General features: G+C 36.3%; 2 protein-coding genes, 1 long non-coding RNA gene and 1 pseudogene across 4 annotated transcripts; 1 reads left to right on the forward strand and 3 right to left on the reverse strand.

Moving 5' to 3' along the window:
* Positions 1–12,409: 12,409 nt before the first annotated feature.
* On the forward strand, positions 12,410–23,209 carry LOC306658878. The gene is made up of 2 exons (XR_013763175.1): positions 12,410–12,643; positions 22,265–23,209. It is a non-coding gene; the product is annotated as an uncharacterized lncRNA (long non-coding RNA).
* Positions 23,210–25,452: 2,243 nt separating this feature from the next.
* COG6 (component of oligomeric golgi complex 6) lies at positions 25,453–114,374 on the reverse strand. Its single transcript, XM_079136164.1, has 19 exons — positions 114,171–114,374; positions 111,514–111,657; positions 99,502–99,573; positions 96,594–96,652; positions 87,221–87,332; positions 83,771–83,853; positions 83,331–83,401; positions 80,767–80,860; positions 74,227–74,355; positions 74,053–74,144; positions 72,464–72,528; positions 67,464–67,555; positions 63,154–63,271; positions 47,237–47,368; positions 46,765–46,932; positions 43,590–43,697; positions 42,724–42,777; positions 39,899–39,978; positions 25,453–26,896 (listed from the first exon to the last, which is right to left on the reverse strand). The coding sequence occupies exons 1-19, from the start codon at positions 114,321–114,323 to the stop codon at positions 26,749–26,751; spliced, it is 1,974 nt and encodes a 657-aa protein (XP_078992290.1). The 5' UTR covers positions 114,324–114,374; the 3' UTR covers positions 25,453–26,748.
* On the reverse strand, positions 89,953–96,587 carry LOC306658875 (small ribosomal subunit protein uS12-like; annotated as a pseudogene). The gene is made up of 2 exons (XR_013766644.1): positions 95,604–96,587; positions 89,953–94,695 (listed from the first exon to the last, which is right to left on the reverse strand). The product of XR_013766644.1 is annotated as a small ribosomal subunit protein uS12-like (transcript).
* On the reverse strand, positions 94,731–95,550 carry LOC306658876 (large ribosomal subunit protein uL30-like). Its single transcript, XM_079136191.1, has one exon. The coding sequence runs from the start codon at positions 95,533–95,535 to the stop codon at positions 94,789–94,791; it is 747 nt and encodes a 248-aa protein (XP_078992317.1). The 5' UTR covers positions 95,536–95,550; the 3' UTR covers positions 94,731–94,788.
* Positions 114,375–144,179: the final 29,805 nt, after the last annotated feature.

Below are 144,179 nucleotides of genomic sequence, written 5' to 3' on the forward strand. Positions count from 1 at the left end.
CAGAAGTTAGACTTCCATATGAGAATTGTGTTAGAATTGGATATGGCCATTCCTAGACTAAGGACGAATATTCTGGATTAAACAGAGATTCTGGGTCATCTGCTGGTGTGGAGTTAGAGTCTGAATTGGAGACTGTATTTCATGATATAGACTATTTGGTTCCTAAAGGTTAGTTTGGATAGGTAGTCTCAGAAGACCTCAGGGAAGTACAGTCCTTTTCAATCTCACAAGCACATGAGTAACTCTGCCAACTATAACACCATTTTAAAATAGAAGACGCAGTTCCTGACTATGAAAATTTAACATGAAACAGAAGAGAGTAAGTCAATTTTAAAATAAGGTATTGTGTTCACTTACAACATTAAGAACAGAAAAAAGAAAAAAAATGAACAATCACATATTAGTTATTTAAAATTCCAGGCCTTTGTGCTGCTGAGCATCAGCAAATTTCTAAATAATAACCCACTAGCCCCATGACCGCTCTGCTCTTGTCAAGGACAATAACTTATTTCTATCTGAGAAGTAAAGATTCCCTAACAAAGGGCTTAGAATTGAATGATACGGCTTTGTCTCCACCTGCAGGAATGAAAAGAATGAATTCCTATTTGTTAGCTGAAAATATGTATGGCTTCTAAGATCGCCATTAGACATATGAGACCTGATCAGAGCTTAAGCTTCACTATTGTATTCTTCTATTCAAAGTAATAACTAGTTCAAAACAGGATCCATGAAAAAAAAAAAAAAAAAAAGACTAAGTCAATGCAAACCATCAGGCTTATTTTTATAGCTTTTATTGAATTGTACTATAAACATAGAAAAGTTCACAGTGAAATAGAAACTAGGCCAGTGGAGAGGAGGAGGGAAGCCAGGGAGAAGGAGGAGGGGAGGGAAAGGATAGATACTGGGGGAAAAGTTGGCCAAATTATGTTATATGCATATATGAATAAATAACAATGAATCTCACTATATATAATTATAATGCATTAATTTTTAAAAAGTGCACAGTCATGAATGCACAGTTTGATAGATAATCGCAGATGAACAGTTATTAACGCAGCATCCTGGAGGCCCTTTCCCAAATCACACTCATTTATAAATCCTGGATTCAAAATCTTAGGTTTGACCCTATCCATCAGGAGAAAGAGGCTCTGGGACCAGGAAGCAAAAGACTGTCCCCTGAGCATCATGGCCCAGGAGCTGTTCCCAAGGAGATCATCACCAACCCCTGTTGTAATGGGGGAGGCGGCAGCCTCTGCTGTCTGTGGGTCCTGTCTTCAACATGATTGGTTCTTACTCATGGTCAAAGGCAGGTTTAGCCTACCTTTCTGTTTAGCTAAGTTTCTGTCATAAGACTCAGTCCCGATGAAAATGAAACAGAGACCGGGGTTTATTTCCTCTCCCAAATCCACTTCTTATGGACTCCTTACAGAACCACAGCACGCAGTGTTTAGGAAGGACTTCTGTCTGACCCACATGGAAGTGGGGTATCCACAGGGTCCTACAATTAGCACCTGGAACATCCACATCCACACCAAAGAAGGATTAAACCCTGTTGCTGAGAGCCCTAACTAATACTTCTAACTAAAATAAATCTGCATCTGCTTTAGGTTATCTATTGTCTGGTATCTTGAAACTATTATTTCAAATAGGTTTTTATTTTATTTTATTTTATTTTTTCAGATATTTGGTTGTTTCAGGCAGTCCTGTCACTCTGTGTGGGCTGGAGGCAGAATTCTGGAGATCGACTGACAGCCTGCTGCCTCTTGAGAAGAAAGAAGTTTTTAGAAACACACAGCATCTTATTCTTACGCATTTCTAAATACTGGGTAATGTGTTTTCCTTTACCCAATATGTGTGGATGCTACTTTGGTGACCACAAAGTCTGCAGACACTTTCAGGCTTAGATTTAAAATCAGTTAAAAATCCATCTCCTACTGGTTCATGTGGAAAGAACATGTTCATGCTAAGAACACATGGGGAAAGGGTATAAGCTGAGAGGGAGAGTAGAAAGAAAATTACGAAACTTCACAAAATGGGAGAGTCTTCATTTTCTTTCCACTTCTTAAAGTATTAGTAAAACCATTTGTTAGGATATTTCAAATGCAGAAATGCATGTGTTAAAACTATCAGAAAAATAGATATATATTTGGATGTTTTGAATTAAACCAGTCTCCATGGGGGGACTCAGGAGGCTGGTGACCTCGACAGGTGCTTTTGGTAGCAAAACGTCTAGTACATACATATTGTGGGCGCACTTCAGCTATTCAAACCCAGACAGAGGAAATGGGGGAATGGACGGGGGGAGGGATGGGGCTTAGAAATGAATAAAAAGAGAAAATGGCCCAAAACCTTTAGCTGTGGCTCTTCATGGGATGAAAGCCTGCATTGTGTGAAGATGTGAGTCAAAATAAGAAGGTTATTCAGCTATCACAGACTGCATCGAAATATAAAATCATTCTTTTCCAGCCCGTTAGTTTCTGAAACTAAAAAAAAAAAAAAAAACTCATTTCCTTATTAGTTTTTTTTTTTTTTTTTTTCTTTTCTGTGGCCCACAGTCATTTCATATTTGCAGGGGAAAAATTAAGTTTTAAGAATCTAAAATCTCTCCTCTAACCTGTCAGCTGGTTTTGCATGTTCCTGTGAACTGGACAAATGCTCAGATCAAATTTGATGTTTGCACAAAAAAAAAAAAAAAAAGAAAGAAAGAAAGAAAGAAAAAATAGTTTTAAGTCCTGCAGCCCTCTTGTAAGTGTTTGTGGGAGCAACCCTCCCCTCCCCTTCTCTTTGCTGAAATGGCTCCCCTCCGCGTCCCTGTCCCCACCCTCGGGCCCTTCACCTCCCTCTATTTTCCTTGGATGAGAGCCTCACAGTGAATAGGAAACATTTTTAAGAGAGGGGAGGAGGGGTTGAGAAAGAGAATTTGAGGCCAAATGGGGTCCTTGGAGGAAAAAGAATTCAGAATTGCTGATATAACTCAATGGCATTCACTGTTGCAGAGTAATGAACTTTTTACTTAGTTAGCAGCAGTTCACCTACTGTCCTAGACTCATTTGAGACCATTTTCCAAGAAGAAAAGAAAGCCATGTGGTTCACAGTCGTGCATCTGCACGCGGTGCTGACAGCCATGTGCCTTTTCTTGTGCAGACTTTTGTGCAAGGGAAAGACAAGCTCTTCTCTTTGTCTCTCTGTCTGGTTCCTTAGGTGGCATTCTTTCCAATGAACAAACACGAGGGGAAATTCGGTGGCTTTTCATCCATCTTGAAAAGGTAAACTTTGCCTGAAAATTTTAGGTTATAACTTGATTATTATCTTCCATGTCCACTGTCCTCAGACCTCCCTAAATAACAGAGGGTCTAGAAAATATCCAAACATGAATCCTAAAGCTGTCTTCTGTTAGGTTGGCTGAGAGGGTGATGCATTAAGAAATCACGGAATCTCTTTTCTCATTTCTTCTATATTAATATGGGTCCCTGAACAAAAGTAGTAATTTTCATTTGTTGTATTAATATCTGTGAATGACTTCACCTCAGATAGAAGGGACATTTCTTTCAGGGCAAGGTCAACAATCATGCTGGAGAGTGAGTGACATTATGCTTCCTCATGATCTTGGTTTTTATCACCTCGTTTTATATATTCAAAAGCAGGGGAAGGTACTGGGGAGTAAGATGGATCAAATTATGTGTGTGCATGCACAAATATGGCATACTGAATCCCTCTATCTTGTATAATTATAACGTGCCAATAAATAATAAAATTAAGGTTAAAAAAAGCAAAGTTCTGAACATTTAAATCTAACTTGATTAGATCAGGAGATGGAATATGCTGACACTCAAGAATTTCTTCTTCTTTTTGAAAGTAAGCCTGCTGGTGTGAGAGCTGTACCTGGGAGGAGGTAGAGCAACCTCATTTTGGTTTCCAATTAGAACTCATGGCATTTGCAGCTCAAATATTTGAAACTCTATTTGACTTAATGATACATATTCTTGGGTTATCACTGTGGATTTTGACTGCAGCAGATAGTAGTAGTTAATCTAAGATCCTACATGAGTTATAAACTTATTGCTTGGTCAATAGAAAGTTTCTTCCAAATTAGCAGATGCTGTGACTTGCTTATAATACTTCTTAATAAATATTTGTTAATTTGATTAAGCTAGAATGATAGCTCTATGGATTATTTGTTAGCCAAATTCTTGAACATTCTTTCAATATTTGTCCCTGATGGTTCAGTTCTTAGGGGTGAAATGGAGGTGGAGGAAACTGAAGTGGTTTCCGGCTCTGGTCCCTTTCCTAAGATGTCACAGACACAGCTTTCTGAGGTGATTTCAGGTCAGAGCCCTGGAGAGGGCCTTGTTCAATGAAGTCACACGAAGAATCTGAAGGGCTCTCTTCAGGGCCCCCTGCATGGCTCCTGAAGTCTGCAGCTGAGCTTTCTACTTCTGACTTCAGCAGGACCCCTGGGCGCCATTTTGTCCTACTCTCCTCCATGCTCTTGAACATGAGAAATGAGGCAGCCTGGCTGGCACCTTTCCAGACCACTTCCTCTGGTAAGAAAAGAATAACAAGGTTTTGTAACATAGAAGAATGCATAGTGCCTGTCCTGGATCCCCAGCCCAGGCAAGACCAGAATCCAAGTTCACAGAAGTCCAACAGAAGGGCACGGAAACAGTGCTGCTCACAGGAATTTAAGGCCACCCTCCCACCCATGATGCCAGCTTCTATTATTTTTGCTTCCAAATTAGCTCTGTCATAGGCCAGAGGGGTTCAGAATAAAATTAGCAATTAGCATAATCATCGTGGTACTTACTACTTAACCACATGCCCTGCATTGTTCTGAGGTCTTTATAGGACATCATTTTATTCTTATTCTACAGGGCAGAAACTTGTATTATTTCCATCTTACTGATGAAGAAACTAGAGCACAGAGATCTTCAGAGAAATCGCCCAAGGTCACAGTGTGATGATTCAAGTGTGTGTGAAATTCTTTGAAATTCCTTCAAAAGGTGGAGTAAAATTCTCCTCCTCCCTTGATGTGAACCAGATTGCGGGATGATTCTAATGAGTCCGACGTGGTGGAAGTGACGGTATGTGCTGCCTGGGCTAGGATGTAGGACGTGATCTTCCAATAATTTTCATGTTTTTTAACTAACACCGTGTAGTTTCCTGAGCAACTATTCTTTCCAGCATCGCAGTCCCCTTTGGACCAAGTTAACTCTTACTATTTTAAGAATTCATCGTAGGCAGCATCTCATCTGGGTTATATCCCTCTCACTCCACCTGGTCTCTGCTCTTGCTCCCTAATCTGGAGAACCACCCCAGACCCCATGCTCCACTAAACATAGCCTTGCGCAGAGTGTGCTGTGCTGGCATTATCTGTTTAAATGCTTATCTTCCTAGTACATCGGAAGCTCCTAGACAACAATTGTAGAATGTTTATCTTTGTACTTACAGTGTCTGGCAAATAGTAGTTGCTTAAGAAATGAAATAATACGTGCCAAGTACTTAGCCTAACACTTGCTATAGTAGGTGCTCAATTCATGCTGATGCTGCTGTTCCTAATTTATCGATGCAACAATGGTTACTGTTCACTTACTCCTGGCAACAAGTAAAGAAAGGAAGGCTGAAGGAGAAGAAAGGACATGGAGGAAGCCATGAAGAATCTAAAGACACGGAAGATAAGCAATTGAATAAGCCCAATCAAATGAGACTAACGAGAAAATCCAACAAAGCAAGGGGAATTTGACAAACATTCCTAGAAGTGAGACCATCTCCGCTAGAAAAGTGGCAAAGTCCCTGTAACTTAAGTCACTGAAAACCGGGCCAGACAAACCACTTGAAAGTATGCCACGCTAGACATCAGAATACGGGCTGAGTGAGTGAACTTTTCTTATTTTCAATTTCTCAGACTCATTCATAAAATAATTATAAAAGGGACACAAAACAATTGTTATATCTTTTCCCACGTGCTGCCTTTATTTCTTCAAGGGAAAACGTACTGAGTTCACACTCCCTTAGTGAACATCTCCACGCAAGGGGCTGAGCAGGACAAGTGGCTAATAGTTAACAATGACCCTGGGAAGACAGAGACTCGGCCACTTTACTGGAAATTTTTTTCAATACAACCTGAATATTTTGATTAGGTCTATAATGGGAATAAAGAAAAAAACTTGGGCAGATTGTTTCTGGGTGTTTGTTGATTTATTCTGTGAACAAAATCGGTCAGAATAAATTTCCTTAAAATAACAACCACATGTAACATGCAAGTTGTATTTAATTTCTCTGGCTCCCCTTCTGCCTCTTCCTCCTCCCCTCCCCTCATCTGCTCCCCTTTTCATCTGATAGTTCCTAGAAACAAAGCCAAACACTAAAATAAAAGAGCTGATATTACTATTCTCTTACAGTGGTTTTCTTTAGCTTTTTAAATATGGTCATTTTTTTTCCAACTCTGTCACTCAGAATTTTGACTAGAAAACTTCTTTCAGAAGTGTCCCTGAAAAGATGATTTTTTAGAATATTTCTAGTGTTCACTCTAGTTGACTTCTGGATGCTTTGTCTTTGTCTTGTATGAAAATATAATACCATATTAAGAAATAATCTAGTTAGAGCTGGGCTTATAGCTCAGTGGTGAAGGGCTTGCCTAGCATGTGTGAGGCACTGGGTGTGATCCTCAGCACCACATAAAAATAAATAAATAAAATAAAAGTGTTCATCTATAACTAAAAAATGTTGTGGGCTGGGGAGATAGCTCAGCTGGTAGAGTGCTTGCCTTGCAAGCACAAGGCCCTGAGTTCGATCCCCAGTACAGCAAAAAAAAAAAAAAAAGTTTAAAAAAATAACTAAGTTATTAGGGTTTCGTCAAATACTTGGGTGAAGTCAAAGGATGTGAGAGGTGAATGGGAGAAGGGAGTCTCCTGAACAAACCCCTCATTGTAGTGACAAGGAAACCAAGTCCCAGGTGCACAGTCAGGTCACAGAGCTAGTGGGAGTCAGAGTTAGGACTGGATCCCAGACACCTTCATGCTTCCCTGGAACTCCTCCATTATACTCAGGACTAAGTGAGCAGAGAAAAGAGTTGTATTTTTTTCTTTTTTAAAAATATTTCTCCAACCTCTTCCAGCAACATAAACAGAATGAAAACATGAACGACTAACATCCAATAAATGCTTATTTTGCGAACCGCACTTTTCTACACTTTCGTGTTTCTCAGTTTGAGTCACATCATTATCTCCACCTTTCCAATGAGGAACTAAGGCCCAATATGCTACTCTGCCAGAGCAACTTACCTGAGGTGACAGGTGACAGGCATGAGATGGGACTCCAAGGTCTAGCTCCAAGCACCCCACAACTCCCCACCATTACAAGGGACAAAGCAGACCTTCCTCTGGGGCAGGGAAAATGATGGAGGAGCCCACTAACCTGCCTGAGTGTTGGTTTCACTAATACTTCAATGTCGCTACAGCTCTGCTGTTTGATAGCTTCTCTCTCTTCTATGCAATCTCTCAGAGTGAGTTTGCAGTCTCACTTCTGTGGAATTTTCTGAATATAATCACAATGATTTTGCAATGATGTGAAAATGTGAACTTCACCACTTTTTCCCACCTTTGTAAATACCCAGTTATAAATATATTTAAAAAGTCTGACCAAATCACTGATAAAAGGTAATTATAATCAAGAACACCTACCAAAAAAAAAGCATAAAAGTTTATGTCTATTTCTATGATTTCTCACTATTGATGTGTAGAAATGCTGTAAAGTATTGTACAGACCTAATGTTCAACATCTTTGATGAATCTTATTTATCAAAGTTATTAAGTTTAAAAATACCATAAAAAATATAAAAAAGATAAAAATAAAAGGGGGAAAAAAAGCATAAATCTACAGAAGTGAAATTTCCTAATATTGAAAACCACAGATCAAACAGAAGAGCTTTTGAGCATAAGTTGTATCAAACACTAAACATAATTTTCAATTTTTTCAAAACCACATTTAGTGCATATCTTATATTTCCATACTTAAATCCAAAACAATTGGCCTAACAATTTTAGAAAATGAATTTCCCCTGGCAAAATGAAGCCCTCCAATCAATGTACATTCCATTTATAAATTTTGAAATTATATTCGAAATAGATAATGTGTAAGATTTCAAAAGTTGTGACTAAGGATTCCTTTGGCAGATATGAACGTGGCTCAGCTTATAGATGAACATTCTATAAATAGCAAGCTCCGATTTGCCCCCCAAATAGGCAGGGAAGCAGCAGGCCAGGCCTTTCTCTACAATTCCACAATTGTGCTCTAGAACAGCAAGGTGGCTTTGAGTCTGTGAGCTCAGCACACAACACACTCATGTGCATTTCCACTCAAACTTCATGATCTCTTGTGGGATTGATTTGTAGGTTCAGTTCAGTCAATATTTAAACATGGTAGGGTAAAAAATAAAAATGCAAATTAAAGAACAATGATAGATTTACAATTCCCATTTCCATCTGTAACAATCAGAGTTCAGCATGATGGGTTTTCCGTAGGCTTACCACAGCTTTCCTTCTTCTAAGGAACTCGTGCACTGTAAGTAGTAAGGCGTTAACATCACAACGTGGAAGGACTGACGTCATATAAGAGAATTGACCTATGTCCAAAAAACCACAGCCTTAACAGAATCCTAAAAGAAGTCAGGCTGGGGCTGAGTCAACCGAGGACAGGTGAGAGCTGGTTCAGCTTTTTTTTTACCAGAGGGGCACGGTCAATCTGAAACCATACAACCCTCAGCTCAGGACTCTTGTTTTGTTGTTTCTTTTGTTCTAATAGAAGCAGAGGTAGAAGCACACAATAAACTAATTATTCACTAATAATTTAAAATTCCTGTGTTCTGGCCTCTTTGGTCATTAGCGAGAAAATGCACAAAGAGCATAAGATCTCATTCCCTGTGTCTGCCAGAAGTCACAGAAATAGACAATTCCTGTGTTTAAGACAGTCACTGTTAGGGAACTTCAAATCATAAGAAGACCTTTCTCTGCAAACTGCCAGGAAATGAATTTGGAAAGTATTCCTTGTTGCTTCCATCCCGACTCGGGACTCTTCACAAGAAACAAGTGTATGTAAATATCCCAAATGATCTGCACCCTGCTATTTTTCCCTTCCTGGCATTAGGAAGGAGGGCAAGCTCAGAGGTAGAAGAACATAAAATGGATAGAAATAGCTTTGGCCCCCACTGAGCCACTGCAGCAAGTCCCTCCACCTCTCAGACCCTCCTGGTTCTTCTCTGAAAAATAGCAAAACCCATTGTCTACCTTGCGGGGCTGATATTAGGATGAGCCATAAAATATACAAAGTGCTAGCCGCAAATTGTTGACCCAAATGGCAGGTGCACAGAAAGAAGAGAGTCTCTAGGGAGAGTGAAAGGGGTGCAGGCCTTCAACAGCTAGTAACTGCACTGCCAGAGTCGCCAGGCACAGTTGGTTGCTTGGTAAGACCTACCAGTTCCTCAGTGGGAGCAAGAAAGCCTGAGGACATTGGAAGAGGGGTGTCTTTCTTTTTCTAAAGAGACCACAAGGTGAATCAAGTACTCTGTTACTTGAGTTGAGAATGGAGCCCTCAGGCCAGGAAGGGGAGTCTGAGCAGAGTTCAGATAAGTGACGGGTCACCGTGGTGCCGGAGATAACTTGAGGAAAGTGTGTTTCAGCTGTTTTTTGAGAATTCCTCTGACTTTTGACAACTAAGCCAGTTCAACTACTATACAGCAGCTGGTGTCCCTGCAAAGGACACAAAGATGAGTAAGATCCAGCTCCAGATCTCAAACAGAAAGAATGGAGGAAATAAAGACGGCAAGCTACCAGAGGGCAAAAGCCACGTCTGTTTTGTTTAAAACTGAATGCTCGGCACAATACCAAATGCCTGCACATAGGAGGACTCAGAAAATGTGTGTTGAATCAAGTATGCAAATGATTATTATGCTGGGGTGGCCAGCACCCCGGGAAGGACAGATTCCTGCTCCGAGATGCTAGAGGCCTGGGAAAATAAAAAGTCTGAAATAATCAGTAAGAAATAAAGACAAAGCCAGAAATTAGACTTAAGGGGCGGGGGAACCTGATGGGTCTTCCAGGCTTGATAGAAACTGGAAGTGAACAAATGAAAAAGGACCCCCTCCTTTATTTAAGGGGAAGTATATCAAAGCTCTCAGTGTGGCAGGGATAAGGTTTTGGTGTGGCAGGGGTCTGGAAATAAACAGGTTATTCAGTGCTTGGCAGGTTACGTCCATCTCCGGGCAGCTATGTTAGATCCTAAGGCTCTGAGCTAAGGCAGGGCACCAGCATGATCTGGGCTTTTCTCGAACCAGGGAATTTCACCCAAGAGTTCCCAGAAAAACAGCTTCCCTGGCCTTAAAGGCTCAAGCGAACCCATAATTTATACACGGCTCTCAACAGATTATAAGCATCAGGTAGAATATGTTCTGGAGGTTGAGAGGTGGGGGACATACCAGAGGGTTATTAGAATACATCAAGAAAAGTCTGATGGAATATGGTAAGATTTTAGGTAAAAAAGGGCAAAGGGAGATGTTCTAGGAAACAGCATGAGCAGTGGTGAATCATGGACTTGCTGAGAGCACGCGCCTTCAGACACAGGCTCTGGGGTCTACTGAGATGGCTGTGGGAGCAGCACCCAAACTGGAGTGTCAGGACAGGGCCTTGCTGGGGACGCCTGGGGAGGGGGCCGGGGCTTGGTACTTAACTTCAGAGATGGTGTTACAGGGGAAGCTGGAAGCTTGGTTCCTCCTGGTGCCAGGCTTCGGCCTCCTTGCTTCTAGAGCCCTATGGCTTTTCCCCAGCACTAAATAGATACTCAGGATGTAGGCATCGGAAATGTGTTGGGTGGATAAATGAGAGAGAAAACTTGGGAGGGAGGTGGATGGGATAAGGAGGACCCACATCCATTTTAATAACTTTTAAAAAATGCTTTTCAGTTACTATATAAAATTAAGGCTTTAGGACATTTTCAAAACAGCTTATTGAGGTGTGTAGACTGTCTGCATTATCTTCCTGGTCACGAAAGCAAAGGGCAGAGGGTGTTAAATGTACTCCACCAAATAATGAGGCAGTTAATCATCCCTGTGTCCCTGCCCAGGACCATGTCCTGGACCAAACCACTTCCTAGGGCCCAGGGCAAGATAACCGAGAGCACCACATGATAGGCCTGAGCAGCAGGGCAGGGGCTCCCTGGAGAGTGCTGGGGACAAGTTGAGGTGCTGGTCACCCACTTTGTAACTCCTCTGGGATGCACACCTGGCTGATCTTGTCCCCAACATGAAGATGGTATACAACACAATGCTTGGAGATCTTGCAGTATGATTTGGTCCAAGTACTTTTCAGTACCTGGAAGAAAAAATCCAGCAGGCTGGGTGTGGTGGCGCGCACCTGTAATCCCAGTGACCTGGGAGGTTTGAGGCTAGCTTGAGCAACTTAGCAAGACCCTGTCTCAAAACAAAAAAATTAAAATTGCTCGGGATGTAGCTCAGTGGTAGAGTGTCCCTGGGCTTGATTCCCAGTATTAGGAAAAAAAGAAAAGAAATGAGGCAGCAGGATGGTTGGGTGGACCTGTTACCTGCTGAGAGGACATACAGAGGAAGGGCCCCGAGTCCTGGGAATCCAGAGGTTCTGCCCATCAGCATCCTATGACACTGGGTGGTGGCAGGCTTCCTTTCTATTGGCGTGGTGGTACTCAGCATGCCACACCTGAATCTACAAGGGTTTGCTCTGTCCCTACTTATGACACCAGGGGCAGCTAATGAGGAACAGCTAATCCCTAATGCCAGAGAATAAGAATGCAGGGTTTGTTTTTAAAGAAAATGAACATGAAAAAGACAATTAACGGTCTGTCGGGTGAAGGCTTGCAGAGAGAAGGCAACCAAGCAGTGGAAGCTCTTTTGAAAAAAATCTCTCAGCAACCAAGAACGTGGTAGCTACACGCTTCAGTGGTTACTAAACTCTTCAGTAATTAAAACGTGATTGGGAGAAATGAAAGCCTGTGATCTTAAGCCTTTCTCATTATAAATAAGCCTTTCACAATTAATTCTTGAATGGTTCCTCTTATAGCAAATTTGACAGTGAACTTTGTTCAGTAATTCTGACTAATGGCTAGAGCCACCTCTAGAGACACAAATGGATTTCTTTTTCTTTTTAACATAATAAAATGGATTAAATTAAATAACATTGAAAGGAAAAACAAATAAACACCTACGAAGGCACACAATACAGTAAGGCAGGGGGAGGCAGTGACAAAACAGAAAAAACAAGTTGGATCCAGTGACAGAAGACCTGGGTTTCAGTCAAGCTCCTGTCACCCAAGACAAATCGCTTCATTGTCTCTAACTCTGTTTTCTTTCTTTCTTTTTTTTCAATCTGTAAAAATGGGACTAGAAATAATAGTAACTTGGACGATCTCAGGGAGAGGCGAACGAGAGCCCATGTGTGTGAGCTCCCTGAAAGTCCCCGGCTGTTCCTGGCACCCCCGCTGGCTGCCTCCGAGGATGGTCCCGTCACCCCTATGGAGCCTGGGAGCATGTGCTGTTTTATGGGGCTCCGAGGCCATGGCGCTCCACTGACAGCCCAGGAAACCCCAACTAATAATACAAGACCCGGTGGAGGATGTTAATTAGGTAAGTTATCATAATTGCCTGTGATACAAACCAGAAAATATTTTTACCTTATGATATTGATCTCCAATTTTCTTTGCTGGACAGATAGGAATTGTGAATGGCACTAAGTCACAAACATCCTAAATAAGAGCACAGGAACTTGGGTCAATTATGTTTGGCAACGTTGAGGTGCTGGTTTCTTGGGGGATGTTGAAATCTCATAAGGCAGTTAGGTACTTGCTTTAATTAGTTCAAACTACTGTAACAAAATCTTTCAGACTGGGTAATTTACAAATCATGAAATTTATTTAGTTCTGGAGCCTGGGAAGTCCAGGGTCAAGGTGCCAGTAGATTCAATGTCTGCTGAGGGCTGCTCTCTGCCTCAATTATGGCAGCTACGCACTGCCCCGTACATGGTAGAAGAAGCCCCCTCAGGCCTTTTTGATGAGGCATTATTCTCAAGCACAAAAAACCCACCCTTATGACCTAACCATGTCCCAATACAATCAGCTTGAGGGTTGGGTTTCCACAGATGAATCTGGGGGAACACAGACATCCAGACCATTACAGCACTGTACTGAAGTATTTCCTTCCACCCTTAGCTCTTATTTTGACATAAAATACTGTTAATTGTTGGACACCATTTTGTATCTGGTACTTGAGCTAGATTATTTGACTTTGTATGGCTTATTTTAATTCTCACAATAAACTCATACCTTATGACAACTGATAATCCCCACTTCAGAGTTGAGAAAACTGAGGTTTAGAGAGAGCAACTAACTTTTTTTCCAAGGCCCCACAGCCAATAGCTGGAGTTCACATTAAAATAATGCTCTTGACCAGGATGTCACATTGTACGTAAAACACTGTGGAAATTTGGAAAATTGCAAAAGATACTGCTTGGGTGGAGGGAGTATGAACTAATTCAATCACTCTGGAAAATAGTTTAGCACTGTCTTATAATCTTGAACATTCTCCTACACTACAACCTAGAAATTCCACTCCAAAGTAGATTCTCACGCATTTGCACTAGTATATGTATGCAGGACTGTTAAGAAGCATTGTTGAGAACGTAAGACAAACAAACAAAAAAAAATACTAGAAAGGTCCAAAATTCATGTGTCAGGAAGAGGAGCGAGTAACTTGTCACACAGCAGAATATCATTCAACAATGAAGAGAGATGAACTGCAGCTACTCTCTCTATATTCTTGCGGAGATGAATCTTTAAGTGGAGAAAATAGTTACAGAAGGCTATCTACAGGATGATAACACTTTAATAAGACAGAATGCAAGCAAAACTAACAAATAATAGCCAGGGGAACTTACATATGGGATGAAACTTTTTTTAAAAATCAAGAGAACACTAAGGACAAATTTTAACAATTGGTTCCCTCTCAGGGTGGGTGGGGCATGGGATAAAAGCACAAAGGTAGATGCTATAGTATTGGGAAGATGTTAGCCATTAAGCTGGGTGGTGAGGTCCACAGGTGACTGCTTTGTTATGTTTTGTGGTTAATATAAATTAAATATATTATTTCCAGTGAAGTGGCGCATAATTAGAACTTCTTTTTTCCAAGTTACAACTGAGACCTAGCTACAAAGACAGATGGGTATATGAGCTTTCTCCTCCCGTTTCCACCCTCAGGTACCGAACGCCTAGATGAAAATGAAAAATAAAATATAAATCTGACCAAGGTGCATGGTTATGATTATCCAAGTTTATTTTTCTGGTCCCTCCAAGCTGGAGGACAGCTTGGGCTCTGGAGCCTGGACAAATAATCCTGCGAGCCAAGCCAACGAGAAAAGTCTAGGCCACCCGCACAGCAGTCCAGAGCTCCATGGGGTGGGCCAGGAAATTGCAATTGTCCCTGCCCTGTGGCAGCACTCAGCCACCTGTGGAGCCTGAGTAGGGGCAGTAGAAGTAGCCGTGGGCAAAGTTGCCTAGCCAGCCTCGGGGGCCAGCCAGTGAGTGCCAGGGAGATACCAACACCAGGGCACTCCAGCCGAGGCAATGTGAGAAAGTGCATAATTGAGCACAACAGAGTTAAAACATAATTGCCTCATTAAAATGGGTTACTAAATCTCATTGTGTGCTAGTGTGAAGAAGATAGACACATACGTTAAACAGCAAGGAAAAAAACGGCATCAGTGACTAGGTTGGTGGGATTTGAGAGTGCTCTGTAGTGCCACCTAGAGAGCAGGACAGCCTGGGGCCCTGGATTGTGGTTGCTCTTCTGCAAGGGTGGCTCAGAGTTGGGCCGACCAGCTGTGATCCTGTCTCATCTCCTGGACCAGGAGGTCTCCAATTTGGAAGCCGAAGCTCTGGTTTAGGGAAGCTGTTCTCTATCACCTTGCTGTCCCCAGAGTTTACAAGCTCAAGTCAGCTGTATAATATGGAACTTTTCATGCCTGGGTACCTTCACAGCACAATTCAGAGCTGAGTCAGGGAAATATAAGAATCTGTTTTGCTGCTGGGCAAAACATCCCCCGAAGCAGAACGAGGCCTTGCCACCCTGTAAGAAAGCCCATACAAGTGACACCTTCCCAAGAAGTCTACACACAGTCACGCTTTGTCAGATACAGGAAGTGCGCCCTCCATGAAGTCACCCAGCTCTATCCTCACACTACTTCACCACCTACAATGCTTCCTGGAGGCAATGCCAACTCCATTTCTGCCCTGGAATTTTCAGGAAGGGAGAAAAGTCTGTTTCTCACCTCTTTTGGAACATTTTAATACAAAAAAATAAACGCAGTTTCTGACAATACCCTACAACTCTTATTACCTCAAGAGCCACGAGTGGGCACGCTTCACTTTGTTCTCAATTCTCTAACAGAGCACAATCTGGCACTTAGAACAACTTAAGCTGGAAGGGGCAAAGTTAGCTTTTGTCTTAGAACTCTGATGCATTAAAATGTCAAGACTAATGAGTTATTTTCTGTATCACAAAGCATATAAATGTTAACAATCTGGTGTCAGTAAGTGTCGCTGCTAAGAAGTCAAAACATGTGGAATGATTATTATAGGCATAGCTTAGGCAAGGAGATGGAGGAAGGAAATGTCCAAGGAAGGAAGAGGGTAGGGTAGACCAGTCCTAACCCATGCCTAGGACCCTGACTGTGCCCAACACTAGAAAACAAGACACATCAAGGTCACAGGGGAGGGCCATGCTTCACTCTAACAGCCCCCCGTGACTCACTTCTGCTGGTAAGCCCCTGATTCCAAAGACCCATTTTCCCTTATACGGGCAGATATGTTTCCATGTGTGATTAAATACTCTGTGGATTCTTCAGATAAGTTCAGGAGTGCGAAAAAGGAGGAGGATAAGCTTTTTAATTACAAGCAATCTAGGCTGGCAAACAGAACTCTCAACCTGTCCAAGTCCTAGACTTCTGAACCTCGCCCAGATCCCCATCTGCTTCTTTTGTGGGAGCTTGGGGAGGGGATGCTGATTCAAGTTCCCACAGAAAGAATTAGAAAATCTTGGACCAAATGCTTTGCTTTAACAAACGAAGTCCCGGTTCTGGATAAAAGTCAAATTGTTAAGCTATTTCACTGCTCTGGTTTTGAGGTGGTAGGGAGAACAGGATGGGATGGGGAAAGCACAGAACCAGGTTTCAGTTCATTTTGATGAAACTTTGGAGTTACAAAGGATACTCTTTTTCTCCCCACCCCCAGGTTTTTCTGGGTGGAGGCCAGTGGATATCTGCAATCCCCTCAGTGAATGTCCCCACCCCACTCTCAAACTCAGTCTCCCTGAGTTCCAGGATACTCCAGAAGCCTTTGAATGGAGCCCCTGAAATGTTATGAAACAGGAATTGGCAACCCTTTCCTTCCAAGCTGCCAAGCTAGAGAAGAGGTTGGTGGGGGGTGGAGGCACAGGAAAGGAGACTGCAATGTGTCAGCTGGGTGTCATGACTCAACTGGTAAGGTGCCCCCAACTGTGCACCCACTGCTCAAGTGGCAGGCAGATGGAGGGCAGATGGGCAAGGAGGGTGGAGTCAGAAGCGGCACTGGAGAGAGCGTGTCTAGAAGCCAGAAGTGGCCGGGTGGCAGCTGCTGAGTCTCAGCCAGGCTGGCACAGCTATCAGGAAACCTGTAGTGCCACCCTCTGGCAAGTGAGCCAAGGGTTGGTTGCTAAATCCTCTGACAGAACCCTCCCTGCAGGCGCTTGGCATCTGAGCATTAATGGTGTTGGCACTTGTCCTAATTGCTCAGAATATGTGCTCAGTACAGAGTAATTCCTCCATCACTCTCAGTAACTATCTGCACACAGCACAAAAGTCGTGATGTTTTTACACCAAGAATTCCTTTGCCGACCACCAACATTCTATGAAAATGGCTCAGAGGCTACTGGGTATAAACCAAACTCAGAGTTTTACATTAAGTTTAGGCTCCAAATTATGGATGGTTTTAAAGCCAGCAGGACGTCCACCAAGCAAGAAAATTGCTTCCTTATTTTATTCTCGAGATCATTTAGAAGGAAATTTGCAACACTCAGTTAGGAAAAGGATTCTATATTTTATCTCAGAAAAACTAGTTGGAAACCAATGGAACCTATCTCACTTATTTATACTGGTTAGTGTAATTAACTACCAAAACTCACTTTGAGACAAGGCTGTGCCAGTGAATGAAATCAGGTTATTTCTAGTATATAAGACACTGAGATCTTTCAGAGATTAAAGTCATATGCTAGTATTAAAGAAATAAGTCAAAGCCAAAAAAAATCCAAGTCACTCAATGCAGGGAAAGAGCGATGAGCAGAATGAGTTGCACCTAAATATGCTGAGAGGATTTGGCTTGATTTAGCATGGAATCAAAGCAACTGGAGCAGCCAGTAGTTCATTTATCTGTGACTGGCTTAATTAGTAAGTCTACGGTGTATTTTTTTATAAGTGCTGAACAGGAGACAGAGAGCAAGAGAGGCACCAGAGGGACAATGCCAAAGAAATCTACCCCAACTGATTATACTTTTTAAGAAACAAATTTTATTGCCTCACTCCCTTGCTAAAAAATTTACTAGCAAGAATGCAAATAATATACTTCTAAGTAACTCACAGTCCAAAGAAGAAATTATAATGAATAAAATTTAAATATCTAGAAATAGCCTAAAACATGTAGCCCAAACTTATAAAACTAAAAAGAAACAGAGACCAATCCACCATTACAGTTGAAGTGTTTAACAATATGTCTCAGTAGGTTGCATACCACGCAGATTAAAAACCAGAAGGCAGCAGGATGCAGAGGTACATCCCTGTAATCCAGCGACTCAGGAGACTGAGACAGGAGTAAGTTTGAAGTCAGCCTCAGCAAAGTAAGGAGATCCTCAATAACTCAGCAAGACTGTCTCAAAATAAAAAAGGGCTGGGGATGTAGCTCAGAGGTAAAGCATGTTTTCCCCAGGGAGGGGAAAAACTCAGAAGGACTACAATTGATTTGAATAAGACTAAAAAAATGTCCTCTTAGTTCATGTGTAGCACAGCGCCCAATATTCACAGAAAATTCTTCATTTTCCAGTCTAGAGAGGCTAATTTACTAAGATAGATCATATGCTGGATCACAAAGCAAGTATAAACAAATTTAAAATATTGATACACCAAACATATTTTCTGGTTCCAGTGGAACTAAACTTTAAATCAACCACAAAAAGAACTAAGAAATATTCATATGTTTGGAAATACATTTCTAAATATTAAGAAATAAGAGGTCAAATCACAATGATAACTAGAAAATACTTTGAACAGTAATGAAAACATGACTTACAAAACTTAAATAGCTAAATCTGGGCTTTCATGGAAATACAGATGAACATATTGCATGGACATTTAGATACATATATTGCCATAAAAGAATGTCCAAAAATCAATTATGTACAAGAAGAAAAGACCAAATAAATCAGAGAATGTAAAAGAAACAAATTAATAAAAAATATAGCAAAAATAAATTAAATAGAAAGCAAATATAAAGAAATCTATAGTAAAAAACAATTTTCTTGAAAAGACTAACAAAATCCATTATTATTTGCAAAACTAACCAAAAAAGAAAATTTAAATTCCTAATGCCAAGTCCATACACATTAAAAGAGGATAGAACATTATGATATAATTTTGATAAAATGAACATATACTTTGAAAAAATAAAATTTACCAAAACTGACATAAGAAGAAATAGAACAAATGAATAGTTCTGTATGTATTTTTAATTTGAAACCTTCCCATGAAACATCATCATGCCTAGTTGGTTTCACTTGGAATTCTAAGCATTTAAGGAAGAAATATCAACAAGTTTTCACAATCTTTTCCAAACAACAGAAAGAGAGATTACGTTTCAGTTCATTTTCAGTACCTCTTACCAAAACCTGACAAGGATGTGAAAAGAAAAGGAAAAGTACAGGCCAAGTTTCCCTCATGAAAAAAATGCAAAAAACATAAATATTACCAAATTAAACCAAGAGGTATATTAAAAATATAGTATAGTATGATCATGGGGTTTATTCCAGGAATGCAAAGTTGTTTTGACATACAAAATTTTCCATAGTAAGAGGGCTGGGAAATGGTTATGTATTTTGGTAATGGTGATTGAACCCAGGGGTGCTTTACCCCTGAGCTATATCTCCAGTCCTTTTTATTATTTTGAGACAAGGTCTCACTAAATTGCTGAAGCTGGCCTTGAACTTATAATCCTTCTGCCTCAGCCTCCCAGATCCCAGGATCCCAAATGATCACAGGACTGTGTCATCTTATGCCCAGCAGATAGGATTATCTAAGTATATATAAAAAAATTTTCTGATAAAATTCAATGCTCACTTATGATTTAAATAATTACAAACTAGGAAGAGAAAGAAACTTTTTTAGCTTGATAGAGTTTATCTACAAAACTTCTACCTGGTAAAACTGAAAGCTTCTTCCAGATATTTCAGAAAAAGACAAAGGTGACCACTATCACCTCTTTTGTTCAACTCTGTAACACTGTTGTATTGGTTGAACACTGTACAGTGCCATAAAGCAAGAAAAGGATAAAAGGAATGAAAACTGTCACTAATCACAGATTACATGTATAACTATTTAGAAAATTCTAAAATATCTGTAGTTAAAGGTTAGAATTAATGAGTAAATTTAGCAAGATTACTAGTCAATATACACAACTAAATCCAGTGATTTTCACAGAAAGAAAAATTATATGCTCAATTTAGATTAATCCTCAGGAATGTGAGATGGGTTTGTCATCAGAAAATTACAAATGCCATTTACCACAAAGCCACACAATCATCCCAAAAGATTCTGAAAATCATTTAATAAAATTCAATATCCACTCATAATATAAAAACAGCATACAATAACAGAACATAACTTTCTCTCCAATAACAATCACCTACTGAAAAATCCTTATCAAGCTATATCAAGCATAGTTTTTTAAAAATTTTAATTTATTTTAATTGTAAACAAATGGGATACATGTTTCTGTTTGTACATGGAGTAACAGCATACCATTTGCATAATCATACATTTACACAGGGTAATGATGTTTGATTCATTGTTATTTTTCACATTCCCCCCCACCCTTCCATCCCTCTTTTCCCTCTATACAGTCCCTCCTTCCTCCATTCTTGCCCCCCTCCCACCCCCCATTATGTGTCATCATCCGCTTATCAGCAAGATCATTCGTCCTTTGGTTTTTTGAGATTGGCTTATCTCACTTAGCATGATAGTTTCCAATTCCATCCATTTGCCTGCAAATGCCATAATTTTATTATTCCTTATAGCTGAGTAATATTCTATTGTGTGTATATATATATATATATATATATATATATATATATATATATACCATAGTTTCTTTATCCATTCATCAATTGAAGGGCATCTAGATTGGTTCCACAGTCTGGCTATTGTGAATTGAGCAGCTATGAACATTGATGTGACTATATCTCTGTAGTATGCTGATTTTAAGTCCTTTGCGTATAGGCCAAGGAGTGGGATAGCTGGGTCAAATGGTGGGTCCATTCCAAGTTTTCTAAGGAATCTCCACACTCCTTTCCAGAGTGGTTGCACTAATTTGCATCCCCACCAGCAATGTATGAGTGTACCTTTTTCCCCACATCCTCTCCAACACCTTTTGTTGCCTGCATTCTTGATAATCGCCATTCTATTGGGGTGAGATGGATCAAGTATAGTTTTTAATGGTAAGATATTAGAAACATTACCTTTAAAATCTGAATTAAGAGAAATGACCATTATCATTGCTATTTAGTTATCATTGTGCTGGAATTTCTGGATAGCACTAAAAAAAAAACAATGAAGGGTATGATATATAAATTGCAAAGAAAGAAACAATATCATTATTTAGCTTCAAATAATATAAATGTACAAACAGAAAAACAAATGAAAAATTGCTGGAAATAATAAATCATTTAGAAAGGTGCCTTGATGAAACATAATCAATGAACAAAAATCAACTCCATTTCTATGTACAAAAATAATTTAAAAGGCAACTAAAAATATATACCATTTAAACTATTAAGAACTATACATTTCTTAGGCATAAACATATCAAAGTTTTCTTAGATCTGTATGGAATTATAAAATATTTTTGAAAGACACTAAAACTATCCTAATAAGGGAAATGTAATAAGCTATGATTTTGATTATTACTATAAAGAAATTAATTTTCCCCCAAATTGATCATAGGGTCAAAGCAACAAAGTAATCCAGCCCTATTCTCTCTCACTCTCTCTTTTAGTTTCTGGAACTAAGTCTTGAACCTAGGGGCACTTAACCTCTGAGTCATATCCCCAGCCTTTTTTTATATTTTATTTAAAGACAGGGTTTCACTGAGTTGCTGAGGACCTTGCAAAGTTGCTGGGACTGGTTTTGAACTTGTGATCCTTCTGCCTCAGCCTCCTGAGACACTGGGATTACAGGTATAGGCCACTGCAGCAGGCATGACCACATGCCCAATAGCTGTTTCAGAAATCAGAGTTGATTCTCTACTGTATGGACAAGCTGGTATTTGTGGAATAACATAAATCCTAGGATGGCTAAGCCACTCTAGAAGAAGAAAGTAAAATAGAACACCATATACTTAACTAAGACATTTGTTATTTGGGCAGGAATAAGTAAACCTACCAGAAGAATGCAGTAAAAATCCATAGATTTATCCACACACATGGAAATTTCAATTATGACAGATGGCATTCACCTCACCCCATCACGATCACACCAAGGAAGCAATACAAATTCTGCATTATCCCCCAGAGGCTGTAGGTTACCAGGAACAATTCCAGGGCTAATGATTTACTACTTGAAAAGAGTCTTTCGGTAAATCCTAAGGGTGTGTTTGCACATTTTTTGGTTAATGCAAATTCTATTACAGCTTATTATTATATGAATCATTAATCTGTTACTACTCAGTGGAAAAGTAATTTTCTTTCTTGAAAGATTCAGAATAAAAGCAGGGTACCTTGACCTGATGTTTTTGTTTTCTTTTTTTAGCAATCTTTTAGGGCTGTTTTAACTCTTGCCTTGCTTATATCTTTGTTTATTAAAAGAAATGAATACAATTATAAGCAAGAATTCCTGGCCTGCAATTAAATATGTATTCCAAGTTTGTGTTATACTAATCAAAACTTTGGTTTCCTTTTTAGGACTTGGCCCCCATGGCAAATGCGTTTTTCTACCTCAGTTCAATCCTCATTACATTTTATATTCCTTCTGAGGCCTGGCTAGCAAAACAGCAGCCAGCTCTTGCCTGAGTCCTTCAAACAACTCATACCGATGGCACCCCTTGAAAGACTCATGGCCTTTCAACACAGAGAACCAACTCTGGATGCTGGCTTGCCCTCCTTCTTGTCATTTTGCTTTGAGTAAGCAAAAGCTATGCTTGCTGCAGTGGAATTTCAAATCTGACATTCATGGAAACAAAGAGAATATTTAAGTAAATTAGTTTCAGAGCTTTAAACTTTGAAAATTGTAGACTGGCTTAGAGTTTCACTGTTTTAAATACACAAAAACAAAACACTTTGCCAAAATGTTCTACATCTCCTCGAAGGACACAAATATTTCATATATTTTTGGCCCTATCAAAAATTTTCCCCATTTCAGCTCATTTTTATAAGCATAGCACCAGTCATTTTTACTTATTAAATTATCAGTGCAAAGAGATTTATTTTTAACATTCACTGGCATTAATTTTAGTTGGATTTGATAGACTGGCATGCTGTTACTAATATGGTTATTATATTAATTTCTTAGCTAACTTGTAGTAATTTTGTTTAGACCTGTAAAAATACATAATTATAGTATCTATCTCCAAAAGCACTCTCTGGGGAGACATAAATATGTATTTTCAAGGTGACTGCTAATCATGCTTACACACAATTACAGCTCTAAAGTAACTATATGTGGGGCCATCCATCTTATCTAAACAATACATTTAAATAGGAAAAAAATGGATCTGCTACAAGTATTAAATATTATTACATGACATTGTATTTTACTTATGTATTTTTAAGTCCACAGTACATAAAAGATTCACAAACTGGGCAATTATATATCACTACCATTGCCAGTTTCAAGAATATACCTCACCTTCTGACTTTCAAAAAAGGCTGAGAGATGGTTCCTCTAGATCTCAAAAATTGTAAGATCACAAAATCTGAATTAAGGGCATGCAAACTGGCCTATTAATTTTTTAAAGTTTTTTTTCAGAAAAGTCACACAAAATTTACTATTTCAAAAAATATATACATTCAGTGGTTTTCAGTATCCTATGTTGTGCAGTCACAGTCACTAATTCTAAAACATTTCTGTCACCACAAAAAGTACCTGTGAGCAGTCACTCATAATCCCTTGCTTTCCCTGTCCCTGGAATCTGCTAATCTAATTTAAATCTCCACACACTGGCCTATTCTGAATATTTCATACAAATGGGAATCAGTGCAGCCTTTTGTTTGGCTTCTTCCAATTACCATAATGCTTTCAAGATTTCATCCATGTATCAGTACTTCATTGCTTTTCATTGATGAATAAGATCTCATTTTATGGATTTATCACATTGTTTACCCTTTGATTAGCTGATGGATATTCGGGTTATTTACACTTTTTGGCTATTATAAATGCTGCTATAAATGTTTGTGTATACCTGGGTTTCCAATTCTCCTGTCAATATTGAACTGCCAATATTGTATGGTGACTCTTTGTAACTTTTTGAGGAACCATCAATCTGTTTTCCACACCAACTACACCATTTTACATTCCCACCTGCCAATTTATAAGGGTTTCAATTTCTCTACATCACACCAACTTGTTATAGTCCTTTTAAGAGTATTAATATTGTAATCAGCCCGATACAGAACCATTATCATTTTGATTTGCATTTCCCTACTAATTATGTCAAACTTCTTTTAATTTTCTTATTAGCTATTTGTGTATCATATTTGTAGAAATACCTAGTCAAATCCTTTGCATATTAAAAAATTCAGTTGTCTTTTTATTGTTGAGTGGTAAAGTATATTTTGAAGATACTTATTTTGGATACTAATCCACTGTCTATATATGATTTGCAAATATTTTCTTCCATTGTGTGCGCTTTTTCATTTCTCAACAGTAATCTCTAATGAACATACTTTAAAACTTAACATTGTCCTCCCCTGCTCTTTGGATGTTTGTACTTTTGATGTCATTAATAAAAATCTTGCAAAATGTAAGGCCATAAAGATATACACCTACATTTTCTTCTGAAAATTTTAGAGTTTCAGTGCTTACATTTAGATCTATCATCCACTTTGACTTTGTTTTTTAATGACAGTGTAAGATGGGGTGGATTTAAAGTTGTTCCAATTTCAATGAATGGTCCTAGAAGCCTTGTTAAAAAATAATAATAATAAATCAAGCATAGATGCCCAGACTTATTTTTAAACTCTGGATCTTATTCTATGGAACTACAGGTGGTCCCCAACTTTCAACAGCTAAACTTATGATTTTTCAACTTTAAGATGGTAGGAAAGTAATATGTGTTCAGCTGAAACTGTACTTCAAATTTTGAATTTTGATCTTTTCCTCTTTGTCAGTGTTGGACAAGAGGTAGCTCCCAGTCACATGATTCTGAGAATGAACAACCAACATTCTACAGCACACTGTATTGCTAACTAAGCTCTGATGTTCTGTAGGTGAGGTGTATTAAATGCATTTTTTACCTAATGATATTTTCACTTATATTAGGCCCATCAGGATGTAATCCTACGGTAAGTTAAGAGCATCTGTATATGTCCATCCTTATGCTAGTACAACATTTTAATTATCCTGGTATTGTAATAAGTTTTAAAGTTTTAAGATTTTTTTTTTTTTTTTTTTTTTTTGGCTATCCACAGTCCTCTGTTATTTCTATACAAATTTTAGGATCAGCTTGGCCATTTATGAAAGAAAAAAAGTAGATGGAATTTTCATAGGGATTATGTTGAATCAGTTTGGGGAATACTGGCATCTAAAATCTTGTAATCCATATATGTAGTATGCATTTCAATTTACTTAGGTCATCTTTGATGTAATAAGGTTATAGTCATGCCAAATCAAAATAGTCCAAAATGCGAACTATGACCTATATAGCAAATCTAAGTGTTACCCTAGTGATTATAAGTGTTATCACTTATAATCTTTTATTTTGACTTTGTTCTCAAATCTTATGATATACCACATTTACCAGCTAGTCTTTCTAGTCTTTCACTGGTTAGCTCAGATTTGCCATATATATATATATTTATATGTATATATACAATATATATATATATATGTTGTTTTTTAAACAGAGATTGAAGCCAGGTACTTAACCACTAAGTCACATTCTCAGTCTTTTTTATTTTGAGACAGGATCTTTCTAATTGCTGAGGCTAGCTTTGAACTTGTGATACTCCTGCCTCTGCCTCCTAAGCTGCTGGGATTACATGCATGTGTATTTTTATTAATACCTTTACCAAACACAAATTAACAAGATACACAAAAATACGGCAAAGAATGCTGCTCTAGAAACAGTTCAATATTATACTTGAGAAAACCACATAAAAAGAAAAATACATTTTTTCTTAGGAAAAAAAGGAATTCACTAGTGGTAAGGTATTAATTGTTTTTCACAGAACAAATACAATATGTAAAAATGTAAGCTTTGAATTTGTATTGTGCTTTATTTTCACACATATCACATATATTCATTGTAGAGAAAATAATACGATTATAATAGACTTTCACCAAAATGGATGATGCATAGTTACTTTTGCTCCAAAAGAATTCATATTGGTTTGAACACCAGATAAATTTGTCTTTGGTTAAATTTAGGGTCCATGCTATATGACAAATGCTATTTTTAAACACTAGACGAACATGTAGCTCAGGTTACATACACATCTAAAATTTAGCACAGTGCTGAGCCCCACCTTAAGTTCCCTCCAAGGTATTCAGAGTAGATTCCAACCTATTTAAATTACTTTTCTTGTTCTCCCTTTTAGCTGAGTGTATATTTAAAATGACATTAAAAAGTATGTAACCATTTATGTACTATGTGTGAAAGTAAAGCAGAAATGAGACTATTGCTATATATACCAGCAGCAAATCCACTGTTATTTTTCTCTCTTCTAACACCCGTTTAGAACAGTTATTTTGGGAACAAAGGTTCAAAAAAACGATTTAGTCTACCTACTTACATTAATAATAAGAATGCAAAGAAATCTTTAGGTAAAGATGCATTTACTATAATTAATGCTAATATTTAAGTTTTGACAAAATTTTTATATGGTGTTAATTTAGAACTAGTCTTGTAAAAAAAAAATCCTTAAACCTTTCATATTACTTTTTGCCACATATTTTATGTTCCAGGATAAAGAAGAAATTGCAGAGATGGAGAGGTAGCTAACAAAGAAGAGAACACCTTTACCAGAAAGGAGATGCATACAATACTAAAGAAGATCAATGTTTAGTTACTTCCATATCATTGAGAATGGAAGAAATTACTGGGACCTACAATCTCATGATACAAAGAAATCTGTAACTTGGAAATTTCAAAGAAAAATAGACTGAAGAACAAAACAAGTTTCAGTATTTGAGGGAAGTGATATTTTGCTAACACAACCAAAGAAGACAATCAGGAGAGCAGTGTCTGCACTTGCTGTGGTGATCGGTGCAGAATGCTCTCTGGATCTTTGTATTCGTTGGCTGGATCCATCACGGCTGCATACACTTCACCATAGGCTCTGCAGACCAATTCTGTAGACTGTTTTACAATCTGCTCTCTGTGGATAAGCAAACAAAATATGAACACATAATCACTAGGAACTGTAGGAACACTTCTTATTTGAATCAGTACACTTCATTTCCATATTTACCATACCACCACTACTACTTAAAAATCATGGCACAACTACATGCTTCTTCCTTGATTTGGGGATAAAAGATATTTTTATATAGTTATCATTCACTAAAGTCTCCCTTATTGCTATGCAGGATCCAGAGGGCAGGGACTGTGTTTTATTCAGTGCTCTACCTTTAGGGAAATAACAGCGCCTGACTATACTGATGCGTCTCCATTTATGACCAGGTTATACCCAATAAACCTACTGTAAGTTGAAAATATCATTAATTAAAAATACATTTAAAATAGGATGACCTATTGAACCTCCTACCTTAAATACCATATCTCCTAGACTCCTCCTCAGCTCTGTATATCATCACTAGGCTAAACATGACACTTGCTAGAACAAACCACAGCATTCTCAAGCAGCTCTACCAAAGCACCTAGAAGAACAACAGATGTAGCCTTGCAATGCTTGAAAAGTCATTATGCAGAGAAGAGCACCAGGCTCACTAAATCTGCTGTCACCTCCCGCCACGTTGCCATGACACTTACTCTCTGTCTTCCCCAGCTGCTTGCACTATTCATGCATCACTACACCTAGTACTCATCTTAATTTCCTGATATTTATAAAAACTAAATAAAAAAATATGCTTTTCAAGCTTTACTGCTACTTTTCTTGTAATGTTCCCTATTTCTGTTAATGGCATCACTATGTCCCATCATCTCTTGTCCAGAGGACTAAGAAAACTCTTACTTGGTCTCCCCCTTTCCAGTCTTTTGCACATTCAGTCCTCCTGTTAGAAACATCTTTCTGACGTAGACTCTTAATCACATCTCTCCTTTACCTGAAGTCTTTGAGGAGCTTCAGTGGCTTCCTTGGGCTTCAAGAAATCAACATTCCCCCCTTGAGTACTTCCTGGAATACTTCTCTCCCTTGCAGCCCAATGTACTCCTCACCACTCTCCCTGCCCTGGGCTTGGGGACTTTAGTTCCTTGTACTCACTCCTCCATTTGCCTGAAGCACCTCCAACTACTTTAAATGCCCTAATGTTTTGTGAAAATGCACCCTCCTCCATGAAGTCTCTGATCTTCAGAGTTAGAAATAATCATTTCCTTTTTGGAATGTCCACAGCACTTTCTTGATGTTCCTCTCTTATGGAATTTACCACTCCTTAAAATAAACTTATATTAAAGCGTCTACATTTTCTTGATTCTCAGATCCTAATAGCTTTATGTTGTTGGAGGGGATAGTTTCACATCAGATCTATATACCAACTGCAATAGAGCTCAATCTTAAAATGTCAAAACACACTCTTTTTAAAGGTAGACAAATTCTAAATACTCAATAATGCAGCATACATAATGTCCAGTACCCAGTGAAAAGACTATCAGACATGCAAAAGAAGCAGTGAAGGGTGACCAAATCAGGGGCAAAATCAATCAATAGAAACACACAAAGAAACCACAGAGATGGTGGTATTCAGACAATGCACTTTTAGTAGTTGCTATAAACATGTTCAATGATGTAAAGAAAACATGAATATGACATAAAAAAATTGTAGGGCTTTAAAAAGAATCAGTAAAAATCTAGAGTTGCAATATTTGTTGTTTATTTTTCAAAGAAAGTCTCTATTTCATCTAAGTTGTTGATTTTTGCCATAAAGTTGTTCAAAATAGTTCTGTATTGCTCTTTTGCTCTTTATAGGATGTATAGTTACCCTTTCTTAATGCTGGAAATTTACATTTTCAAAATGTACTTTTAAAAACATCTGGAACTGTAGAAATATATGATATTCACATCTCGGCTATCATGCAAAACTTTAAGTAATTGGATATTGTTCATATTCTTATGTTCCTTAAAACCCAGTATACTTTAAATGCTCACTAAATGTCTGAAGGAGAAAAATAACTTTTCATGAATTCTTTTTCATAAATACTGGGTTAGTGGTTATTTCAGGCCAAGCTTTCTCTCCACATAGTTCAGTGTACTATATGACTGGTCAGACTAACACGACAACAATGGTAGTAATAATAGATTGTGTTATTTGTCATACGAGGTCAATGCAATGAAATCACAATCAACAAAACATATTCTTTGTTTTTCTAGGAACTATGTTCTTTTTTGATAATAATAGCCCAAATAATACATTTGTAAGGCTATCTGTAGAAATACATGTCTATGGTCTAGAAAGAATATCAATAGTTGGATGGAATGGGGAGGAAAGTTCACCTATGATTGTGGATCATCAGTACCTCATTCTGATGGGATCCTAAATCTTTAGCAACTAACATTTTATGTCATTTAATTAAAATTAAAGCAACTAACATTTTATTTAAAACTAAAGCAACTTGACATTTTCCAAAAACTGCTGAAGCTTCCAAAATTAGAATAGGTAGAAAGATGATGCACTAGTAAATTCTCTGAGAAGAGTGGAATGATAAGGTCTGTACCACCTTTCTGTTAGAAGGGATGAAGGTAGAAACCACTTTGAAACTTTACTTAACCAGATGAGACTCCAAGATGTTTTCTGATCTACTGGATTGGAGATCTTTCCTATAATTAACTGAACTTAACAATGAATGCACCAAAATGATGCAAACATTTCTAATAAATGAAGAACTGCAAAATACTATAAACTGATTTTGAAACAACTATCAGATATAATATACATTTGATAACCGTTTTATAACAAGACAGATACTGAATTTTAGAAATACTGTTTTTAGTTCTTTACTTAAAAGCAATATGACAGATTTGGGAGGTGCACAGCGTTTATTACACTTCATGCTCAGAAAATCTATACTTAATTTGAACATAGGGTGTGTTTGATAGAACATAGAAAAAAATTTCTATTGGTGCATATTAATTACACAGAAAAGTGGCTTTCATTGTGGCATATCTGTACATGCTTATAACATCATTTGGTCAGTCGGTCTCCCCACTACCTCTTCTTACTCTCTGCTCTCCCTTCTACATTGAAGATGAAGATACCCCCACTACCCCACTCAGCTTCCATATATGAGAGAACACATGTGACGCCTATCTGGCTTATTTCATTTACCACGATGATCTTCAGTTCTATCCATTTTTTTCTTGCAAATGTTCTAAATACATTCTTCTTTATGGCTGAATAATGTTCATTGGTGCATATATCAATATATATATACATATATGTGTGTATATATATTCATACATACATAATAATGTTCATTGGTATATATATATTCTTTATTCATTTTTAATTGAAGTTTAAAATCAGAATAAGGTATAAATATTAAATTTTAAAAACTGAGATACAATGATAAATTAGAATTATTGAAAATTTTGTCATAAAATTTTAAATTTTATTTACTAGTCCTAATGATGAAAAAATTTACATGGAATAAGATTCAACTGTGACTTAAGGCACATTTCTGTTTTTAAGGTAAATTAGCTAAAAATGTCTAGAATTCACAATGTAGCTGAAAAACCATAAGTTCGCAATAGAGAAAAACAGAGTGAAGCAATACTGCTAAAACACAGATAAATTAAATAAGACCACACCAGTAAAACCAAGCAAGAGTTTGTAAGTCATTTTAAATGTTGGTATTTGGTGGTAAAGGGCTTCTCCAGTCTGTAGGGAAGAGATTAAAAACGAACACGTGTATGCAGAGGAAGATAAAAAGTTAGCAAAGTTGGTGAAGAAGTCTTTCATGTAGTAGGAAGAAAAAAGGGAAGCAAAAGAAACTTCCCTCTGTCTAGTTGGTTTGCTAAAGCCGACCAGACAGAAACAAGAGGGAAAGAGAGTCTCTGAAGTGAATCCAAATCAAATGCAAAGTGTAAAGAGCAAGGGCTCTGGCAGTGTTACTCCAGAGTTCTGAACAAATCTGAGAGTTCCTTCATCAGTACCAAAGCCAGCGAGAAGTCCATCGAGCGGCTTCCGTACAGCACGGTGAAGGAACTGCTGTCAGAAGACTCAGCTGAAGTTCCACCACTATTGTTGCCTTTAACTTCCAGGATTAATTCCTTCACTGTGAAGTACGGAACTAGACAATATTATAAGACACTTTCAGTTTTTAAATTGTACTATTCAATTGAAAGATAAGAGTATTTTAATGAGCTCCCATTTAAAAAGAAATTTCGATGTTTCTATCTACCTACACATATACAGACTTTGCTTTGGGGAATTGCATTTGCTAAATAATGATTTAAAATAAGCATATAAGTTATTTGTATATAAAAGTATGTTTCTGTAGTGCTAAAACAATTTCATTCTCTATTTTATTTTTTATTTTACTATCCCTTCCTTTTTATCTCTAGAAGTAATTAAAAAGTATATGTAAGCATCTCTTGGTCACTTGTTTACCTACCTACATATCATACTGTCTACCTTCCTTCCTGTTGTTTTGGACCAAATTATTTTTCTAATCACTAGCATCATACATGAAATACAGAGTTTCAAATAATGATGTCATATAGTGACAAATAATTAATTTTCAAAATGCAAAACTATTAGGTATTCTGTAACTAAATCTAAAACAACCAAATCATCAACGGCCCAGTCACATACTTCTGAAAACTTGGAATGTACTTATCTACTGATTACCATATGAAAGGCAATTTTCTTATCAGCAGATGATGCTGAACACTGGCTCTAACAGAGAAATCCACCAGCATTTTGAACAATCAGAGTCAAGCCCACAGCTAGTAGATGAAGAGTGTGTTTAGAATTGTTACATGCTAGAGTTGTAGTCCTGTTCTTTATAAGGCCAAAAGATATGCAAAGAGGTCCATCAAAAGGGGGAGATATTTTATTTTAAGGTAAGCTATGATCATCCATAAAGTTAGACCATTAGTCTTTGCTACCACAAAAACTTCTTGGGATTAATTTGTTAAACGGTGCTCTATTGGCCTCTGGATTCTTTTTTTTTTTTTTTTTTTAGTTATAGATGGACATAATACCTTTTCTATTTATTTATTTTTATGTGATGCTAAGGATCAAATCCAGTGTGCCTCACACGTCCTAGATAAGCCCTCTACTGCTGAGTCACAACCCCAGTCCTTCTGGATGGTTTAATAATCTATCCAGTACAAGTATAATTTGGAAAATTTAAAACATAACTCTCATACAAATAAAGAATGAACAAAGTCAAATATCTAATAACTTATTAATGAGGAAACTACTATCAAACTATTAAAATTATTAAGCTGGTTCACAGGTGATTTTGAGGAATTGATCATTTACAAGCACTTGAAAAGGAAGGTTAGAATAGTTTAAATACAAAATAGTTTAATGTGTCATAGCACATTAACCATACCTCTGGGGCTATCTTTTCTGTAAGGTAGAATCTACAAGTTAACATACCCATATAGTTTGAGACCTTTGATGAGTAGTGAATAGAATCAAACAAAGGCACATTCACTTAAACAAATAATTTCCTGGACTTTGTTTACCTCTTATTTCCAAACTTTGGAAACTTTCAATATTTGTTGCATTTAGGAAGTAGTGTGCTAAACCAGTGTAGCATATAACAAATATAATAATCATCTAGTTAATTTACTATTAGAGAAAAGAAAAAGGAATTGAAGGAGATCAGCTTTCTACACAAAATTACAGAAGGACAACATTTTTTAGTTACTTGTGCATTAGAATACTGACATTGAGAAATCCTATTTGTCCAAGTACAAATGTCACAATGCTGTAACAACTTAGTGTTATATGTTTCAAAAGACTAATCTAGGGGCTGGGGAGATAGCTCAGTCGGTAGAGTGCTTGCCTTGCAAGCACAAGGCCCTGGGTTCGATCCCCAGCACCCAAAAAAAAAAAAAAAAGACTAATCTAATATCATATGGAGAAATCATTCTCATTTTAAAATAAGTTCACAGAAATTAAGTCTATTTTAAATAATTATTTAAAGCACTGAGCTAAGAAATGAAGTGCTTACTTCCAGAATCAGTGAGCTTGTCATTAATCAGTACTTCAGGGTTTTTGGTTGCCATAACAACATGATACAACTTTCATCATTACCACAAATCCCAGCAATTCTAAAAATAGCTTATTTCAACATTCAGGTTCTGTTATCACTAAAATTGAGCTTTATTACAGCACCACATTTAGGAGTGCAATCAAACGTGTCACAGAAAAAAAGGTGTCAACAGTGCAAGGCTGAAAATTCAAGAAGAAAAGATGACAATATACTTATGAATAATGGACTGATTAAATGTTATCTTTTTATCACAATATAAACATTAAAAGTGTCACAATGGGTCGGGTCAGTTTTTCACCCCTGATCAGCTTTCTATTAGTCAAAATGAAATGCATGCACGTTTCATGTGAGTCTAAGGAACATATCTTACATAAGTATTATCTATCGCACATGCCACACATCTTTCAGCATCCTTTAAAAATATAATAAAATGCTATCAACATTTTAGAAAGGGTTAACAAAAATACAGTACAGTCTAAATAGACTGCAACTGTATCAGAAGACTTCCAGACCTGATAATAAATTCAACAAAGCAGCAAGATACAAAATCAACATATAAAAATTACAATAGTTTTTCTATATACTAATAATGAGTCTGCTGAAAAAGAAATCAGGAAAACAATTCCATTCACAATAGCATAAAAAAAAAAAACTAGGAATAAATCTAACCAATGAAAATTACAGAATGCTGAAAAAAGAAACAGAAGACACTAGAAGATGGAAAGACCTCCCTCACGGACAGGCAGAATAAACACTGTAAAAATGGCCACACTAACAAAAAAGATGTGCATATTCAATGTAACCCTCATCAAAAGACCAATGAAATTCTTCAGAGAACTTCAGAAACATAGTCCTAAAGTTCATATGGAAGAATAAAAGACCCAGAACAGCCAAAGCAATTCTGAACAAAAAGAGTGAATAATATTCAGACTATATAAAAAATACAAAAAAATACCCAAAGAATCAAATTCATTAAATGAGCAACTAAACTAAACAGACATTTCTCAAAAGAAGTACAAATGGCCAACAAATACATGAAAAAGCCCTCTACATCTTTAGCAATAAGAGAAATGCAAATTAAACCACACCAAAATGTCATCTCTCCCCAATTAGAATGGCAATTATCAAGAATACAAATAATAATAAATGCTGATAAGGTAGTAGAGGAAAAGAAACACCATTGGTGGGACTCTAACTTAGTACATCTACAGATATCAGTATAGAGATTCCTTAAAAGACTAGCAATGGAACAACCTAGAATCCAGCTATGCCACTCCTTGGTATTTATTCAAAAGAATTAAGTCAACACAGAGATACATGCATTCCAATGTTTACAGCAGTGAAACTCATAACAGTCAAGTTATAAACCAGCCGAGGAGCCCCTCAACAGATGAATGGGTGATACAAATGCAATATATATACACAGTAGAGTTTATTCATCTTAAGAATGAAATTATGTCATCTGCATAACAATAGATGGAACCGGAGAAATATTAGACTCACAAAATCAAGGGTTATATATTTTCTCTCTTGAAAACTAGAGAGGAAAAAGGAAAAAACCAATCTCTCATGAAAGCAGAAGGGAGACAAACAGTGTAGGGGAGGAAGATCAAGGACAGAAGAGGAAGAGGGGGAGGTATTAGGAAATAAAACTGACCAAATTGTTACGTGCATGTATGAGTATATCACAACAAATCCCACTATTACGTGTAATTATTATGCATCAACAAAAATTTTAAAATATTTAGAACAATATTGAAGTGACCAGAAATCAGAAATAATTGATTCAAATCTCAGCACTGCTTCTTAGTAATTGCTGGATCTTGGTTCCACTGTCCAACCTTTCTAAGTAAGGTCCTCTTCCATAAAATGGGAAATCCTAACTTATAGAATTAACTGGGAGGATTAAATTAAGTAGTTCATCAAAGGATTACTGGCTAAGGTGTTTCAAATGATTGTAGAGGTTCGTTAGCTAATGGTGGACAAGGAAAGGGTGAAACTAGAAAATGGTTTGGAAACTTGAGGTGATCACTGAGGTACAGATGATGCTACGGTGAATCAGTGTGAATTCAGTAATGTTAAAAAATGATCAAGGCCCCTCTTACATACTTCTTTGAAGACAAATATTAAACAAAATATTCAATAACATAGTAAATTTAACATGGGAATTTTGATTGGAGTCATGCTGAATTTGTAGATTTACCTAGTCCACTAATAAATTTTCCGGTTTATGAATACAGTATGCCTATTATTCAGATCTTCTCTAAAAATTTCCAATGAAGTTTTCTGACTTCTTCATAAAATTTTCTGGCTATGTTTATGTGCTCATTTCTAGAAAGCAATACTATGGCTATTACGATAAGAGTTTTTATTTTCATTACTTGTTCTAACTAAATATTTGTCGGTATATAGAAAATGTATTAATTTTTATATGTTAATTTTGAATCTGGTCACGTAACAACTCTATTTTAGTTCTGTTAGTTTAACAATTATATGCCTCATTTTGCTTTTTGCTAAACAGCTAAAATTAATAATTTTCATTCTTTTTAATAGTTAATGACTGACCTGATTATAATGACTACTCAAGGTAAACAGATGTGATAGTCTGACATATTGTGAAGTTTAGTGAAAATGTTTTTAAAGTTTCCTCATAGGTGTGATGTCTGTTGTATATTTTCAATGCTCCAACCTGGTCACATGATATTCTTTTCCAACTGTGTTTGTATAATTAAGTTAAATTAAGATTTTTTTCTTTGTATCCTTTGGCCACGATATAGTTGCCTTTTAATACAGTGGCATGTTTAGTTTGCTATCTTTATTAAGAATTTTTTATATCTGAAAGGCTTTATACTTAAGATTTTGTGTAATTTTTATTAACAAAATTTTTTTGGCCTTTTAATTATATTCACCTTGAATTCAATTTTGTCTGTTAATATTGCCTGCCAACCTTGCTTTCTTTTTGGGTTACTTTGTTCTTAAATGGTTACTTACAGTGGTAAAGGTAAATCCTATACCACTGAGCTTACATTTTTACCTTAAAGATACTTTTGGTGAACATGCAATCAAGGTTGACAGTAGATTTCTTTTTCCTTTTTAAAGATAATATCAATTATTTTCTAGTTTAACATTGTTTCCAACAAAAAGTTGGTAGTAATATTTACCATTGCTCCCTGCTCTCTTCCTCTGTTTGCTCTTCAGATTTTTCCTTTTATCATTGGTTTTCAATAATTTGATTATGGCATGCTTGGTAGTTTTCTCTGATGGGATTTATTTTGCTTTTAGGCTATGTAGATTCATGCTTTCCATCACATTTGAAGAAAACTCATTTTTTCAAAATTTTGTTTCAATCAATATGATTTTTCAATTTTTATATACACATCTATATGAGATTAATTAATATTCTTTCTAAATTTTTTTATTTGTTCTTTTTAGTTACTCATGACAGTAGAATATATTTTGACATCACATATACATATGTGATTTCCCATTTTTATGGTTGTACATGATATGGAGTTACAATGGTCATATATTCATATGTGAACACAGGAAAGTTATGTCTGATTCTTTCTATTGTCTTTCCCATTACCTTCACCCCCTACTTAATATTATTTCATAATTTCACAATTTCTGAATTTAGATTTTCTAAACGATTCTGTGCTTGGATCTTTCTCTTGTCCTCTCTTCAAGTTAACGGATCTTTCTCCCGTCTTCTCTTCAAGTTAACTGATCTTTCCTTCAGGAGTATCTGGCTGGTTCTCAAGCACATCCAGTGAATTTTTCATTTTAGATACTATATTTTTCAAGTTTAAAATTCTCATTTTATAAAATCCCTATTTAGTCTCTCAAAATAATGATTACCTTTAAAATCTTGATGATATTTTAAAAAATATCTTTACTTATTCATTTATTGTTTTTATGTGGTGCTGAGGATCAAACCCAGTGCCTCACACATTCGAGGCAAGTGCTCTACCACTGAGCTACAGCCCCAGCCCAACCACATTTTTAATAGCTCCTTTAAACATCTGGTAATTCTATAGGCATCACTTGTGAGTTTATTTCTAGTAACTGATTTTTTTTTCCAGTATTGGTTCATATTTCCTTGCTTATCCTCCGAAATAATTTTGATTGTATACCTAGCATTATGGAAACCACACTGCTGACTGTATGTTGTTAAAGGAATGCTTCTTTTTGTTCTCGACGCAGTTAACTTAGTTAAAATTATCGTGCTCCTTTAGAGGCTTGTTTTAAGCTTTGTTAGTATAAATCTAAAATACCCTTCACTGTGAGACTAGATTAGCCCTACTTTAAGGCTTGGGCTTTCTTAGGTCTCAAAAGCATTGTCTAAGCTCTAGGTATTTTTCTGCCTACAGGTTTCCAGAAGTTCTTCTTTCCTGGGTACTTTTTCCCGCCCCCTTCTTTATTCCCAAATTTTTTATATCTGTTTACATGAGTGCTCCTGATAGTGAATACAGGTATTAGTTACAAAAAAAAGAAACTTTCTTTTATAACAAAAAGAATGGTTCCTTCATAGGTATATGCTTTATTTCTAACATATGTAACAGGAAAATCTTGAATGAGAAAGTTCTTAAATCATATCTATATTCTTATATATTCATTTTAGGTAGCGCTGCATTTTTTTAAATTTCTTGTTACTCATGGAAATCATTCTGATTCGATAAGTGAAGACTTATTGAGAACAGTTTATATATGCATAATTATGGTTTCTGCAATCCAAATTCTGTTTTCATACCACTACCAGGTGAATATAGGAGTTTGTCATTAAAAAGGAAGAGCATCTTTCTAATTCATCCAAATGAAGAAAGGAGAAATTCTTTAAAATGATTCTCTTTTCCTATTCTTTCCCTCATTTTCTATACAGTCTTGCCTCCTGGTTATTTAAATTTATGTATTAGTTTATTCTAAAGCTGAGGTGCTTAAACAAAATCTCCTTTGAAAGTCAATCAAACTTTAACAGAAAAAGGGAAAGAGTAATAGGTATTCCAAAGTACTGCAAAAATAGGGATAAGAGAAGTTCAGAACACGGCATTAACAGAACAGACAGGCTTTTAAAAGAATGCTTTACATTTCAAAGAATCAACTGACATATTAAATACAAATAGAAAGACAGGAATTAGGAATATAAAAACATAAAATAAATTTTGCCTAAAAACAAATCATCATTTTGGAAAGGCTCAAAATTCAATGGAGTAAAAGTTATGTCCTATTATTTCAAATACTTTATAAAGAATATCAAATATGCACAATGCAGTGCCTATTCAGTAGCAGAAATAAGGATACAAATTATTTGGGGAAATAAAAGGAAATGTCATCAACAGACAGAGTGAAAAATGCACAATTAGAATATCTGTTTTAATGCTGAATGCATAAAAAATGCTATATATTTTCAAAGCATCCCTGAGTTAAAATAAGTGGTCAAAATGATATTGATTTCAATTATTCTGAATAAAAATACATTCACAGATTATATTTAATTTTAAGGTATTTTATAAATGACGTTCTATTTATTTATAATTTTTTGTGGAAAACCACACAGTTTGAGCCATGGCATAATGAAGTTTCATTTTGTAACCTTTTAGCTCTTTAAATAGGTATGTATAAAATCTTTTGGGATAATAAAATATAAAAGTCACCAAAACATCATTAAATTCATTTACTCTTACCATTCACCTATTAAAGGAATTTCCTAATTCCCTGTCTCAGGAAAACACAGTCCATCCCATTCCTTGCCAATTCTTCTGCCTCCTTGCTTTGCTTACTGTTGTAGCCCTACCCTCCAGAATAACAAAAGGTTAAGTGTACCACCTTTGTAAGCAACACCCTTTCAGATACATGTTCAATGATTCTTTTCTTATTGAGTTTTTTAATATAAATATTTGCTTACATGTTTAATTGACCCACCAGACTTAAGATCCGCAAAGACAGAATAAAGCCTTTTACATCAACCTTACCCTAGAAAAGAACTTAATGCACTTAATGCAGTTATTCAACAGAAAGAAAAAAATGTATAGATAATTTTGCCTAAATTCCTACTTGTAGACAATTTTGTTAATCTTTTTAAAATTAAGGAAGTTAGTAACTGATCTCTTGGTTACTTCTAACTGTAATATTCTGATACTTCAGAATATTAGGTAGTTCTAATATTTTAACAAATAGTTCTTTGTCCTGAACCCATTCGTGATAAATACACTAATGATGTTTGACTTTTAGTGATTTGACATTCTATTTTTCAATTTTATAATGGTGAGAAAGCAATACACATTCAGTAGAAACCATATTGCAGATTTTGAATTTTGGTCTTTTCCCAGGCTAACAATACTCTCTTTTGATGCTGGGCAGCAGCAATGGCCAGCAGCTCCCAGTCAGCCACAGGATCAAGAGGGGTAACAACTGGCACTCTACAGTGTGCTGTGCTGCTAAGTTGCCATGGTCAGTAATGGATTAAATGAGTTTTGACTTTCAATATTTTCAATAAGATGGGTTTATCAGGACATATCACTATCTTAAATGGAGAAGCATGTGTATGATATTGAACAATTTTATAATATATTTAAAGAAAGCACTGTGGTTCAAAATGGTCTGTAAAATAATCATCTGTATTGTGCAATAAATATATTATTAATCTCCCATGACATATTCAACATTATTCTGACATGTTTGTAATATAAAGGAATTTGGTATTATGGTTATATAGCTTCAATTACAGTAAGAGTAATTCAAAATCATTAATTGTAATTATTTACTAATTGGAAATTTTGGAAAGATACACAGGCAAGGAATAAATACAGACAGTATCAGGTCAGAACCCTTAGGTGCTGAGACCAGAAAAAAAAGTCAAAAACTATACATCTTCAAAGACAAATCTCCTAGTACTGAAAATAATTTTTTTAAGAAAAGCACTTGATGGTTAAAAATATGTGAATCCTTAGCAACTATTTAGAACAAAACCACTTACTTCACTGTAGCACTTAGGAGAAAGTTCAACTGTGGCATTAACAGGTTGTCTGGGGCTGACAGATAACGATCAAACTGAACCTTAAAAGAGGAACACAAAACATAAAGTTCACTGATCTGCTGACAAACATTTCATAAAGAACAACTGATTTTAAGTATTAAGTCTTAGGAAAAAATTCCATATTTCAAATAACTAGATTTTTTTCTTTGCATATTTCTTAAACATTCTAACTGCCAACTTTGTAATAGAGTCAATACTAGCAACACCTCTTTAAAAACCCTGAACCTAAGTTATTCATTTTAATCACTCTCATCAAGTTTAACAAGAAGTAAAGTTACCAGATTTCAAGTATATCTTCTGTGCATCTACTGTATTTGTTAATCTGCTCATTTGTTCATGAATCCATTCATTCGACCAGTATTTCTCAAGTACCCACCATTAGTAAGGTCCTATGCTAGCTAATGGGGATATAATAGTTAAGAGGATAATCCCTCGATTCACAGACCTTATTGCCTAGTAAGACAGATATTAAACAATAATGTAAATACTACATAAAAACAAACTGTGTTAAAAGCTATGATGGAAAAACCAAGGTTTAAAAGCTATGATGGAAAAACCAAGGTATCATAAAGTAAAAGTCAGGGACCAAGGCTGTGGGTTTAGCAAAGTCTAAGGAGAGGACATGTGAAGTGAGAGTTTAAGGACGAGCACCAGCTAAGTAAGTGGGGAGGAGGGTTCACGGAGAGGGGACTGACTGCATGAGAGAAGGAGTGAGAGGGAAAGGAAAATAGCTAGATTAGCGAGGTAAGTAGAAATCAGCTCACAAAGGAATAGCACACTTTATAAAGGACTTAAACTCCTACATAAAAGCATTAGTAAGCCACCTAAGTTAAGTGAAGATGCAATGTGATGTAAGTTTTAAGAAACTAAATTAGGCATGGAGAGGAGAATGAATGGAGGACTGTGACAGCAGAAGCGAAGCACCCAGTAGGCAGCTGATGCAGCATTTTAGACTGCAGGGTCAGCAGGGATAGAGGCGTGCAGGCACTTGAGAGAGTCAGTGCAAAGTCACCAGGACTTGGTTACTGGCAACAGGAAGAGCGGCTTGACTCTCAGATTCTGGATCTCTTAAGTAATTCACATTATTATCATAATACATTAATGTATTCTTCATCCATCTGTTTAGCTGTGTAACAGCTGTACTGCTTACTAGACCATGTTCATGTTCATGCCAATTCTTAACATAATGCCTAGAAAATAGCAGACACTTAGTCAATGACTGTTAAAATGATAAATGGATAGATGTTCTTATTACTCTCTAAGTTAAGAGCAGTTGGAGGAGAACCTGGGCCTTGCAAGACAGGGTTAGTTTTGGATTTCCTGAAACCTCTTAGCTGGAGGTAATGATCAGTAGATATAAAACCGTAGATTACATAAAAAACTCAACAAAGACTTTGCTTCTTCTGAGACACATGCAACTTGTTTCTAAGAGCAAGACCAGACATATGAGAATTTTGAATGAGGTTTAAAAATATTTTGTAGATTATGTTATGGACTGAATATGTGTCAGAAAGAGAAACAGGGAGCAAACACAAGTTTACAAGTAATATTACTAATCTTTGTTTAAACATACATCTTCATTGTGTGAGGATAAATAGCTTGATGTGAAATTACTGACTTATGTGTTGAGTTTACATACAATCTCAGAAATGTATGTCTTTTGTAATGAATCTAAAATTCATTTTCTAAAATCCATTTGAGCTTTTGAATATCACATTTTCTTTGCAGTTTTATAGTTTTTACTGATCTAGTTTTATTTGATACATGAAGTTATAATTAGTAGTGTCTTTTATGATATTATGCTCCTTACCTTTCCTATTTAGTGCTCTTAATTCTCAAGTATTGTCATCTGTGTTCTTTGTATTTGTTTGGTATCTTGCAAGCCTATCCCTTTATTTTCAGTCTTTTTTAGCTCTTTAGTTATTTTTAGGTTCAGTTATCTTAGTAGTGAGTATATGTGAGTATTTTAAGTACTTGGATAGGTGGTGTAGTATAGTAGCTAAGCCTACTGCAGGCCAGCTTGCTGGGCTGAATGGGTTTATCATGAGAATTAAGGAGTTAAAGCAGGAAAAAACCTATGTACGCTCAGTAAAGGACAATGGTGGCTGTTGTTCATTGCTGCTATTATTACTAATAATAGTATTACTATTTAAAGTTTCCAAAAGGGATCCTTTGTATGAGGAATAGTGCTACATGACTTAAAAGCACGGATGGTTATACATAAATGCAAAATATATACTTAAAACAGAGAAACATGCTACAAAGAGTGGTACTCATGCAGAAAGGAAGGAACAAGCTCTTCACCTGAAAAGAAGCTAATAAAGTGGAGGTTCAGTAAGTCCATGCTCAAGAGTAATATTCTGTTTTAAAACTGAAATCCCATTTCAGTTATCATCTGAGGGAAAAGTCAAGAACTATAAACCAGGAATCATAGCAGTAGCAACTCTGTGATATATAGCCCCACTTCTTTATGTCTGTCATTCTTGTTTCTTCATTAGATTAGCAGTAATACTCTGTAAATGAAGAAATTCTAAATAGTAATGATGAAGCTATTAAGGTATGGTGGAATGTTACTGTAAAGCAAACTCTCAGTTAATCTGATCAGTTAAAGGAATATATGCTCAACTGGTGTTATTGGACCCAATGTGAACACAATTTATCAAGAGACCAAAATAATCACCCAGGACCAAATTATCATATAGCAAAAACTGCAGAATAGTGTTTTTTAAGGAAATCGAAGCTGAAATGTTTTGTTATGTACTTACCATTGCAGCCTTCAGTGCAACAGAATCCAGATTGGGCATATTGGCTAAAGAGCCCTATTTTAAAAAAAAGCAAAAAGAAGATATAAAAATGTGCACATAAATTTTAGTTCACTTAGGGAATATGGTCCACTAGTGGACTGCCTAAATTTGGGAAGCAGTTTAGTTATTTCCAAAGAACTAAAGTATCATTTCTTCAGCCTCAGTAAGAACAGGGACTGATTTTAAGGGAGTAAGAAGCACATAAACTTATCAATAGTGGAAATATCATATATTCATAAGAAAGAAAAAGAAGATGCCAGCAAGACATGAAGGCTGAAGAGTTTCACTTTGATAATTTTAGAAAATAAAGAAAGCCAGAAGAATTGGTTTCCACTTGTATATTTCTACTGGGACTGTATAACCTTGATGCTGGTTCCAGAAGCAAACTGCTTTCCTTTAATGATTTGTTAAATTAAAAAGAGTATAACTACTATTTATATAGCAATCTATGCATTAAATTAACTGATAACAACATAGGACTTTGAAAAATGAATATTCTCTGTACATTTCATGATATTAATTTCTATATATTTTCATTACTTTTAACCAAAACTATTTGTAGTAGAAAGGATACTATTTGGGGCATCCCACTCAGGCAGTCATCTAAGAGGGATACATGCATAATCTCAATTTCACAACAGCCCTATGAAACAGATACTATTTTAACCCCTAATCTGCAGGCGAGGAAACAGACACAGAGAGAAAAGTCACCTCCCCAGCAAAACATAGCTAATCAGAGGTACAGCCAAGATTAAAATCCAGGGTTCATTTCCAGAAGACACACTCTAAACTGGCCTATTTCTTGAATTAAGAACACCAGTGCTTACCTGTTCAGGTTTGTGTTGCTGTACAGTGTTATAGATGTAACTCAAGCCTACTCTAGTTAAAACGTAAGACGCTTGCTCATTTATAAGTGTGTCCAAGTGTGCTTCAATCTAAAATAAAAGACAGTAGAAGGAAAACAATTTAAAAGAGGAGTAACACTGATGAGAACAGAAGCAGACCCCCGGAGGCTGAGCTCATCGTCAGGGACCTGCACCCTGGAATGGCACCAATCGTGAGGCTTGGGATGGCTTCTGTAAAAGGCCTTTCTTCCTCCAAAGAGGAAGTCCTCCTACAAAAGGATGAGAAAATCTGACTCAAAAGGAGTGGACAATTAGGTGGATTCCAAGACTACCCACTCACCAAAGAAAATGGGGTGCTTCTTAGCTCCTTTTAGCTGGTAATAAGCAGAAAACAAACAAACAAACAAACAAAATACTACAACAACCGTGTAAACTAAAATTCTTACGAAGCATTCTGAGAAGACAAGGGCTTTGTATGTTTGGCCTCCTGACCGTTCACCTTGCTGGACTGACTCAACGAATCAAATCATCTGGAGAAGCCTGGAGGAAATCCTGAGGATCCAGCAGGTCTGTGACAAGCAAGGGTAAGGATGAACCCGGGTCCAAGATTTCAGGCTCAGAAACGGCCTAGCAGATATGAGTGGCACGAGCTCCCCAGCTCTGTGCTATCTCCCAGGAACCCTCCTAATGCTAGTGGGGGCAGAAGCCAATGACAGGGAAACTTGATTCACCAGTGGCAGCATTCCCTCACAGAAAGATGCCTGGAGCTCTTCCTTCTACTCCTCACTGGGAAGTCCCCCAGTTGTACCAGTTTGTTTACTAATGGCACAGAACACTACCAACTGTGGTATCTGCACTATCTGAGTGTTTGCCTTGTTCAAGCACCCCAGTAGCTGTACTCTTCCCCCTATGGAACTTACAACCTTCGTTTATTTAAAGTCAATGTCTAATGGTGCATAGAGCCCTTACTTACTAGACTTACTGGAAATAAAAAACAAGATGTACAAATGTAAAAATTTAATGAAAGTCAAAAAGAGAGTATTTACTAACAAGAATCAAATCAGTAATCTGAAATAAAAAGGGAAGAAACTAATACAGAACAAATATAAAGGAACAGATTAAGGGGAAGACATTTAAAAGAAACTGGAGAACACATCCATAATATAAAATCAACTAAGGGCAGAAACTTCAAAATATAAAATAAAAAAAAATATGGAGAAGAAATGATTTAAGAAATAAAAAATTTTACTGAGCAAATGATTAGTTTAAATTTTCAAAATGAAATGGCTCTCTCAAGTTTAAGATGGAAAAAGAAACATTTTTAAAAATATGGATAGATTAAGCCTGGTCATTTTACCTGAAATACTGGAAGATGATAGGTATTACTAATAAACAATTAATAGAACAGGTCTAAAAACCAAGAATTCTTAGCCCAACAAAAACTTACATTGGAGAACCCAAATAAATCAGGTCTTCCAGTATTCACACTTACACAGCCCTTTCCCACACTGAGCCTGGGCTGCTCTGTGTGACCAACACTGGCCACAGAACATTAAAAGTATGCTTGCCCTCTTGGAACATCCCTTCAAGGAAACCGCTAGTGGATTCTGGAAGGGCAGTGAGGAAACGGCTCAGAGAGGCTGGAGAAAAGGGAATCTGAAATTTCTGCTGATAGAACAATTACCGAAAATGCCCCTTTAGTAATAAAGATATTACTGAGAGAATTTCTGGGGAGAAAGTTGAAATGTATGTTTTTTCCCCCCATTTAATGGGGGAAAAAAATAACCAAGGATCTAGAGAACCTGAATAAATAAAGAAACTCAATAAATTAATAAGACAAAGAACTATGCACCATGCAAAAAATGAGTATGGAACACTAAAGATACTGGTGATAAAGCAAACTGATGAACACCTGAAATATTTGAACATCTTAAGAAGAGATTTAGAAAATAGCAGAGGTTTATGTTTGAATCAGTGACAAATACAGAAAAAAAGGTGAAAAATTTTAAAGAAAATGTTAGTAATTCCACAAAAATTCAAAAATTATTCAAGAAAGGAAAAAAAATCATTCTTCATTACATGGCTCAGCCATGTTTGCAGTTGTAATAATTCAATGCAATATGTCTAAACAAAAATTGTAACCACATTGGAAGGATGGGAAAGTTCTTAGTATATCCAATTACTATATGTGTGTATGTGTAAGCAGAGAAATTTTTATCATCCAGAGTATACATTCAACACATTAAATCTAAGCTTAAAAAAAAAAAAAACCAGCAAGTAGCAATACACAAAATATTTAGTTACAAATATAAATGCCAAAAGAAGTAAATATAAGAACTGAAAGAGATCGTCCTTTAGGAGAATAGAAGAGAGACATAGGGGTGGAGAGGATGGTACACTGTTTTTTTGTAACAAACTCTAGAATTACTTAACGTTGAACCATTAATATAGATAATTTTGAAATATTTCTTTTAAAAGAAGGAATTCAAAATTAGAAAATATCACAAATTTAGATGTATTGAAACTCATTCCTCAGAAAACTCAAATTTTAACGAATAAATTTTTACTATATCTACTACCTAATCGTTCTCATACTTGTGATAATTGTTTTTTTTTTTTAACACTGCATCTATCAATATCACTGTAAAACTGGAACTCAAGTATTTAGAAAATTTTACAAATAACTTTATTTCAGTCATCATACAGAATCCTAAGTAATACCATTTGGCTTATAGGAGGGGCGACTGGTATAACAAATTACAATGTTTTGCCTAACACTGGTTTACACACAGATAAAAATATATCTGTCCTCTGTAACACATTCTGCACTAGCTACAGAGCTTGAAAAATATAGCATATTATTCACAGCTCAAAGTCTGAGACTGCATATAGCAGTGAATAACTATTCAAATTAATCATGCTATCATGCTATACTATGGGCTGAATCAAGTATCTTAACCTTTCATACTCTGGCTTCTCCAAAGTTGAAAACCAAAACAGTAAACATGTGGTGTTGTCTGTGTATCCATCCTTCTACCACACTATATCAAGGGATTTATAGGAATTAGGTCAAACTGCCCAAGCTAGTAGCTTAAAGCTATCACAGTAAGAAAAAAGATTCCATCACAAGGAATAGTCAATTTATAGCAAAATTTACCTGAAACTGTAGCATTTCCAGACGTCTATCAGTGAATTCAAATAGGGCTAATGTTGTCTTCATCATATATAGTGAATTAACCATGAAAGTGGCCATATCAGCTGTGCCCAGATTACTGGCTGACACAGTACACATCTGGAGCAGTGGATCCAATACACAAGACAAAACCTGCACACACAAAATAAAATCAGTTCTTTATTTCCAAATTTGTGGTATGGTCCTGGATTAATGGCACTTCAGAATTAATACCAAACTAATTGGAAAAGTGCCAAATTATAGAAAAACATAAGAAAAAGAGTAAATGATAATAACTGTAATTTTAAAAATGGGTATGAGTGAATCAATACTTTTAAAAGAGAATCAACAAGAAGGAAGGGGTTATCTAAATATATGAGTTACAAATACCAGCATTCAAACAGAATGTACAACAGAGGAGCAAAAAGCAATCACTGAAAATGAATTCACAAACTACCTGCACAAAATCAGCTTGACGAGCATCCAATGGTATGACTGAGGAATCATGCGATGCCAAAACTTCACGCAATAACATGAGTGTCTGATTGAGTGCAGCACTTGGTCCAAGATCAGGTGGTGGGAGCTCAACCTAAAATAAAGAATGTTTTATGCACTCCTTAATCTTTCCACTAAATTTTTAGGTATACATACCAGTTCATGATAAAACAATACATGTGCATAATAAAAAAAACACTAGCTAACACATTAGAAATCTATAATTTATCAGTAGCTTATTTTGAACTATACTCATCAACACAGAAAGTAACATGTTTTTTTGTCAGATTATCTTAGAATGAATATAACTTTGGATTCTAAGACTCAAAATTTTATGGGAAAAATTAGTGTTCATTTGAATAGGAGAATTATATTTAATGTTATGTGAAATGTCCTTGTTTTTGTTTATATGTTTTTAGCCCACTTCATAACAAAAAACAGACTAGTGCTATCCCAACTATAATAAAGTTGAGAAACTTTATTTTCTCAGGCCTAAATCACAAGGATCTGTCCAGTATGTCCAAGTATCACTCCTTCATCAAGTGCTCCAGCAGTGTCAGGAGGCTAGTCCATGGGCCATACACTTTGCAAATCACTTCACAAAAAGAGTGCAACAATAATATTAAAATCTGGGACTCTGGAAATCAATGAAACTGAGAATAAAAAATACAATACACAGGATCAATGAAACGAAGAGTTGGTTCTTCAAGAAGATAAGTAAGATAGATAAGCCCTTAGTCAAACTAACCAAAAGAAAAAGAGAGAAGATCCAAATTAATAATAAGAGGTGAAAAAGACATCACAGACATCCAGCAGATCATTAGGGACTATTCTGGAAGCTTATACTCCAATAAATTGGAAAACCTATAAGAAATGGATACATTTCTAGACAAATGTGATCTGCCAAAACTGAACAAAAGAACATAAAACACAATCAAACCAACAACTAGCAATGACCAGAAACAGTAACAAAAAGCCAATTAAAAAAAGCCCAGGACCAGATGGATTCTCAGCTGAATTTTACCAAACCTTCAAAGAATTAATGCCAATACTCCTCAAATTGCTCTATGAAATAAGAAAAGGTAGATTACACTTCCCATTCTATGAAGCCAGTATCACATTCATACCAAAACCAGATAAGGACATGTCAAGGAAAGAAATTTACAGACTCATAGCCCTTAAATAAACTTAAATGCAAAAATTAAACTTAAATGCAAAAATTCTTAATAAATTATTAGTAAATTGTGTTTAACAACAGTATTAAGAAGATTGTACACTACAGCCAAGAGGGTTTTATCCCAAAGATGGAAGAATGGTTTAATACATGCAAATCAATGAAGTAATTCATCACATAAAAAGAATTAAGGACAGAAATCACATAGTCATCAACAGATGCAGAGAAGGCCTTCAGCAAAACTTAGCGCCCATTCATGATAAAAACACTGAAGAAACTAGGGATAGAAGGAACCCACCTCAATATCAAAAAGGATACATAAGAAAAACCCAAAGCCAAAAACCAAAGCAAATCTCTTAGTAAATGGGGAAAAACTGAAAGTACTTCCTTTAAAATGTGGGATAAGACAAGGATATCCACTTTCACCACTCCCATTTAATATTGTGCCAGAAATTCTAGCCAGAGCAATTAGGCAAGAGAAAGAAATAAAAGGGATAAAAACAAAAAAGGAAGAAGTCAAATTATCACTGTTTGCCGAAGATATGATCCTTTACCTAGAAGATTCAAAAAATCTCCACCAAAAGACTGCTAGAATTAATAAATTTGGCAAAACAGGTTATAAAATCAAAATACAAAAAAATAATTAATAGCTTTCCTATATACCAGTTTTGAGAAAGAAATCAGGAAAACAATTCCATTCATGATAGTCTAAAAAAACAAAACAGCAACAACAAAAAGAACCCCAAACCATTGGAATAAATCTAAGCAAGGACGTGAAAGAAGACCTCAGAAGATGCAAAGACCTCCACGTTCGTGGATAGGCAAAACTAATATTGTTAAAATGACTCTACTACTAAAAGTAATATACAGATTCAATGCAATCTCCATCAAGATACCAGTGACATTCTTCACAAAACTAGAAAAAACAGTACTAAAATTCATTTGGAAGAATAAAAGATCCAGAATAGCCAAAGCAATTCTAAGCCAAAAGAGTAATGTTAGAAACATCACAATACCTGACTTCAAATATACCACAGAGCTCTAGTAACAAAAACTGGCCTAAAAAGAGACACACAGATCAATGATACAGAATATAAGACAAAGAGATAAACACACACATCTACTATAATCATCTGATCCTTGACAAAGGTACCGAAACATACATTGGAGAAAAGACAGCTTTTTTAACAAATGGTGTTGGAAAAACTTGTTATCCATATGTAGAAGAATGAGACTAGACTCCTATCTCTCACCCTGTACAAAAATCAACTCAAAGGGGATGAAAGATTTATGAAGCAGACTATGCAACTTCTGGAAGAAACTATACAACTCTTAGAAGAAAATGTAGGGCCACTCCTCCTGTACAAGCAACAATTTTCTCAATAGGACCACTAAAGACCAGGAAATAATGCCAAGAGTCAATAAATGGGATGGCATCAAATTAAAAAGCTTTCATACAACAAAGAAAATGTGAAGAGACAGCCTGCACAATGGGAGAAAATCTTTGCTAACTACTCTTCTGACAGAGAATTAATATCTACAATATATAAAGAACTCAAGAAACTTTACACCAAAAGATCATACAACCCAATTAATAAAAATGGAATGAGTCAGACATTATTACCCAATGTACATGTATGATTACATGAATGGTATGAATCTACATGGTGTACAACCATAGAAACGAAAAGATGTACCCCATTTGTGTACAATGAATCAAAATGCAGTCTGTAAAAATAAAAAAATTATTAAAAAAATAAATGGGCAAATGAATAAAATAGACATTCTCAAAGAAGAGATACAAATGGCCAACAAATACATGAAAAAATATTCAACATCATTAGCAATTATGGAAAATGCAAATCAGAACTATACAGATTTCATCGTACACCAGTCAGAATGGCAGTCATCAAGAATATAAATAATAAAAGCTGGAGAGAATGTGGAGAAAAAGAAATACTTTTACACTGTTGGTGGGATTATAAATTAGTACAACCACTATGGAAATCAATATAAAGGTTCCTCAAAAGACAAGGCACGGAACCACCATATGACCCAGCTATACCACTCCTCAGCATTTATCCTAAAGAATTAGTCATCATACTATAGCAATACATGCACACCCATGGTTATAGCAGCACAATTAACAGTAGCCACACTATGGAACCAGCCGAGGTATCTATCAATGGAAGAATGGATAAAGAAAGTGTGGTAAATATATACACAATGGAGTTTTACTCATCCATGAAGAAAAATGAAGTTTTGTCATTTGCAGGACAATACATGGAACTGGAGACCATTATGTTAAGAGAATTAAGTCAAATTCGGAAGGTCAAGGGTCCTATGTTTTCCCTCAAATGGGGAAGCTAGAGAAGAAAAAGGAAAAGAAAGGTGGGAGTAGATCTCAGGGAAATCAGTAGAGGACAGGGACCAAGAGAAGGGAGGTAGGGAGGGAGGCGGTAAGTGCTAGGGAGTGATATTGGCCAAATTATATTGTTATATTGTATGCATGTATGCATATTAACAAATCCCATCATTATGTACAACTATAATACACGTATAAATAAAAAAGAAAAAATCTGGGGTTCTGGAGCTAAAGTAAGTTCAAATTCTGTATCTACCACTTGCTAGTTGTATGACCTTGGGAAAGTTACTTAACATCCCAGAACTTCAGAATGATTCTACAAGGATTAAACAGAATTCTTGCATGTGAACTGCTGAGAAGAGCGCTTAGGACTTAATAAGTGGAAGGTATACAAAGTGCATGACCTCCAAATGGGGGTATCATGATACCGGGGAGGAAGCCCTGGGGAATTTTTCATTCATTCATTTTCATTCTCCTCAACAGGATCTATGTAAGGAGCAGTTAACGGCTCTTTCTGAAGATCATCCCTGTACTGAGTCCTATGAGCATTAATGGCCCCAACATCTTACAACTAAGATGAGGCATTCTCCAAGTTCACACAAAGCATCTTTCCTTCCTAAATGTTTCACTATGTTGAAATTTTGCTAGCTAATTTTATATCCTTGTGACTCAAAAGCTTTACCTTTTAAGTTAGTATTATTAAATATAAAAAGGGTAGGAATAAAAGTTATTTAACATTTTTGCTTTATGAATATTAAATGAATTAGAGTACTTGCTAAGCTTTACCTTAATAGACATTTAACATTAATATTTTCCTATTCATCAGACCAATGACCCAAAAGTATTTACTGATTTTTCTTTTCCTCACTTCCCTGACTTCATTTACCAATAAGCCCTGTATCACTAAGATATATTCAAATGCAATGCTCCAAACTGTCCCCATGCTACCACCCAACAGCAAGGCAGTCTCATCTTTTGCCTGGTCTATTCCAAGAGTTTCCTGAGAGGTCTCATCTCCCATACCTACCTTCCATTCTCCATACATCAGTCAAAATAATCTTTTCAAAATGCTTTAAATGTTTTAAAAGTAAATAAAAAAGGTCAGACCTCTAAACCCATTAGTCTTCAATGGCTCATGCTTGCACTTAAAATCCAGTTGTCTTAAAGGTGTGTAACACTTAAAACAAACTCTAGTCTCTACACTCATAGCAGATGTGTGGAAAATATGATTAAAAAGCAAAAAAACAAAACAAAACAAAACTTACAACAGCATCAAGAAACCATCCAATATCTAAGAATAAGCCTAATAAAAGATGTGTAAGGCCAGAAAATTATATTACTGAAAGAAATTAATGAACACCTCAATAAAGGGATAGCTATACCACATTCACAAACTACAAAATTCATTATTAAGATGTTAAATTCTCCCAAATTAATTTATAGATTCAAAATCCCAAAAAGCTTTTTACTTTGAAAATTGACAAGATTATTCTAAATTCACACAAAATTGCATAGAACTTAAAATCGCATTGCCTAAAATAGCCAATACACTACTATTAAAAAAAAAAACTGAAGGATTTTAAGGTAATAGATCAAAGCTGTGGAATGATTAAAGAATGTGGCACTGGTGCAACGGATAGAAAAATAAACCAATGAAATAAATGTAATAAAAGAAAATGAAAAAAACAAAATAAACTCACTCACATGGTCATGTGATTTATGAAACAGTTTCCACAGTGGGAAAATGTCTTTACAATGATACTTGATCAAGTGTACTATATATCCATATGGAAAAAAATCTTTACCCTACCTTACCTCATATTCGAAAATTATTCTGAGAAGGATCAAAGACCTAAATGTGGAAGATAAAATAATCAAGCTTCTTGGAAGAAAACATGGATGAACACCCTCAGGAAAGGGTTTCTTAAGCAGAACACAAAATGAATTAATCTCAAAAGATTAGTATATAGAACTGGATTAAAAATTAAGTGCTTCTATTCATCAAAATATATCATTAAGAGAGTGAGAAAACAATTAAAAAACTGAAAATTATTTCACAACAGTAGGAAAAAAGACAACCCAATGGAAAACTGGGCAACAAAATTCATAAGAGTACATTCAACAGCCAATAAACATGAAAACCTGTTCAACGCCATTAGTCTTCAGAAAAATGCAAACTACACACATTAAATACTATCACATACTTTCCAACAATGGATAAAATTAAAAAGACCAACAACATCAAGGACTGGAGAGGATGTAGAGCAACTAACACTTCCACACATTCCTGGAAGAGTAATGGGAAAACATTTTCAAGGCAAAACCTACTAGAACTCATCAGTTGTATCATCCAGATTTATTCCATGTCTGTGATACAAACAACAGAAAAGAAAACTTATAATCAGCAAAAGATGTACAGGAGTACTCACGGCAGCTTATTTACAATACCCAAGAGCTAGAAATAACCCAAACATCCATCTAATAGGCAAATAATTGCAGTGTATTTATATAATTATCTATACAATAGAACTTCACAATGATTAAAAAATGAACCACTAGGACTCTGGACATCCCCCCCATCACTGCAGACAGCCACTTTACACTGCACCCGATCCCACCCTCCCATGTGCTGACTTGGCGTGCACTCGCTGGGGCTCCCCAGCTTCTTTGGAACTGGTGCAGACATTCTGAATTATTTCTGAGGGTGTGGCCACCATTATTGGAAGGGTGGCTCCCTTCCTGAGACCTACAGAAGACTGGAGGCCCTTTGACAGGTACCTTTATTTACTCACTTACATCCTACACCCTTCCCTATCCTCTTCGTTCACCACTAGAAATACTGTAAATAATAATCGAACTCATCCTATTCATTACAAAGTCTTTATAGGGGCTATCTGGTTCAGGGTTGCATTTCCTCTGTATTGGGTGCTGTTAATATTGCTCTCCCCTTCAAAGGAGAGGTACTGGAAAACTGAAGGGTCACAATAAGCCTGCAGGGGGTGGAAACTTCAGTACCTCAGATCTTCACTGCTAGGAGGGGAATATACAGAAACAATATTTAAAAAATGGGAAGAAAGTGTCCCTAACAAACCAAGATGCTATTTTGATAGAATCCAATGATAGCATGACAGTAGAAATGACAAAGAAAAGTTTAGAATCTGCATAATTAAAATGATTTGTGAAGCAAAGACGAGATAAGAGAGCAAATGCAGGCAATGCATGACCATTCCAGTAAACAGTTAAAAGAGCAAATGCAGGATGCAAAAGAACATGGATGCCAACCAAGAATCCTATGCCCAACTAGCCTTCAGATTTGATGATGAAATAAAATCTTTCCATGATAAACAAAAGTTAAAAGAATTTACAAATAGAAAGCTTGTACTATAGAACATTCTCAGCAAAATATTTTGTGAGAAAGAAGTGAAAAAGAACAAGTCAGCAAAGGGAGGAACTGCCCTAAAGGAAAAGTCAATCAAAGGAGAAACCAAGTCAACTTAAAAACTTAAATAAGCCAAAATGACCAGGAATACAAATCATATCACAATAATAACCCTGAATGTTAATGGCCTAAACTCAATAATCAAAAGACAAAGACTGGTAGATTGGATTAAAAAGAAAGACCCAACAATATCCTGCCTTCAAGAGACTCATGTCATAGAAAAAGACATCCACAGACCAAAGGTGAAAGGATGGGGAAAAACATACCATGCACATGGACTCAGAAAAAAAGCAGGGGTCTCCATCCGCATATCAGATAAAGTGTACTTCAAATCTAAGTTAATCAGAAGGGATAAAAAAGGACATTTAATACTGCTTAAGGGAAGCATAAATCAACAAGACATAATGATTTTAAATATTTATGCACCAAACAATGGAGTATCTATGTACATCAAACAAGCCCTTCTCAATTTTAAGAATCAAACAGACCAAAGCACAATAATATTAGGGGACTTTAACACACTGCTCTCACCACTGCATAGATACTCCAAACAAAAACTGAACAAAGAAACTACAGAACTAAATAATACAATCAATGATATAGACTTAATGGACATTTACAGAGTATTTCATCCATCATCGAGCAAATATACTTTCTTTTCTTTTCAGCAGCTCACGAATCCTTCTCCAAAACAGACCATATGCTATGCCAAAAAGAAGCCATTAGTAAATACAAAAATATAGAGATATTACCTTGTATCCTATCAGACCAAATGGAATGCAATCAGAAGTCAATGATAAAATAACAAACAATAACTACTCCTACATCTGGAGACTAAATAATATGCTATTGAATGATGCAATGATAACAGAAGACATCAGGGAAGAAATAAAAAAAAAATCTTAGAGGTAAATGAGAACAATGACACAACATATCAAAATCTCTGGGACACTGTGAAAGCAGTACTAAGAGGAAGTTCATTGCATTGAGTCCATACATTAAGAAAATAAAAAATCAACAACTAAATGACCTAACATTACAGCTCAAAGCCCTAGAAAATGAAGAACAGATCAACACAAAAATAGCAGATGACAGTAAATAATTAAAATCAGAGCTGAAATCAATGAAACTGAAACAAGAGAAACAATTCAAAAAATTGACAAAACAAAAAGTTGATTCTTTGAAAAAGTAAACAAAATTGAAAAACTCTTAGCCATACTAATGAAGAGGAGAGCGAAAACTCAAAATACTAGAATTTGTGATGAAAAAGGAGAAATCATGACAGATACCATTGAAATACATAACATAATTAGAAGCTACTTTGAAAATCTATACTCCAATACTGAAGACATTGACAAATTTTTAGAGACATATGATCCTCTCAAACTCAATCAGGAAGACATACACAATTTAAACAGATCAATATCAAGCACCGAAATAGAAGATGCCATCAAAAGCCTACCAAATAAGAAAAGCCCAGGACCAGATGGATTCTCAGCCAAATTCTACAAGATCTTTAAAGAAGAACTAATACCAATACTCCTCAAAGTATTAAATAGAAAAGGAGGGTACGCTTCCAAAATTATTCTATGAGGCTAATATCACTCTGATACCAAAACCAGACAAAGACACATCAAGGAAAGAAAACTTTAGTCCAATATCCCTGATGAACATAGATGCAAAAATCCTTAACAAAATACTAGCAAATCACATACAAAAATATATTAAAAAGTAGCAGGATATAAAATCAATACGCATAAATCTAATGCATTTCTATTCATAAGTGATGAATCCTCTGAAAGAGAAATTAGGAAAACCACTCCATTCACAATAGTCTCAAAATAAAAACACTTGGGAATCAATCTCACAAAAGAGGTGAAAGACCTCTACAATGAAAACTATAGAACGCTAAAGAAAGAAATTGAAGAAAACCTTAGAAGATAGAAAGATCTCCCATGTTCTTGGATAGGCAGAATTAACATTGTCAAAATGGCCATTCTACCAAAGGCACTATACAGATTCAATGCAATTCCTATTAAAATCCCAATGACATTCCTCATAGATATAGAGAAAAAAATCATGAACTTCATCTGGAACAATAAGAGACCTCAAATAGCCAAAACAATCCTGAGGAGAAAAAGTGAAGCGGGAGGTATCACAATACCAGACCTTAAGCTATACTAAAGAGCAATAGTAACAAAAACGGCATGGTATTGGCACCAAAATACACAGGCAGACCAATGGAATAGACTAGAAGACCAGAGACAAAACCACATAAATACGGTACCTCATACTAGACAAAGAAGCCAAAAACATACAATGGAGAAAAGATAGCCTGTTCAACAAATGGTGCTGGCAAAACTGGAAATCCATATGCAGTAAAATGAAATTAAACCAATCTCTCACCCTGCACAAAACTCAACTCAAAATGGATCAAGGACTTAGGAATTAGCCAAGAGACCTTGCACCAAATAGAAGACAAAGTAGGCCTGAATCTTCATCATGTCGGGTTAGGATCAGACTTCCTCAACAAGACTCCCAAAGCACAAGAAATCAAAGCAAGAATCAATAAGTAGGATGGACTCAAACTAAAACTAAAGAGCTTTTTCTCAGCAAAGGATACAATCAATAATGTGAAGAAAGAGCCTACAGAGTGGGAGAAAATCTTTTCCACATGCACTTCAGATAGAGCACTTATCTCCAAAATTTTTAAAGAACTTACAAAACTTTACACCAAAAATACGAGGAGCCCAGTCATTAAATGGGCCAATGAACTGGACAGACACTTTACAGAAGACACACAGGCAATTAATAAATATATGAAAAAGTGTTCAACATCTCTAGTAATTAGAGAAATGAAAATTAAAACAACTCTAAGATTTCATCTTACTCCAATTAGAATGGCTATTATCAAGAACACAAACAATAATAGATGTTGGTGTGGATGTGGGGAAAAAGGCACACTTTTACATTGCTGGTGGACTTGCAAATTGGTGCAGCCACTCTGGAAAGCAGTGTGGAGAATCCTAAGAAAACTTGGAATGGACCCACCTTTTGACCCAGTTATCCCACTCCTCGGTTTATGCCCAAAGGACCTAAAATCTGCAAACTACAGTAACACAGGCACATCAATGTTTATAGCAACTCAGTTCACAAGAGCTAGATTGTGGAACCAACCTAGATGCCCTTCAACAGATGAATGGATAAAGAAACTCTGGTATATATACACAATGGAATACTATTCAGCCATAAAAATTAATAATATTATGGCATTTTCAAATAAATGGATGGAATTGGAGAATATCATGCTAAGTGAAATAAGCCAATCCCAAAAAACCAAAGGCTGAACGTTTTCCCTGATAAGTGGAGGATGATATATAATGGAGGTGGGAGGGTGGACAGTGAGAGAAGAATGGAGGAACTTTACATAATGTTGAAGGAAATGAGAGGGCGGGAGGTATGAAAAATCATGGAATGAGACAGACATCATTGCCTTATGTACATGTATTATTACATATTACATGAATGGTATGAATCCACATAGTGTACAATCATAGAAACAAAATGATGTACAATGAATCAAAATGCAGTCTGTAAGAAATAAAAAAATAACTATTTTTTAAAAAATGAACTACTAAACATGCCAATGGATAAATTTTAGAGATATAATATTAAATGAACCATAAGAGCCAAAAATTTGTGAATTTATTTACATGACATTAAAAAGCAGGAAAAAAGGGAGAGAAACAGATGGTGGTACATGCTGGGGAAGGTACTGACTGGGTAGAGCAAGAGGAAGCCTTCTCTGGCGCTAGTTAGGTTTTATATCTTGATATGGATGATGGTTAATGAGTACACACACATACAGAGATTCAGTGGAGTATACGCTGTGACTTGTGTACTGGACATTATATCTCCATGTAATATTCAAAATTAATAAACAAAGTGATCGCTAATAGTTGTTAATTAGTGCCCATGAGTTTTGTGAAACACATATTCATAATTTTATGTACATTTTCCCAAATGATAAAGTTGAGTAGAAAGAAAAATTACACATTTTAAAACCATTCTTCAGTCAACTGAAAACCTCATATTCAGTATATTACCTTTCTTTCATGTATGATTACACGAATGGTATGAATCTACATTGTGTACAACCATAGAAACGAAATGTACATTTGTGTACAATGAATCAAAATGCAGTCTATAAAAAAGTAAAATAAAATAAAATAAAATAAATGAAAAAAATATGTAGAGCTTTAGCATGAAAAATGGCTGTCATTTTTCCTGTGACTAGTTGCTTTTTATCCCTTTTGGAGTATAATGGATTTGACTTTTCTAGAGAAAAATGAAAAGTCTACATCATAAATAAATGCAAAAGCTCTTTCTAGACTCCATTCCTCTGCAACTTTATTTTATGCTTTCAAATATCTTCTATTTAATGTCCTCTAATTTTCTGTTCTGTAACTTCAAAGATTCTTTAGGCCTTTGCTTTCAAAAAATAAAAACAAATACAAACCAGAAAAATCTGTATATTTTAAACTAATGTCCTTATTCTACATATGGACTCTTTTTGCTCACAGTAAGTGACATACATTACTTGGACAATAAGTAGAATTAAAGTTTTTTTGTTTGTTTGTTTTTGGTACTGGGGACTCAAGTCACATTCTCTTATTCTCTTTATAAGGTTAGAATCATTTTAGAGGAAGTGAAATGGTTGACAAGAAGCAGAATGAGAAAAGATATGATTAATATAAAGTATCATTCAAATTGAATGAATGAAATTATTCTTGAAAGAAATTTGAAATGGTTTTATATATATATATAGTATGTGTATATGTATACATATGGGCAACATAGATATTGTAAACAGTATCATAATCCAATCCTAATTTAATGTTAAAATATCCTTTAATCGGCCCAATTCATATCTGAGAAAAACATTTCAGGGTACAATTATTAACAGTAATGACAACAAAAACAAAATAATCATCAGAATCCATTCACTGCTGTAAATTCACATAAGCTGTAATTGGTAATTAATATATTCAAATTATAATCTTTTTCTTCCAATTTTTACACTATTCAAGGTTCTCATTGGAAGATGCCATCCTTACAAGTCGCCTTGTTATCCTTTGTATTTTCCTATTTTCTTGCAACTTTCCTTTTAACTTTTATATGAGTAATAAAATATAGAGGAATTTAGCATTTGATGAGGGGATAAGACAAACAGGCACCCACTTGGAAAAGGTAAACAGATCCCTAATATGGACAAAAGTAAACTTCAGGAAGAACAAAAACATGATGCAAAAATGAAACCACAGAGACACCTAAAAACATATATCTAAATGAATTTGATAAACAACCTATGATTTTCTTACCAATAAAAGCTAACTTCATCACGTATTAAATACTAAATGTATTTTTCTGTGGGGAACTTTCAAGCATGACACGTTTTCAAGGGAAAACTATAAGGAGAAAAAAAACTTCAGATTTTTCCACATCCAAAGATAAAAGTTGATGTGTCAAAAAAGACTACAGGCAAATAAAAGGAAAATAACTTATAGAAAATGTTTAGAATATAAATGTTAATATTCTTAAGGTATAAAGAATATCAGGAATTAACAAGAATAAGACACAACCCAGCAGGAAAATGGCAAAGGAATCAACAATTCACACACAGGCAATAAAGATAAATAAAATGTTAATTCTTAATAGAATCACAGAAGTCCAAGTGAGAAAAACAATGAGATGTCACTGTATGCTCATCATATTGGCAAAGGTCTTTTAAAACGCCCACTGACCAGTTTCAGCAAGGCTTGGCACATCTGATGGGAGACTATAGGGTAAACTTGTCCACATGGGTGAAAGGAGGTAAATATGAGTGGCTGCCTTCAATCACACAGCATTTAATGGACATCACAGAGGGCTTTGCTCATCTTATAGACAGCGAATTTTTTGGACTCCAGTCTACAAGGTTTTATAATTTCCTTTAGCAATGCCTAGTGGTGACAACATATACAAAGCAAAAATTGAAAAATTAATCCATGATGGTTTTGCAAAGTGAATACAGTAAACTGACAAAAGGTACAAGAGAAAAGGCAAGATAATGATGGAACATGCACTAGCAAAAAATGAACAGAACTAATCATTCAGGTATGCAGTATCAAGCTCTTTATGAGCTGAGATTTTTGAAAATCTGTTTGCTGGTTCTATAGCTTTCCAGCTAATTCTCCTGTTTTTATAGTGGACAATCAAAACATTCATCAATAATCTAATGTCTCCTCATTTGAAATATTTAAATCTCATTCCCCACCCCCAGCTTCTTTCTGAAGTACTGGGTAGTGAACTCTGGATCTGGCCCATGCTAAGTGCTAGGTAAGCACTCTACCACTGAGCCACACCCCCAACCCTTTATCTGGTCTGAATACCATGGCTATTATCCAAAAGTACTGGCAAGCATTCTTGATTTATTTAGATAGGAATATGCCTCTAGTGCTTCTGTGTTATATTGGTTATTAGTTCTATTTATCTTCTTATGATTAAAGAAGTATTCTTCCATTATTTTTCTCCCCAATTTGATTAAACATCATGACAATATAGAATTCAACATATTTTACATATTCAATAAGTATATTTCTTAATCACCATTAAATTTTAATGTGTAAACATTTAACACACACATATGCATATATAGAGTATCTCTGATCACCTAAAACATTTATTTTCTAACTCTGATATATTCTTATATTTGTGGAATAATCATACCTGGCTTTAATATAAAGCTGGATCTGACCTGATGATACATTTTTTGGAAAGTTAAAAAGTGAATGACTTGTGGTCATCACCCAGCACTATTTTTAACAGGCTTTAATGTCAGTGTTATACTATCAAAGAACTGGACTGCTCCTCCTATTTCTCTGTGTTGTACAAAACTGTTCACTCCTTGCAGATGTGAATGAAACATCTCAGCAACCTGAGGTCAGTCTTGCAGAAAGTTCCTTAGTTGCCTTTCCTCCCTCCCTATACCAAACAAGTAAGTAATACACTTTTTAAAATGTTTTGGAGGGCTGGGGATACAGCTCAGTTGGTAGAGTGCTTGCCTTGCATGCACAAGGCCCTGGATTCAATCCCTAGTTCCACCAAAAAAATAAAAAAATAAAGACAAAAGAGTCCTAGTAACCTCATTTAAATATGTGGGTTCAAATATACCTTTCATGAAAAACTCTAAATATAAATGAACAGTTCCAATTCCAGAGAAATATTCTACAGGTAGGTCCCTCAAACTCAACTTTCCTACTTAGATGATATCATCATCTTTATCTCCCAAATTTTACCCCCTTTTTGTCTTCCAGAGACTTGTGATCCACAGAGAAATTATTCCAGACCCATTCCTCTCTCCTGTCCATAGTCAATCAGTCACCAATTTGAAGATTTTACCTCTACCCCTCAAGTATCTGTACATCGTAGGTGTTCTCAAATCTCTCTTAGGTCATGTATTTCCATAAAAATGACTTCAGTACTCTCTCTGATTCCGTCTCCAATCTGGCTTCCCTCCTACCCATAAGACAAACCAATTTCCAAGTGATTTTCTTAATAAACCAAAAATGTGTTTATTGGTGACTCGTAGCTTGTGTTCTGGCATATACTATTAATTTCTTCTACTTAGAAAAACCTCTGTTTACCTCCTTCTTCAACATCGAAATCATTCAAAGCTCCCCAGTAGCACCTCTCTGTAAAGGCGTATGTGCAGATTGCCACACACTCTTTCTTCTGTGCTAACACAGCACACAGGTTTCATAAAATGTGATGAGTATAGCAATCACTGATTCCACTGATCATTCTCCCATGAAGGAGACGCAACCTGAGGCCAACAGAGGTGGTTGCACTCTCATCAGCTAGTGCTTGTCTCTTCATGTTCAATGTCTGTATCATGCACGAGTGATTGTAGAAGAATTTTGTTTACATAAGAACACATATAAACAAACATAACCAGAATTGACTATTAATAAGTTTCTGGTGCAAACATGTATGCAGAGCAAAAAAATATAAGATACTTTGTTTCATATACTGTCATTGCTTTCCAAAAGAATTTGTGTCATGCACAGGGGACCCTGAGCTTAAGAAAACAAAAGATCTGACCAAGTTCTCTGGACAGAATTGCTACTAACTACTTGATACTATATAATACTATTCTTCAGGATAAAACCTGTGCCTAACATGACTAGAGAAAGTTGTACAATCAAAAAGCCAGCATGGTGATTGGGACACACCTCTGAAAAAAACTGAGTACTTAATAACAAAAAAAGAAGAAGAATTTGACCATTATAAACCCATTTCATAGGCCCTGCCACACACCCTGCTCAAATTAAAATATTAGATCTTATAGGACTCTTCCAGGTTTTTGTCAATATTTATCCTTTGTAGGGTATTTTTCTAATATATTTGTTTTTATAAATAATTATAGTTTTAAAAACCAGAGGAACACTAATTTCATAAGAACAATATTGTAACATCAGAGGGTAAAAAATGTGAGCTGTTTGAAAAAAAGTTTCTTAAGAGTTCCAGTTTTTTAATCTGTGTGGCATGTTAGCTCCCCCCAAAATATAGTAAGTTTGGTTTAGGTACACATTTTTGGTTATAGAAAAATGGTAGTGAAACTAGGACTTGACATTCTATCTCCACTTATGACTCAATGTTATGTTGTTCCAGGAAGACATATTATAAACTTGGATATGGTAAGCCACTCAACATTAAGTTTGTTGTTCAAAGTAGGAACTCAAAAGAACATTGTATAAGATGGAGGAAAAAAATCATTAACCAATGTAAAGACATTAAAACATCTCTAAATGTGAAAGATTCACAGTCACATAGTTGAAGAACTGCATTTATCAAACATACCTTGTCCATTAATTTACTTGCATGAAGACTCAAACTATTGAAGAATATTTTTTTGCTTAGCAAATGCATTTCTTCAATGGTAGTCAATAAAGTAGTTGCACTATTTCCAACAATGCCACTAAAAACAAACAATATTTCAGGTTGAAAAATAAAAGCTAAAACAATTCAGGTTTTTAGTATAACACTTTAAAAAGACCTATATTAAAATGAAAGTTTTTATTTAGACTACAATCTATGAATCAAAAAAAAAAAATTACTCCAGCTTCATATAAAATTACCAGTGTTTTTTTTTAGTTAATGATAAAAAAGGAAAAATGAAAACAAATCATATATTAAGCATAATTATTTTGAAAATCCAAAATCCAAAATGCTCCAAAACTTGAAACTTTTTGAGTGTCATGTCATGTTCAAAGTTTGATTTAGAACACTCTGGATTTAGGATATTCAGATTAGTGATGCTCAACTGGTAAAGTCTATGTAAATAATTCAAAATCTGAAAAACTTAAGTCTAAAATTCCTCTGGCCTTTGGATACAGGATACTCAACCTATGCAATTTTTAGTATCTCACAATCTCTTTTAGCACAACTGTGGGTTAGAACCTACCTCTGCAATGTGTAAAACTACCTCTATTTTCCCTCTACTACAGTAAATGAGTCTTGATAATTCAAGGCCTATTCTAAATTTTAAGAAAGGTATTCCATCAATAGCTCTACCAATAAAACAATTAAATTGTATAAATACTGAGTTCTTTTAATTAAAACTGCTACATTAGTAACACCTAAAATTATAGCTTCTCAATTTTAATATTATTGCTTAAACAACAGGACACTTAGAATAATTATGAAAAATCTGATATTTTGTAATAATCAATTACATTAATACATTCCATAATCCTCAATTTACTATATAAAATATTTCTTCCATCCATCCAAAAGGTTTTCCATTTTTGCCAGAATCTAAGATAAATATGTATATAAAACAAAACCCAATTTTATTTTCTTAATTCATATACTAAAAGCAATTTTAAAATGTTTTTAGGGATAATTTTTGTTGATGAGAAAATATACTATAATCTGGTAACAAGTTATAATTCATAAAGGCACAATAAAATCATATAATGCCTAAACTAGATTGCTCAAGATAAATATGATGACATCTATAAATAATGATAAACAGTAAGCTAAAAACACAGCAAATTTACTGATAAATTACATATTACATGTGACTTACTATAAAAGCAAATATTTATACTATATATTTCAATACATTCTGCAACTGACCTAAATTGGATAAATTCTTACACAGTTCATTCAAAGAAAGCAAAATGTATAAAGCAAAAAGTAAAATACAAGTCAATTAATTACTAAACAGGTACCTGTCATAATACCTGTAGTTTTAAAAGAAAGAAATATTTCAGTTAAAAATATTTTAAATCAAACACTAAAATAGATGATAAAGAATTCCCACATAGGCCTATGCATGCAATAAAAACAACTATTCCTCTGAATAAATGTATACATATAAGCACATTAATACTATTCAATCGGGGCCAGCCAACAGGGAAGGTACAGGTTGGTGAAGAAGACAAACCCCATCTGACAGCCATAAAGTAGGCTTGGAGAGCAACCTAGACTGGAGGAGAAGAGTGCTCCAAGAGGGAGATCAGGACAAAGGGAAGGGGACTGCTTGATGCGTTAGGAAGTGTACAGCCCACTTAATAGGTTGTAGCTGAAATAGTGATAAGGGCAAGGCAAAGTAAATAAGTACAAAAACAGAGCACTTACAGATTTGAGGGAGGAAAGTTCTAGGAAGGGAGGAATCTAAGTGTGCTAGATTCCTTGTTTCCTGGATTCCACACCCAGGAGGTACATTTGTTAGATCATGCATGTTTCCTGCTTTTCCCCTAACTTCACTAGCTATCCCTCTCCAGTTTTCTTTATGAGTTTCTCTTCTTCTTGACCTCTACACTTTGGCAAACCTGAGGATTCAGCTGCAGGCCTTCTTCCTCTTTATGAAAACTTATTCTTTCACTCCTTAAGTAATCTTACCTAATCCTACTGTTTCAGACATTACCTATACGCTAAAGACTACCAAATTTATAGTTTGAGCCCTGATTTCTGATATGTTACTCACTCAAATCTCCTACTATAATCTGTTTACAGGTATATCATATCTGATTTGGCCCAGAGTAAGCTGGACTCTTTACCACCACCTCCTTCCCCATCAACCTGTTCCTCTTCAGCAGTTCCCATCACAACAAGCAACAATATCATCTACCTAGTTATTCAAACCAAATGCCAAGAACTCATCCTTGACTCCTCCCATTTCACTTTATAATTGGTCAATTTATATCCTATTGGCTATAACATAAAATGACTCCAGAATCAACTACTTTCACCATCTCTAAGACTATCACTCTCATCTAATACATTGTCTATGCTAAGAACCACGAACTGCTTCCTAAATACCTCCTTTGCTTCCCCTTAACGTCACTACATTACATTATCCACAAAGTTTCCAGAGTAACTCTAATCATTAATCAGTTCTAGCCAGATAAAACCCTCTCAAATCTTCCTTAACTACTCAATGTCAAATCTAAATCTTCAGTCTGGTCTACAAGTCCTATATGACCTCTCTACCTTTCAATGATTCCCCTACTCCTTCCAATTCATTACAGTCCCACCACTGGTCTCCCTTCTGATTCTCCAAAGGGCAACCTTTTCTCTGCCTAGGAAATCCCTCTTTCCATGCTCAACTTCTCGTTGTTATTCAGGTCTCTCAACTATCACACCTACTGAAAGAGCTTCAGATATTGTCACACACATACATATACCTACTCATACATGGTCACTTCCTATACTTTCTATTTCCTTTCTTCTGTTTTATTTTTCTTCGAGCTCTTATCACACTCATACTTGTTTCCCTTGTTAAAATACAAGTGTAAGAATTGCTTTGTTCATTGCTATTTCCTTAGCAACCAGAAGAGCGACAAGTTTACAGTTAACTTTTTAAATGACTAAATGAGGGAATGTGTGACCCAGTGGAAAAGGAACATGGAAAAAAACTGTATCAAAAGATTTTGACTATCATCCTCAATACCATGTTCAAATACAGAACAATTACAATTCTTAAGCCCAAAAAAACCTATTATCATCTTTAGAATCCAATTGATTTTATTTATAGCATTTTCTATATTAGAAAATGAGTTGTCAATACCTTCAAATAAGTTTTATGCAGCACCACCGTGGGTATTACTGAACAATTTTTAAAAATTATTTTATAACTTTTTTTATTACATAGCATTTGCTATGTCTAGTTGCTTTTAGTTGCTCTATGTTTTCTAAGTATTTATCATACGCTTAAGAACTCTAACTCATTATAATTGGAGCTAATTTATTGCTAAAGTATGTGGAATGATGATAATTAGTTTGTAGCTAAAATGTTATATTAACCCAAATCCTCTCTCTGATCAATATTGTAGCCTATGGCATAGTTTTGTTTGAAAATCTACCAATGGGATGTGAAGTCTGTTTCTTAGATTGACATTTGGGTGGCTATTTTCAAATCCCTCAGAGTTAGATAGCATTATCACTGTAGTCTTTTTGGTGCTCTGTGAACTAGTGATTCCTCAACCTCTCCTGGCTCAGTCAGTTACAACCCTCTTTGTTTTTACCAGTTAGAATTCTGGGCTTGATACTAGCATACTGGATTTTAAATAATTTTTAATGGAAATATATGGAGACTATCAAAAATATAGCTTAGAAGGACAAAGTTTTAACATAATTCCACATCTATTACTGGGTTTCCAGTGACATTTATAATAATGTTCAAGTGTGTACTATCAACAGCCACATGCAAAGCAAAAAAGAGTGAAAATTTTAGAATCAGACAAAGTTGCTTTTCTGTAGAGAAGATAAAAATATAATTCTATTTTATCACTGACAGAGAACTAAATGCTAAAGAACAATGTAGGTTATTTACATCCAGAATAGGATATTTCACTCATTATGTCCTATAAAGCTGCTACAGTTGTCATGGGACTTATTTACTAATGTAGGAAGGCTCAATAAATACTTTGTAGATCTATATTGTCGTACAAGTTGTGTTTGTTTGTGTGTGGTTATGCTTAAAGAAGGGAAAGGGAAATGACCTATAGCAGGTATAGCATGCACATAGGATTCAGACTATGTGGAGGTTCTATCAGTTATACTTAGTTATACATACAGTGAAAACAAAAATCTTACACTGTCCTTTAACTGAAAGAAATGTCCCAATGGATCTAACAAGCATATTTCATTATTCCACTTACCTGATTGTGTGATGGTAAAATTTGAGGAGATTAGAAATTTTATATAATAAAACTGCCCCAGGTTCAGCAAGTATCACTTGTTCAATTCGAACCTATTAAAATATGTAACAAAAAATAAAACATTTTTTAAAAAAGCCTTTTCTTCATTAATGATGTGGTATGAATAGCATCAAAATTAAAATTACAATTTCATTAATGTAGAGATCACAAACTACCTTCTAAATAATGAATTTCTTAGAGGTAAGTCATAGGGATGATAAACACACCTTAAACACAGATATACTGTACAAAACATTATTATCTGCAGAATTTGGTTTAGGGCAATTATCATCAGAAATATCACATAAAATGGGGTCATTCTAAGGTGTATCACCAGTATAAAAATGAATTTAGTGTAATGCTAAATCATAGAAGCAGTTGCTAAATTCTTAAAACACACATCATCAGTGGAAATAAATGCTCTGTCACAAAATATTCCTCCCAAAATCAAATAATTCTTTAAACTATTATACCAAGTTTGTTCCTATTAATCAGAGTACAGAAAAGGAGATAAACTATAAATTAGTATCAACATATTTGCCTAACTAAAAAACTACCAGGGCAATAATTAGATCTGGCTCAAGTTTAGTTACTAGGACTCTCCTCCAATTAAAATTCTGCCTCTCAGTGATTTCTCTCTTTCTTTGCATTCCATCACTAATGAACGCACTCTCAACCACACTGATAAGTGCCTACTTACATGTTGCATCTGCCCTTAAACTACTACTTATATTGTAGCTTCTTGCTTTCCTAATTCTAAACATGAACATAGACACTGTGTTTTCTACTTCCTTTACATCTTTGCAGCATCTGGTGGAACAGTACATACACAACAGATGTTTAATAAATCCTTTTGAAATTTGAAGTTTCTCTGTAATTGGATTTCAGCATATGTCACAATGCCAACAAATGGAACTTGATAAAATGAGATTTATAAATGTAGGTGTAACAGCATACAAAAATCTCTCGAATTACAGAAATTAATTTATCTTTACACTGATGTGTTTATGAAACTGATTCACCTTTTGGAGTAAGGTAATAGACAAGCAAACTACACTATACTGCAAATCATGAATGGCATTTGAATTTAAAAATCATAATTTCCACTTGGTAATTTCTTTTTAGATCCAGGCCTCACAGAAACTTACATCTTAAATATAATTATGAGAGCAGAATATAAAGGTTGTTAACAACAGACTGAGTTTTTCCCTAGCAGATTTATAATACCATCTCAGATTATCTGGCAACCTGCCTTCTAGAATTTAGAGGTATCATTCATTCCAATTCTCTTAAAAGGAGTTATGGCCAGAAAAGGAGGAAAGAAAATGTAGAGGGAATAGAGGGAGAAAGGAAGAAGAGAAAAGAAAAGCAATGCCCACCTGAAGTGTCATGCCACAAAGGCTTAGAGGGAAAGCAGGCTGTCAGTGAAGGCAGACACTATAACAGATGGGCTGCAACATCAGGAGATTCACAAATGACACACCAAAACTGATTTGTGTGCCACACAGAAAGGAGCAACCTGTCTTATGAGAGCTATATAAGAGACTGACCATTAAGCAAAAGCCAATAGTATCAAGGAAAACAAAAGGAGACCAGAGAAGCAAAATAAGAAACATAAAAAGAGACTGAAGAAGTGGTGGCAGCAGGGACTGATAGGAAATTAAAATAGCAACAACAGTGAAGGATCAAAGTCATTAACAGAACTTTAAAGAAGATATAAAGTTTGTGTAACAGTTCTGGCACATAATAACCACTCAGTAAACTATAATTGTACTATTAGAAGGATAGAGATGATACAGGAGGATATTTAAGTAGCAAAACGGGCAGTCCAACAGCAGAAAAGCTAGGAAAGAGATATGTATGGTGGTTCCTCTCCAAGGCCAGCAGGAGTGAGGAGGCATGAGAAAGAGGTGGTGTTCAGGGGAAGAGCGGAGAAGGGAGGTGAAAGGGATACCAACAGGCCTCCCTCGCCTCAGTCTCAAAGGTAAGGCACACGGTAGGAATGTAGGAATGTGTACCCAGGTCCCCAGCAGTCCCTGAGGGCACCATGAGCATATCATGCAATACAGTATTCAGCTCTATTTCCCATACCATTTACCTTTATAAACACACCTGTTTTCATAGAATTCAATGTAATTTACGGAAATCATAAGCATACAATACATTAAATTTTTATTGAAAGAGAGAATCCACATAATGGCTGCATCTCTCAGTAATCTAGAACATTTACTTTAAAGGACCATTTTACCCATGGGCTTGAAGAACAAAGGTTGTATGTATTGACTCTGATGAATCTAGCTATAAGTTCAGAGTGAATATACTTTCGAAAGTAATAGGTTTGATGGTGATGAGCCACAGAATCCTACCACAATACATTTAATTTTAAGTTTAGGGCACAGATTTTTTAAAACTGGAAATAAGTATAAAGATCATGTCTTAATGCATACACTTGCAAATGTTTAGTTTACTACCTATGAAGTTTTACTTTATTAGGACAAAGAAAAGGCTAAATAGGAGGAATAAATAAAAAATGCAGATTCTCAAATGACCACTGAGACCATTTCTTTATGCTTCAAAAAATCAAAATTCCATGGGCTGCGGGTATAGCTCAGTGGTAAAGTGCTTGCCTAGCAGACATGAGGTCCTATTGGTCTCAGAACCAACAAAAGAAAACAAAGTAAAACAATGTCAAAAAACTCAAAATGGCCCCTGCCCTAAAAAAGAATTCATTCCTACAAAGAAAAAAGACTTAGCTGACAGAAATGCAGTCAAAACATCTAATATCATATACCACTGTGAAAAGTTTAGTTGCTTATCTAGGAGGAAGAAATTTTGTATTAATGAAATGTAAAAGGTAATTTCTAAGAAAAAATCAGAATTATACTTGCAAAAGAAAATATTAAAGTAAGATTTTTTTCCTCAGTTAACAACTACATCATTGAAAATGTCAGATACTCAAATGAAGTCATATAGGAGGAAAATTCTTAAATAGTGTAACATTTTTTGTGATTGTATAAAGTAAGGAAAGATACAAGAGTTGTTGGATCATATAATACATCATTACCAAGCTCATTTGACTGTAACAACTGGGAAGACCTCTAAAGCATTCTCTGCAGAATGCAGTAAACATTACTATCATGTGGAAAGATTTAAGATTTCTGTCACTTCAGAAACTGAAGGGATTCTTTCTACACTTTACAATAAAAAGGTATGTTAACTGGATTTCTTCTTTACCTCTGTTATCTTACATTACAAAATGCCAGGAGAAGTCACAACAATGTCCTATAATTGTTAATCAACGCCATTCTGTTTATATATACATTTAAGGAAAACGAAATAAGAATTTCTAAGTACATTTTAAAACAAAAGCAGATTTGGATATAATTTTTTTTTTTTTTAAATGTAGGTAATGAGTGTTAAACACTTTTAACATAGAACATCTCTTATTCAGACCAAGACAAAGAACATCTCTTATTCAGACCAAGACAGGAAAGTATAAGGTCCATTCAAACCTCAAAGAATTACATCTTCTATGTAATTATTTTTTAAAAAAGAAAAGTTGTAATAAGAAATAATATTGAAGTAAGGAGCGGGGGGGAAACAAGCAAGGCAGATAAAGTACAATTTATCTATCAAAGTGACTTGGAGTTTCATTTAACCATATGTGACTATAAAAAGATATGAAAAGTATAGAAAAAAATCCTTATTTTTCCTTTTTTCTTTTTTTTTTCAATAACTGCTAGTATACAAAATCAGTAACATTTATATAAGCTATATATGTCCAAAAATCAAACTATGGCAAATAATAGTTCATTTGGGAAGGTATATAAAATACTTTGGCATTTTTTTACAGTTCTTTTTACACAACTGGACCCCAAAATGATAAAATTATAGTAATAATTAAATTTGGGTGTGTCATCTGAGATTTTCTTGTCTGAGATACAATATAAATAAAAATCTCAGAAATAAAAGAAAATTAGTTTAAACCTTAATTCTTGCTGCAAATAAGCCATAAAACTTACAAATTTCAATTTATATATGCTAAATTGAAGTCAGTCAACAAGGAAAACACAATTACCAAGTATTCCATAATACTAATAAAGGAAAAGAAAATCTGCTACAGACTTCAGCACTAAGAAGTATACACTTCATCTGCAGTTATTTAATCCTCACAGCAATCCCTGACAGCAGTTATTTTCACATACAGGTTCAGAGTGAGAAAATAATGGTGCAGAAGAGTTAAGCAACATACGATTAAGTGGTAAAATGGAAAATTTTGCCCAAGTTTGATTCCAAATTTGGTTCCTCTAATATAAATAATATTGATGATAACAATAATACACAATGTCATTTTAACCTTGGATTAATAACTATTTATTGCTATAATAAACAAAAAAATTACTACGTGTGAAGCAATAAAGCAAATTAATATTTTCATAGGAAATCTTTGTTAATTAAAACAGTTTAATTTTAATTTAATACACTTTTGCTCAACTGATTAATATAAATTACTGTAGGAAATAATCTGTAAAAAATAAGTCAATATATGCAAACTAAGATATTTCTAATTTTCTTAGAGCAAAAACTGGCAATGATTATTTTTAATGTACTTTATTTTAGCTTGATAAAAGTGTTAACAAAATAACAGCTTTAGCTCAAGCTATTATCAGTTTCTTTAAACTCATAAGAATAAAGCATGACTGGGGATTTAGCTCAGTGGTAGAACAAACCTGGGTTCAATTCCCAGTGTGACCAAAAAAAAAAAAAAAAAAAAAAAAAAAACCAGAAAAGAAAAAAAGAGGAAAAGTCCTATAGTGACACCATATGTAATGTGTAAGATGTTGACCAACATGTCGCGTTACCCAATATTATTAAATAAACATCTTTATTATTAAAAAAAAAAAAATAAAGCATGTTGTACAACTAGATACTTTGTAACATATAAAAACAAAATATTTTACCTTTAGAGGTCTGCACACACCCTCAGTGATATGTCCAACAACTTCTTGAATATTTTCTTCAACACCTAAAATTAAGTACTACAAAATTAAAATTTTTCCCACGTAACTTTTTCACATTGTTCCAAAAATTAACAATAATACCAGGATTGATGGCATTAGTAACATTTAAAATAACCATAACAATGTTGTATTAAGTTTGATATCCTCTGGGACATTACTAGTTGTGTGATGACTAATGTGTGTATATAAAAGCCTTCTTAATTCCTTTGACTGTTGAATAAATAAAATGAACATTCATCACAAAAAAGAGTAAATGTATAAATAAAATGAACATTCATCACAAAAAAGAGTAAATGTATGAGAAAGGGAAAAAAAGACCATGAAATATATCAACTGAAGGAAGCTATGTGAAGATGTACTAGCATTTGTTCTATGAAAACCTTACTCAAGGTGCAGTACAGAGCACAAAAACTGAAAAGTTTTAAGATGAAACACACACACAGCAATCTAATAGAAAACACGGACATTTTAAAAATACCAATTACTGACATTTACTGCTTGTAACTACCTTCATCTTTACATACAGAGAAACAGGCTCAGAAGACTTAAGTCATTGCTGTAGAATAACCTATTTCATCTAATACTATTATGTTATATATTTTCTCCTGCCTCTTAATATTGCTCCTTACATATACTTTTCTTTTTAAAGTAATACATTCTTTTAAACTGGATAATAAGGACAACAAATGTTTTTAAAAAACTTAAAAATGAAGAATATGACAATCTAAGATATATGTAGAGTGTAATCGCAATATTGAAGAGCTGAAATTTATGAAGTATTATCATCAATTTGTACATGATCTCTTATAGATCATATGATAAACTACAGAGGTGTATGGCTGAGCCACACAGAAGAGTCAAGTGATACCAGATAAAATATTTCCCTTCACTTTCTATCAAAGACAGCATCTCTTAATAATACACCAAACCCTCAGACTCTAAAACAGGTCTCCTAAAGCAGTCACAACTAAGAAGATCTGAAATTCTATAGACATCAGCAGCTCTTAAATGTAGTCATTGTTCTCCCTTGAAATCAAGACAAAAATTTTAAGTACATTTAGTACACATGGTAAGTAACAAAACCTCTTTACAACAGTTTCATGAGAATGAAAAAAGATGCTTAGCAACTTAATGACAGTAAGCAAGTCACAGTCTGTTTACTCACAGTTACAAAGAAATCAGTACCAATTTTTACCTTTTAAAGTGTCAGGGTAAGGATCTGAAAGAATACACCAGACGCTCCAGAAATGTATTACAAGCAAAATAGAGGAGCATAGGCTTGATTCGGAAGGTGAGAGGGTCTGCTACAAAACTGAACTGTGTACCACAGGAGGACAGCAAGGAGGGGAGTTCTATTAGCAGCATGGGTGCGAGAGTGGTCTCGCAAGGATGATGAATTAGGATGTTTACCAGACCATCTAGATGTGAAGCGTTTGTCTTGGTGAGGAAGACAGCAACATGAACAGAAACAGAGAGCCTTGTGCCATCTTCTGTCTGGAGTTACCAGTATGGTTCAATCCTACACCCACCTTGTGCTATTACATGCTTTAGGAGGGCTTCCAGGTGTTCCTTCTCAGAAGCAGTAGCTTGATGAAGCCACGCCAACATATCTCCCACATACCTAAAGGCAACTACATGTAAGTAAAAATGTCCCAGGAAAAAAAATATCAACTGATATCTCTACTGATGTCTGGTTACTGTACCTTAAAGGGTCATGGGAGTGCATTTCAATGGGCCTGGGGGTACCTCCTGGGCCTCCTCTTGTAAGAGCATCAATAAACCCACGAACAACTGTACTTCGTCTGGCTGTTCCAAATTCATCTAAGGTATACCTAGAAGAAAAGGTTAAATGAGACAGGTGGATTTTTTTCCTAATGGTTATATCAAGCTATTTGTGTAATTTCTAAGATAAGCAAGACAGCTAAAGCATTTTTGGGTATTCTCTCAAGCTACTGATTTTAAGTTAAAAAATAAATGTTTAGCATGTTGAAAATTCAGTCTAAAGGTACAAACTTGCTTCTCCTAAGAAACAATGCTGGGATTGGGATTAAAAGAGCCTCAACAGCAACAAGGAATAGAGCCCTGGACTAGCAAAAGTAAGAAAATCGAGCCAACACGTGGAATCCTGAACTCTTCAGGTTTCAGTTTCTCTGCTGTTTATGTGAAAATATGATGCTCTACAGTTTATGTGAAATCATAAACTTAGTCCTCAGAAGCTGTTATAATTAGAACTGTGTAATCCAAAAATTAAGACTTCTTTTTCTACACTAAAAAAATTCTCCTTGTACTATTACAACTTACCACCAAAATTGGCCTCCAAAATTACTGTCCATTTTTCAAAGCTTATTTTAACTCCAAGAATAGAGATTAGATGTTCCTTCAGTTTATTAACCAACCATACAAACATGACAAATACTTCTTCTTTTAACAGACATTTAGAAGTTACCTATTATAATTGAAAATGTGGAAAAAGTTTCCTATGGGGAAGGAAGGGAGACAGGACAATGTGGGGAGCAATTATGAGGATGGCCTGGAGTTGCTAGGAGCACCCATTTCATTGACTGGACTCTGCTCTATTATTCATTATTATTGCCATTCCTAATACTCATTCCCCAGTTAAAAGTTTTATTGTAAAGTACACAAGAAAAATATTTTTTATCAATCTAAAGTTGGCAAATCTCACGCCTACTAACTTTTAAATCCTTAAATGATTTTCTCCCAGACTAAATATTAAGAATTATTTTATTAACCAATAATACCTAAACAAAAGTCACTAACATTTCCGAAAGATTTCCAGTAGAATTCATTTCTTAGGTCACTCTGCTGTCTTTGGTATGTTGCTAACTTAATGAAAACGCTGCATTTTGTTCATATGAGAAAGCTGAGAGATGTGTTATTTCCAACTAAAAGGAAAAGTGTAGTGAAGTGGCAAATAACTAGAATTTTTAGGAATCCAAACCTTTTGGAGGACTGTTCACTATTAACTAGACTGTGGTTCTTTGTGTGTGTTTTTGCTTTCAATTAAAAGGAAATAGTTTTGAAATTCTCTGCAGCGAAACGTCAGCATGCAAAAGGGAGAGTGCACTGCAAGCAAGGCCTGTTACACCGCATGACCGCCTTGCATTCACCTTGCATTTTTTTAAACATATGAGAACCAAAATGCACACTTCTATTTTTATCACATGCTCTGCAGTTATACATTTGATCTATGCAAATAAGGTATCTGAACCCATGAAATAATGAACTTATCAGATAACAACTCACCACAGCAAAAAATTCGTACATTTTTTGCTTTTTAAATACATAAAACTAATCTTCATTCCCAGGATGCTACCACAGTAAAGAAAAACAACATCATTTCTGTTCTAAGATTATTCATGGTGGGGGGGGGGCGGTGGGTAGTTATACCAGAAGCACAAATTCACTGGTTGTTTTAAATGGGTAAGGATTAACAAGCCAGGTAAACACTGCATTTTAATAGATACAATATGAGATATTAATAAACATTGTAATCCTCCTGCAGAACAAATATGATTTAAGCAAAACAGCCTGAACCATGAAGAGTCTGCAAAAATATCTGTGGTCATGAAACATCTTTCTCAAAAGACAGAGAAAAACTGACAAAAATCAGACACTCTTTCAACAAAGGTCAAAATTTCAAAATATCACTTTATAAAGGTTATAAACATTCAAATTGCCTAAACATTCTAAATTTCCTCTAATTTAAATTTTTTAAAATTATGTTCATCTACATTAAATAAAAAATTCTGGTAAAAAGGAAAATTAAAAGAAAATTTTTGATCAAAAATCAAATGATAAACAAGAATAGTATAGATGCTTTTCTTTGGATATAACAAAAATACATAAAAATGAAGAAAAGTAAGTTTTGTAAAAACTACATTCTTAAATTAAACCCCTATCTCTCACTCTGCACAAAACTCAACTCAAAATGGATCAAGGACCTTGGAATCAGACCAGAGACCCTGCATCTTATAGAAGAAAAAGTAGGTCCAAACCTTCACCTTGTTGGCTTAGGAGCAGACTTCCTTAACAGGACTCCTATAGCCCAAGAAATAAAAGCAAGAATCAACAACTGGGATAGATTCAAACTAAAAAGCTTTCTCTCAGCAAAGGAAACTATCAGTAATGTGAAGAGAGAGCCTACAGAGTGGGAGAATATCTTTGCCAATCATACTTCAGATAGAGCGCTAATATCCCGAATCTATAAAGAACTCAAAAAACTCTACACCAAGAATACAAATAATCCAATCAACAAATGGGCTAAGGAAATGAACAGACACTTCACAGAAGAAGATCTACAAGCAATCAACAGATATATGAAAAAATGTTCAACATCTCTAGTAATAAGAGAAATGCAAATCAAAACTACCCTAAGATTTCATCTCACCCCAATTAGAATGGCAATTATCAAGAACATAAGCAACAACAGGTGTTGGCGAGGATGTGGGGAAAAAGGTACACTCATACATTGCTGGTGGGGTTGCAAATTAGTGCAGCCACTCTGGAAAGCAGTATGGAGATTCCTCAGAAAGCTTGGAATGGAACCACCATTTGACCCAGCTATCCCACTCCTTGGCCTATACCCAAAGGACTTAAAATCAGCACACTACAGAGATACAGCCACATCAATGTTCATAGCTGCTCAATTCACTATAGCCAGATTGTGGAACCAACCTAGATGCCCTTCAGTTGATGAATGGATAAAGAAACTGTGGCATATATATACAATGGAATATTACTCCGCCATGAAGAATGAGAAAATTATGGCATTTGCAGGCAAAAGGATGAAATTGGAGGATATCATGCTAAGTGATAAGCCAATCTCAAAAAACTAAAGCTGATAAGCGGATGAGGACATATGGGGGTGGGGTAGGAGGGGTTAGCGTTAGGGTTGGGGTTAGGTTTAGGGTTAGGGATAAGGAGGGTGGCAAGAATGGAGGAAGGAAGGACTGTATAGAGGGAAAAGAGGTGGGAGGGGTGGGGGTGAAGGGGAAAAAAATAACAATGAATCAAAAAAAAAAAACTACATTCTTGAGTAACTTATGTTCTGAAGGTTTAGAAAGAAAAGATATCTATTTTTTTTCATTTCCATTTATAATAAATTTCTTTTTAAAGGAATTTCTGTACCTGATTTATTAAAATAATACATTAGCATTACAGTTATATATTACCTAAGCAACACTGAGTTAGGCTACTTTCCCCAAGGACTTCAATAATTTACATTTTTCTTATACATGATAACAACACGTTTGAGACAATGTACAAATAAACTTTTACATGTTACTTAAATGAAGTTCAAATACTGCCATCTGGTGGTTAACATGAAACATTAAGTTTTTCCTAAATTTAATGAAACTACCCCTTGGAAGACAGATGAGTACTTAAGAAAAGGCAAATTTTCTCTTTTTAAGCATGCATCATATCCCAATGTTCTTGAAAAACCCACTTTCTCACTCCACTCCCTAATGTCTTTTAAAGTCTTTTAAATTTGCCATCATTGCCCATTTCCTGGCATGTGTCTTTTAGAGATAAACCTTTAATGCTCTATTTGCCTCTCCATTCCATCTTTCAAGCTTTTCCCCTGCCTGTCGTGGAGGCCTTAAATACATTCCTACATAACTGACAGTTTCCTAGTCATCTCCTCTCCAAATAAAAATAATTTCTAAAATTTAATGATACACCAAGCAATATTCTAGAGCACCTCACATGAATAAACTAATTTAATCTTCACAACAGCCCTGCAAGTTATGCATTATTGGTATCTTCATTTTACAGCTGAGGAAAAGAAGCTTTCAAGCACTTGTTTAAGAAATCTGGCACAGGAGGCTGTGGCAGGAGAATCACAGTTGGAGGCCAGCCTCAGGAACTTAGCGAGGCCCTAAGCCACTCCGTGAGATCCTGTCTTAAAATGAAATATAAAAAGAGCTGGGGATGTGGCTCAGTGTGAAGTGTCCCTGGGTTCAATCCCTAGTATGTCCCTCCAAAAGAAATCTGACTCAAAAATTCACCTTATAAATTCAAAATTTGCTTCTCTCCAAGTGTTGATCAAGAATGAAAATTTAGAAGTATCATCTCACCCATTAGAATGGCTATTGGCCAAAGAAAAAAAGTAATAAGTGCTTGTGAGAATGTGTGGACAAAGGAACTCCTACACACTATTGGTGGGAATATGTAAATTATAACAGTCATTATGGAAAACAGTAGGGAGGTTCCTCAAAAAACTAAAAGTAGAACTAACATATGATGCAACTATCCCACTCCTGGATCTTCAAAAGAAATGAAGTCAGAATGCAAGAGATACTGCTTTATTATTCACAAGAGCTAATAGATGGACTCAGGCTGGGTGCCCATCAACAGATGAACAGAAAAAGAAAACATGGTGTATAGATATGTGGAACATTGTTCAGTCACAGAGAATAAAATGCTGTCATCTGCAGCAAAATGGATGAAACTGGAGGACATCATAAGTAAAATAAGCCAGACATCAACAGACAAGTATTGTATATTCTTTCTCACATATGAAAACAAACAAGAAGTCAGGCTGAAAACAGAACAGGGATTACTAGAGGCTGGGAAGCAGGCTGCAGGGTGGAGTCTGGAGGAAGGAAGGAAGGATGGGATGACCCATGCATGCTGTATGCATGCAGGGAAAGATCACAGAAAATCCCATTAATATGTCAGAATGTGTTGAAAATAGAAGTTACTATTCAGTAAAGGTGCATCTGCACTGCAGAAGTCAGTTGTCCTTTTTATGTGTCCAAACATAAAAAGGCAAAGAAGCATCTTTTAAAACAAAATCTGGTGAACAAATATTAATCTGTAGACAATGTAACACTAGCTTAAAATTAAATACCAAATATTTTATGTTCTAAAAGACTTATAATTAATGCCAATATCTTAAAGTGAAAATACTGGGAAGAAACTTCAAAGTAGAAATAAACTGCTAAGCTGCTGATCAACAGTGACCATGCACAACATTCAGGGTGCCTATGATCTGGCCCTCAATGCTAAATCGAGGACAAGCTTTTGCAATAAATTTCCCAAAAGGGCATGTTCCTTCTTAGTCCACATCTTTGCACCTGCTACTTAAGCTGGAATGTTCTATTCAACAACTTCTTCCAAGAAAAATGCTTATTCAACCACAGAACTTACTTTACAGCTCTTTTCCTTAGGAAATGTTCCCTGATGATCCTTTCCTTCCCCTATCCCAGAATATCTGAACCACCCAACACTTGAGACACTCACTCTAAACCAGCAATAGTATATTTTGTTAAAATGCATTTTCTTATGTCTGTTTCCATAAAATAAAGCAGTTTGATGGGAGTGTTTTATTGATGTTGTATTTCCAGCATTTAGAAGGTGCTTAACACACTAAAGTGTTGCTATTTTACACAGAAGTCCCAACCTTTATGTTTTGTAACTTTCCCCCCCAGTACTAAGAACTGAAGTCAGGGTATTGCATATGATAGTCCAGCACTCTAAGCTACTCTTAAGCCCTGTGTTCTCTAAGTTTATGATATGATAAGTAATGCTCCAATCAGAAAGTAAAGAGAAAATCCTCTAAAAGAGATGATTCAGAGCAGGATCCAATCAATGGCTCTGTAAGAGTCCCTTGGTTGTTTACTGAATTACCAACAACTCATTGGCCTCCTACAAGTTTATTTTCATACTACTCCAGGCATTTAAAAAAAATATTTACTTTTTACTTTATGAGAAAGAATAAAATTAAAATGCAGAGTAATTAAAAAAAAAAAAAAAGGTTAAAATACTCAGCTTTTAAAGCATTAGCATGGAGTTCTTGACTGGTATAATTTACAAGGTCAAAGACCAGGACCCTCTTTTTTCTTAAATCCTACGGATGGAACCTGGATTTTAAATATTATTTTTTCTTCTCTAGGTGATTATATCTCACAGAACCTATATGACTGCCTTCTCAAAGGAAGGGTTGATACAGGAGTTATAGTGACTTACAAGTCTAAGGGAGTTAATGGGAGGATAGGCTAGTTAAGCCACTCGACCTCCACCTATCTAGGAGGACAACTAGATACAGGACATCTTGATCTTCCCATCCATACTGGGATGGGAAATAAGCTGATGGATCAATGATATACACACACGGAGGTGAAACTATCACTGAAAATCGTAATTACTTAAACAAAAATTAATTTGCTAATATTAATAAAAATCAATAAAAATTATCAAAGAAAAGTGGGCTTTCTTACTTATATAAGACAGGTCTATCCTGTAGTGCTTCCATAGCCTGAGTTAATACTGGAGATATGTCACACGACTCTTGTGTTAATGTTCTGCATTCACCTGGAAAACAATATTATAACCTTTGTTAAATTAAAATTAGGTTTTTATTATGTATACCAGGAATCTAAATTCTATAGCAAAAATGCTTAACAAATGTAGAGACTATGTCAATAAAAACCTACTTTAGCCAGGTGCAGTGGCACACACCTATAATCCCAGTGGCTTGGGAGGCTGAAGACAAGAGGATTGTGAGTTCAAAGCCAGGCCCAGCAAAAGCAAGGTGCTAAGCAACTCAGTGAGACCCTGTCTCTAAAATAAAATACAAAATAGGACTGGGGATGTGGCTCAGTGGTTGAGTGCCCCTGGGTTCAATCCCTGGTACCCGAGGGGAAAAAAAAACCTACTTTATACCGCCAACCAAACTAGAAAATTAAACTTAAGTATTTATATAAACTTTTATAATCACAAATGCTGTCTACTATTCTCCAAATCTGTATTTTTTTATTAAAGAAAAACTACAGTTCTGAAAAAAAAAATCACTGAATAAACCTTTGCTAAATTACTGTCATATACATGGTAGTATAAGGGAGGAGAAAAGAATACTAAAAATATATTTCCAGTTCATTTCCTCAGGAGCAATCTTTAAAGAGCGTGCTAAAAATGTTTATGTGCATAACTGATATATGGTAATAAATTATAATTTCAAAATAGTTTGGATTCTATGCAACTTTATGTACGCATGTATGATGCTGGGGATCAATCCTAGGGTCTTATCCATCTGAGGCAAGAACTCTACCATACCACTGGGTTACACCCCAGTCCCCAATAATTTGTATTTTAAACTGAAAAATCTCTACATCAACGTTTTTCTTATTTTACTATTCAATTTTATCCATAAAGTGCTTACTACTATGTTCAAAGAACTTATGGCTTGTTCAGAAATTCCCAATCTTTTAGTACATGAGGAACTCACACCAGCAGTTTATTTCCTAGCATTCACTGACTGAGAAAAGCCCAAGCATCTCAATGTGGCTCCAGAGAATACAGTAGTCAAGGTCCAGTGGTAAATGTTGAGAACCACTATGTCAGCTATAGAGGTCACAGAAAGAAATGTGAGGCAATGCCCTTGCTGTAGAGAAAATAGAAATCCAACTAGAGAGAGAAGGTGTGTGAAAAGTTATATCATAATAGTGTAGCATACTTCTGGATGCTAACTAAATATTTCCAGAGGTTAATGTTCAGAGAGGGGAAGTCACTGTGCTTTACTATAGTTATGGAGAATTCTAGAAGACAGAGAACCCAAGCACTGACCTGAAGGTTGAGCCAGTATTTGGGTACCAAGAGAGAAAGTCAGACAACTCCCGATGGGAGCAGACAAAGTAAACAAGAAGAGAGGGAAAAAAGAAGGCTAAAAGATAAAATCAGCCAGACCAGAGCACTGGGTTTTCACAGTACAGAGTAGTACAGGAGTAATTGGTTAACTAGATTTAATTCCAGGTCCTTCCAACAGTCTACCGGTAACACCCGGTAAAATATCATGCGTTCCTATTCCACTCTTGCTCATTTTAACTATCTTCTCTGATTTTAACAGGCTATTTTGCAAAGAGTTTACTGAAACATCTTAAAACAAAGGTAAATAGCACATTGTGTAGGCAAAATTATAGCCCTCCAAAGTTACCCACAAACAAATCCCTGGAACCCATGAATATGGTACCTTACATGGCAAACAGGACTTCAAAAATGAATTGAAGTGATAGGCCTCAAAGTAGGATTATTTTCTGATTACCCACCTGAGTGCAAGGCTATCACACAGCCTTAAAATGGAAGAGGCTAGCCAAAGAGTTAGTCAGAGATGTGAGGTGGGAAAAGAGGCAGAAGACATTCAAAGTGAGACAGTGAGTTGACCCACTACTGCTGACTTTTGAAGATGGAGAAAGGGGTCATAAGCCTAAGAATGCAGGCGGCCTCTAGAAACTGGGAAAACTCCTCAATGAGAGCCAGCAAGGAAACTCAGATTTTGACCCCACAAATGCAAGAACTGGATTCTGCCAACACACTGAACAAGTAAGGAAACAACAGACTGTCCATTAAAGCAGCCCTGCCAATGCTTGGGTTTTAACATGGTGAGAACCATGTCTGATTTCTGACTCACAGAACTTCAAGATAATAAATTTGAATTGCTTTAAGCCATTAAGTTTGTGGTAGCTTGTTACAGTGGAAAAAGAAAATGAATACACCATTTGTAACTTTATACTAAGCTAAATAACAGGAGATTCCCAATCAGCTTTAAGATAATCGAAGGCAGAAACACTGCCTTCATTTCCTTATCATCATCCTTCAGCAGGCATACTGCCTGGCTGATAGCAGATGCTCATGATACAAACACGAAGACGATATGTTCAAACGTAAAGTTTGCTTTTCTTTTCAATTAATTACTAAAATCTAAATATAGCAAATAAAGGCCAAGTGAAATTTAAAGAATCAAATACGGACATTCATGAAGCTACACAATATGAAGGAAATCACTCACTTTGAGCCCACCGGTAAAGCCTTTCATAAGCCGTTTCTTGAAGCAAGGCCATCTGTTCCATAATTTCTAAACTAAGAAAAAAATTTGAAGATTTATTATTACAATTTAAACTTTCAGTCAAAAGCTATATCTAAGTTCCTAATTATTTTTTGTTTAATTATATAATGATTTAGCTATACTATATTAATTTCATTTTATAGAACAAGTTTCCAATAATTTTTCCAATTAAATAAATGTCAAATTTTAATATGATCACTTACTTATCAACTCTGCAGGATATAACTGATATTAGAGTATAATTTCCCCTTTCCCAAAGATAAATAATAACAGACTAAACCCTTATTTCATAAAATATCATGCAGTTTTAAATGGAATCTAAAATATCTTAGATTTTGGAAACATAAGTAGCAATACAACTAGTGCAGGGAACAGCTACTCACCCTGCCGTTTGCTGGTTTGTCCGCAAGAGAACTTTGACATCATTATGAATCTGTTTTACTCGGCCCAACACCTTGAAAAAATCCTTTAAAATTAAGAAGATGGTTTTAAAATGTCCATGCTGTCAAGTCAAATTACATTATTCTAACTTAAAAAGTCACTACAAAGACAAGACAAATTTTCTATATTCTAACAAAGTCTCTCTATACCAATCTCAACTTTCCTCCAATTTTTATACAACGTATAACAGGTATCACTTCATATTTTAAGACGCATGTTAATTTGATGTCTTTTATGTACCAAATAGTGTGCTAAATTGCCAGGAAAATACAATTTATAAAGACAAAAGTCCCTGTCCTCAAAAGGTGTATAATCTAGTGAGAGACAAACACAAACCTGAAGATTAACACAAAAAAGAAAAACACGCCAGCTGTCACACGTCTTATGACTCAAGCACGTCACCATCGCTCTTACTGCTGAAGATGCTGCTCTATTTATTTATTTATTTTATTTGTTCTAATTAGTTCTACATGACAGTAGAATGCATTTAGACACACTGTACACAGAGCACAACTTCTCCTTCCTCTGACTGAACACGGTGTACAGTCATGCCTGCAGTGTAATCTTACATGTATATAGGGTAATAATGTCCATCTCATTCCATCACCCTTCCAATCCCCACCCCTCCCAGTCCCCTCTGCACAATTCAAAGTTCCTTCATTCTTCCCCAACCACTCCCACCCCTCATTAAGGATTAGCATTCACTTATCACAGAAAACATTCAGCCTTTGTTTTTTTGGGTTTAGCTTAGTTTGCTTAGCACAATATTATCCTACTCCATCCATTTACCTGCAAATGCCAAAATTTCATTCTTCTTTAAGGCTGAGTAATATTCCATTACGTATATGCACCATGTTTTCTTTATCCATTCATCTGTTGAAGGGCACCTAGGTTGGTTCCACAGTTTAGCTATTGTGAATTGAGCTGCTATAAACATTGATGTGGCTGTGTCACTGTAGTATGCTGATTTTAAGTCCTTTGGGTATAAACTGAGGCGTGGGATAGCTGGGTCAAATGTTGGTTCCATTCTAAGTTTTCTGAGGATTCTCCATATTGCTTTCCATAGTGGCTGTACCAATTTATAGTCCCATCAGCAATGTATGAGTGTAACTCTTTCCTCACATGCTCGCCAACACTTATTGTTGCTTGTACTCTTGATAATTGCCACTCTGGTGTGAGATGAAATGAGTAGTTTTAATTTGCATTTCTCTAATAATTAGAGATGATGAACATTTTTTCATGTTTGTTGATTGATTGTATTTCTTCTTCTGTGAAATGGCTGTTCAATTCCTTAGCCCGTATATTGACTGGGTTATTTATTTTGTTGGTATTAAGTTTTTTTTTAATTCTTTATATATCCTGGAGATTATTGCTATATCTGAGGTGAGTGTGGTACAGATTTTTTCTCCCATTCCGTAGGCTCTCTCTTCACATTACTGATTGTTTTCTTTAATGGGAAGAAGATTTTTAGTGTGCATCCATCCCATCTATTGATTTTTGATTTTACTTCTTGTGCTTTAGGAGCCTGGTTAAGGAAGTCGGTTGCTAAGCTGACGGGGTAATTTGGTCCTACATTTTCTTCTATTAAGGTGCAGGGTCTTTGTTCTAGTGCCTAGGTCTTTGATCTACTTTGAGTGATTTTTGGGCAGGGTGAGAGATACAGGTTTATTTTTATTTTGCTACCTATGGATTTCCAGTTTTCCCAGAACCATTTGCTGAAGGTTATTTTTCTCCAATATATGTTTTTGATGCCTTTGTCTAGTATGTGAATTTGTCTCTGTGTCTTCTACTCTATGAAATTTGTTCTATATATCTATTTTGGTGCTAATACCATGCCGTTTTTGTTACTATTGCTCTGTAGTATAGTGTAAGATCTGGTATTGTGATGCTTCAGGCTTCACTCTTCTTGCTAAGGATTGCTTTGACTATTTTGAGTGCCTTGTCTTCCAAATGAATTTCATGATTGCTTTTTCTAGTTCTATGAAGAATGTCATTGGGATTTTAATAGGAATTGCATTAAATCTGTGTAACAGTTTTGGCAGTATGGCCATTTTAACAATATTAACTCTGCCTATCCAAGAGCATGGAAGATCTTTCTATCTTCCAAGGTCTTCATTATCTTTCTTTTTTTTTTAATATATATTTTAGTTGTTGATGATCTTCATTTTATTCATTTATTTATACGCAATGCCGAGAATCGAACCCAGTGCTTCACACATGCTAGGCAAGTGCTCTACCACTGACCCACAACCCCAGCCCTTCAATTTCTTTAGTGTTCTGTAGTTTTCACTGTAGAGGTCTTTCACCTCTTCTGTTAGGTTGATTCCTAAGTATTTTAATTTTTTTTTTTTGAGGCTACTATGAATGGGTAGATTTCCTAATTTCTCTTGCAGTGGATTTATCACTGATGTATAGAAATGCATTTGATTTATAGGTATTGATTTTATATTCTGCTACTTTGCTGAATTCATTTATCTTAGAAGTTTTCTGGTCGAGTTTTTTGGATTGAAGATGCTGTTCTGTATGTCAGTTATGCAGCCATTCTATCTTCCCCCTCACCCAAGAGCAGAATGCAAAGCTCAACACATAAAAGACGCTCATTACATACCAGGAACTGAATGATGCTGACTGATCACTGATTTTTTTTTTCCTTTAGAAAAACATATTGGAGTCTTAGTTTCCAGACACACAGGGAGACTGCATCACCACCTCAAGAACCCTTCTTGCCCTTTGATCCCAGAGAGATAACTCCATGATTAAAAAGTTTATAGAGATCCTCCCAATCAGATGACTAAAAGATTCTTTTGACACAAACTGCACTGTCTTCAAGGCAAAAGAAAAAAAAAAAAGAAAACTAAAACTTCTCTCTTTTATTTAACATTTTGAGAGGTTTTATAATTCTGTTGGTCAGTTTGCAAAGAATGGCATAGCTTAAAAAATTAATTACATGAAAAGATAAGCAATTTCCAACTCCAGGAAAGACACGAGGTATAAAAGAAGGAACACCGACTCAATGTGACCTCACTGTAACAAAAATGAGAAATGTCATGAGACAACTGTGCACTGTAAAGAGGACAGGGGACACGTGTGTACTTCTGTGGTTGGGGAGGGAAGAGGAAGAAAGAGGCTAAATCTTATTTCATGATAGAAAATCAACTGAAAAAAGGCAACACAGATAACCAAAATATATTCTGAACCCAAAATCTAGAACAGAATTTGCAAAAGTAGCAATTAAGAAGCATGAAACTGGCTGATGAGACTGAAGAGGTGGGAGAAATGGAACAGAGAGGCAGTGAGGCATCTTAATTTCTCAATTAAGAAATATTTTCAGATTCTCTATAACATCTGTAACTGCTGCACTCTTAAGATATTCTAACAAGAAGCAAGGATACCTCAGTAACAGGCCCTTCTCTTGTACCTCGGAGAAGACTCATTTCATCAGAAGTCAGCTGGAACTTAGACAAGAAGGCATCTGCAACTTGTGCTCGGATTTCTAATCTTTGACTACAATGGAAAAAAAAAAAGGAATAAAAATCAAGAATGTAATGCATTTGCATATCTGTAAAACAAATTGTACTTCTGACATAATAATTTTGTATAACAAAGGTGTGAAAGATTCCAAGTATCTTTTAAAACCTTGTTTCTACCTCAAATGTTAAAAACTCATCAGTCAAATTATTAGAAGTGCATGAAGCATGCAGGCGATAAAATAACTGGAAGCTCATCAGGCATATACATGATAAAATTAGGTGATATGGTTCAACCTGATACTTGCACACAGCAGAAGGACTCAATCATTATGTAAAAGAAGAAATAAGTTCATAAATGGTCTCCACATTACAAACTTTCGGCCACTTATGAGTACTTGAATTATTTAAATTTATAATTTGACAAGGCTATTTTCAAAGACAAAATTATACTCCTGTTTTCAACCAGTTTCTTCCCAGTCACTAAAATATCCTAACCTTTTAAGTTTTCACATGAAGTAAACAACAACCAAAAATCAAGTCCATTCGTTCTTTAAATTTTAGGTTAGAAAGAGAAGTCAAGAACCCTACTAAGTCTTCCTTATCTCCAAAGTCACTTTTCTATTTTGGTTTCCCCACAGTTTCTACATGATATTAAAACAATGTTTTAAATTATATTATTCAAATGCAACCTAATAGCCTAGCTGACAATTAGAAGAAAGCACACTCTAGTTTGAAAAGCAACCTATATGGACATAAGGGACTAGACAGGATCACCAACCACCTAAACGACACTTAGGACATTAACTCCCTGAACAGAAACTCCACATTCCTGGTTTCTGTACCCTAGAACTGGAGGTACTTAAATAAGATTATAAAAGTATGTCACTACAGTGTTCATAGGGTAGTAGTATTCCATGAATGAAAACATTCAAGTGAGAATCAACAAAGATAAACAGGTATAGGTAGTACAACATGTCAGCCCTTTTTGTTTCATTTGTGCCTTTGGATACGGAGGTTTTGAATTTACAAAACTAAATCCTCCAGCTGAAAAACACAGAAATCTACAAAGGAAAAGTCAGTTGTCCAGATATTTACCTCAAACAATAAAGTAAATTACTTAACATTTTGCCGAGTTGAAGAGTGTAGGTTCATAACTGACCTATTACTACTATCTAAAAGTCAACTTCACAGGATCTGTTTTATACTCTTAAAGTTCTAATCATTATCACACAGGATTTAAAGTGATTATAAAACTTCATAAAATTCCTTGAGATGATACAAATTGACTATTTCAACTAAAATCTCTTTTGGAGCTTTTTAAGATCAATATTTAGAATTATTTATTAGGGATCAAGGAAAATCAGTCTCTTTATATTTGCACTTATTTTAACTAAAACTAGTGCTACCTATCTTGATCATACTCCTTAATCACTAAAATCTAAAAATCAATCCATGAGATAAAGACTGAACCACGAGGTTTATTGAACCACGAGGTTTATATCTACACAAGAGATGGCCCAAAAACATGTTCAAAAATGACTACCCTGCTAAAACAAGGGTTATGTATCAAAAGATAGCAACTTTTAAAGTAGTGACCAAATAAATTCTAATGTATTTTAAAAGTCATATAACTCTTTAGTTTTATAATATATACTCTTTCTAGATAAATTTTCCCACAACCATTCTGACATATCTCTAGATGGCTCAATGGTTTGGTCTGCAGCATTTGGACACTGAAATGGGATTACTGGGAACTTACAGAGCCTGGTGTGACAGAAGGCACGTAAGATGCAGATCCTGCCCTCATGCCACATTACCATTGACAAATAGAACTTTTGAAGGTGTTTCAGTATATAAAATTTATATAAAATAAATCTTAACATAAAAATATAAACAATTGTAAATTACAATTTCTCCAGTACTTGAGATATGTTCACACAATCACCACATATAAGTCACATTAATATACATATGGAAAATACATAGTATTGAATAATACGCAGCATATAAAACATGAGGCAGATGTATACATGAGTACAAAGTGATCTAAGACAAACTATAGACATATATGCATAGGAACTTTCATTTATTTTTAAAAGTAACTACACATACACATGAATTTCCAAAACAGGCATGTACATATTGCCTAAGTATTTATGATTACTCAGCCTTCATGATTCCTTCAAATATGACCAGAACAAGACTTATAAATTGTGTAATTTTTTATTTTCCTGAAAATACACTTCTGTCATATAGTCCAGGCTCACCTCAGTGAAATAATTTCAAAATAATAAGAAAATATAGGCACAGGGTATAAGACAAAATGAAAAAATTAAGAAATAAAAATGGCAAAACAAAATGAAAAACATGTCAATTTGCCACTATTCAATGACATGCAAATTAAAAGTGTGATAATACTTTTCATGTATAAAATTAGCCAAGTTTTTAATGACAATGCCCACTAAGACAATAGTATAATAAAAGAGATATTCTCATGTATATGGAAGTATAAATTGGTATAATATTTTGGACTGAAATTCAGGCAATACACATCATTAAAAAGTTTATATCATTGATTTATTACACTGATAGGAATTTATCCTAAGCAAGTAACCTGAAATAAACATCGTAATTTAAAAACATTTTCTGGACCATTTTTTTTTTGAAATATGAAAATTTATTACTATTGTTTTCATCAGCAAAATTTATGATCTTGGTCTTTCCTTCTTGACTCTGTATAGGGCCAAAAGAGAGACACTGGCTACTTTAACAACCTTAAAGTGGACTCCAGGAATGTCACCGACAAGCATGACCCTTTCAGCCAAATCCAGCAACCAGAACTTCATCGTTTTCCTCAATAAACTTCAGGCAACCATCACTGGGGACAAAAGCTGTGATTTTCTTGCCATTTTTGATCAGCTGGACCCTGACACACTTCCTGATGGCAGAATTTACTTTTTCCAGCACAATTCCCTTTGCATGGGAAGCACCACCAAAAGGGCTGGCCTTCAGGGCTGGGCCCAAATGGGCTTTCTTGCACTCTTTATCATGCCACTTCTGGTCCTGTCGGTGACTATGGAGCTTCCTGGCAGTACGAAGACCGCGACACTTGCCCATCCTGTCGGTGCCACGGGGCCCAGTGAAAGAGAGACGGAACACAGAAAGAACCCACAAACCACCCCTGACCCATTATTTTAAGTAATGGAAATAACATGAATATTGAGTAATTTAAGAATGGTTAAATATGTGGATTCATTAAAAAGAGAAAATATAACGCCATTTCCAACTCATACCATGGTTTAAAAATCCAACTAATAAAATAAATTTGTAGATCTTTTATCTTGTCATTTTAGAAACTAGGAGATAAAATAATTTGGCACAAAAACATTTTAAATATAGAACATACAATTAACAAAAATGCATGAATTGAGCTATATCAGAACTAAAAATTGTACAGCTTCTTTGGAAAACAGTCTGTAGTTCCTCAAACAGTTAAACATAGAATTATCATTTTTTTGATCTAGCAACTCTTAGGTACATGCCTAAGAGATAAAAACATGTCTACACAAAAATTTGTACATAAATATTCATAGCATCATTATAGTTAAATAGTAGAAATAATTAAAATATCTATCAACTGATGAACAAGTCCCCAAAATATGATGTATTTGTAAAATGGAATACTATTCTGCCATAAAAAGCAATAATGTAACAGAGATGACCCTTGAAAATATTTATGCTGAGCTAAAGAACTTAGACACATACGATTCCATTTACATGAAAAGTCCAGAATAGGCAAAGCTACATGGGAAAAAGTAGATTAATAGTTGACTAAGGCTAGGTAACTGTTAATGGTCACAAGGTTTCTTTTGGAGGTAATGAAAATTTTCTAAATTTGATGGTTGCACAATTCTGAGTTTACCAAAAAACACTGAATTATACACTTTGAGTGAGTGAATTTTATGGTTGAGAATTATATCTCAATGAAGATGTTTTTAAAATAAACCAAAAAATGTGACTCTGGTTTTTGACAGACAATCCCACTTAGCATCACTGTACAAAATACAGCCTTAAAAAGCATTTAATATTTTCTTATAGTTTGATACTTTTCATTCTTAGTAACTTTTATTTAAGTTGAGCACGATCAGTATTATTCCTACAAAGACTCAAGACATAAGAAATATCACAAGCAATATCAGCAAAAAGTACTTAAAATTTAAAAGTAACCAAGCAATACAGTCATACAAAAAGCTTGTCACATAGAAAGCAACCGACACAAAGAGCAGTAATACACTGCCCTTGCTATCCAGCTGGAATACAGTCAAAGACCACAACACCCAGCAAGTGCTCAGGAATTAGAGAGCAGAAGATGAGCAACATGGTGTGGGAGTGAAAGAGGACATCGCTCACTCCTGTTCTTGTGCTGAGTAAAACACGGAAAATAGCTAGTAGGAGATTTGTGAAGTACAAAGGTGGACTAAACTTCCTACGAAATGAACTAGTTCTCAAAGTAATAAGGAAACGTATGAAACAGATGTGCAGACAGACACATAATTCTCAAGGAACAAATATAAACACATGCACCCACATACACATAAACACAGTTGCCTAAAATTCTTAAATTTTGAAAAATATTTTAAATGTATGATAGGCACACATAACATACATATGCTAGGTCCTTAAAGGAAAATGAGTTTTCAACAAATATATTCTGGGAAATAGAATTCTGGGTACAGCCAGGCGCAGTGGCACACACCTGTAATCCTAGCGGCTCAGAAGGCTGAGTCAGGATGATCCCAAGTTCAAAGCCAGCCTCAACAAAAAGTGAGGTGCTAAGCAACTCAGCGAGATCCTGTCTCTAAATAAAATACAAAATAGGGTTGGGGGCCCCAGTACTCAAAAAAAAAAAAAAGAATTCCAAGTAGAATGAATAAGAACATAGAAAAATGCCTGTCTGTGAATAAAGTTAAAATCAGGAAATACACAACATTACCCACTTTAAATGATGTGTGCCCACAAAAAAGCAAGCTCCTACATATTGAAGGAGATAAAATGTGGTAAGATCAAAAATTATTTTAAAAAATTAATTAAATCTCTGAATCCAATATTAAAGACTGTTTGAACCCAAGGTTATTTACATATTTTTCTTTATACTTTTCCTTTACAGCATGGTCACTATGATTATACAAAAGGGATAAACCATTTTGTGCTTTATCCCCCCAAATTTCATTTCCAGTGAAAACAGAGACTTTATAATCTGTCTGGGCTGGACCTCTGCACGTCAGACAGGATCTTCTTTAGGACAGGCAGATGTTGCTACCAGGTACAAATGAGAAAGTCTGAAGATAGAAGGAGTGATGCTCCCTGGATTCCCTAATTCACTAAGCAATGAGAAAATACTTCACATAAGCTTTTGCAATACATTTTTACACGTATATTTGTGTAAAATAAATTAGCTGAATAAGACAATTGGATAATCATGTTATCCATATAAGGTCATAGCATTTCTAATTTCTATAGCTAATTGCTCATTTTTTAAAAGTTTCCCATTAAAAAGAAAAGGCAGTATTTTAAAAAGTTGTAATATGAAAAACATAATTTTGTGCTACAGGTACAGGCTCACTTCTGTCTACAGAACCTGTTTCATAATTTCTGCTATGTAATTTTTCTAAAACACACACACAAATGTTCACTTGGCACATCAAATCTATGGCTCTGAGAACACTACAATGTCACCAAATTTTCACTTCCAAAAGAATACCAGATCAAATTCTTTCATAGGCTTACTAAAACAACAAAGCAAAACAACCTTGCTTAGTTTTGAGAAAATGTGAAGCACAGTGTTCTAAAATCGCCTCCCACAGACATTAATCAGTCTCATTTTCATATATGTAATAAGCTAATACAATGCTTATTTTTGTTTTCATTTTATGTTCCTTTCTTGACACTGGAGTAGTTGCTTTCTATATTCATTCACTCAGAAATTTTTATCAAGTCTAATGTATCAGCACTGGAGATATAAAAAGAGAATAAGAAACTGTCATTGTTCCCAAGGATTCCACAGTTTAGAAAGAAAAAAGAAGCCAACAATTAATAGCAAAGTATACTAAACAGTAAAGACAGCAACAGCAAGAGTGAACTTGGGACAGAAGAAGTTTAAATTAGCCTTGCATATAAGATTGATGATCTGTTATCCTCTTGGTTTTATTAACATTTTTTCAACTAAATCAATCCTGGTTTATCAGCCAATATTTTAAAGAGAAAAATTCATGTTCTCGATCTATAACTGGGAAGTTAATTTTCTAGGAAACTTCTTTCAAAAGAGTGGTTGTAATATAAAAAACATAATTTTGTGCTAAAGGCACAGGCTCACTTCTGTCTATAGAAACTCAGTAACTGCCTTTCCTGTAGAGGTGGCACCTTGGGGCATCAATCCTCTTTTCACAGTGTCTCAGGTGCAACTTTCCTCACCACCATCCACCCATAACAAGAAGCACCTTTCTGATGATGGAACTACTTGGTCTCTTGACTGTGGTGGTGCACACATGAACCTACATAGTTGGTAAAAATTATACATTAACTACATATGTACACATAAATGAGCACAAGCAAAACTGGGAAATCTGAGTAATACCAGTGGATTTTATCAAGTTCATTATCTTAGCAGTGATATTACACAGTTTTGCAAGGTAACCACAAGAGAAATTTGGGTAAAGGCTACAAGGGATCTTTGTATTCTTACAACTGCCTGTGAATCTACGATTATCTCAAATTAAAAGTTTAATTAAAAATATTAAAATGTGTTTTCAAGCTTAAGTCACTAGATAGGAGAATTAAGGGAGAGGGCATACCCCAATAAAGATGAAAGATATGAATACCATTTGGGCTAAGGCAAAGCTTTTCAAATTGTCATCTCTGGGTCAACTGCATAAAAATACCAGGGATAGTGTTAAAAGGGCAGGATCCTGAGCCTAATCCAAGACTGACTGAATCGCTAATCAGAAAATACAGTTGTTTACTTCTATACAATGAGAATTTTTGAGGAAAAGACCAAAATGTGCCATCCTATCAAGCTCCCAAATGGTTCTACATTTGCTATGATAAGGTGTAAGGAGCATGAATGGCAGCATTGGAGCAAAAAAAAAAAAAAAAAGGAAAATTGGGGTACAATTACAATGGTTCCAATGACATCTAACATCAGACCAAGTTATTCCCAAAGAAGTAAATTGTTCAAACTGTAATGGATGGAAAATTCTTGCTTATACTGAGCCAAAATGTACCACCTGTAAATTTCCACATTGAGATTTCATTCCAACCTCAGCAGAATCACAGAATAAATCTAGCTTTTTAAAAACTAGACAGATCATCAAATATTTGAAGAGAACCATCACATCCTTCTTAGATCTATACTTCTTTTTTTTTTTTTTTACGCTGACAGCAGGTACTGTTTTATTAACTGACCAGATTACAAAAATATGATGGTAGATACCTTAGTTCATTCTTCTAATAAGTCTGTTGATCTGGTCTTCCCTGTTGCCAGCATCTCCACCTTCTACAAAATGGGTCGTCTTTTTCTTCATTCCACCTCTTGGAGAAGATAATTTGAAGGGCCACAGGAAGTTATTTGCCTCTTTGAAGCGTTTTCCAACAGTGTAGATCTCATGAATCAGATCCTCCATGCAGATGATGCCATATTTACCAAGAGATCGTGCAATCAAAGCATTATCCGTCAAGGCAATTCGTTTCTTATTGATTTTGCCATAGCCACGCTTGTAGATGAGTTCATTCACTGACTTCAGGTTTGGGTACCCCCATGCAATATATGGTTCCACAATCCTCAGCATGTTAATTGAAGCGTTGTTGAGCTTTACAAAGGTGCCATTGAAGATCTGGCGAAGGCGAAGAAGTTGTAACACCTTACGAACCTTTGGGCTCACACCATTGATACCCCTGATCCTGATGACAAATGCCAGTTGGGGTTCTGCAGGTACATGGAAGTTGCCAGCTTTTCTTGCCATTCTAGCCATTCGAATCTCTGTTCTGTACATCTGTCTATATTCCTTGTGGTAATGCTTGGCTTTTTCATAAATAAGCTTCCTCCTTGCCTTTCGAAGCATCTTTTGGGCAAACTTCTTCCTCAGGCGCTTTATCTTCAGCTCTGCATAATTCCTTCGCTTTTTCTTAAGGGTTTCTGGCACAGCAGGGACCTTCTTTTTCTTCTCTTCGGCAACCTCCATGGTTCCAGCCAGAAAAAGAGAGATCTATATTTCTTTTTTTTTTTTTTTTTTTTTTTTTTATTGTAAACAAATGGGATATACTTCTAACACATTATTTTTTCAACTCTATACCATTTGATGAGATCCTTATCATCCTATTAACCCTGCTATAGATATTCTTAGTTTTTCTTAGTTTTTTCTTAATTATTTAAGGCTTTGTAGGCCATATGTGGTCTCAGTGAACTCTGTTATAGGAGGATAGAAGCAGCCACAGACAATCTATGAACACTTGAGCATGGGTGTGTTCCAACAAAACATTATTTACAAAAGCAGGTGCTAGTTAGATTTGACTGGTGATCATAATTTGACAACCTCTAATATATGTTACAGTACACTGAGCTACTCTATAATAAGCAGTTACTATAGTAATACCGCCACATTATTGATGAAACATGCAGAATACTTAGATGTAAGAGATGTACCAAGCTACTGAGTGAAGAAAGGTATACTATACCACAATATAACGCTTCTCCCTCTTTATAAACTCCATACATGAGAATGCAGTTACTGAGTTTTACCTTAATTATTAATAAGTTTTAGCAGCATTCAATACAACATATTATAATAATCCATAGTGCACTTAACTTCATTCACTTGTTCAATCAACAGTATACTTATTTTTGCAAACTACGAGGAGTATTTGTAGTTAATTATACCAGAAAGGACTAAGTAAAACCTAAGTGACAATAATTGTGAAAAAAAAGTATAAGAAAATTATTTAAAATATAATTTAAAATTTAAAACACTTGTATTTTAAAACACAATCATTTCTGAACTTCTCAGTAAATAACAACATCTCATCACCTCTATTCCAAAAAAGAATCTCTCAAGCCCAGGAACATGTTCAATGCTCGTGAGCTACTGTTTTTTATGCTTAAATTACTACTGAACAATAACTTAGGTCTAGCAATTTTGAACTAAATTTTTATTATTTTCATTTTGATTTGCAGTTAAGTATAATTTTCCTTCCACTTAACCTCCAAATTAATAAAGAGGTGACTATAAAAATAAAAACTTACCTTTCAGCTTGAAGCTTAGTAGTTTTTACTATTAAATCTTGAGTCTGTTCCTTTGCTGCCTAAAATTATAAACATATGAAACATCAATACATTCCAATTGCTTTACATTTGAGAAAACGAACACCAACACCTATGGAGTTTAGACTTATAACAATGGGATCAGTCCCTGGAATTTGAAAGTTTGAAGACCCAAATAACTGAAATAGATGTTTCAAGGCTCATAAACTACTTTTAATAAAAGGAAGTCCCTCAGAGGTCTCTATACAGACATAATGCTAAAATTTACAAAAAAGAAAAGGTATCTGTTACTGACTAAAGAGCATAACAGTTCTTAACTATTTGGTGAAACAGAAGCACTGGAAGAGCAAGTTAAGGATGAGAACATGACTTTAGTTATGGACATGCCAGGTTGAGAAACCAAGAGACTTCTAAATGGGGTTGTAAATTAAGTCACTAAAATGTAGGTACGGAGCTCAACAGAAATGCATGAAGTGGAGATAAAAATTTGGGAGTTGGAACATATAAGATACCTACCAAGTAGGGTGTTGGTGAGGATCAGAGATACCCCATCTAAAAGACACAGGGCTATTCCTGACCAAGTTTCATACCAAGCAATGCTCCCTCCCGCAAGCCAGAGCTGAAAATACCATAAAATTTGATGAAAAAGAATTCTATCCAAAGAGCAGTCAAACTTTTATTAAGTAGATCAAATAAAACACTTATAGCCAATAATATTCTCTCTAAGTCTCAAACTGGAGATACTACAAAAATAAGGCAGAAAGCCCTGAGAGGAGACACAAGAAGACATGAGGCTGTTAGAAACAGTGTCCACACCTTGGAAGGGACACTAAGTCAGAATTATGCAGAGTGGAACTACAGAGAATGAGTCAATCTGCTAAAGGGTGGATACCAGAGGAAATACCTAAAGATACTGGGTCATTTCCATGCTAGAACACTACAGTGAAGAGGCAAGCCTGTGCTGCTAAGATTTCTATAGCTGCCTCAAATCCAGACACTCTCTGCTCTAAACTGCTAAGGCCACATCCTCCTTCTGCAAACTCTGTTCTCAAACTGCCCGCTATCTTATTGTTTCCCATGCATCCTGTCAATAACAGAGTCCACACCTCAACCTCTAGGGAAAAAATTTTGAGTCTGTGTTCCTTGGAACCAAATCATATTACTATCAAATAGTGGATATATAAGAAAACACTGAAACTTTGATAATTCAGCATAACACTGATTTTTACAGAATGAAGGTGAATATGATGGCTCCCTAGACACTCTTAGAATTGTGAATCTTCAAATCCAATACTTCTTCAAAGGCTTATATTTTTGTCATTTTGCTTTAAAGTTTACCTTCCGCCGTTACACATTCTTGCCTTAGATACTTTTTTTCAAATAAATGCACTTAATTCTCAGCAATGTTCACATTTTAACATTTCTGAAAAAAGAGTGCTTCACAAAATCAATAACAAAATTGCTTACTAGCTTCTTTTTAGTCCTAGTTATTAAATTGAGAGCATACATTATAATCCAGACTATCTAATTAATCAATGAAATAGAACATTTCAGTACAGTGCAATGTAATAATATTTTCCCTTTTTGTCCATATTTCCTGACTCTTCATTTATAAATTGTGGGAATAATTCTAAAATAACATTTAATACTACTAGTGAAGATTACCATCCTAAAACAATTTCTAGTTAATTTATCTTAAATGTTATTATTTTTCATTAAATAATTAACATGATCTAAATGTAATATATGAAAGAAAAAAACATACCCAAAGGGGTAAAACATAGCACAAATAAAATTACTGATAAAATTATTTATTTTTTAATTTACTTTTTTGGTACCAGGGATTGAACCCAAGGGCACTTAACCACTGAGCTACATCTCTAGCCCTGAGCAAGACGGGGTCTTGCTAAGTTGCTTAGAGTCTCACTGAATTGCCAAGGTTGGCCTCAAACTTGCGATCCTCCTGCCTCAGCCACCCAAGCCACTGGGATTACAGGCATGTGCCACTGTGCCCAGCTTACTGATTAAATTTTTAAATATTATCTCATAGTAATAGTTATTTTTAAAATATTTCATGTTTAAAGTATTTTAGCAAATAGTAATCAAATTAATCCGTATAATACTATGAAAAAGAAGAGGTAGGACATTCTAAGAAATACTTTTCTTTATATAAATGAATAAATTAAAAAATTACAATTGATGAATGGGTACTATTAAGATTTCAATAACATTACAACCAAATAAAAGCTTTATGAAAAATTGGGGAGAATGAATGAAGCTCAAAATCATGGCTCTAATGGCCTGCTGATCTGAGAAATGACGAACGCATCAAAACTGAATGTAAACAATAGCGGTGATCAAATATTTAAAAAACTAAATTAAAAGCTATGAGGAGGGGCTGGGGTTGTGGCTCAGTGGCAGAGCACTTGCCTAGCATATGTGAGGCACTGGGTTTGATTCTCAGCACTGCATATAAATAAATGAATAAAAATAAAGGTCTATCAACATCTAAAAAAAATTTTTTTAAATGCCATGAGGAAATCTTCTGCAAGTAATAAAAATGTTTTACATCTTGATTAGAGTGGTTGTTTCCTAGAAGTAGAAAACAATCTGAGCACTTCAAGTGCATATAGTTAGCTCTGTACTGACCAGACCAAATATAAAGGTTTCTAGAGTTAACCATCACCTAAAGAAACACAAACACTTGTAAGTATTTTTTAAAATACTTGTATTTAAGTATTTATATTCTCCATGTTTAAAGTATTTTATATACAAACTTCCTATAGGGCATGATGCATCAAATATTCTTACATACTGCAGACCTACTTACCAATTTTGAAAGCTTACTTTGTACCAAGAACTATGCTAAAATCTAGTCACTCTACAGTACCTGTAGGCGGCTTGTCATATCTTGACAACAGCTGCTCATTGCTTGAATGTCCTCACTTATGCTTTCAAGTTCCTGAAAAGGAGAAAAATTATATCAAACATTGTATATACTGTTAAAGAAATTTCTCCTCCCTTGGCCAAATCTTTATTTTAGTCATTCATACACACACACACACACACACACACACACACTTTGTTAAGGCCTAACAAGAGATCCCATACTTAAACTAGAAATGCTTAAAAAGAATAATACCTAGTGTTAAAAAGGTATAAAGAAGTTAGTCTATTCCTTTTAAAGAATACAGAGAAAACACAAAAGTTTTTAAAATATGTATAATTTTTATTGGTTCATGGACTTTTTGTTTTAGTTTGTGGTACTGAGAATTAAACCCAGAGGTGTTCTACCACTGAGTTACCCCCCCGAGGACAGAGTCTCACTAAGTTACCAAGGCTGGCCTCAAACTTGCAATCCTTCCCCCTCCCAAGTAACTGCAATTAAAGACATGCACCACCACACCTGGCATGTGCAGCTCTTTACATGGGAATTCTACTAATAATAATTGGTCTTGTCACACAAATGATAATTTTATAAAGTAATAAATACATTAAGTAGCTAGATTTAACCATTCCACAATTTACAAGTACTTTAAAACATTATGTTATACATGATAAATACATATAATTGTATCTGTTAGGTTTTTTAAATAAATGAAATTTAACCTAAAGGATTAATCAGATAATTGTACAATATACAATAATATATGTGAGGATGATCTATACAGAATTGTCTTAAAACAAATGGAAATGTGAACATTTCCAACCACAGGATGGAATAGTGTGCCTCCATTAACAATAATGATATATGTATATATGTGTGTTCATGAAAATGTCTACATAAAGCAAGAAAGGTCATAAAACAGTGCATATTCTGTCTCCCCATTTTTCAGAAAAAAATACTTATTATGTACAGAACAACAAAGGTAAGGCCATACAATACAATATTTCTGGGTGACTAGATCATAAGTAATTGTTCTATTTCTGACATCTAACTTTTCTATAACAAATTATCTGTAAATTTAATTAATAAAAACTAGGAAATTTGAAAACCGAATAAATTAACAAAAATGCTTTCTCCTATCTTGCTGCAAACCATCACATACTAGATAATGTCAAGAATTTGATCATTTTCCAATAACATTCTCTCTCTACATACGTCTATCTCCAGCTTCCTCACAGATATGTGAATTTAAATTAATTGGTCTCTAAATCTCATCACTTATATTTCCTTAAGGGATATATTTTATCAACTTCTTTTTTACCCCTCACCACTCAAACAGCCACTATGTACTTTATTTTTTTTTTTTCCAGAGTGGTTCCGCTAAGTTACAGTCCCACCAGAAATGTATGAGTGTACCCTTTTCCCACATCCTCATCAACATTTATTGTTACTTGTATTCTTTTTTTTTTTTTTTTATTGTAAACAAATGGGATACATGTTGTTTCTCTGTTTGTACATGGCGTAAAGGCATACCATTTGTGTAATCATAAATTTACATAGAGCAATGTTGTTTGATTCATTCTGTTATTTTTTCCCTTCCCCCCACCCCTCCCACCCCTCTTTACCCTCTATACAGTAGTTCCTTCCTCCATACTTGCCCCCCTCCCTAACCCTAACTCTAACCCTTCCCTCCCCCTCATTATGTGTCATCCTCCACTTATCAGCGATATCATTCGTGCTTTGGCTTTTTGAGATCGGCCTATCTCACTTAGCATGATATTCTCCAATTTCATCCATTTGCCTGCAAATGTCATAATTTTATCATTCTTTATGGCTGAGTAATATTCCATTGTATATATATACCACAGTTTCTTTATCCACTCATCAATAAAGGGCATCTAGGTTGGTTCCACAGTCTGGCTATTGTGAATTGAGCAGCTATGAACATTGATGTGGCTGTATCTCTGTAGTATGCTGATTTTAAGTCCTTTGGGTATAGGCCAAGGAGTGGGATAGCTGGGTCAAATGGAGGGTCCATTCCAAGTTTTCTAACGAATCTCCACACTGCTTTCCAGAGTGGCTGCACTAATTTGCAGCCCCACCAGCAATGTATGAGTGTACCTTTCTCCCCACATCCTCGCCAACACCTGTTGTTGCTCGTATTCTTGATAATCGCCATTCTAATTGGGGTGAGATGGAATCTTAGGGTGGTTTTGATTTGCATTTCTCTTATTACTAGAGATGTTGAGCATTTTTCCATATGTTTGTGGATTGCTTGTAGATCTTCTGTGAAGTGTCTATTCATTTCCTTAGCCCATTTGTTGACTGGATTATTTGAATTCTTAGAGTTTTTTGAGTTCTTTATAGATTCTGGAGATTAGTGCTCTATCTGAAGTATGATTGGCAAAGATATTCTCCCACTCTGTAGGCTCTTTCTTCGCATTGCTGATAGTTTCCTTTGCTGAGAGAAAGCTTTTTAGTTTGAATCTATCCCAGTGGTTGATTCTTGCTTTTATTTCTTGTGCTATGGGAGTCCTGTTAAGGAAGTCTGGTCCTAGACCAACAAGGTGAAGATTTGGACCTACTTTTTCTTCTATAATCTGCAGGGTCTCTGGTCTGATTCCGAGGTCCTTAATCCATTTTGAGTTTAGTTTCGTGCATGGTGAGAGATATGGGTTTAGTTTCATTCTGTTGCATATGGATTTCCAATTCTCCCAGCACCATTTGTTGAAGAGGCTATCTTTTCTCCATTGCACATTTTTGGCACCTTTGTCTAGTATGAGAAAATTGTATTTATTTGGGTTTGTGTCCGTGTCCTCTATTCTATACCATTGATCTACCTTTCTATTTTGGTACCAATACCATGCCGTTTTTGTTACTATTGCTTTCTAGTAGAGTTGAAGATCTGGTATTGCAATACCCCCTGTTTCACTCTTCCTGCTAAGGACTGCTTTAGCTATTCTGGGTTTCTTATTCTTCCAGATGAATTTCATAATTGCTTGCTCTATTTCTGTAAGGTACGTCATTGGGATTTTAATTGGAATTGCATTGAATTTGTATAGCACTTTAGGTAGTATGGCCATTTTGACAATATTAATTCTTCCTATCCAAGAACATGGAAGATCTTTCCATCTTCTAAAGTGTTCTTTAATTTCTTTCTTTAGTGTTGTATAGTTCTCATTGTAGAGGTCTTTCACCTCTTTTGTGAGATTGATTCCCAAGTATTTTATTTTTTTCGAGGCTATTTTGAATGGGGTAGTTTTCCTAATTTCTCTTTCTGAAGATTCATCACTTATGTATAAAAATGCGTTGGATTTATGGGCATTGATCTTGTAACCTGCTACTTTACTGAATTCACTTATGAGTTCTAAGAGTTTTCTGGTGGAATTTCCAGGTTCCTCTAAATATATAATCCATGTCATCAGCGAACAGGGATAGTTTGAGTTCTTCTTTTCCAATTCGTATCCCTTTAATTTCTTTGGTTTGTCTAATTGCTCTGGCCAGAGTCTCAAGAACGATGTTGAATAGAAGTGGTGAAAGAGGGCATCCCTGCCTTGTTCCAGTTTTTAGGGGGAATGCTTTCAGTTTTTCACCATTTAGAATGATATTAGCCATGGGCTTAGCATAAATGGCCTTTACAATGTTAAGGAATGTTCCCACTATCCCTATTTTTTCTAGTGTTTTGAGCATGAAGGGGTGCTGTATTTTATCAAATGCTTTTTCTGCATCTATTGAAATAATCATGTGATTCTTGACTTGAAGTCTATTAATATGGTGAATTACGTTTATTGATTTCCTGATGTTGAACCAACCTTGCATCCCTGGGATGAAACCAACTTGATCATGGTGCACTATCTTTTTAATATGTTTTTGTATGCGATTTGCTAAAATTTTGTTGAGAATTTTTGCGTCGATGTTCATTAAGGATATTGGTCTGAAATTTTCTTTCCTTGATGAGTCTCTGTCTGGTTTAGGTATCAGGGTGATATTGGCTTCATAGAATGAGTTTGGGAGGGTTCCCTCCTCTTCTATTTTATGGAATACTTTGAGAAGTATTGGAATGAGCTCTTCTTTAAAGGTTTTGTAGAACTCGGCTGAGAACCCATCTGGTCCCAGACTTTTCTTTGTTGGTAGGCTTTTGATGACTTCTTCTATTTCAGTACTTGAAATTGGTCTATTTAAATTGTGTATGTCCTCCTTGTTCAGTTTAGGCAATTCATATGTCTCTAGAAACCTGTTGATGTCTTCGAAATTTTCTATTTTTTTGGAGTACAGATTTTCAAAATAGCTTCTAATTATGTTTTGTATTTCAATCGTGTCTGTTGTGATATTTCCTCGTTCATTCCGAATTTTAGTGATTTGGGTTTTCTCTCGTCTTCTCTTTGTTAGTGTGACTAAAGGTTTATCAATTTTGTTTATTTTTTCGAAGAACCAACTATTTATTTTGTCAATTTTTTGTATTGTTTCTTTTGTTTCAATTTCATTGATTTCAGCTCTGAGTTTAACTCTTTCCTGTCTTCTACTACTTTTGGTGCTGTTCTGTTCTTCTTTTTCTAGGGCTTTGAGCTGTAGTGTTAGGTCGTTTATTTGTTGAGTTTTACTTCTTTTATTAAATGCGCTCCATGAAATAAATTTCCCTCTAAGTACTGCTTTCATAGTGTCCCAGAGATTTTGATATGATGTTTCTTTGTTCTCATTTACCTCTAACAATTTTTTAATTTCCTTCCTAATATCTTCTGTTATCCATTCATCATATAACAGCATATTGTTTAATCTCCAGATGTTGGAATAGTTTCTGTGTTTTACTCTTTCATTTATTTCTAACTTCAATCCATTATGATCTGATAGAATACATGCTAGTGTCTCTATCTTCTTGTATTTGCTAACATTAGCTTTGTGGCATAATATATGGTCTATTTTAGAGAAGGATCCATGTGCTGCTGAGAAGAAAGTGTATTCGCTCTTGGTTGGATGGTATATTCTATAAATGTCCGTTAAGTCTAAATTATTGATTGTGTTATTGAGATCTATGGTTTCTTTGTTCAATTTTTGTCTGGAAGATCTGTCCAGTGGTGAGAGAGGCGTGTTAAAATCACCTAGTATTATTGTGTTATGGTCTATTTGGTTTCTGAAATTGAGAAGGATTTGTTTGACATACATGGATGAGCCACTGTTTGGGGCATAGATGTTTATGATTGCTATATCTTGCTGATTTATGCTTCCCTTAAGCAGTATGAAATGACCTTCTTTATCCCTTCTGACTAACTTTGGCTTGAAGTCCACATTATCGGAAATGAGGATGGATACTCCAGCTTTTTTGCTGAGTCCATGTGCATGGTATGTTTTCCATCCTTTCACCTTTAGTCTATGGGTATCTTTTTCTATGAGGTGAGTCTCTTGCAGGCAACATATTGTTGGATCTTTCTTTTTAATCCAATCTGCCAGTCTATGTCTTTTGATTGATGAATTCAGGCCATTAACATTCAGGGTTATTATAGAGATATGATTTGGTTTCCCGGTCATTTGGTTCATTTTTTAAATTTTATTTATTTATTTCTTTGACACAACTTGTTTCCTCCTTTATTTGACAATTCCTTTAGGATAATTCCTCCCTTTGCTGATTTGCTTCTTTGTTTTTCATCTCTTCCTCATGGAATATTTTGCTGAGAATGTTTTGTAATGCTGGCTTTCTTTTTGTAAATTCTTTTAGCTTTTGTTTATCATGGAAGGATTTTATTTCATCGTCAAATTTGAAAGTAAGTTTTGCTGGGCATAAGATTCTTGGTTGGCATCCATTTTCTTTCAGGGCTTGAAAAATGTTGTTCCAGGACCTTCTAGCTTTTAGGGTCTGGATTGAAAAATCTGCTGATATTCTTATTGGTTTCCCCCTGAATGTAATTTGGTTCTTTTCTCTCACAGCCTTTAAAACTCTGTCTTTATTTTGCATGTTAGGTATTTTCATTATAATGTGCCTTGGTGTGGGTCTGTTGTAATTTTGTGTATTTGGAGTCCTATAAGCCTCTTGAACTTGATTTTCCATTTCATTCTTCAGATTTCGGAAATTTTCTGATATTATTTCATTGAATAAATTGTTCATTCCTTTGGCTTGTTTCTCTAGGCCTTCCTCAATCCCAATAATTCTTAAATTTGGCCTTTTCATGATATCCCATAGTTCTTGTAGATTCTGTTCATGATTTCTTACCATCTTCTCTGTTTGTTCAACTTTGTTTTCAAGGTTAAATATTTTGTCTTCAATGTCTGAGGTTCTGTCTTCCAGGTGTTCTATCCTATTGGATATGCTTTCTATGGAGTTCTTAATTTGGTTTATTGTTTCCTTCATGTCAAGGATTTCTGTTTGTTTTTTTTTCAATATCTCTAACTCTTTATTGAAATGATCTTTTGCTTCCTGTATTTGCTCTTTTAACTGTCGATTGGTGCGATCATTCAATGCTTGCATTGGCTCTTTCATCTCATCGTTTGCTTCTCTGATCATTTTAATTATGTACATTCTGAACTCCTTTTCTGTCATTTCTTCTGCCATGCTGTCATTGGGTTTTATTGATGTAACATCTAGATTTGTTTGCAGCATTTTCTTTCCTTGTTTTCTCATATTGTTCAGGTATCAGTGGACCGCTGAGATATTGCAGATTTCCTCTATTGACTTACAATGTCCCTGAAGATTTCTATATATATATCCCCCCTTACCCTTCAGTAGCCTGAAGTCTTGGAGGAAGTTGATAATGTGGTGCTCCAAAAGGAAGCTGCCTCTCTAGGAGTGGTGGCCTTCAGGTGGGGTATAATCCCTGCTAGTGGGCAGAGGTGCCTCCACTTGTTGACCAATGGTCATCCCAAGGGGACCTAGGCTGCGGGCTGAGGCAAGGCCTGTTTGGGCCTGAGTCTCTGGTTTTACCGTCCTTGTGGGGAAACCTCACCCTGCAGGGAAGACTCACCCGGTGGGGAGGTCTCGCTGGTCAGTTCCCTCCTAGAGGTTCCCCTCAATTTACAGCTACCGCCTGGGCTGGGCTGCCTTCCTCTGCAAAGTTCTCAGGGGCCCAGCCCTACCTCCTGGGTCTGGGAGCCTCACCCTTCGCAGATGAATCTCCTTAGGTTGCCCCTCCTCAGAGAATCTGCCCGCAGGCCTGGAACCTTCGCTCCGCCCTAAGCCTGTCTCTGTGCGGCTCTTCCACCAAGAAGCCTCCTAGATCCTGGGACCCTGCTCTGCACCTAATCGCCTGGCTATGCGGCCCCTCCTCTGAGCAGCCACCTGGGGCCCTGAACAATCGCTCTGAGTCCCAGAGACCCGCCACATGCCTCTTCCTCCAGACAGCCGCCCAGTATTCCAGTGCGGTCACTAGGAGTCCAAGAAACTCACTGTGTGCCTCCTCCTCCCACCAACCACCCATAGCCCTGGGCAATCAATCACTCCGAGTCGAAGTGACCCTCCCCGTTCCTCCTCCTTCTCCAGATAACCCCCCGGGTGTTCAGGAGCGGTCGCTCTGAGTGGCTCTGAATCCACGTGACCCGCTGCACGGGTCCTCTGGGCTACCGCCCGGAGTTCTGGTGCGGCCACTCAAGACCAAGCGACCCACCACGCTTCTCCTCCAGGCAGCCCCCCTGTGTTCAGGAGCTGTCACTTTAAGTCCAAACAACTCACCACTCGCCTTCTCCTCTGAGCAGCCGCCTGGAGCGCTAATGCAGTCACTACGAGTCCAAACGACCCGCCGAGCTCCTCCTCCTCCTCCTCCTACTCCTCCGGGCAGGCCCCAGCATTCAGAAGTGGTCTGAGTCCAAACAGCTCGCCACGCAGCCCCTCCTCTGGCAACTGCCTGTAGCTCTGGTGTAGTCACCCCGAATCCAAGCGGCCGCGCTCCTCTTCCTCCTCCTCGTCCTCAGGGCAGGCCCCGGTGTTCAGAAGCAGTCGCTCTGAGTCCAAACAGCTCGCCGCGCAGCTTCTCCTCTGGCAACCGCCTGCAGCTCTGGTGCAGTCACTCCGAATCCAAGGGGCCATGCTCCTCCTCCTCCTCCTCCTCCGGGAAGGCCCCGGTGTTCTGAGTCCACACAGCTCTCCTCGCCACTCCTCCACTGGGCAGCCGCCGGAGCCCCAGTGGTTGCTCCGAGTCCCAGCGCTGTGCCGAGCAGCCTCCTTTATGGCGCTCCCAGTTGTCCGAGTTCACTGCTCCAGTGGGGGGAGGGGCGTCTCGCCGGCAGCTCTACTTCACAAAGTTTCCTGCGTTCAGGGACCACTGTCCCATCGGGACGCCTTCCCAACGGGTGAGAGTCACCCGGCTGCTTTGAGTTGGTCCCAAGTGTCTCAATATCTCCTCTTTTGAATCCTGAGTCCTGGAGCAACAAGGAATGCAGCCACCCTCTAGGCCGCCATCTTGAAACCTCCACTATGTACTTTAATTCAGGACAACTGGTACCTCTGATTGATTAAAAACCAGGTCTTCCCACAGGTCTCCCAGGCTCCATGCTCAGCGCCTCTAAACCATCCTTTACTCTTTATTAAAACAATGACTTAATATGAAAATACGATCATATCACAAAATTATATTTAGCTTCATACTGCACAATTATCTTCTACTCAATTCAATTCAGTGTCACACAAAAGAAAAACATGCAAGGAGGGTAGCAAAATTTTGATGGCAGACAGGATCTTACTGCAATTCCTGTCAACATGAATCCCAGACCAACAAATAGAAACATGGCAGTTTTATAAAGGGATAGGTCAGTTAGGGCAAGACATATGAAAGCAGTCAAGTAGCGCTAAAAACAGGACGAACTACAGTTAGAAAATCACAAGAATATGAGCATAAATTTTTGCTCTAGAATTAGAAATTTTTCCCTTTTCTCTAAAAAATACTTTGACAAAAAATATATAGCATCAGATATTTTTAAATGTTACTCTATATATATTTTACTATATAGGATATAAGTCAAATTATTAAACTAAACTGCTTTGGGGTCAAAAGTAGAATGGTTTATATCAAATAATGCTGGGCACACACCTATAATCACAGTGTCTGGGGAAGCTGAGGCAGGAGGATGAGAAGCTCAAAGCCAAGCTTAGCAACTCAACAAGGCCCTAAGCAACTTGGCAAGATTCTGTCTCAAAAAAAATAAAAAGGGTTGTGAATGTGTCTCAGTGATTAAGTGCCCCTGGGTTCAATACCTGATAGCATGGGGGGAAAAAAAGTGGAACTCCACCTAATATTAACTTCAGCTATCATAATACACTGAAGGAATTTAAGTTGTAAGATAATAGAAATTAGGACTCAATACAGGACTTATAGGCAGAGGTTTGATAAGTTGTAATTTAAGGACTCTATGATTGATTTGCAAAGTTTCTAATTGATTTTCTACTGAACTTTTTCACTCTCCCCCCAAATAAACAAAATTGTAGGTTATAAAATACAACCAATATATAAAACTTTTTTAAAAAACTTTTTATTATAGAAATCTTTTCAAGTATCAAAAAGTTGTGATAATATGAATGCCTATGTACCTATGAACCTATCTCCCAGCTTCCAACAATTATTCACTCATGAACTGGTGGTGTAGACCTAGCATGTGTAAGGCACTGGGTTTGATTTGCAGCACCACATAAAAATATATAAGTAAAATGAAGGTATTGTGTTCATCTACAACTTTAAAAAAAAATGTTTTTGAAAATTTTGGCCACTCTTGATTCATCTGTCTATCCACTTTCTACTTCTCTCCTCATTCATTATCTTTCTCCCCGACAAAATAAATTATTTTGAAGTAATTCTAATTATCATTTCATCCAAAAACATCTTTATCAATTTCCAAGATGACACTAAAATACCAAAACATGATACCATTTTACATTAAACATTAACAATAATCTATTAATATCAAATACCTACTCAGCTTTCAAATTTCCCCAACAGAGTCAATCTTTAAAAATGATTTGTTCAAATCAGGAACCAAATGATATTTACAAATAGCAATCAGTTGATATTTCCCATTTCTTTTATTAATCTACAGACTCTCATCCCTATTTCTCTTTTTATTTTCCTCACAATTTATTTGTTGAGGAAGTCAGTTCATTTGCTTATAGAGTTCCAAACATTCCAGATTTTGCTGACTTCATGATATCACTTTTTGGTCCCCTGTATTTCCTATAAACTGGCAGTTAGACCCAGAAGCTTGATTACATTTCCATTAAGTTTTCTGACAAGAATTCTTCTTGAGTGATGTTGTATACCTTTAATAGGAGTCACCTATCTGGTTGTTTCAGGTTAGCAGCTAGTGCTAACCAATGGCTAGATGAGAGGTTCAAACCCCAGTTATTTCTTCTAGGGGCACTAGTAATGTCTGGAGATATTCTTTGTTGGATCAACTAAGGGTAAGATGGTGTTATTGGTATGGGGAGGGGATGGGGGGGGGCAGGGGATGCTACTACAGTTCAGACAACAGTCCCCAACGTATATATCTGGCCCATAATGTGAATAGTGTCAAAGCAGAAAACTCCTGAGCTAGATTCATAAATTCAAAAAACTACAAAATTGTCTTCTAATTTCCTTCCTTCCAATTTCTTTCCTTCCTTCCTTTCCTTGCTTCCTTTTTTTCTTCCTTTCCTTCTTCCCTTCCTCCCTTCCCCTTCCTTCCCTTCCTTCCTTCCTTCCTCCCTCCCTCCCTCCCTCTCCCTTCCCTTCCTTCCTTTTTCTTTCTTCTGGTACCAGAGATTGAACCCAGGGGTGAATAACCCCCAAGACACATCCCCAGCCCATTTATTTTCTTAGAGACAGGGTCTCACTGAGTTCCTTAGGGCCTCACTAAGCTGCTGAGGCTGGGTTTGAACGTGAAATCCTCCTGCCTCAGCCTCCCAAGTCACTGGGATTACAGGTATGTGCTACCGTACCTGGCTTCCTTCTTCATTTATAACCTACACTACTTCTACAAAAAGAAGGTTCCCCTCAACAACTGCACGCAGTTTGTGAAAAAGATAAAATAAATGCTTGACCTTTTCCTCTTATTTAGCAATTTTCAAAATAATACACTAGTTTTCTTAGGATTTCAAAATAATACACTAGTTTCCAATGAGAATTGTTTGATTTTTAACATCATTATGAATCCATGAATTTAATGTTTGATGTGTTTCAGTTCAAAGCAGATATACTTATTGATGCTCAAATTGACCTATCTTTGACCAACTGAAGCCTCTTTAAGAAGTTTAGTTCCAGGGTCTTTTTGACACTTATCCATTAGTTTTATTATACAGTTTCCTTACTTTCTGGCAATGATAAGATTGAGTTTAGAGACCACAATTTGAATGTGTTTATCACTACTATCTCTTCTTTTTTTTATGAATTCTACCAAGCTTTACTTTTGCCCTTCCAGCTTATTAGCCTTCAGTCAATAAAATCCTATGAAACTGCTAAAAGTAGTACTTTTATTAAATGCTATTGAAACCATGTATAACACTTCCATGTCATTCACACAGAAATGTCAATATCACAATAACAATAGTGTATCAACACATAATAAAATATTATATAATAAATAAAATAAACTAACACAGTAAGTAAAATTTATTTTCATGGGGAGTAAACAGCACTCAAGTAATGATGAAATCTTACTTATGCATTAAGGTAATTCATCTCTGAAATCTGCATAATTTAGGATGAAGTAAAAGTAATTCAATACTAATTACTCTCCTATGGAAAAGTGGTTATCCCTGGGAAAGTTACTCAATGAGGGGATATTTCTATTGGAAAACTATTTAGAGAAATGTTATTTTTTGTTACTACACTAAAATTCCTAAGAGAACTTCCTAGAACAAATGTTATACTTTCTAAGAACCAGTATTAGTGGAGTTCAGATTCAGAATTCACCCTATTTCAAATAAAGACTTAGATACAGGAGTATAGCAAGTCATTTTCTATTTGACATGGTACATTAACAGCAAATGTTTCAACCTAATTCAAAAAAATACTCGGCTCAGCACACAGTAAGTTCTCAAGGAGTGCTAAACAAAAAGAATTTACATACCTCCTTCACTTCTTTGAAAATGCTTACAAATTCTTCATTGATGGCTAAACTTCTGCGCTCAATATCGCCACGTAAATTTCTTCGAGTCCGCAAACTATTTTCAACAAAAAATGTTGAAAGTGCCTTGAGAGCTTCCAACATCTCCTACACAATTGGTAACACAAGAAAATTGAGAATAATTTTTAAGTGGTTTCCTAATCTCAAGCCAAAATGTACTGAAATCACTTTTGAATAATTTGTTTCCTTTCAACAATCCAAAAACTATTAGATGACCTTCAAACTACTGAACATTTCTGAAATACAATAGGTATATACTTAGCTTACACATAATGGCCTAAATACAAGGTTTGGAACTTCAGAAATTGGAAATAACTGAAATGTCTACCTAAAAGAGATTGGCTAAATAAGTTATGACATGAATGTTTTAAAAGGAAAAAAACTTTTTATGCAGTTGGTAGGAGCTGAGATATGGTAAATGAAACTACAAGGTATAGAAAGTTGCAATACCAACTGTTATGAAATAAAAATGAATATATATCACATATTTACTTGCATACATATATACTATCACTGGAAGCATCTGTACTAGAAATCAGTGCCACTGATCACCTCCAGGCTAGGAAGTGAGAAGCAGGACTGAGAGGAAGACCTCTCTGAGGTGACTTTTCAACAGGCAGCAAGTGCAAAGATCCTAAAGCAGAAGTAAGAAACCAGTGTGACTGAAGCTACTGAAAACTATTGTAGGTTTCAAGAAGGAGAGTAACACAATATGTTACATAGAGTTAAAAGTTTATTCCAACTTTTTAATAAAGGATGGGACAAGGAGGCAAGAATGGAAGCAAATAAAGCTAAAATAATCCAAGCAAGACTTGATGATGTCTTTCACCAAGATGATAGCAGTGCAGAGAAAAAGAAATTCCCCAAAAAAACTTTAAAAAGATACAGTCTATAGGATTGTTTTGTTTATGGGTTGGATAGCACGGGTGAAAAAAAAAAAAATGATTGCAACCAAAGATTATTTATATGTCTCTTGCTTGAATGGGTAAATGGTAATGTTCTTTTTAGCAATGGGGGCAGAGTCAGTTTGGGGAAAATCAAGAATTTTGTCCATTTCAAGTTTTTATAATGTCAATCAGGTGCATAATACTGACAACTAATTCTACAAATCTGAAGCTGGATAGAGAAATCAGTAACAGAGTTATGGATCTGAGAGTCATTGTACTTATTGCTATTTATATCACGAAAGTAATAAAGGAGTTTGTCTACAGAGAGAATATGATTGGAGGAGAGAGCTGAGTTCTGTCCAGGATATTCTTAAAGAACCTGACATTCTACAGATAAAAATTTCTACACCTAAACTAATGTATATTCTAACAGGCTTACCCTTCCTGCTTTCAGTTATGTAATTTTAAAAATATTGGCTGGACTGACAAAAATAAAGTATTTAAATGCAATTTAATATTTGAAAGTGTAAAAATACGTTTACAACTACAAATGTTTATTGTACACACACACACACACACACACACAATGACAGCCTTAAAACATCCTAGGGCCTGGCTCAATGGACAGAATCACAAAGTTATTAGTTACATGACTTAACCTAGCTGCACTCTCTTCATGCCTTATTTTTCTCCTGGGCAAAAAGAAGAAAAATGTTATCTACATTAGAGTAGCTGTATTAAGTGAGATAATAAATATCAATATTAGACACATTAAGCACTGCCAATTTTATGGTAAAATCGGCATTTGTTAAGAAACAGCAAGTGCTGAGCACTGTGCTCAGAACTTCACCCATATTTTCTGAGTCTCCACAACAACCCTGAGAAAGTTACCAGCATATTCCCAATTCCCAAAGAGAGGCTCAGAAAAGTTAAGGAACTTGCTCAAATCACAATGCACAAATGTGGTTGGCGCTAACGATAATTTGTGGTCCTTCCTACTAACTTGTGGCACTGTTATGTTACAAATTCTTACTGACATTTTGTTTTCCAATTACCTACATATTTACCTATAAAGTTCTCGCTTTTACTAGTTTCTTTTTTCCTTTGTGTCTCCTTGGCATGACCAATTCTCCAGGCGAATGAGTGATAGAGAAATGATAGCTAGCTATGATAGGAGCTGGAAAGTCCAGTTTCAGGAGCACCCTGGGCACGCCTGTGGACAGTTTACCTTGTAAAGAAACGGATACTGGATAAGTCCACAAGTCACAGGCAGCACTTGGCTTACAACAAAAACTAGCAGATGAGTTCACGCACGACTTGGGCAGAGAGCAGATCTTTGGCGCTGCAAACTGTTGCTGTTCTCACCCGGCGATGGAAATGCTCCTTGCTTGCACTGTTCTGCCCCTCCTAGCGCCCTTCGCGACCCGCGGCCCAGCAGTCCGCTCTGGAGCACGGGTTTCTCATCCAGCCCAGACACCTTAACACCCGGGGCTGAGGAGAAGCCCCTTCCTCTTCCGGGGTCGTCTCGGGCTCGCCTTCTCACCTGCCCGGAGCTGGCAGAGCCGCGCGCCGGAGGTCTGGGGTCACTCGCGGTCCCCTGCGCAGCCGGCACCGCGTAGAGGCCAGAGTGTGCGGACGGACAGCGCCCCCGGCCTGGCTCCAACCCCCGGAGATGGGGATCCTAAGACCCGCGGCCCTGCTCGCCCGGCTTACCTTGTCGTTGTCCAGCCGCGTCTCCAGGATCTTATGCAGTTTGCGCGACAGAGGGTTGCTGGTCTGCGCCGACACCCCACCGGCCCCATTACTGAGGCCGTTGGCGGCCCCGGAGGCCGGCACAGCGATCACTTCCCCGCCTCCGTCCGCCATAGCGACCCGCGGCCCGCCCCCAGCGGCGGTGCTGCCACCTCAGCCCTGAGCGGGTTAGGAGCGGGCAGCGCGGGAACTGCGCATGTGCAGGTCGTTCTGCGCCTGCGCTCCGGTGAGCGACCGCTTTTCCAGGCTGACCCGCTCCGGCTCCTGGAAACCCTTGGTAGGGCAATGGGCGACTGGGCAGGGTCGGTCGCTCCAGTGTGGGGAAGAAATTCATAGGACTAAAAGGGGCTTCGGAATTCCAGCGCCTAAGAAGTTCTGACCCAGTCATATGCAAAACGCACTGAATCCTGTGCCTGGCATACATGTCCAATGAAACTAATTTCACTGTATCTGAATTCATCTTTCTGAAGAGTTTGTTGAAGACAGTCTATGCCAGGTACTCTGGCAGACTCTGGAACGTCTACATTAGGCGTGTGAGACACATCGATCATCCTCCTGTGTTTTTCCTGGCTTTGCGTCTAAAGTTGTTGTCCAGTACTCAGCAGCAGGATATAATCTCTCGTGGAGAATTTGGGTGTGCTGGTGGGGAAGGAGCAGATTGTCAACGTCACCGGCCATAGTCTATCTGTCTCCACCTTTGGGTTTATAACTGTTCTGGCTTCTGCCACTGGCTCCTCAGTCAGTTTGTCCCAGTCCTCTGTAGTCCTGCTTGAGGTAAAGGCGCTTCATGCTCCAAGTTTAATTCCTCCTGCAACTGCTTAACACAGACTTGGGCTTGCAGCTCTGCCTTCATTGCTGCTTCTGTAGGGAGCTGCTGCTCATCCCCCAGCTGCTGCTATCTTCTGTAGTCTTTTTCTGTAGGTCAGACCGCTTGCTCACTAGCAACTATTTCCTCAAACAGTCTTTGGGGTATTAATCACCATATTCAAAAGGTGGCCTCCAAGCATCCATAATAACTGCCATTCCCCCCCACTCACCCCCCCCCACACACACATTTCCCCTTTCCAACTGCCATATTCTCTGTGCTCAGAGTTTTCTTCGACTTCCTGCAGAGCTCACCAGATGCCACATTTATAGCCCAGTTGTGCCAGGGCAGTGGAGTGAGTAGGTTGTGGCTAGGCCCAAAAAGCGGCCTGGAGACAGCGTGTGAGACCTCTGACTTATTGAGGAAAGTTTACAAGAGATTAGTGACATATTCTGTTCATCATAGAATATTTTTTTGTTTTTTTTTTAATTTATTTTTATTGTAAACAAATGGGATACATGTTGTTTCTGTTTGTACGTGGAGTAACAGCATACCACTTGCATATTCATACATTTACATAGAGTAATCATCATAGAATATTTAGCAGCATTCCAGACCCCTACCTACTACATGCCAGTAGCACCATCCCCAGTTAGAACTGTCAAAGATGTTCCCATAAATTACTCAATGTCCCCGAAGGTCAAAATTGCCCTGGCTTGAGAATCACTGTTCTAAGCCTTAAAAATATTTGTTCTCTAATGCTGCTTAACAAATTACCCAAACTGAATGCTGTGGCACACACCTGTAATCCCCGCTCCTCCAGAGATTGAGGCAGGGGCATCACAAGTTCTAGACCAGCCTCAGCAATTTAGGAAGGCCCTGTTGCAAAATAAAAAATAAAAAGGACTTGGAATGTGGCTCAGAGTAAAGCAGTCCTGAGTTCAATACCCAATATTAGGGAAAAAAAAAAAAAAAGGAAAACAATAATTACCCCCAAACTTGTGTTTTAAAAGAATAATCTTGTTGGTCAGGAACTACAGTGTGGGTTGACAAGGTGGTTAGGTGGTTTATGTAAGGAAATCCCACAAAACCACACCGGCCATGGGAAATCACATAAGGGAGTTTATTAAGCAAACAGAGTGTCACCCGGCAGGGTAAGAGAGAAAATGAGAGGAAAAGAAAGGGAACGAGAAAGGGCAGTGTGCAAGAAGGTGTGAAAGCCAGGAGGATAGAGAAAGTGAGTAGGAAAGAGAGAAAGATGAGGAAAGATGGCGGGGTAGCTACAGTAAAGCCGTTGAATTCCGCCAGGCCAACAGGGGACCAATATCGGAGAAGGATACTTGCAAGCTGACTGATGAACCAATAGCTAGCTAGGGTGTTCACAGATTGACAAGTGGTTGGGAGGCGGGCAAAATGGCTGTACCTGGTGGGCGGGGGAGCAGCTTTATACATTTCATTCCCTCATTTCTTTTTTTATAAGACAATCTTTTGCTCTCCAGTTCTTTTGAAGCCTTCTCTCTCCTTCCTGCCTAAGTGACTGGGGTTGGTTTTGCAGGTGAGATGTAAAAAGTCCTTTCTCCTTCCAAAGGCAAAAGTCTGAAGGCAGATGGTTTTCATGGACTTCATTTCCTCGATTTGATTGATCCCCTATTTCTTCTACACTAACTACCTGTCCCCAATTCTGACTTCATTTACCCCTCTAGTTCTAGGAACTCCTTCACTACTGTAGGGAAAGGGGGTGATGACCGATCTGGCTTCTTTGAGCTGGAAGGGGGCAGCATGGGGCAAGCAGTTTGGAGTTCCCTTTTTAGAAATCAGGTCAATTGAGGGGTTCATGGTAGAAGTCCGGTTGGGACGAGCAGGTTGTACAGGCATCTGGGAATGGGTGCTTCTATGAGAGAAGAACAAAAAGACATGAGTACTGAAATGAGATTGATAGAATATAAATGTTGCAGAATCTGGAACATGCCAATGAATATCATAAAGATGACAAAAGCCAATAATTCCTTACCAGGGGGTGGAAGAACTGAGAAGTTGTTCCCATAACAAGGCCTAGCAAAGGCTGGAGAGGATAAGACCTTTATCTGAGAACTTTAACATTGTCCAGGTTATCAGAAATGTAAACACAACATTTAATAGAGATCTCTATACTTCTGTTACTAGCAAACAAGATTAAGCCTACTTGTATCTGTAGGCTTTAAACTGACTAAAACTTCTGACTCTAGCAGTTTCTCTTGATAGTTATCAGGCACATTTGCTTAAGAATCTCTTTTGTAGCTTTTAGTCTTTATTCTAGTGGGCTAACACAAGTATGCATCTTAAGTTACATTTAAGTATTATTTCTTTTAAATGCCCAAGAATGGCTATATTTTGGTTTTAACTGTTTTGCTAGGTGTTTAAGATCAAGTTGGTCAAAGTGACCTGTTCCTGTCTGTTAAAGAGTCAGCTGAGTTTCCATAGGGGTTACTCATAGAGAACTTAAGAGCAGCTTCTTATCTCCATTAGTGCCATTGGTTAGGCAGGTCTCCTCGATGAGGTGGCTTTCCTTGAAAGCACCAGGGATGTCTCCCTTTTTCCTTGACCCTCCTCTGCAGCAGGTGCACTGAGTGGCTTTTCCTCTAGTGGCCTCATCAGTCTCCTTGGTCTGGAGGTTGTGTGACCCAGAGTTGCAAACCTCCTTAGAGAAGTCCTATTGTTCCCTGGGTTCAGGCTGACTTTGAGGGCAAGACCCAATATGGACTTTTCTTGACCTCTGTATTTAATCTTAATCTCTAAGTTTGATCTTAACCATCAAGCAAGTCTCACCAGTCATAAAGTAAGAGTACTACTGGGCTTTAACTTCAATGTCTATGACTTTACAGTTATTTACCCCCTTTTATCTAATTGGGGTTTACATTATCTGTCCTATAGGTGATGGCTTACTATTCCAAGTTAATTTACGGTGTTCGCTCTTGAAGCAATACTTCTGCAAAATATTGATCAGGCAACAATTAGAGTTTACAAGGAAAATACAAAATGGAATCACCAAGAGTAAAACATTCAGTTTGTGCAATAGCTATCTTGAATTTTGGCTGAGTTCCCATTTGAGATCACAGTAATCTTTACAACAAACATCAAACTTTTGAACACAACTTTAAATGAGTTAAAGTCAGGCTTACTTTGGAGCCATTGTAATGTGTAGCAGGGTTGTGAGGCAGAGCCTTATCTCAGGGAACGTGGGGCTTTTCAGTGAGGGGCAAAGGAGTATTAGAAAATAAAGGGTTATAAACACAGATTTTGAAGATTAAGCTGAGATCAGATGGAGCTCTGTTCTCTGATGGAAATGTGGCTCTAAAGAGTTATGTTAGCAATCTTTATATATGTGCAATGTTAGGTTCCAAAGTTACTGTAAGGTGGGCAGGAACTAGAGAAGGGAGCTGATGAAACACTGGTTATCTAGCAAAAGAATTCCTTCCTGCCCAGGAGCTGTGTGCCTGAGATCAATGTACTGCCACAGCAGTCAGGCATCTTGTGCCCCTGCACAGGAGCACTCCCAGGCACCAGGCATGCCACAGTCATAAGCTCATCAGAGACCCAAATTTCAGTCACTGTTGTCCCACTTTTGCTACTGCGCATTACACTCTTTCTTAAGTGTCATTTTAAGAAGTTTACATATATTGACTCCTGAGTCTATATGAACATTAACACAATTTAATATTATATCTTTTTGTGTGGCAAAGTGGTAAAATGCTTTCATGCTTAACCTTTAAACAAATCAGGCTCTCAATAACTTTAACAAATTTTACATATACCCTATTGATGACAGGTCCTATAATAGAACATTAAATGATAGGTTTACCATTACAGACAAGTTTAATTTGGAGAATAGCAGCTTAATAAATTTTCTGCTTTAAAGGCTTGTATACCTGGAAAATATGAACACATTTAATATACAAAGAACAATGTTTTTAAGTATGTTACTCCATGGAATAACTTTATAAATTAATCAGATGTCTCTAACAAACACATTTGTGCCATTACACAAACGGATTTTGATGGCTTCAAGTCGGGGGTTGGGCGAAGGGTTCCCAGGGTGGAATCTGCCAGATTGGAGGACCCAGAGTCCATGGTGGGGACTGATACAGCCGAGTCTGTGGCCAGGGCATCCCGAGGCCAGAGTACTGGGCTGGAGATGAGGGGCAGCACATTGATTGTGTCGTGGGGCCAGGCAAAAGCCAAGAAGAGTTGAGGACCTGATATCAGGGTTTTCGAGTGCGAATGTGAGTGCAAGATGAGCCTCAACCCTGAGAGAATCTCCATCATAAAATCAGGAATCCACCCAGCAGATAAGACCGACTATAGGGGCCAGCTGTAACTATAAAAGTTGTGGCTGGAGGTACCCCACCCCTCAGCCACCTCAAGAGTATAAATTGGCCTAGGGGAACCGGCTAGAGGACTCACCAATTTGAAGTCTGGTGATGAATGCATAGCAGAGCGTCAGGGCAGAATGGAAGGTGGGGCTGTATCTGGGGGGGGGGGGACTGGGGCTTAGATGAGGTTCCACTCGCGACAATGGAAGGACCCATCCCAATTCACAGCACCAGATGTAAGGAAATCCCACGAAACCACGCCGGACACAGGAAATCACATAAGGGAGTTTATTAAGCAAATAGAGTGTCTCCCTGCAGGGTAAGAGAGAAAATGAGAGGAAAAGAGAAAGGGCATGCGCTACAGAGAGTGGAAAGCCAGGAGGATAGAGAAAAGTGAGGAGGACAGACAGAAGGAAGGGGAAAGATGGCGGGGAAGCTATAGTAAACAGTTGAATTCTGCCGGGCTAACAGGGGACCAATATCAGAGAAGTAAACTTGCAAGCTGACTGATGAACCAATAGCTAGCTAGGATGTTCACAGATTGACAAGTGGTTGGGAGGCGGGGAAAATGGCTACACCTGATGGGCGGGAGAGCAGCTTTATACATGACAGTTTAGGCTCAGGTTACCTCATGAAGTTGCAGTCCAATATCAGCTAGGACTGCATCATCTAAAAGCTTAACGGGGGTCAGAGGATCTGCTTCAAGATGGCTGGCAAGTCAATGCTACATGTTGACCTCTCCACAGAGCTGCTTGAATGTCATCGTAATGTAGCACTCTTACTGTTAGATATCTACTATGCAGATAATTCAAAAATTTCACAAAGTGTATGAACAAAGATTTATCATATCATGATTTGCATGATAGAAAGAAATAGAATAGAAAGACACAGGAAGGAAAGAGAGAGAAAGAGAGAGAGAAGCGGGGAGAGTAGCAGGGAGGGAGGTAGCCAAAGTGTTTATCTATGAGGGACTTATGGTGCTTTCATTCATTCAGTATAATACTTTGCAACTGTTATCTGGTATCACGTGTTTTTATGAAGCTAACTATAAATTACAGGGTAAGTGCTTAAAATCAATATTTATCAACAGTGAAAGTAAGTACTCAAGTGTCTCATCACTTACAAATATTTTAAATGAAGTTTTTCATTTAGCAAAAACATTTAAGATCATTTTGTATATTGGATTCCATAGTGTACTAGAACACTAAAAGAATTAAAAGAAAGGCTCTGACCTAATTAATGGGAGAAGAAATCTACACATATAAAAGAGTAAAGGATTTTTGCCAAGTTATGGAAGAACTATGCTGAGGGTTAAACTGGTGATTTTTTTTCCTTACACATATTAGTAGAATGGAGGTCCTCTTCAGTTCCCCACTCTCCTGTGAGTGGTTATTTAAGCTTGTTTTTTGGCTTCCAAGATAAGTGGAAGTCACATTACATTGGCCATCGTGGTTTCATCAAAATATAAGAGGACATTTATTAAATCCACATCTAGTGAATCACAGAATTTTCAGCCTTCTGCATTCCTCATTGTATTAATAATAGCTCCCATTAGTTAGCATCTACATTTATTGAGAATCAATCTCTGCCAGACTCTTGTCATACACTATTATTATCTTCACAACTACCCTATAATGTGAGAATCATTCCCATGTTATCGTGTAATTAGTTCTATTACTGATGAGTAATCTAAGACTAAGGAAATCTTTCCAAAGCTATATATCTAACCTCAGATCACATAGCTAGTTACCGGTCTAATTGGCAGTTAGAAACAGGATTCTATTCCTGCTTCCTTGGTTCCAGTTTTGAGTTGTGTACACCTCTCCTTGGAATGTAGGTAAAAAACCTTTGTAGGTAAAGTTTCAAATGTGGTCCATTATGGTCTTGATGTGGTTCTTAATGTCTTTACACTGACAGTGCCATTGTTTTTCTAAAACACAGATTTAGTGCTACTTTTGGCTTTACAAGCCATGATGGCAGTTAGTGAATAAAAGAACATTTTAGCAGGGTACACACCAGACTTTAATCAGACCTTCATGATCAGATCTCACATTATCACTTTAACCTTAATTCTGGCACTTGCTCCATGACTGTAATACTGTAGCCATACTATGTTTGCTGGATACAAACACATTACAAACTTATTCATTTATTCATTCCTACGACCCTCTTGTCTCAGTCCAGTCAGGCTGCTGTAACAAAACCACCATAGACTGGATGACTTATAAACCGTAGAAAATGATTTCTTACAGTTTTGGGAGCTGGAAAGTTCAAGATTAAGAAGCCAGCAGATTCAGTGCTGATAAGGGCCTAATTCCTGATCCAATAGGCAGTCATCTTTTCATTGTTAGACTCCCCTGGTGAAAGGGAGAGACTGGCTAGTTCTCTGGGGTCTCCTTTGTAATCTACTAATTCCAAACTTGGGAGCTTTGCCCTTAAGATCTAATCACTTCCCAAGGCCCTGCCTCCATTTGGGGATTAGGATTTCAACATATGAATTGGAGTGGCGGGGGTGGGGGGGGGTGAACTACATACCCAGTCCTATTTTGTATTTTATTTAGAGACAGGGTCTCATTGAGTTGTGTAGCACCTCACTTTTGCTGAGACTGGTTTTGAACCTACCATCTTCCTGCCTCAGCCTCCTGAGCCACTGGGATTAAAGGCATGCACCATTGTGCCCAATTCAACATATGTATATTATATAAATATTTATATACATTAGTTGTTGATGGACACAATATTTTATTTATTTTATTTTTATCTGTGCTGAGGATTGAACCCAGTGCCTCACACATGCTGGCAAGTGCTTACCACTGAACTCCAACCCCAGCTCTCAATGTGTGAATTTTAACAAACATTCAGACCTAACACCACTGTCCCAGGAATGTCTGGTCTTGTGAGATTGATCATATTATATTTATCCTCAAGATTCCCCCCAGATATCAATTCTTCTCTGTACATTCACAAAACTCCCCACAGAATTAACTAATCCCTTATGCAAATTCTGTAGCACTTAATATACCACACCTATTAAAACTTACCCTATCTGATTATTTTAAAAATTGATTTATTGGTTTGCTGTTCCCCACCTAGACTCGTCTAAGTACCTAGATAACAGGGACTATGTCAGGCATCTCCACCTTCCTAGTTTCCAGCACCGCATCTTGCACGATATAAACTTATTCAGTAAGTTAAATCCTTACTGAATGAAAAGTATTGAAGTTTTATGGTTTTATTAGTTAGGGTTGATAAGTTCATTTAAAAGGAGCTAACTGTGCATGAGTTAAGTAGAAAATATTTATTGAAGGAATTTTGAGTATGTCTTAGACTCAACAGGAAAGAGAAAGAACCAAGCTTGTTAGAGGCAAAAACCAGAGGAGACAAACACACATAACCATCACCCAAATCACTGCACAGAACAGCTCTTCTTAGATCCATTGTCATCACTGAGCCCCGGGATTCAGATTTTTCCACACACACTAGTGACCCTAAGATTCCTCCATGGCACAGCAGCTGAAGCTGTCCCTGGAAACTCTGTGTTGCCTAAAATTCTATTACCTCCTAAAGAAGTCTCCATTGTCCATGCTTTTTGTGTCATTTTCTTTTGATTCAAAGTCTAGGATAGGCTGGGTGCTGTGATGGACATCTGTAATCCCAGTGACTCCAGAGGCTGAGGCAGGAAGATTGTGAAATTCAAGGCCAGGTTCAACAACATAGCAAGACCCTGTCTCAAAATAAAATGGCCTGGGGATATAGCTCAGTGTTAGAGTGCCCCTGGATTCAATCCTGAGTTCCAAAACAAACAAACAAATAAAAAGGGGTCAAGGACAGATGCTTCTCATTGGCAGAGCTTAGATAATAGGTTTGGTCCTGATGCCAGGAGAGTTGAGAAAATAGAAAATTGCTCCAATACAGAAAAAGAATTTATGTACTGTGCAAGCTCCATTCCCACTAAAAAAATACAAGAATGAATGGATGGATAGATGGATGGATGGATGGATGGATGGATGGATGAATGGATGGATGGATGGATGAATGGATGCCAAATATCCACCAGAGGTTATCCTTCAGAGAGGCAATGTCAACATATACTCTCCCCCACAGATATGCTTTAAAGAATGTTTTTACCTAAGATGAGGCAATTTATTCACCACATAGCCGAAACCCCACTCACCTTCTACCCTAAGGAACAAGCCAAAGCCTAATCTGTTTTTCTGTTTATTTCAAAGTCAAATCTTTCTCCAGTTTTATTATGCCCTTTCCTCATTATCATGCTACTATGTTGCTATGGACTGAACAGTAAAATAAGCATGGAGTGCCATTCTTACAGAAAGTATTATTCAAGAAAGAGAAGACAATGGAAAGCAGGGGAAAATGCTATAGTTTTCATTTCTGCAAAGCTGTTGTTAGAATGCATGATCTTTATCTTTCCGACATATTAGCTGATCAAAGCTCTTTATCTGTGAGCTTTTTGTCTCTGATAAATACCTGAGAAAAACAGCTTAGAGGAGGAAGGATTTATTTTTATTTTGGCTGTGGTTTCAGAGGCTTGAGTCCATGGTTGGCTCCATTGCATAGAGACGGAGGTGAGGTAGTACATCATGGCTGAAGGGCATAGTGGAAGCATGCTGCTCAGCTCATGGCAACTGGGAAATAGAAAGAAAGGGAGGAGTCAGGAACAATATCAAATCCCCTAAGGCACATGCCTAGTGACCTGCTTCTTCCAGCCATGCCCCACCACCTCCAGTGTCCACCACCTCCCATAGTCCTTTCAGCTATCAGTGGATCAATGCACTGATAGGAAACCCCACCTCTGAACCCTGCTGCACTGGGGGCAAGCCTACAAGACACAAGCCTTTGGAGGATACTTTATATTCAAAGTATAACATAAGGTGACCCAAGCTGTCATGCTGAAAGAACCTGGACCTTTGATGGTTATGGCTATATGAGGTTTCTGTAGTTTTCTTTTAATTTTCTCTCAGGACACGATAGGCAATACTAGGCAGTACTAGGAAGTACTTAGGTGATTTTCTAGGATACCTACTCCTTTCTTCTTCCTATACAATAGCAAAAATTCAATTTCTCTTGATATTTGGGATCAGTCACTCACACAACTACATAACTCACTTTTTTGTCTGTTCACCCAGTGCTATGAGGAGGTCTCAGCCTCTGGTTCAATGGGACTTCTGTGGCTACTCTTGTGATAAGTTCCCTATCCAAGGGTCATAATAGCATGAATCACATGACCTAGGTTTTGTCAGTTATAGGCATCTGTTTTAATATTTTCAAGAGATAGTAGAGGTTTAAGCAACAAAGAGGTTGCTTAAAGGAGAAGCATTAGCAGTGGTATCATCAGACTTTTGGAAACAAAGAGAAAAATGTTTACAAATGAATAATATAGTAAGAGGTCCCATCCCCTGTCCTTCCCCCCACACACTCTGTTCCTAGAGTATATATCCTGACTATGGGAGAAACTAGACAAAAACTGATCTTTAGTTGAGAAGAATATGTACCAAAAACTTAGAAATTGTGGTCTCCTGGTTGTCGCTGTAATGGATCATTGGGAGCTTCTACACTATTGTGTGGTTGCTTCGTCATAGTGGAATATATAATAAGATTAAAATTTCACAGGTATTTCTTCTTTCATTTTAAAGTAATTTCCTATGTAAGAAATAAATTGAATGTGAAATTATGGTGGTAATGAAGTATTCAGTAAGTCAATGGGTGGTAGAAAATCAACCAAATTTAAGTATGACTCTAGTTGAGAAGAACAAGACATTTCTCCCTCCATGAGGGAAAGAATCTAATTATTCCACAGCTACTAGTCTTCCTAGGGTAAGTTAACATACCAGAGGCTCAGGTTTGGCTGCCACTGGCAAACTGGGCACTCAGCAAAGGTGACAGACAGGTGAAAGGAAAGACAGGTTATAGACTTTATGTCCTTGTCATTGTTTTACTTTGTTCATAGGCACAAATGAGTAAAGTCAGGGGTGGTTAGGAAGAATGACTGAAGTCCACAGAGTGACCATTTTTTTCATTTGATAATTGAGAGCATCCATTGCAATGGGGACCTTTTCATTCATTCATACGTTCATCTGACTCAGAAAAAATGTAAGCCAGGTTCCCAAGTGATACAGTCACATACTTCTTCTCTAAGCCTTCTGTCACCAGTACTTCCACTTTGTTCTGAACAGGAGTTTGGTCAGTGAACCAAACTCTTATCCACTATTCATGAACCAGTGCAAATTCTTATCTCAGTCCTATTCTCTCAGGTAAACTGAGCAGCAAAATGTGAAGATTTCCCTTTCCACTGTCCTTCAGAAACACCGTCAGTATCTTCAGCAGACGACTTTTATCTGGTATCAGAATTGGAGTCATCGACATTGCACACTTGATTCAAATATTCTGCTTTCTATGTGATCAACCATAGTGAACTTCCTTTGAGGCCGGAGTATGGGTTGGGATAGGGGTGATAAAAGAATCAAAAAGGGCCATACTGAATATTTATTTTGGGTTCTATGCATTGCTAAACATTTTTATAAGTTGGATCATATTATATAGCTTTTGCCATGCTAAAGCTTATCTGGCCTGGGAGTTATGTGCTACTGCTTGGATACTATGCAAAATGATTACACTATTTTTTTTTGAAAATGTGGAAACCATTCGAATTGTTATATCTCCCATCAGTATTCACAACCTACGTATGGAAACTGTTTCCAAGTTTTTCAAGGATTTTTTTCAATGTATGCCTTGAGTCCTTAGAGAGAAGACAGTATCCAGAGTCTCCTTAGAAGACAAAATTAGGGAGGTGCTAGGATTAGGAGGAAATAAAACCCAATTCTTTAATATCTTTATTTCCTTATGTTTGTTGAGTCCTTCCCCCGACATTAAACCAAGGATTCTCTGGTACCTCAACTTCCTTTATCATAGACAACAATGAAGAGATTCTTAAATCAGTGAACTGAACAACTTAACCTCTTCCAGCTATCTGAGCCACTCATGGTCTATAGAAACAAGAATTTGTAACAAGTGTACCCATCTCAATAAATTCAGACTGTGCTAAATTATGTTCACCCCGGAAGTGCATTTCTATACATATTACATAAATCATTCCCCATTTCTTTTAAGTATCAAAGGCTAAAATCTGACTGTACTATAGGGCTGAAGATCATCGTCATATACAGAAGAGTATGTGCTATTGGGGCTCTTAAGGGACATTGAGTTGTAGGTTGGGGATTTGAGTATTCCAGGTTTTCCGAATCTGATTGCATATGTACATTCCAGTTTTGGGGTCTCTCTCCCAATCAATGTCCTAATTCTCATATAAGTCACTTGGTGAGGCTGTGCATTGATTGACATTGGGCAAGCCGCATGACAAATTTTGCCTGTTTTCTTTCTTTCTTCCTTTCCTTCTTTCCTATAAAAGGAAATAAATAAATTTCTTTTCCTTTTTCTTTCTGGCTCCTTCTGTCCTGTAGCTATAAGGGACAAAAACACTTTTGGCATAGCCTATATATAGTCATTCAGTTTCAGTTTGTATCTTTAGCCAAAGATTTAGGAATCTGGGCTTGTCATTCTCAATAAGACAGAGTCACTCACTCCATAATGCCTGAATTCTATGTTCTGCTTATAGTAGTAGCTACATGGTCCTTTCAAAGCTTGCCATTAATAGGCCTGTTTCTCAAGATTGACCACAGGTAGTAAGAGTCATCACATGTCACAGGCTTCTCAAGCACCCATCAGACCAGATGACAAATATTAGTTCTTCCCTGTTTTCCTTAATTAATTAATTGTTAAAGAATTAATTGTTAATGGACAAATCAAAGAACAGGCAAATCAAGCTCAGAAATAGGAAGAAATTTGGCAACAAGAGAGCCTACAAAAAAACCCCTGGAGAATTAAACTTAGAAAATTGGTAGAAACAAAGGGAAGTCAAGTAGTCAGAAGCACAGAGGAAATGTCTCCCTAGATCTGATTTGTTAAGGACATCAGTGGCCTTACAGCTGAGTCTTAGATTCTTTAGCTGATTCTATACACACCTGTCCTTGGCCACAACAGCACTCCTGACCCTGGAAACTGATGTTGTGACACAAACATCACCTCCAGGAACAATTCCTCGAAGTTCCAGTTTCCTTGTGTCCCTGGTCCAGGTGTGTGTGTGTGTGTGTGTGTGTGTGTGTGTGTGTGTCTGATTGGTGGAGCCTAAAGTACATTTTCTAGGTGAAATCGAGTACAAAATTTTATCTTTCATTTTTATCACGATCAATTCCTCTGTAAAAGTCCTTGTAATTTTTCATGCTGGAGTCCACGTCCTGTGTGACACATCTCCCTCAGGGATTTTGAAGTACTGAGCCCATATTTTCCCTGCCTACCTTTCATCATGACTCTCTTGGCCTTCTCTTTGTGCCTCCTATTATTTGTCTTCATAGCTTAGTCCTCACTTTTTAGGCATTGAAGATTTTCACAAAGAACTATATCTTGATTTCTTTCTTCTTTCTGATGCCCCATTAATTCGAAATCTGCTCCATTTTCTTTTTGCTTCAGAGATTTTTTGTGTGCGTGTGTGGTTGTTTTTTTTTTAATCCTCTAATTTGTCCTTGAAATTCTCCAAATTTAGGTTTAATGACTGAAACCTCACAGTCACAGATGTGAAGATATCAAAATCTTTTAGCACTAGATTCCCTTCTTCAAATGAAACCTGCAGAAAGATAACAGTGACTGATCTGAGGAGCATGAACATGGCCTCCAGCCCTCCCTGTGCTAAGTGCACCCATAAGTCATCTGTGCAACTGTCCCTTGGCTGCTTCTTTTGGTCGGGGGTTTGGGGTTGCAAAGCAACAGAGAGGATAATTTACTGGAAGAATAAGAAAGTAGCTCAAAGAACTGAAGGAAAGGCTGAAAACGGGGCCTGGAAACCAACCAGCAACAAGAGATCTCAGTAGCAGGAAACATTTGCCAGTTTTTTTGGGCACTGCTGTTAGTTAGTTTTTTGCTTTTGTTCAACATTCAAAGTCCTGAAACAAGTCCACTTTGTTTGGCCCAATGCCTGCTCACTGGTCACGACACCATGATTTACTGTCCCAATTCGAGAGCACATACCACCAGGGAGGTAATTCTAGTCAATGTAGTAACTATAAATTTGTGGTCCATGAGACAGGTAAGAAAGTAATCTATATAAGAAAGGTGCAAAATCCAAGTAGATAGTTAAAAGATTAGTCACAACCCCAGCTCGCGGGAGTGGAAAGGGCTGATGTGCAGATTTCAATTAACTTGAGCAGACAGCAGAGATCGATTGCAACTGGGTGGTGGGGGTGAGAGGTGGGTTAGGAGTAAGAGGTCATGTACCCAAATTAGGCAATTAGTTGATGAAAGAAATTATATTAAGAATTATGTCAGAAGCTACAATAAAAATAAAATAGCCAACGAGGGGCCAGTTGCAGCAGTTTGCAAGAAAAGACAGACTTGTGAAGCCCCCTTTCTACATGAACAGGTTCAGTATATTACCACATAGCAGAGGTTGAATATTTCTAGAAATCACCACTAGGTTCCAGGTCCCGGTGCAAAATCTTTAAGCACAGCCTGAATTCTTTTGAGTAAAGAGATGACAAGTAACTTAGTAATCCAAGATGGTGTAAAAACAAACATAGAGAAAAAAATAGAGATGGAATCCCTGACATCTATAGTTTTGGACCAAATTTAGAATGCAAAAGTCAATTGAGGTGATCACAATGGCAGAAAAATAAATGAAAAATAAAAAAAGACATTCAAACTGTGTGGAATCAACTGAATAATGTGCATTTTTGTTGTTGTTGTTTCTAAAATCTGACAACAATACATCTAATTTCAGTTTGAAAAGATTTGTAGTGATGATTTTCATTTAAAAAGGTGCAGTATTATTTGTTAAGTTTTGAAGAGAGTACAGTAGTACCCTCTTATCTTCAGGGGTTGTGTTCCAAGGCCCCCAATGGATACTGAAACCATGGATAACAACAAACTCTACCAATAGTATGTCTTTTTCTATACTTACGCGGGCATAGTAAGCTTAATTTATAAATTGGCACATTAAGGAATAAGCAACAATAAATAATGATAAAACAATTATAATTATAAACTATAATAACACTTAGGAATTGTGTATTTCTAGAATTTTATTTGGACTGTGGTTGATCATAGATAATCAGAGCTTCAGAAAGTGAAGCCACAGATAAAGGGAAACTACTGTACATGTAAAATTTAAATGATCTGAATCATTAAATCTTTATAGTTAGGCTTCTTAGTACCATTTAAGTACTTATAATTATAAGTGCTCAAGAAAATTTAAGTACTTAAAAGCTTGTGTGTTAAATTTGTAATTCCACCTCCTCATCTGTTTGAAATACTTTAGAAAACCAGGTACATTAAATATTTTCTTGAAGTTGAAATTTTTCTGACAGTTAAATCAATCACATTTCCAAAGACTTTTGAGGATTTAGGAGAACCTATAACTTAGGTGAACATAATATGAAATGTTCAAAATAATTTATAAACTAAAGTTGTATATAAATGCTTGGGAAAATGTAATATCCTGAATTTAGAAATTACTCAAGTATAAATTAACAATTACTAACTATGTGAGTCAATTTACTTGATACATAAATTTTATCTACAATTCACATTTAAAATTTGAATACCTTGATTATTAATGAAAATCCACATAGATGTAAAGATTCCTTTCTGTACATGTTATTTTTAGATATATTTTAAAAAGCTTCAACTGATAATTCTCCAAAAGAATATTGAGGAATTGTCATAGAAAAAAATATATATATATAGTTTGACAGACGAAAAGTTACAAATGTTCACCATGCCATCCCTGAGGCAAATCTACAAAAGTTTCAAAGACCTCTTGAGACAGTTTGAAAAACACTGTTAAAATGCCCTGATCTGAGAGTTAGAAAATCTGGTTTGGATCTCACCACATGACACCCGTCAACTCAATTTATGCTACTTGGTCTTAGTCCCTATATGCACAATACTAAAAGAATACCTACGTTATAGAGTAATCAGACTTTAATGAACTAAGATATGTACAGGCTGTATTATCTAGTCCATAAAATGTGGTCACAAAGTGACCACATTTATCTAAGCAATTTCATACCACTAGCTATTATTGCACAGTAGAACTATACAACAGCCCTTCATTGCTGCCCAAGTCTCGTAGAACAGTTGCACATTCTCAGAACATGCATAAATATTTTCACACATTTTCTATTCCCTTTCAGTTCCAAGTTTCATCTGGCACACATATGTCCATGCATGAACATAAATACATAATTTAGTACTAAGGTGTAAATATTCATGTACCATCTAAAACTCTGGCTGGGTTCTTTTCATTGCAGGGATGTATTTACTTTCTATAAGGAAGCTTTCACAGGGCTCACATGTTTCTTCTTATGGTCCCAATCTGAAAGGTTGTCAGCTAGCCCCTCTCATTTAACACATAACACATTTAATACCTGTATAATAATGTGTTCAATTTAAATATCCATAGTTAGCATTTTTGAGGTTTAATTTCTGTGCAGCAGCTTTAACATATAAACTATCTATTCCCCCTTCTTTCTGGGAGGCATCCCCATCACTTTTCTGCATAGGCCTGACAGCTTTCTGCTTTTAATTGATGACTATTGATTTTTCTTTTCAGAATTTATGAGACCATGGCCACGTAGCAGAACTAAGCAATCCACCTATCAGAGACACTCTGATTTCTGTTGCACTCTTTTTCTGCTTGAGTTTCCTACACATACCGTGCTGTTCCTTAGCCATCCTACCCACTGCCTGGAATGTACTTCCTTCCTTCTTCCTTAGCACCTACTCAGTAGCTCAGAAATCTCATCTCCCAAACATCTTCCAAGTTGGGTGAGGTGTCCTTCCCATGCACTTTCAAATCATCCTACCAGTGATTTCCATGTTATGTAAAATTATCCACTGATTTTTCATGATTCCTACTAGTTTATGAGGTTCTTGAGGTTAGAAACCATTTTCTTTGTCTTCAAAATACTTGAAAATTTATGCACTCTCTGAAATTCTGTAAGTGCCACAATCTGAAGGTCTATATGTCCCCAAAATTCCTATGTTGAATTCTAACCCCAAAGGTGATAGTATCAGGAAGTGGGTCTTCAGGAGTTGATATTGTTTGGGTGTGAAATGTCCTCCAGAGGCCCTTCTATTAAAGACTTGTTCCCCACCTTGATGCTATTGGGAGGTGGTGGAACCTTTAAGGGGTGGGTGGAGCCTAGTGGATAGTCTTAGGCCAATGGGGGTATATCCTTGAAAGGGATTATGTGTCACTAATCCCTTCTTCTTCCTGTGCCTTTCTCTTCAGGAAGTGAGGAACTTGCTCCACCACAACTCCCGCCATGATGTACTGCCTCATCCCAGGTCTATAACCAATGGGGCCAATCAAGCATGAACATCTCTAAAAATGTGAATCAAAATCAACCTTTTTTCCTTATAAGTTTGTTATCCCAGGACTTTTATTATAGTGATAGAAAGTTGACTATCACATAAAATTTAACACTGTGAGTATGTCTGTTGCTATGACTGTATCTGAGGTGCTGTGGGAGAATTTTGGAATTGGTTTTTTGGGGGAGTTTGGAAAAGTTTGGATAAGTGGGCTACAATGCCATAAGTGGACTTAGCAGACAAAGCTGGTAAGAATTCAGAAGACCTACCTGCTAATAGAAATGAAGATAATAAATGCTATGCTCATGAAGTTTCAGATGGAAATAAGGACTCTATTTGGAATTTGGGCAAAAGGCTACCTTTTTTCATATTATGGCAAAATTTTTGGATGCATTATGTCCATGCCCTGAGACTTTGCAGGAAGATTCATTTAAAGGTGACAGACTAGTTTATCTGATGAAGGCAATCAATTACAAGGTAGCACAACATTCAGTCAATGACATGTATATTGCTGGCTACTTTTAGTCAAATTTGCTGTGAGAATCAAGAGCAAATAGGATCAGAGCAGAAACATTTAGAAAACTTGCATTTGGCCAGAAAAGGAGTATATTTAACGGTGCTGCCAAGGAGGAAGCAGTTACTAAAGAGATTAGTATCATTAAAATAAGTCAAGTTCTTGGCATGGGGACAAAAGGAAAGATGCCTTAAGGGCATTTCAGGACTCTGTAAGACCACGCCTATCTTATAAGGGGCTCAACTGTGTAAAGGTTTAAACATGTTACAAAGACATTCATTTGAGAAGAGAAACCAGAGACACCCAGACCCCCACTTGCACCCTGATTGCTGGGCTAGGGTCACCTAACAAATAGATTGTCAGGAATTCATTTTCCTATGTTATTCCATTAAAGTGCTCAAAGTTTCAAACATCCAGGCAGCCATGGTTCAAGTGGCCTGATACCGCTTATGCTGGCAGCAGATGTCACCTCTGGTGATCCAACGCTGGTTTTACAGGCATGCAGAATGCAAGAATTATGGGGCGGTGGAGATTTCCACTGAGATTTTGGAGGAAAGTTTGGGAGGTCAGGCAGCTCATGTCATGTTGGAACCCCTGACACTGTGACCTGAGATCTGTGAGAGCAAAGCTGAGGCTGCAGTGGAGACCCTAGGAAGCCAGAGAGGTCAGGAATGTGCAGTGCCTCCTGAGGGAAGCTGCAGAGGCAGCCAGTAGATCCAACTCAAGAGAGGGGCGATGTGGGCTGCACAGCAAGGCCACGGGGACAGGACTGGTCAAGTCCCAGAAGGCCGAATTTTGCCATAGCATGCCCAAGATGCCAAACATGGAACTTCAGAATTTAAAGCTTGGGTTTTGAAATGATTGAGAGAAAATTTTAAAAAAATAAAAATTAAAAAAATAAAGCTTGGGTTTTGGTCTTGTTTTGTGCTGATTCCCCCCTTTTGGATTGGGAATGTTTGCCCTCAGAAGTATGTTATTTTTTTTTTTTATTATTTTTTTTAGAGGCTCACAGCTGCGTTTGCCTTGAGTCTTGGGGGAGATTTTGGACTTGGACTTTGGAGTCATTCCAGGATAATTTAGACTTTGGGGACTCTTAGAGATATACTGAATGCGTTTTGTATTGCAAAAAGGATGTGAACCTTTGGCAGCCTGGGTGGAATGCTATAATTTGGATCTGGAATGTCCCTGAAAGGCCCATGTGTTAAAGGCTTAGTTCAAGCCAGTGGCATAACTGAGAGGTTATGGAATCTTTAGGAGGTGGGGCGTACTCAGAAGTCTGAAGTCATGGGGGGTATGCCGTTGAACGACTGTGATATGCCAGTGCCTTCTTCTTCTCATCTCTTTTGCTTTATTGCCCTGAGATTACCAGGGGGCTCCACCACCGTTCCACCATGATGTACCGCCTCACCATAGGCCCCAAAGCACCAAGGCCTATTGATCATGGGCTGAAGCCTCTGACACTGTAAGCCCAAGTGAACCTCTACTTCTTTTTTTTTTTTTTTAATGATACTATTTGTAATTTGTAAAATCTTTTCATTTATATATGAGATTATATTTGTTTTCTTAAAGAAAAAATTAGAATTAAGGATACAAAAATGCAGAATAAAGGTAACAAACATTTTTGACTTTTAGATTACCAAAGTAATATCAATGAGGAAATCTGACAAATAGGAATAGACCATACTACTGATTTTCTCATCATGTTAAATTTAAAAGAGAGAGAGAGAACTCAAGTAAAAGAGTGTATGGAAATGAATAGTGATGATCTTTTGGAGTGGAAAAAAATCAATGACCTATCTCATTAAAAGAAAAGGAACAAAGAACTTTTAAACAGACCATACTTATCAAGGCTACTCATATATAAATGAAAAGACTACTTAGCATAGTAATTTCATGGCTTCAAAATACACAATGATAAGTACATAAACTAATGCCCAGGAAAACTAGGGTGACTTTCCCTTTACAATGTGATTTTAAAGTGCTGCCTGTGGACAATCTGTAAAATAAAAGGTGTTGGAAGTTTAATTTTTATTTTACAAAAATTGACACCACTAAAACCAACATGATTATTCTCCATTCATCTAATAACCGAACTAACAATATAAAAATATGTAAAAAATATTATAGATTCAAAATTATCAGATATGCTAATACTCATATAACTAGTATAAATTTAATGGTTAAAAAATAAGTTTGTTTCCTTAAAAACACTTGATTCATTTACCATTTAATATCAGATATTTCCTCCTGAAGTACCAAAATAATCACAAATAAAAATGACAATGTCTACGCTTTAGGTTTCTTGTTAGGTGGATCCTAAAGACTAAACTTTGGAATTTCATCAGAAGGAGCATATGGAATTCTCTTTGAAGATAGCTTCTTGCCAATTGTTTCTATCTGGAAGTCAGTGGTTCGTAGTTCATTGTGCAGACCATACAGAATAAGTCATCCATCAACGATAAAGGCAGGCTTCAGCATATTTTTATGAATGTGTTCAAAATCCAATTCCTTAAACATGTCCCACTCAGTGCAAATAACCACAGTTATTAATGTTTCAAAGAACATTTTAGCTGTCTACATTTGTGTCACTAGTATTATGTCACATGTTTATTTACATATGTATATGATTTATTAATTATATGTGCTTCTTTTATATATTATCTATTTTATATGTATTCATATTTATCCTATATGTATATACATCACTGTTTTTTCAATGGTTTAATACTTTGCAATATGGCATCTGAAGTTGCTGTCCTAGTTCCAAATTCAGTTTATTTCAATCTAGGTCAAGAATCATCAGAGCAAAACTAACCAACCAACCAACAACAAAATAAGCCTCTTGGCATTTCATAAAGGCATCTGCCATTTATGATATTTATGAGAAGGTTCCTCATAAATAAAGTTGGATCTACAATCCTCATTTTAAATGTCACTTTTTAGAATAATATTTCCTGTCCAATTTCATCAATTAGTTCTGTTTTTGTCTTGTAATGTGGCTGTCATACAACTTGTACTTGAGGTAGGAGAAATACAACTCCACTGCTTTTTAAAATTTACAATTGCATTATGAGTATTATTTCCAATCTGTGGATTCATTTTGTGAGGATGAGTTCATAGCTGACCTTTGAATTTTATAGGTATTAGGGGGTGCTGTCCCCGGCACAGTTAAAAATACATATTTTTTGTATCAGTGACATTCATAATTTTTCTTTTTTCCAGTATTTTTAGCCTACAAGGTTCATCTGCAAGATTTCTCAAATGGTCAGGAATCTCAAGAAAAAAAATCTGCATATAAGTGGGCCTACATAATTTAAACTTGTGTTGTTCAAGGGTTAACCATATTTAAAATTAGACGGCATAATCTATGAACTCACCTAACTGGGTTCCCTTATTTGCAAACTCACTAAAAGGTATCATGCTGCATTTGAGGAATTCCCTAAAATGTAGCAAGGAGTGAAGAGCCCCTTTGCATCACAGAGCTCCAGCTGTCCCCAAAACCTGCTTCCCGTCCTGCACATGAAATACAGCATGTGACCTTGAAATAAAGACAGTGAAGGAGTACATTTTAGTAATGCTTAATTTCTTTAGTTTTTAAGAATAAAAGTTAAAGATAAGTTGGCGTGGTGGCACACACCTGTAATCCCAGTGGCTTGGGAGGCTGAGGCAGGAGGATTGCAAGTTCAAAGCCAGTCTCAGCAATTTAGCAAAACACTTAGCAACTCAGCAGACACTGCCTCTAATAAAATATTAAAAAAAAAAAAAAAAGGCTGGGGATTGACTCAGTAGTTAAGCACTCCTGGGTTCAATCCCTAGTACCAAATAAATAAATAAAGTTAGAGATACATAGAAATATTGACATCTTTTAACACACTCATTACGTTCTCTTATCCACATCCTGGGGTTTACATCCTACTTTGGAGAACGTTCGTATAGACAATCCAATCCATACTGAATGTCTCTGGCTTCCAGATGCTTTATAACTTGATCCAATCGACTTAAGAGTATCCCTGTATTTTATTAAAGGCTGCCCTTTTTATTTTCTGCTGCATTCCAAAAGTTCTAATCCCCTGTTTCTAAACAAGCCCACTGCTTTTCCTGCCCACCATGCACATGCCTGGAATGGTCTAACCCTTGAAACTTGTATCACCACCTACCATATTGTCCTGCATGAAACCCCCTTTCATCTGGGTTTCATTCTTTTTACCTCTTGGAATGAAGGTTCATAGAATTTAAAGGCTTTCATCAGCAGTTCAATGAGAAATCATTGTGTGCTTATATTATCTCTTATTTGAGAAGATTATACTTTAGGGAGAGGTGTTGGGTCTCATTAACTTTTCTATTCCTACCAATTACTCTGAAAACTTCTTGGCACATGGTAGGCATTTATTCAGAGGCAGTGTGATACAATAAAACAACATGAGCTTTGGAATCAGAGACCTGGCCCATGAAATTATTTTAGCAATATCGAGGAAATTTTGGAAAGGAAAAACTGTATTTAGAGCTGTCAAGCAAGGGAATAGTCATAAATCTACTCTCACAAGAAGGGGTGAAGGAGGATCCAGCAGAAAATCTTCCAGGGGTGTTGAGGAACATGAAACAAGGTTCTTCAGCATCATGAGTCTTTGATTTGGAGCAGGAAGAAATTCCCATTTTCTAAAGGGCATTTTGAAGTAGAATGTAGCTATATTTTAAGACCATCTGCCACATCTCAACTGTCTTGACCATTTCTTAATTTATCCATTACTAACTACTAGTTACCATTTTAAAAATTTGAATCATTTAGGTTTCAATAGGCATGTTCATTCTTTTACATATTAACTAGCTCAGTAATCAATTATGTACAAGTTTATTTTAGAGGAATTCATCCTGCTAATAATAAGAAACATTAAAACTCTTCATTCAGCGTGATGTCATCTAGTTATCTTCTGTAGGAACAGATTATTGGGATGATTGGTGTAATGAAAGTGACATAATTTATTGCATGACTCGTTTTAACACCTTCCATACTGAGTTTTGACTATTTAGCATTCAGAAGAAATAATTAATGATTGTGAATATTGTTTGTGATGAGAAGTGTTAATATCATGTCAACACAAAAATATAAAACACCAATGTGCACAAATACACACACACAAGAACACACACTTCCATGGGGCTTGAAATACTTGATATTAGAGTCTCTCCTGAGAGAAAATGTGGCAATGCACTTTTACATTAAAACTAATGTTCCTGGCAGGTGCTTTATAGTTATTTGTGGTATTTACCTATTCCAGTTTGGGAAACAGTTTTGTTACTAGACAGGCAAGGTGAGAATGAAACCTGGCATAGTTCCTTAAAATAGTTTAAAAATAGGAAAAGATCCATGTTGTCAAAGAGGCAGAACACAGGTCACAACAATTCAGAGTTTTCCCTACCTAATGCCACCCATAGCTCCTGATGGACCCCAGGCCTCTTTGCATGCCCCTCAGGAATCAGAACTGGCCTCTGAGCATGTTCTAATCTCTGCCACCTTTGAACAATGTGTGTTGTTGATGTTCTGTCACTATAACAAAATATCTGACTGAGATAATCAACTTAAAAAAAAAAAAAAAAAAGAAACGTTTATTTTGGATCATGGTTTTGTAAGTTCCAGTTCATGATCAGTTGGTTCCATTGCTTTTGGGCCCGCAGTGAGATAGCACATCATGGCGGGAGTGTGAAGCAGAGCAAAACCTCTCACCTTATGGCCAAGGAGCAAATGGGAATAGAAGAAAAAGGGAGCATAGTCGCACTATCTTCTTCAAGGGCATGCCCTCGATGACCTAAACACCTTCCACTAGGCCCTACCTCTTAAAGATTCCACCCTTGTGCCACTCTAGGGACCAAGCCTTTAACACATGAACCTTGAACATTCGAGATCCAAACTATTGTAAACACCTAAGGAAGTTCACCTGGATGTTTATATAGAAGGTATTGAAAGTAATTTTAGTGCTTATGTGTGGATCAAATCAAAGAGTACAAACTAATTCTCTACTTCAACCAGTACCTTTGAAAGTACCTACTATGTTCTTCCACTCAATCTTCTCCTATTTAGTTTCCCCCAGTACAATGAAAAAATTAACTATCTCAGAATTCAGGAAATTGTGGCATAAATTTTTAAAAAGTATTCAGTTTTGATCCCTAGCACAGAACCACTGAGTATCTTAAGAACGAGGATGAGGAAGTTCTGGGCTAAAAAGGAAAAGAAGAAGGGGAAAGAGGAAGGAAGGAAGCAAGAGTTTAAAAGAAAAGAAAAAAAAGTGCTCCTTGCGTAATTTTACTGCTGATCAATTTGGCGAGTGTTTAATCCAGCAGTTGTCAGAGGGTAGTTGCTGGACAGGAACTCTAGCATCACCTGGAAACTGGATAATATAAGACACGTTGAGAGTTTAGAATTATGCATTACCCCTCTATATGTCCTAAGCACAATTAGTATAATTCTTTCTACATTTAATAAATATTCGTTAGTGAAAAAATAACGACAGCTCACTTATAAAACGGACGTCATGGAGATGTTGGCTAGTTAATTCTTGTTATTGCTGTCACATGGGCTTCGTACTATGTGATCTTCCAGTAATACTAATATGACGTGTGACAGTATCTTAGCCATAGTGGAAGTTAATTACAGCAATTGAGGAACACAATTTAAGTTTAGTATCCTACCAATTTGGGACTAATAGCATCATTTTCCTAGACTAAAGAAGATGGGGTTCTTAGGTCAGTATCAGGTTCTTAAAACATTCAGTAAATCATAGCTGATGATGATAATATTGACATCAAGGTTATAAAATCCTTAGGTAAATAACTCATTGGAAAATTTTATGTCACTCCTGGAAACCTAAAACAAATTTAGATTGATCAGAAAATTGGCAAATATTTGCTAACTAACGTACTAGAAAATGTACATATTATCACTGAACCATGATGAATTTTGAAAATGCTAAGAAAGACCATAAAATCAAACACAGATGGTTAAAAGCAATTGCTTTTATGAACACAGATTTATGGCTCAGTTAATCAATATTTGCATTAGATTTGTGTAACTCAGTGTTAATCCATTTCTCTACAAACTGCAAATTAATATTAATGAGAAATTCAGTGACATTCAGCAGCAGTCATTCTGTCACTGTGCTGAAGTGAGCATTGATTTTTTAATTGTAAATATTAAGGCAGTACAATTTTGTCAGCTTAAGGCAGTAATTGCTCAGAAACAGAAAGACTGAAGTCAGGTGAGGCTTTATCACAGGAAATTTGAAAGTAACACTGTCAACAGTAACTGGTCAGCAACATTTCTGTCACTTTCCAGCCATTGGCAGATGAAGATGAGTGATTATATCCCTCATAATGAGTAGCTTACCCCTTGGATTATTTGGTTTGGAATTTGTGACCAATATGTTTAAAGAGTTTCCAGGTGTCAGAGATGGGGTGGTTCATTCTCACCAAGTAATTCAATTATAAGATGAGGAGTAGTGTCACCAGGTGGTACTTTGTACCAAGGGAGAGAAGAACAGAAAGGAAAGTTTGAGAAAAGAATGACAATAGATGAATTCTCTCAGCAAGCTTTGTGATGTCCCAGGATCTTGGCTGAGAAGCCTAAAAACTATGAACAGCATGTTTTTGAACATAGTCCTGTTCTTTGCATATGATAGAATAAAAAGTTAACCTCTCACCCTTGGTGGGGTCGCAAAATCAGCCCTGTCCTAGAAAGTATATGTGATAGGTGGCCATGTTTTTCTCCAGCATAATTCAGGCTGGTTCCTCAGAGTTCTATGTCTAAAATCTATTTCCTGTTTTTTTAGGGTCAAGCATCATTATTACAGTTGTTATCAATAAAATCTTATAAATCACCTGCTTTTGACAGGAAGTTGCCATCAGAATTAAAGTTACTTATGAAGTACATGTCTAACCTATTTTCTACTTGATATCTGTTTTCTACTTGATTGAAGAAAATTATTAGTGTAAAAGTTAATAGTAGTACATAGCCTTGGTTTGTAACTTATATTTTGTTTTTTTTACATAATTTAAGAAACTAACGAATTAAAAAATTAGTTTATATTTTGGGACACATGCACAAATATGTAATTTTGTGACATCACTAACTGAGAGGGAGGGGGACAAAGTTGTAAATGAGCAGAAATTTTATACATTATTGAAGTTAGGTAGACATAAACTCAAATCAGTGATATTTTAGGACATTAAATATAATTTCAATGAAAAACATAAAAATAGTCATAGAATTTATGAAAACTTGAAACCAGAAGGAAATAAAATGTTTCACTACAAAATCTCAACTAATTACCGAAAAGACAGTGATTCAGGGGACAAAAAGAGATAGTGATGGGGTCATAAAAGCTCTAAGGCACAGAAAGAACATATAACAAAATGGGAGCAGGAAGAACCTCCTTACCAGTAATTCTTTAAGTGTGAATGGATTAAAGTCTCCAGTCAAAATCCAGAGATTGGGGCTGGGGAGATAGCTCAGTCGGTAGAGTGCTTGCCTTGCAAGCACAAGGCCCTGGGTTCGATCCCCAGCCCCGCAAAGATTGGCAGAATGGATTTTTAAAAAGGATACCACTATAGGTTGTGTGCAAGACACACTTTCAATCTAAAGTTACAAATAAGTTCAAAGTGAAAGGATGGAAAAAGACATTCTACGTACATAGTTACCAAAAGGGAGTAGGGTGGTTACATTAAAATCAGGAACGAGAAGGTAAAAAGTGTAAATATTTGTATGCCTAATAATAGACTATCAAAGGAAGCAAATATTGAAAGGAAAAAAGATGTTTATACAATAATAATTGTAGGCTTCATTACCCCATTCTCAATAACACCTAGAACAGTCAGACCCAAGATAGGTAAGAAAACAAAGAACCCAAACAGCATGATAAACCAACTAGATCTAACACGGGACAGTGTACTCAATAGAATGTCCATTCTTCTCAAGAGCACGTGGGACAGTTTTCAGGATAGACTACGTCTTAGGCCACAAATTAAGACTCAATAGACTTTAAAGATAGACTCATACAAGGTGACTTCTCTAATTACAACAGGATGAAACCAGACATCAGTAACAGAGGAAACATTGGAAAATTCACAAGTTTGTGGAAATTAAACAATATACTCTTAATCACATTCACCAAAGAAGAAATCACAAAGGAAATGAGAAAATACTTAGAGATGAATGAAAATGAAAGAATAACATACCAAAACTTACCAGTCACAGCAAAAGGAGTTTAAAGGGGGAAATTTATAGTTTTAAAGGCTTACAGTAAAAACTACCATCTCAAAACAACAACTTAACTTTTCAACTTGAGAGCTAGAAAAAGGACAAACTAAACCCAAAACTAACACAAAGGAGAGAAAAATAAACACAAAACAGAGATAAATAAACTAGAGAATTAAAAAAAAAAAAACCAATAAAACCAAAAGTTGGATCTTTGAGAAGATCAACAAAACTGACAAACATTTAGCTAGATTAAGAAAAAATGAAAAATATTCAAATTACTAAATTCAGAAATGAGTATTGGAGACATTACTGCCAATTCTGCTGATTTAGAAAGTATTAAGAGAGTTCTATGAAAACTGTATGCTGACAAAATAGATAACCTAGTTGAAATAGGCAATAGGCAATAGGAAAAGAAATTAAGAAAACAACTCCATTTACAAACTTAGGTATTCACTAAGTAGATAAAAGACTTGTACAATGAAAACTATAAACTACTGCTGAGAGCAATCAGAGACGATGCCAAGAATTGGAAAGCTATTCCTTGTGTGTTGATTGAGAGACTTAATGTTGCTAAGACATCAATCTACAGATTCAATACCCTCCTCTATCAGAATCCTTAAAATTGTTTTTAGAAATAAAAACATTCATCTTAAAATACATGTGGAATCTCAAGAAACCCCACATAAGCAAAGTTGGTGTTTTTTTTTTTTTTAATTGAAAAGATAATGAAGTTGATGAACTCACACTTCTTAATTTCAAAACTTATTGAAAAGTTATGGTAATAAAGACAGTGTGGTGCTGACATAAAGACAGACTTACAGATCAATTATAAAAGAGTAAAGAGTCCCAAATTAACCCCTCGTGTTTGTGGTCAAATGATTTTTGACAAGGGTGCTAAAGATCATTCAGTAAGGAAAAGACCCTTTCCAACAAATAGTCATGGGCATAGTGGACAGATATCCACATCCAAAAAAATGAAGTTGGACCCTTGCCTAAAACCATACACAGAAATTAACTCAAAATAGATCAGGGACCTAAACATAGAACTGTATATAAAACTCATAGAAGAAAATATAGGGCAAAAGATATATGACATGGATTTAGCAGTAAATTCTTATGAATTTGGCAATAAATTAGATATGAGTAAAGACACTGGCAACAGAAGAAAAAGGAGACAAATTAGATTGCTAAAAAATAAATGTCTATCAAGGATACTAACAAAATTAAAAGATAACTTACTGAATAAGAAGAAATATTTGTAAATCATGTATTTGTTAAGTCATTAATATATCCATAATATTTAGAGGACTTCTAAAGTTCAACAAGAAAACAAAACAAAACAAAACAACAACAACAAAAGAAAACAAATAGGCCTACTCAAAAATGGGCAAAGGAATTGAATGGACACTTCTCCAAAGAAGATGACATGAATGGACAATCGGCACAAGAAAAGATGCTCAACATCACTAACCATTAAATAAATGCAAGTCAGAACCACATTGAGCCAGGAATCCTGGCACACTCCTGAAATCCCAGCTACTCAGGACGCTCAGGAAGGAGGACTTCAAGTTTAAGGCTAGCTTGGCCACTTGGTGAGACACTGTCTCAAAAGAAAAAAAGTAAGGACTTGGAATGTAGCTCTGGGGTTAAGCACCCTGGGTTCAATTCCCAGTATGAGGGGGGAAAAAAAAAACCCACACTGGAATATCACCTCATACTCATTAGAAAGATTATCATTAAGAAACTGAAAATAGCAAAGATCAGCAAAGATGTGGAGAGATTGGAATCCTTAGTGTTATCCGTGGAAATGTAAAATGGCATAGCTGTGGTGGAAAATGGTAATGGCAGTTTCTCAAAAAAATTAAAAATAGGACTACCATATGATCCAGCAATAAGACTTTTTGATATTTACCCTAAAGAAAAGAAAGCAATCTCAAAGGATTATTAGCGCTCCCATGTTCTTAGCAGCATTGTTAACAATAGCCAAAATGTGGAAACAATCCAAATGGCCATCAACAGATGAATGGGTAAGCACAAGGTAGCATACACATCCAATGGACTATTATTTACACTTAAAAAGGAAAGAAATTCTGACACATGTTGCAACATGGATAAACCTTGAAAACATTATGCAAAGTGAATTAAGCCAGTCACAAAAACACATCTGATTTCACTTCTAATGAAGTACTTAGAGGAACCAAAATTATAGAGACAGAAAATACCATTGTGGTTGCCAGGAATTCAGGGGGTAGCAGAGTGGGGATCTATTGTTTAATGAAATCACCGTTTCCATTTTGCAAGATGAAAAGAGTTCTAGAGATGGACGATGAACATGGACCATCATTTCCTCATTAGATTCTGTGTGCATTACTAGAAATATCACTGCAATTGATGCTGTGTTCTTATTGCATCTTACCAGGTGGTGCAGAATTTTAATTTGTCCAACTACTGATGATATTCACTTTGATTTGATTAAGGTGGTGTCTGCAAGGATTCTTCCCTATAAAATTACTCCCTTCCCATTTCTATTAAATAAGTATTTTGTGGGAGGATAATTTGAAACTATTTAATAACACATTGCTCATTAAACTTTAAACTTATTTGAAGACTTAAA

Source organism: Sciurus vulgaris, assembly GCF_902686455.1.
Source record: "Sciurus vulgaris genome assembly, chromosome: 4".
Lineage (NCBI taxonomy): Eukaryota > Metazoa > Chordata > Mammalia > Rodentia > Sciuridae > Sciurus > Sciurus vulgaris.

What these genes read in the sequence shown, in the direction of transcription:
- LOC306658876 (XM_079136191.1), bottom strand. Translation starts at nt 95,535, where the DNA reads ATGGAGGTTGCCGAAGAGAAGAAAAAGAAGGTCCCTGCTGTGCCAGAA.
- COG6 (XM_079136164.1), bottom strand. Translation starts at nt 114,323, where the DNA reads ATGGCGGACGGAGGCGGGGAAGTGATCGCTGTGCCGGCCTCCGGGGCC. An exon ending in CGCGGCTGGACAACGACAAG is followed by an intron (nt 111,658 to 114,170) that starts GTAAGCCGGGCG and finishes CCAATTGTGTAG; the next exon opens with GAGATGTTGGAAGCTCTCAA. An exon ending in GTGTGTGCAGACCTCTAAAG is followed by an intron (nt 67,556 to 72,463) that starts GTAAAATATTTT and finishes ATATTTTAATAG; the next exon opens with GTTCGAATTGAACAAGTGAT.